This window comes from Balaenoptera musculus, chromosome 16 (genome assembly GCF_009873245.2).
Source record: "Balaenoptera musculus isolate JJ_BM4_2016_0621 chromosome 16, mBalMus1.pri.v3, whole genome shotgun sequence".
NCBI lineage: Eukaryota > Metazoa > Chordata > Mammalia > Artiodactyla > Balaenopteridae > Balaenoptera > Balaenoptera musculus.
In genome coordinates, this window is record NC_045800.1 from 32144546 (window position 1) to 32266441 (window position 121896).

At 37.4% G+C, this 121896-nt stretch overlaps 2 protein-coding genes across 10 annotated transcripts in view; both read right to left on the bottom strand.

The window, feature by feature from the left end:
- Positions 1-11378, bottom strand: part of CCNJ (cyclin J) — an 18946-nt gene extending 7568 nt beyond the window's left edge. For 3 of the 9 annotated variants that reach the window (XM_036829346.1, XM_036829344.1, XM_036829341.1), the window contains exons 1-4: positions 10917-11041; positions 10157-10266; positions 7707-7805; positions 3667-3877 (exon numbers count right to left, since the gene is read on the bottom strand). In XM_036829346.1, coding sequence (XP_036685241.1) covers positions 3667-3877; positions 7707-7805; positions 10157-10225 — 379 coding nt within the window. In that variant the 5' untranslated portion in view covers positions 10226-10266; positions 10917-11041. Of the gene's footprint in view, positions 1-3666; positions 3878-7706; positions 7806-10156; positions 10267-10378; positions 10673-10916; positions 11042-11293 lie in introns of those variants that run through there. The other 6 variants (XM_036829350.1, XM_036829349.1, XM_036829347.1 and 3 more) reach the window with 4 other exon arrangements.
- Positions 11379-21879: 10501 nt separating this feature from the next.
- CC2D2B (coiled-coil and C2 domain containing 2B) lies at positions 21880-121295 on the bottom strand. The gene is given in 35 exon segments (XM_036828981.1): positions 21880-23083; positions 24971-25148; positions 26981-27039; positions 31800-31922; positions 32319-32453; positions 34483-34596; positions 37204-37293; positions 40453-40650; positions 40793-40975; positions 43458-43556; positions 52102-52198; positions 56966-57075; positions 57844-57964; positions 59192-59362; positions 63860-63951; positions 66995-67087; positions 72764-72967; positions 74109-74247; positions 78185-78332; positions 79478-79628; positions 82283-82460; positions 84763-84881; positions 85077-85185; positions 90229-90369; positions 94758-94855; positions 100469-100678; positions 110061-110189; positions 110290-110426; positions 110779-110977; positions 115020-115103; positions 115858-115876; positions 117804-117862; positions 118224-118300; positions 119551-119611; positions 121254-121295. Coding segments are annotated over 35 exon segments (4356 nt in total). The 3' UTR covers positions 21880-22894.
- Between the last annotated feature and the right edge of the window lie 601 nt (positions 121296-121896).

Here is a 121896-nt window from a genome sequence, read left to right on the forward strand (position 1 = left end):
CCAGAAGAGATAATTCATAGGAAAAAAAAAAAAGGTTCTAATCTCACTAAAAATTGATATAAACAAAATCATCTGTGAAATACAGTTTTTCACCCATCAAATAGTAAAAAGCTTTGTCAACCCAGTATTGGTGAGCAAGGAGAAACAAGTTCTTGTCACAAATTTTTACTATTAAAAGCTTATAATCTCACTTTGGCTTCATCTTGACTCCAAAATCTTAGTTACACAATGCCTTGAGCAAATTATCAAAAGCCTCATGTTTAAGACTGTTTCCATGCTCTCTACAAGTTCAATGCTGATCACAGAAGGCAAGGGAAGCCAGGGTATACATGTCAAAGAGTTAGAGTTTGAGAATTTCCCAGGATAAATCAGAGTCTTTTCTGGAATGAGCCAAAACCTTTGGGGCTAGGGAGCCAGTGAAGATTATAGAACACTTATGGAGGAATTAATCATTACAATGCTAACTTATATGTGTCAATTTCATACATGCTTTTAAACATATTACCCCACTTGATCCTCACAACAACTTTGTAAGGTGTCTATTTTTATTTTATAGAGAAGTAACTTGAGACTCAAGTTCAAGTTGTTGAAATTCATATTGCTGATGAGATTCAAACCTATATCCATATAGATTTCCTATAATCCCCGCTCTAAAACACTACACGCCTCTCCCCAGTCTGTAGGCCCTTTCTTCCTACCTCTAATAGTATGTACACCCAGGCAGCAGGATATGCATTAGTACCTGAACTTATAAGCTGTGCTCCATTTTTAGCCAAACTACCAAAAGCCTTCCGACCTATTTAATAACTGAAATACAGCTGTCACCCAGTCCTGTCAGCTGTAAGTTGTTTTTCACTTTTACACAACAGGCTGCCCATCCCAAAGCAGGGAGCAGCTGGGGGAGGGGGACATCCATTCTGTGAGGAGAGAAGCATTATTTGAATAAAGTTTATGATAACTAATTGGAGAGCTGACATCGGAATCCAAATGTAAGAAGACAGAGTGTAAGAATGTAAGAAACACTAGAAAGAACTCCACAAATTTAAAACAGACATCAGATACCGAAAACAGGCTACCAGTTTATAAGCATCCTAAGCACTTCTGTTGTAGTAAAGTTAGACTGGAGGGAGGAGAGATTGCAGTGGGCTACTAAGGGCCAGTCTCTTTGATTCCTGACCCTAGTGAAGAGCTGATAGCTTGAACTCCTTTGACCAGTGCCTACTTGGGAGGAGCTGAGACCCTGGGGGACACCTATCTCACACTTTCCCACTCTCCAGTGGAAGAGGAACATGTAAAAGCAATTCTCTCAGGGAAAAAGGGGTGGGGTCAGTAGAACAAAGGGAAGAGGTATCTGACTTTTAGTAACAGGTGGTAAACAGTTCACATTTGAACCCAGCAAATACAAATCCTAAAGCCTAGTTCCTGGAAAATGAGCCAAAAGAACTATATACTACTACACAGATTAAATCAAATAACCTTCAATAAAATAAATTGATCACGACGTGAAACTAACAGTAATAGATAATTTAAAAACAAGAACAACTGAAAACTCCATTCCAACCAATCTAAGATGGGGCACAAATAAAGTATCCTTTCCCCAAATTGTGGAAATTGCAGAAACCTGACACCAATGCCAAGCACTGCATGGTAGCCAGAGTTGTCATTCAACTAGAGACCTCGGTGAACTTTGGTAGTGACATGTAGTTTATGAACATCTAGTTTATAATCCCCAAGTCACTTAGTACATTACTAGTAATTTTAGTCACAAATTTAAGTCAGTCTACGAACTGACTATGCATCACTCATAATTTCACAGTCCACAGGCATAGACCAGGTAGGGCTTGGTAGTGGTAAAAGGACAGTGATAACCACAGCAGGCAAAAAATTTTTCATTAATGATCCCAAGTTTTTAAAATAACCGAACTTGCATGTTTGACTTCCAGTGTCTCTCTACTATAAACTGATCCTATAATAAACTAACATTCTCAGGATAACAAGAAGCCATTCCATGTGGATACTCACACATTTGACATGTCAAGTATGGGTTTTTCCAATCCTATGCAAACTATTAAACCACAAAGGGCTTCATAGCTAGTGATGAAACATATACAGAATTGTACACATGATTGCTTATGAGGATGAAATCTTAATTAAAGGTTAAATTAAAGGTTACTTATAAATGTACAAGCATTCCCTCTGGCTTTCTGGATGGTGGGGAGAGGAGCAGGTGATGTGTCTGGATCTCAGAGGATAACAGATTAAGAGAGAAATATAGATATTCAGGAAATATACTATTCTGGTAAGAATTTGACTCAAGTTACATGGGGACAGGGTTGGAAGACAAGTCTAGAAAGGTGGCTAGGTCCAGATGAAAGGTTCTAAATGTTACAATAAGGAGTTTCCACCTCAACCCACAGGCAGTGGAAAGTCATCAGTGGGCTATGTTTATTTATATTCAGCCTGGTCCACAAAGGAGTTGAAATAACTTACAAAAAGGTTGAGGTCATCAGATGAAAGGAAAAATAAGGGCAGGAAAAGAAAATCTGAGAAGAGACTGGTTTCATAAATGATACCACACAGGCCTGAATTTGGTTTAGGTTTATTTGCAGTCAAAGTGCAAAGGTGTTTTAGAAAGAATTCTGGTGGCAGGGTAGAGGAGGAATGTTCCTTAGACAGCAACCACATTGGATCCTAAACCCTCAAGTGGAGGTTAGGTGAAGGCAGTCAGTATTTCTACATGCTACTTTAAGTGGGACTTAAATTTCTATTGTAATGACATGAATAATATAAAAACTACAAAATGGATTCAACTTCAATTCAATCAAATACCATCTTTTCACATTACTAAAAGAAGAAAACTTTCAGTTTCAATGCCTTTACTCACCCTCTTTCTCTCAAGGTACTAACAAACAATGAAATGTGTTACAGGAAGATGTTAAGAGAAAGGCACCAAAAGACTCATTATCAGATTCTACCTTACAGCTTACTACATAGTTTTGCCTACTGCAAAAGCAGATGTTTTCACATTTATAGCAGTTGCACATGAATCTTCAGTTCATTAAGCCAACTCATTACATACTCAGTAGAAGGTATTCTAACAGCATGAGTATGGTACCTTTTAGAGTTTCTCAACCTAAGCTCCACTGACATTTTGGGCTAGATAATTCTTTGTTGTGCGGGGCTGTCCTGTACATTGCAGATGTTTACCTTCCTCCCAGGTTGTGAGGACAACCAAAACTGTCTCCACACATTGCCAAATACCTGCCATGAGGCACAACTGCTCTTGGCTGAGAATCACTGCTTTAAGACAATGGTTCTCAATTGGAAAAGTACATCAGAATCACCTTTGGAACTTTTAAAAAGTTAAAAAATATCCAGGCCCCATGATGTAGATTCTGAGTCAGTAGATCTGGAGTGGCTTAGATATCTGTATCAGAATCTTCAGGATGTAGGGCCCAGGCACACATGTTTTAAAAAGACTCCAGAGCCACTTTTTAATATGTCTGGTTAAGAATTACTATGCCAAAAAGCACTTTCAACATAAACTTTCTGATACTAGTAAACTGGAATGAAAGGAATTTGGTGATATTTCACTGAGTTCTATGTAAATTTATTTTATTATAAACAATGGAATTTTCCAGTCATGTATATCAGATTCATACTTACTTGCTAGAAGCAGACAGGAAAGTGCAACTAAATGCAGCTGCTGGATAGAGATGTCATACCGATCCATAAACAGGTCCAGCAAATAGACAGCAAGATGTCGGGCAGAAGGGCAGAGGGTGAAACGATTGCTCACAATGGCAATCAAGTCAGCAAAATACCTTCTAAGACTTAGTTGAGGGGACTGGCCTTTGTAGGAAGGTAACTTCAGCTCCTAAATCAAGAGGAACAACATTTAGTCTAACATAGCATATAGAAGAATTATTCCCACAGTGCAAAGGTGACACTTTTTCCCCAATATATTACTGATACAAGTGCCTAAAACACACTTTTCTTGAGTAAAACACAAAAATGAAAAAGTTGAGTGGCAGGATAATGAATGGCATTTAAAATTTAAAGCCAAACTTTTCTCCTTATTCTTAACCACATCTGACATAACCAGTTATAGGTGTTTCTTGCATTATGGAATAAATGTATTCTAGCAAGATTTTTAATAAGGGAATCCTGTTTTCCCTACCAGGTGTTTTCAGGAAAACAGCATTACCAAAATACCAACCAAACCATATATACACACCCCCTACAAGAAGCTCAAAGCTTTTGGTTAGAAGGTAACAGATATGTTCCTCGTATGATGCATACTGTATTATACATGCAGGGATGTGGAAGGTAGAGACTAGTATACATCCACTAGTATCTTCTAATCAGGCTTCTCATTTTTTAAAAATGAGAAAATTTCTATACTATTAAAGTATTTCTAGAACACAGAGAAAGATGGAAGGGTTCTAAATTCATTTTATGAGCTCAGCATAATGCCACACTAAACCCAAAAGGTATCACAATGGAAGGAAGTAACACGGATATGACCCTAAAAGCACAGGGAAAAAAAAAGCAAAAAATAAGACAAATTAGACTTCATCAAAATAAAAACTTTTGTGCATCAAAGGACACTATCAACAGAGTGAAAAGGCAACACACAGAATGGGAGAAAATATTTGCAAATCATGTATCTGGTAAGGTGTTAATATCCAGATTAAATAAAGAACTCTTTTATATATACAACTCAACAAAAAAAACAACTCAATTAAAAAATGGGCAAGGGACTTGACTAAACATTTCTCCAAAGAAGATGTACAGATGGCCAATAAGCACATAAAAAGATGCTCAAAATCACTAATCATTAGGGAAATGCAAATAAAAACCATTAAGAGATACCATTTCATACCAATTAGGATTGCTATTGTCAAAAAAACCCAAAAAACAAAATCTAGAAAACAGAAACTAACAAGTGTCAACAAGGATATAAAATAATTGGAACCCTTGTGTATTGGCAGGAATATAAAACTGTGCAGCCACTGTGAACAACAGTATTGCAATTCCTTAAAAAAAATTAAATGTAGAATTACCATATGATCCAGCAATTCCACTTTTAGGTATATACCCAAAAGAAGTTAAAGTAGGGACTCAAACAGATATTTGTACATCCATGTTCATAGCAGCATTGTCCACAACAGCCAAAAAGTGGAAACAAACAACCCAAGTGTTCATCAACAAATGAATGGATAAACAAAATGCAATATATACATACAATGGAATATTATTCAGCCTTAAAAAGGAATGAAATTCCGATATATGCTACAACATGGATGATTAAGTCATCTAGAGATGATTTAAAGTATATGGGAGGATGTGTGTAGGATATACAGAAATATTACTCCATTTTATATAAGGGACTTGCGCATCCTCAGATTTCGGTATCCGCAGGGATCCGGGAACAAATTCCCCATGGATAATGAGGGAAAACTATATAGTTTTTCACTTACCAGATTATATTTTATTAATCTTTTGCTTATGCTATCAAGAGTGGATATAGGAACTCCCATATATTATTGGTGACACTGACAATTGATATAACCTCCTGAAGGAGAACTAGGTAATATGAATTTTTGAAAATGCAGACTGCAGATACCCCTTAACCTAGCAACAACAGGCCTAGGAATTTATCCTACATATAAGGAGGTCCTTTGCAGCACTCTTTTTAATAGCAAAATGGTGGAATAAAGAGGTTAATGTCAAAAACCTGCATGGATCTCCAGAGAATTTTTTTCAGTGGATAAAACCCAATCCCCAAAGATCACATAGTGCATAATTCCACTTATATAACATTCTTGAAATGACAAAATTATAAAAATAAAGAACAGATCAGTGGTTGCCAGAGGTTAAGGGAGGATGAGGATGGGAGGAAAGAGGGTGTGCCTATAAAAGGGTAACATGGGAGATCCTTGTGGTGATAAATGTACAGAAAATGTGCTGTACCTTGACTGTATCAATATCAATACTATCCTGGCTGTGATAATTGTACCATAGTTTTGCAAGATTGTTACCATGGGGGTAGGGGGGGAGATGGGGAGGGAGGACTGGGTAAAGGGTATAGGGGGTCTCAAAATAAGCGTAATTTTTTTAAAAAGCTTGATGTCTATCAATAAGGAACTAATTAAATAAACTTAAGGGACATCGATTCAATGTGGACATTAAAATAAAGGGCAGTAGACCTATATGTGTTGATATAGAAAATTCTGACAAACTGAGTGAGGGTGGGGTGGGAGGAAGGTACAGAACAGTGAATATATATTATAACCTCTTGTATCAACAACAAAAAAATTGTATTTGCAGATATACTAATTTATTGGGTATCTTTTCAGGAAAAAAACCCAATAATGCTGGTAACCTTAGGGAATCAGGGAATAGTGAGGGTTGGGGAAAGCTCATTTTAAACCTGATACTGGGTCTTCCCTGGTGGTCCAGTGGTTAAGACTCTGTGCTCCCAATGCAGGGGGCCCGGGTTCGATCCCTGGTAGGGGAACTAAGATCCCACATACTGCAACTAAGCCTGCGCGCTGCAACTAGAGAAGCCCACGCGCCGCAATGAAGACCCAGTGCAGCCAAAGTAAATAAATAAATAAATAAAACACCAGATACTATCCCAAAATTTTTAAACCCATATGCATGTATCACTTAAAAATATATTAGTAGGAGTTACTTGGGAGATAGGCTAATGGGCTATTTTATGTTTTTAATTTTTGTATAAGTGAAAAAAGAATCAACAAATGCTATTGAAGAAAAAGAAAACACATTGGCTTAGGCTTGCTCAACTCTCTGAAGAGAAAAAATACTAATTTCTCTAAATAAAGGGAACATGCGAATTTCTCATGTAGTCGCTAGGATTTTTCTCTTTTTTACCATTTCTGTAGATTTTTACAATGGTGTAAATGAGTTACCATTTCAAATTCCAACTTTCTTAGCTGTCATCATGTGATATTTATTGAGCATCTCCCATGTAGCAGATACTGTGCTAACCTCAGGGATAAAAGCTGGAATACAGTTTCAAGCCTCTCTCTAGCAGGTGAACCAAAATACAGAGATTATTAGAATATAATATAGTAACCACAGGGTATTATAGAACACTGAGGAAGGAGATCTAACCCAGCTCACGGGGTGGGATGTTAGGAAAAAACAAAACCAGGGCAGGCTTTCTGTAAAAGAGGCCTGAACAAGGTCTCAAAGATGCACTGGGAAACTTAGCTGGAAGACACTTGTGGACTTTATTTTTAACTATGTTAACTTTGCCAAATGAAGACAAAACAAAGGCAAGAATCCAAGGGCCATCACTAGGGGACTTTTAACAATGTGTCCAATATATTCTCTTTATATTATTTTAAATGGTAAAGTACAAGGGCTTATCATATGGCTGTCAGATTTAGTTCTTTGTCCATGTAGTGCAGTTATACGCATGAGAAAATGACCTACGCTTCTCTCAGCTTATGAGTTTTTTCTAATGTCTATTCCTGATCCCCCAGAATTGAACACTCTTGTTCCTGTCTGCTTCTCAGGATCCCACAGGACCAAAGCACAGAGAGACCTAAACATGTCATCTCCAACTCCAATCTCAGGTCCCCATTAGCTCACCGCCCTAAATGCCATCCCCTTCCCAGAATGGGTTAACTGTCCAGTCAGGCTGGAAATAAAGGCATAGAAGGAATACTCACAACTCTGTGGGATATTTTCTTGATGCTTCTCACAAAGTTAGCATTGTTCCCATCTGTCATAAAGGCTCCTGAAAATACTTCCCCAAGCAGCCTAAGACACTAGTATACATAGCAAAACAATGAGAAGAAAGAGAAGACACAGGGTATAAGAGGACAGCTGCTTTGTTGGGGGTCGGGGGTGGGGGGGGAAGAAGTGATTGTATTTTACAAAAACAGTACAGCTGGCATTTGGGGTTAAAGAGGATTTTCATTTGTTGTAATTTTTACTCTTCCCTAGTAGATGCAAGGCTGGTCACACCAATTATTCCTCCACAAACCTTGGGTCTAAACATAGATACCTTCCATTGTGCCTGAATGGCAACTGCCCAAAGGAAGACCCAAATTCAGATGCTCTAAATTTTATGAGATTAGACTCCATAAAGGTAGGGATCATGTCTGTCTCATTCACTATTACCATTCCAACCCCTGGCATAGCACCTTGCACACTGTAGGCATGCAAATATGTTGAATAAGCATATGACTACCCAACTAAATCACCTAATTAATAGCCTGGAATTAACATGTATTCTCTGTGAGAAAAGTTCATTTTAACTTTCCTTGACTTCAGTGTACTACAAACAGTGGTCTCTCCAGTTCCACAGGTTCAAGTTTTACTGATTAACAAATTATAAAGTGTGGCCATTGTGTCAAATAACAAGAATGTGGCTTACACAATGCTTAAAGATAAAATAAAGACAACCCACAGTAGCATGCCGCAGGTGGCCCAAGACAACTTTCAGTAGCATTCTTTCAGGCCCTGTGCTATCTCATCCTCTGATAGTTTGTAAGTAAGTTTAGTACAGATTGTGTCTTATTCCTTGGATCCTCCCCAGAGCTCAATACACAAAAACATTCAACAAATCTGCTGGAAAAAAAATCCATTTCCAACCTCAACTAACAAAATTAATTCAGGTAATCACTCAGGATTAAAATTACACATAAAATGTAAGAATCAAAAACCATGGAAATCACCAAGAAAAATCTTTTAAGTTTCATGTCATTACAAAACATATGTATCATTAACATCAAATATTATTTTCACCACATACCAGAGGAATAAAGAGCTGACACTTAGAAAATAAGAGCATTTAAAACTGAAAGACAACATCTGAAAAAAACAAACAAACAAACAAACAGGTATTTGGACAATTTTCAAAGTGGAAAACCCGCAACTCTCTTCTTAACATTCCAGAGAACCATGCCATAGTTGAGACTTTTCTGTAGTACAAACAGCCTCTTAGTGGGCTGAGGTGTATTTAGTGTGTCTATGAGACTGAATGTCAGAATTAATAAGCAGCATTTAGAACTCAAACTTTAGAAAAGGGTACAACTGTAACAATTTAAGTCAGAATTAGGTTTTCTAATCTACTTAACCTGGTTAAAAAAAAATCAAGATACAAGTTCATTATCACCCCAGGATCTCTCAACTCCAACAGTGAGCAGCCTTTTTATTAAAGAGTCAGCTGTTTTGCTTCTTTCCAATTTTCTATACATAATGAGTGGCTCTCTCTATCCATAGTGAAATTAAGTTAAGTTAGAGTTAATTTTGGATCTGGTCTCTCTTCTGGTTATCAAAGACACAGAGTTGACACATTTCGCTAAGATATGACATACAGAATAAAATTGTTACTTAGGAGCAACAATAAACAAAATTTGCATTGTGCCAGAAAGGTGTACTTTTTCCCCAACATCTTTTAAAATATAGTAGGTCTACTCCCGGCCTTTGATATTAGCTGAAGAAGCAGCTAACTCCTACCTTAGGGCTTTTTGAACACCCCCCAAGTCTTGGGGTTTCGGGGGTAGAGAATAACAAATAGTTATCACTTCCTTAGTGCTTACTATATGCCAAGCACTGTTCTGAGCACATCTACAGTATTACCTCATTTTAATCTTCACAGTCGTCCCATAAAGCACGTTCTATTATTATTATTCATTTGACAGATGAGGAAATTGAGAAGCAGAAAATTAAGTAACTTGTTCAAAGTCTCACAGCAAGTTAGTGGAAAGGCTGGGGAATTTACTGTTGTACAAATGTGACATAACAGACAGCTGCATGCAACAGCAACTATAGAAGGAAGGCTGCTCTGCCCAATAAAAAGCCAGCACACTTATCTTTTTAAATACAGTATCAAATCCATGTTCCACGTGGAAACAAGGACATCAGAATGTCCCTTCACACCTTCCCTCTCCCAACTACCACGCCCCACCCCCTCCTCATTCAAGTTTCAGGTTCTTCTGCTACAACCCAGGGAAGAAGCCAAGAAGTTAATTAACCTTGAGCAAATAGGCAAACTCGCCTTTTCTGGTCTGGAAACTAGTGGTTAAAGACCCGGACCGGGCTTTCCAGGGAGCCGAGATTCATACTAACTGGCATAAGACACCGAATGGAAAGGTCTGGGCATCGCGGTTACCTTGTATCGAAGAGCTTGATGGATATCAGCAGCCAGCTGTCCCCGCCACCACTGACCCTCCAGCTCCATGGGACCGGGCGGCGCGCCTGGCCAGACGCGGCAACTTCAGTCTGTAAGACACACCCCAGACGCGGTCACTGCCAGCTCCCTCCACGCGCCCCTCCGCGCCCCCTCCCCGAGGGGTGTGACCTCAGGCCACCCTGGGCGACTGTTCATCTTCACCTGACTCGCCCTAAAATCAGCACCGATCCAAACCAATTCCCTGACGCCGCACGTAAGACCCGAGCCACCGGTCAGGAGGAGCCGGCTTGTGTGGAGAACGGCCGGACCGGGCGCCGGGCAAACTGGGACCAACTTGGGCCCTAGTTCCCAAGGCGCGGACCCGGGCGCGTGCTCGGGAAAGCCGGACGGGAGGCCCGGCTTCGGGCTCCCGCGCCCCGGCTTTAATTCTCCAGCCGGCCCTGAGGAGACTTGACACCAGTCACAGCCCCCCTGAGGTGAAAACCTCCCGCCGAGAAACCCGGAGACGAACGCCCGCGCGTCTCCGGGTGCCCGCTGCAGACAGTCGGGGGCGCGCTCCTCCCCGGGAGCCTCCTCGCGGCCCGGCCGGCCCCAGCGCGCACGCAGGCCGCCGCCTCCTCATCCGGAGGAGCGCACGGGATCGCGCGGCCCCAGAAAGGCGAACAAAAGGCCGGGCCGGGCGGGTCCGGTGCCCCGCCGCCAGCCCAGGCCTGCCGGTTCCCACGGCGGCCTCCCTTACCCGGAACCGCGGCCCTCACAGGCCCAGCCCCGCCAGCGTGCGGGGGACGCCGGCCCCGCTCATGCTGCGGACAGTCGGCCGCGAAGCGCCGGCCTCAGCTCGGGCCGAGCGCCGAGGCGCTCGCGCCGCCCATTGTTAAAGGACCGGCAGGCGGCTCCGCGTACAAAGCCAGCGCGGGGGCACATGCGGCCCCGCCGCTGCCAATCTCGTCTCGCGATACAGCCGGGTCATCCGGAGCTGTCCAATGGGCGGCCGGGCCGGGCCCAGGTGCAACGCCCGGCAGCGGCTTGGCGGCCCCCGCCGGACGCGGCAGCATCGCCGGTCGGCTTTGCGCGGCCCTGAGCTTCGCTTTGCCCGAGAGCCCCAACACCACCTACCGCAAAGCCGGCCTGAGGTGCGGGCAGAGGTCTGAAGGGAGCGCCGGAGAAATTAAAATGCTGATCATCCTTCCGTTGGCCAATCCGGTCATGCCTCTCACCTGCTGAGAACCTTCGATGGCTTCCCGATGCGGAGGAGCAAAGTTCCGATGCCTCAAGTTGGCGTTTTAAACCCTTCTCGGCGTGGATTGAGTCGGCCTCATCTCGCGTTACAACAGCCCCGTACATTCGAGGGATGGGATTATCAGTCCCTCCATTTGTGCTTTACCCGTTTCCGAAGCCCCTAAAGTTGCTTTCTTTGTGAAATTCTGTCTCTTAAGTTCCACCTCAAAACCTATTCCTTCTAGAAACCTAATTAATCTCTTCGTCTTCCTTATTTCCTTTGCTTTAGAGATTCCCAAAGCTTTGAATGAAGGCGGTGAAGATTACCTTTAGTAACCTAGCTTGTCAAATCTGTAGCGGATGTAATTAACCATCTGCGGTCGTAAATCAGGAAAAAAAAAAAAAACAAAACCCTGTGGAAACACTCCAATTAAGGTGATGCAAGACCTGAAGTGTGAAATCTAATCAATTGTACTTTAACTTGTTTAGTGGAATATCACAACAGAAGTAGATGGTCAGCCCAGGACAGTGATCCTCACTTCTGAGAATGTACATCAACCTCTTTAAATATTAAAAAATAAATCATGAAACCCTAACCCTTTTACTTGGAATCCTTTGTCCCAAAAGATGCATGATAAAGATCTACAATTAAGTGATGAATGTATGTTGCATGAATCTGAGTTTTAGTTATGACCTCTTCATATACTTGAAGAACAGCTACAAATATGTATGTGAGCCACGTGACACAATGCTTATGCTCAGGAGAGTAGGGCTTCAGGAACCAATGGCAAGACAAGGAAAACTCAGAAGCAGAAGTTGGCAGAGCCCAGTCTAGCCCAGCATCATTCGGGGAGAGGCTGTCTTGGCCTATCTTAGTTCCCTAGAGGCCACATCAGGCTAAAAGCTCCATGCCATTTATAATGGCGTTTAAATAGTACCTACCTCCTCAGGTTCCAATTCATGTGCCCTAAGCAACTTTATGACAATAATTTGGCTTCCCAGTAACTTAAGTGTCCAGAGCCTATTTAAGAACACTTTCAGAAGAATGGGTCACAGACTATAATAATCAGTTTAATAAGTAGTCTGTCTCTCATGGCTTCTACTTTCAAGCTGTTTTTCACTGGGAGATATGTGTTCAGAAATCATTCTCACAATTTCTGGATTTCTGGATATGATGAAAGGACTGGAATGTGTATGTGTATTCATTTTAGCGTGTGTGTGCGTGTGTCTGTGTGTGAGCGAGTATAGATAGATAGATAGATAGATAATTTTCCCAATGTGTCCCTAAAATGCAAAATTCAGGTTTATTACATTTCTTCATTAATTCCTTTAGGGCAAGCTGGATACAATTTAGGTATTTACTTAATTAATTCCTAAATAAAATAGAGTCTGCTCCCTATATAGAATATAGAGTTTATATTCTAATGAGAATAAGTGAACAGCAACAACAAAGTCACATAGTGACAAGTGCTATGAAGAAAAATAAACATAAAAAGAGAAACGAAAGTAACAGTGGGTGGACATTGTTTTATGATAAGTAGGGTATGCCAAGTCCCGAGGGAGGTTAGGGAGCATGCAGATATCTGGAGGCTGAGTGTTCCAGGCAGAGAGAACAGTAAATGCAAAGGCCCTAAGGAAAAGGCATGTTTGGAATGAACATGAAGGACAGGGTATGCCTGGAGTGTAGAGGAGATAGGAAGTCTTAAAAGCAGTGATCAGTAAAGGTATGAGAGGGTAGAAGTTAAAAAGGCAGAACTTCTACTTAATGAGCAGAGTAAGGAAACTGCAAGGAGCCCATGTGCCTGCAGCATAAGGCACAAGATGGGTTTGGCAAGAGATGAGAGGGTACCAGAGTCTGCAGGGTTTTTGTAACTCACTGAACTTTAGACAATGAAAAGCTACTGATTTTAAATTGTTTATTTAAACAGTTCACTCATTATTCAAATGAATGCATGCAAAAGGTAAACCATTCAAACAGTAGAAGACTGTATCTGGTGACTAGCCTTTCTCCCTCCCTCCCTTGATCCCAGTTCTTCCTAGAGGCAACATTATTACTGTTTGCTTTTCTTTCCTTCCAGGGATATCCAGATATTTATAACCATGCATGTACATTATCTCCTTGCCCCATTTTGTCACCAATGGTAACACATTACACCGTGTTGTGTCCCTAGCTTTTGTCATACGATATATTCTGGTGAACATTCCATAACGGAACATCCAGAATTCCTTTCAATGTCCACATCATATTCGACTGGATGCAAATGACTTGAAGTCAGAAGCCCTGGGCTCTGGTTCTTGGTTCTTGATTTGTTGCTTCTTAGTGGAGTGGCCTTAAGGCAGGTCACTGCCCTCCTCATCTATAAAGTGAACTGAGTGATGACTGAGATTGCTTCTGACTTTAACATTTTAGGTTCTTTGCTCTTGCAAAGACATGAGAGGACATTTTGCAAAGTCCTCTACAGTGAAAGAGGCCTAACACTCCCCATAAAGCTCTGATCATTATCCAGTGGTAAAGGTTTTAAATTTAAAGCATATCAGCATGGCCCGAGATTAAGATGGTGGAATAGAAGGACAATGAGCTCCCCCCCTCCACGTACACATCGAAAATACATCTACACGTGGAGCAATTCTCATTGAAAACAAACTGAAGACTGGCAGAAAGACTCTTATACAACCAAGGCTGTAAAGAAAGATCCACAGAGTCAGGTACGAAGAGAAGAGAATTGGGACCTGTGCCCCTAGAAGGGGACACAGAAGAGGAGGGAGATTACAAGGGCTCAGAGATCCTCCCTGGGGAGTGAACAGTTTGAACCACATATTGGGCACCCCAGCCCTGAGGTCCGACACCAGGAAGAGTTCCCTTAGCTGGTTTGAAAACCAGTGGGACTAACAGGAGGGCTATACGAAACCTAGACTCTGCTCAAGAAAAGTGCACCCATGCTTGTTTACTACTGGAAAAGGTGGAGGAAACAGACTGAAACTGCCCAGGACTCTGGTCAGTTTCCCATGACCACCCCAGCATGGGCCCCAGCCCACACCAAGCACCCGCTCTGGCACCTCTACCCCCAGTGCAGCTCCCCACTAGGGTGAAGGCTGCTGTGCCCAGGAGAGTGGGCAGCTTGGACCCAGCACTGCATCTGAATGGGGCAAGGGTGGGCATTATTGGTGCCCACAGAAGTGGCGGATGGGGAGCTGTCCTGAGCTATGACTGGTGTGCTGGAACCACCCCAGCACAAGCCCCAACCTGCACCGGGTGCCCACTCTAGCCCTCCTTGCTCTAGTGCTGCTCCCCTCTAAGGTAAAGATGTTGCTGAGAGCAGGGAGAGTGCACACCTAGAGGGAACAGAACCAGCTCCTACCCAACCCTCAGGGCTTCTGCTCCAGTACCTTGGGACCTGCCATTGCCCCCACAGGGCTGTGACAGCCACTGAGGATAGGAGAAGCCCTGGCTCACACCTGGCTCAGGCTCTAGCCCCTCCCTCTCCAGCCCCATCTCCCACCAAGTGATAGCTGCCAGCACACTCTGGGGGGAAGACATGACCTGTGCTTACTTCAGATCCAGCTCTCCCACCGAATCCCACGTGTAGACTGCAGAGGAATGCTCCCATGCAAGGACAACACTTTAAGACTGGAATAGGTAACTGTTTCACCTAATTTTTTTTAGGTTAAATTTATCTAACTATTTATTTATTTATGGCTGCGTTGGGTCTTCGTTGCTGCGCGCAGGCTTTCTCTAGTTGTGACGAGCGGGGGCTACTGTTCATTGCGGTACTCGAGCTTTTCATTGCAGTGGCTTCTCTTGTTGTGGAGCACGGGCTCTAGGCATGTGGCCTTCAGTAGTTGTGGCGCACGGGCTTTGTTGCTCCGTGGCATGTGGGATCTTCCTGAACCAGGGCTCGAACCTGTGTCCCCGGCATTGGCAGGTGGATTCTTAACCACTGCGCCACCAGGGAAGTCCCTCACGTAATTTCATAGAGACAGAGGAAGGTAGGCAAAATGAGAAGCCAGAGGAATTTGTTCCAAACAAAATAACAGGAAAAAATTTAAAACCTGAAAAAAACAATTAATGAAAAAGAGATAATTTACCAGATAAAGAGTTCAAAGTATTAGTAATAAGAATGCTAACTGAACTAGGGAAAAGAATAAAGAAACATACTGAGAATTTTAGCAAGGAACTAGAAATATAAAAAGAACCAATCAGAACTGAAGAATACAATAAGTGAAATAAAAAAACACACTAGAGATTAAGAGCAGACTAGGTGATACAGAAGAACACATAAGTGATCTGGAAAATAGAATAATGGAAATCACCAAATCAGAACAACAAAAAGAAAAACAAATTAAAAAAAAATGAGAGCAGTTTAATGGACCTCTAAGACAGCATCAAGTGTATGAACACTTGCATCATAGGGTTCCCAGAAGGAGAAGAGAGAGAGTAAAGGGCCAAAAAGTATTTGATAAAATAATGGCTGAAAAAAATCCCAAACCTAAAGAAGGAAATAGATACCTAGGTCCAGGAAGCAGAGAGAGTCCCAAACAAGATGAACCCAAATAAACCCACACCAAGACATATAATAATTAAAATGGCAAAAGATAAAGAGACAATTCTAAAGGCAGCAAGAGAAAAACAAAGAGTCATATAAAAGGGAACCTCATAAGGCTATATCAGCTGGTTTTTCCGCAGAAACTTTGCAAGCCAGAAGGAAGTGGCATGATATATTTAAAGTGTTGAGAGGGAAAAACCTACAACTTAGGATACTCTACCCAGCAAGGTTATCGTTCAGAATTGAAGGAGAGAGAAAGAACTTCTCAGACAAGCAAAAACTAAAAGAGTTCATCAATCCTAAACCGACCCTAGAAGAAATATTAAAGGATCTTCTCTAAGTGGAAAAGAAAAGGCTACAACAAGAAGTAAGAAGTTATAGAAAAGGGAAAATCCCACTAGTAAAGGCAAATATACAGTAAAGGCTGTGGATCAACCACTTAAATAAGCTAGTACAAAGATTAAAAGACACAAATTGTAAAATCAACTATAACCACAATAAACAGTTTAGGGATAAACATGAAGATGTAAAATATGACATCAAAAACACAAAACAGGGGAGAGAGGAGTAAAAAATGTAGATCTTTTAGAATATGTTTGAACTTAAATGAATACCAGTTTAAAACAAGTAGATACAGTTATAGGTCAACATATATAAATCCCATGATAACTACAAATCAAAACCTACAATAGATACCCAAAAACTAGAGAGAAAGGAACACAAGCATACCACTAGAGAAACCACAAGGGAAGAAACTAAAAGAAAAGAATAGAGAAGAACTACAAAAACCACCAGAAACCAAGTAACAAAATGGTGACAAGTACATGTCTATCCATCTGTCTATCTATCTGTCTATCTATCTTCTTAATGATTTCAGTTTGCTAATATTTTGTTGAGGACCTTTGCATCTATCTTCATCAGAGATATTGGCCTGGAATTTTCTTTTTCTTTTTTTTAGTGTCTTTGTCTGATTTTGGTATCAGGGTAATGGTGGCCTCATAGAATGACTTTGGGAGTTTCCCTCCTCTTCAATTTTTTGGGGATAGTTTGAGAAGGTTAAGTATTAGTTCTTCTTTATACGTGTTTAAAGGGTTGGAACTCTCAGCCCTATTCCCTGACTTCCAGGGAGAGGAGACAGGTTGGATATTGAGTTAATTACCAATGGCCAGTGATTTAATTAATCATGCATTGGTTCCAGCCCCCATCCTGAAGCTATCTAGGGGCCCACCAAGAGGTACCTTGTTAGCATGAACTCAGGCATATGCTTGAAAGGGGCTTATGAATATCAAAAGATACTTCTCTCACCCCCATCACTCAGTAGATTCCAAGGGTTTTAGAAGCTCTGTGTCAGAACTGAGACAAAGATCAAATATATATTTATTATATCATAATATCACACCTTCCTAATGTGGGTGGCCCTCATTCAATCAGCTGAAGGCCTGAATACAACAAAAAGGCGGACCTTTCTGTGAATGAGAAGGAACTCCTCCTGCCTGACTGCTTACGAGGTGGGACACAGATCTTTATCAGCCTTCAGACTCAAACAGAAACACTGACACTTTGAGGGTCTTGAGACCCCTGGCTTTTAGACTGGAACTTATGCCATTGGCTCCCCTGGGTCTCTAGCTTGCCGACTGCAGATCTTGGGATTTCTCAGCCTTCATTATTGCATGAGACAATTCTTTATATTAAAAAAAAAATATATATATATATATATATATAAATATGGCATAAAGGCAGAAATGTAAAGAAATATATAAGGTGGATGGAAGCAACCTAAATGTCCATTGGCAGACAAATGGATAAAGAAGACGTGGTACATATATACAATGGAATACTACTCAGCCATAAAAAAGAATGAAATTGGGTCATTTGTAGAGATGTGGATGGACCTAGAGACTGTCATACAGAGTGAAGTAAGTCAGAAAGAGAAAAACAAATATAGTATGTTAATGCATATTTGTGGAATCTAGAAAAATGGTACAGATGAACCAGTTTGCAAGGCAGAAATAGAGACACAGATGTAGAGAACAAACATATGGACACCAATGGGGGAAAGGAGGATGGGATGAATTGTGAGATTGGGACTAACATATATATACTAATACGTATAAAATAGATAACTAATGAGAACCTGCTGCATAGCACAGGGAACTCCACTTCGCTGTACAGTAGAAACTAACACAACATTGTAAAACGACTATACCCCAATTAAAAAAAAAAAAGGAAAAAGAAAAAAAAAAGAATATATAGATGTCTCTGTATAAGTGAATCAAGTTACTGTACATCCAAAAGAAACACAACATTGTAAATCAGCTATACTCCATTATAAAATTAAAATTTAAAAAATATAAAGAAAAAAAGAAAAACCTAAAAAAAAAAATCATATAAGGTGGTAATAGCTCTACAATCCACTTAAAGTGGTTAAAAAAAAAAAAATTCTAAGTAGACTGTGAAAAGTTATATATACTACAATCCTCAAAGAAACCTTTAAAAATATATACAAAAAGGTATAGTAAAAAATATAATAGATATATTAAAATGAAATACTAAGAAATGTTCAAATAACCTAATAATGTAGGAAAGAGAAAACAGTGGGACAAAAACAGATGGAACAAATGGAATACAAATAACAAAATGGTAGACCTAAGTCCAAACATAAGTAATTGTATTAAGTGTAAACAGTCTAAATATTCCAATTAAAAAAGAAATTGTCAAAAGGTATTAAAAAAGAAAACATAACCCAACTATATGCTATCTACAAAAAACTCACTTCAAATATAATTATATAGATACATTAAAAATAAAAAGATGAAAATATATACACCAGGTAAACACTAATCCAAAGAAGCTGGAGTGGCTATATAAACATCAGACAAAATAGAGTTCAGAGCAAAGAAAATTGCTAAGGATAAAGAGGAGCATTGCACAATGATAAATGGGTTAATTCAACAAGAAGATATAAATTCTAAATCTGTGTGCATCTAACAGCAGAGTTTCAAAATACATGGAGCAAAAACTGATAGAACTAAAAGAAGAAATGGACAAACTCATAATTACAGGTGGCAACTTCAATTCTCCTCTCTCAGTAACTGATAGAAATAGTATACAGAAAAACAGCAAGGATAGAAAAACTAAACAACACTTTGATCAACTGGATCAGAAGTTATTCTTATCGGTAGGAGAATGATCAATAAACTATAATAGATAACATTCACAACCAGGGCTGTCACATAATATACAACTCCAGGGGTCCTTGCACATAAATTGTGAGTTGTGTGGCACACAAACTGCTTAAGTGCACGTAGTGGTCCTGCCCACACTTTAGAATAATATGGATCTTTTAAGAAGAATGAATTAGTTTACTTGGAGTATTTTCACTATTTTTGAAGGAGAAAAATAACATGCAGGAAAGCATACACAATGTGGTCCCATTTTTATAAAACAAACAGGAACATATGCATATATGTATATATGTATACATGAGAATGTTGGTAAGTGGAAGATACATGTTGGTAAGAGGGTGGGTGGAGTGAATAATGTGGGTGGAGGAGGGGAGAAGAGTAGGACAGGGACCCAAGCAGAAAAGAAAAAGAAAAAGAAAAAGAAAACCTGCACTTTAAAACATGATCATTTTTATGCACAAATAATAAGTACCTCCAAAAATAATTTTAAAGTATTCTCAAATATAAAAAAGGAAAAATACTACTTTATTCAGTTACCTAAAATCTATCAATGATTGATTTGCTATTATACTTTAAATTAAATACAAACTCTTTACCATGACCTATGTGATCTGGTCCTTGTCTACCTCTCCAACCTTATGTGCTACTACCCTTCCCTCTCCATATAAGCCTCTTTCTGGACTAGAGGCCTTTGTAATTGCAGTCTCCTCTGCCTGAAATGCTTTTGCCACAGGTCTTTGCATGACTGGCTTCCTCTCAGCTGTGGAAGCCACAGATGCCTACCCAATAGCCATCCTCCTCTACTTCCTCACCAACAGAACCCTGATTTTATTGGGAGAGCAATATGTCCATTTAAAATACTTGATCTCCGGCCTCTCTTGTGGCTAGGAGTGATGCAATTTTGGCCAATGGAATATAAGTAGAAGTTACTGGACACAGCCTCCCGGAAAGCTTTTTAAAAGAGCTAAACCAGCCGCCTTTTCTACCTCCTCCTTCCCTTTCTGCATTTTCTTGCCATGAAAATGACTGCGAGGCTATGGCCTCTGTGGTTCCCAGGTCAGCAGTCTCAGTATCACCTGGGAACTTGTTATAAATGCAAATTATCAGGCCCCACCCCAGATCCCACTGAATCAGTAACTTTGAAGGTTAGGCCCAGCAATCTGTATTTCAACAAACTCTTCAGGTGACTCTTAGGCATGCTGAAGTTTGAGATCCACTGAGAAAGAGGATAGAAGTCTCCTTAGAGATGGTGAAGAAGACGGATGAAGACTAGTACACTTCTGACATCACAGAGCTACTGCACTAGAGTTGGACTGCCTCCTCTGCACTTGGCAGTTGTGTAATCCCTATTTGGTTACGCTACTGTGATTAGGTTTCTGTTACATGCAACTGAATGCAATTCTATTTGATAAATCATCTTTTAAATCTCTGCTCAAACATTATCCCCGTGGAGAGGCCTTCCCTCACTACTCTGCTTATATCCTCCATCCCCATCAAAGTCCTTCTCCATCATGCCAACATTTTTGTTTCCTTTATAGCAGGAGTCCCCAGCCTCCCGTCAGCGGCCTGTTAGGAACTGGGCCGCCAAGCAGGAGGTGAGTGGCGGGCGAGTGAGCGAAGCTTCATCTGCCGCTCCCCACTGCTCACATTACCTCCTGAACCATCCCACCCCACCCTCTCCACTCCCCCACTGCCGTCCGAGGAAAAATTGTTCCACGAAACCGGTCCCTGGTGCCAAAAAGGTTGGGTACCACTGCTTTATAGCACTCATCGTACCCTGAAATGATCTCACTTACTTACTGTTTATTTGCTTATGATCTGTTTCCCTTGTAAGAATGTAAACTTCCCTTGTAAGAATGTCTTTTCACAACTGTCCTCCAGCACATATAAAGTGTCTGGTACATAATGGATGCTTTGTAATTACTTGTGGAACGATTCATAGAATTTTATAATTGCATGTTACATTTAATATCATGTATTTTTAAAACAGTAAAATGAAAAAAATGGTTCATTATAGACAATCACAATTTTTAGGAAAAATTTTTAGTTGAGAAACACATACTACATATTTAAAAATGCATATAATACAGAACACAATACACACTTGCCTATGAACACTTTCTACCTTACTCTTAAGTGGCCTATCAATTCTAAAACCATAAACGATTAACAAAATAGCTATGTAAACATTCAGCGTGTCACAAAAATGAACTGCGTGAATTCAGCATTTCTTTGGCAAACTTGCCTTTTCATAGATACAATTTTGTGCTACCCCAATCAGTGTGGGAGACTTGTTAATAACAAAACTTCCTATAGCATTTAAACACAAACATTCAAATAAAAACAAAAATTCTGATCATTTTTCTCATGCATGCCAGAGGACATACATAACTAGGTTTTAACCTTGCAGAGAAAGCATTCTCTTTACCCACATACCCACTCCTTCTACTCTTCTAGTACTCTTGAGTTTGGTCCGAGACTAACACCCTGCAAATAAATGAGGTCTTCTCTGGCATCAACCTATGCAGGTATATTGGGGGAGGGGATACAGATTGAGGGTTCCCTGAGGATGAATTTGGGGTCTCTGCTCTCTGCTTGTGGGAGTGACTCAAGAAGCCCCAGTGCTACCACAGTGGGAGAAGTGAATTTTCTTTTTCTTACTTTTACTTCATATAAAACTGCTCTCATCATACAAAACCTTTGGAAATCTGTATCTTCTGATTAAAAAAAAATAAGTTGTTATGTAACATTTAAATAAACTGTATGAATACTCTTCTCAATGAAGCACAGAACAATCAAATACAAGAAAGTACAGTGTTTCCTACTTAGATACCTATCCACTCTTTCTTGAGGCCCTAGATGGGTCTCCTTGGGGCCACCGTTATGAAAGAAGAGCAGCAGAAAAGTGCCAGAGGCAGAATGGGGGGCTGCTCAATAAGAAAAAAAGGAGCTCTGAGATCTGGTAAGACCGTTTTCTCCCTTTCTCACAGAATCAGGAAAGCATTTAGGTAGTGTTTCCTGGGAGTCCCTTCCAAATACTTGGAGATGAAATGACTTCAGGTCAGTAGCATCTAAAGAGAAAATTTTTGAGAAGCCCCCAGAAGCTGTCCTCAACCCAACATGGCATATTTCCCTCTTATTCTTAACCAGTGAAATAATCTTTTATCTCATGAGAAGCAATGACCTTGGGTTTCTATTTGAATAACTTCTGCCTGGAATTCCATCAGAACCAGCATCAAATGTACTAGCCTCACTTCAGTAAAGACAACACTCTATAAGGCAGGGTTCTCACTCTTAACTGGTCAAGAGAATTACCTGGGGAGTTTGTTTAAAATAATGTAGGTTCTGGAGCTGCACTCCCAGAGATCCCGATTCAGTAGGTCCTGGGTGGGATGTGGGATTCTGCATTTTCAATAAGGCTTTCCAGGTGATTTTGATGGAGGTGGTGTGGGGCCCCCAATTTGAGTAACACTGGCTCAGAGAGAAGCCAGAATTGCTTCTTTCCCAGAATAAGACCTACCGTAGACGGCAATCCAAGGCGCCAGACTTCCCAAAGTGTCCTCCCTGACGAGGTCTCCGGTGAGGAGGTCATTTACGCTTGTCCTCAAAGACTCAGGGAGTGAGTCTTGTGCCCAACTCTATAAGTGAACCAAAAACTGGGCTCACACTTGTCTGGATTTGAGGATAAATAGGAAAATCCCAAGTACTAGAAAAGTTTGGCTTCTGGTTGGGGGCCTATGTACAATCTTTTCCTTTTCCCTTATTCCTTTTCACTGATATCGAGCTAATGAAGCCAAATAGACCCAAACAGATAATATGTTGTTTGGGTAGGGGTGAATATACACAGCTAGAGCAAATTCTGTCTGTGGAAATTCAGAGGAATGAATTCCAGTTTGATACACAGCATCAATAACTGACTGTACATCAGTGTATGGCATCTGGATAGGAAATCCTGCAACCTAGACAAATGACAGAATAACACGTAAAACCACATTACAGTCACGTAGGTGATGGAGAATTACTGTATGCAAAGAGATTACAGAAGCCTCAAAGAAATGGAAGTCATAAAATAATAATAATAGTTATCATTTCATGGGTGCTTATTATGTTCTAGGCACAATGCTGAATACTTCACATACATATTTAATCCTCAAACAACCCTATGAGGTAGGCTTTGTTATAATCCCCACTTTACAGAGAGAGGAGCAGAACCAGGTCTGTCTAATGCCAGAGCCTGCACACTTAACATTCCACATATTTGCACCCTTTCTGGAATAGCAAACTGCCAACAAGGAAACCTTGATCCTATAAGTGACAGATTTAAGGGAGCATTTTGGAAGAAGTTATTTAACATTGATTCAGTTTATATTTATTGATAACTATATGGCAGGATTAAAGGATATGGAACATGGTCCCATGTAAAAGTATCTATTTAAGAATATACAAAGGACAATCATTAGCTTCTTTCAAGACTTAGTTTGCTTACTTCGGGAGGCTTTTCCTGATCTTTAAATCTGTTGATGTGCTCTTCTCTTGTGGTTGCATAGGACACTGTCCTTTCCTAGCTTACTTAATAAAATATACTGCAATTACTCATTTTCTGGTCTATTTCTCTAACTAGCCCACAGTCTCTGTGAATGCTCAAGATTGTATCTGTCTTGTTTACTGTCATAACCCCAAGTGTCTAGCACAATGGCTGCCACATAGGATACAAATTATAGTTAGCATTTATTAAGTGCTGGGTGCTGTGGTTAAGCAGCTCACTTAATCCTCACCACAACCACAAAGCAGGTAACTCTTTTTATCCTTGTTTATCTTGAGCAGTGGGGTAGAAGGTATAGAGAAGTTAGGTAATCTGGTCAAAGTTAATGAGTGGTTGAGCCAGGATTTGAACCCAAGCTGCAGGATTCGGTCTAGGTTTATGAATGTGTGTTATTAAATAGCAGATAATTTTACAAAGGAACTCCAAGTTTTAAACCTTGGCTTATACTTAACTATGCTTTGCTTATCTCTTTACCCCCTAATTCTATTAAAAAGAAAGCAAAACAAAACAACTTCCTCCCTATTCATGAATGAATAGTGCCTGCAGATCCCTCCCTGGCATCCTGAGTATAAACTCCCAACAGATTCCTTCCTTTCTTCTCTTACAGGGTTTCCTGAGGAGACATCTTCTAGTCTATGGGATAGTAGGGGGAAGGAATATCACTCTTGGGAGGCTGGGGCTTCCAAAAACCCACTGGAACAATTCATAGGGAAAAGGAGGTGAGAGGATTCCAGAACTAAGGATATCATAGGGGAAGAAAAGAAGGACCCTAACAATACACCAGATGCCCACCATGTTTGATTATGGACTTAACTGAGTTTGAAATGCCTTTCTACCATCCAGGATGATGTCAAATGTGCTGGTGAATATACAAGAGGAGGTCAGAAGTCCAGGCTGGATGTATAAATTTGAGAATAATTTGCATGTAGAAGATATTAAAGCTTGCCTGTAGTCCTCTTGCCCAGAAGCAAGGACATGGAATCCATTCTATTACTACCATCTAGAAATCATTTTTTAGTTTCTTAGTTGCAGGTGGTTTCCTTTTGGGTATCTCTTTCCAAAGTTTGTGGTTTATACATTAAAAAACTGATTCCAAGAAAATGTCATGCAATCTGGTCATGGTACTAGTTACTCACTACATTTGAAATTTCTCAGTCTATAAGTAAATGCATTTTAATGGCATAGCATGTATCACCTAAGATCAAGATAAAAGGCATTTCAGGGATATTTAAGATTAGTATCATCTGGCAATTAATAACATAGATAAAACAAATGACATTAATGCATTAAATCATATACACACCCAATAAAATTGTAGCAGTCTTTCAAATTCACTCTCGTCTTCAGATGAAACAAAGTTTCCGGTGCCAAGCTCTAACTTAGGAAGGATTTGTCTTAAAATGAAAGTACATTGTCTATTCCAACGTGTTGGCTGTTTAGGTCGCCATTCCATTATTTTATATTTCAGAGTTCTTTCAATCCTAAGGTAAGAATGCAAAGATTATTTTATGATAAATTACAACTCATTTAAATAAATGTGAAAAAAGTTTTGTCACTTTTTCTCGAGTATGATACTTTTTTTTTTATAAGCAGATATTCATTTTAAATTTTTATTTATTTATTTATTTATTTATTTATTTATTTATGGCTGTGTTGGGTCTTCATTTCTGTGCGAGGGCTTTCTCCAGTTGTGGCAAGCGGGGGCCACTCTTCATCGCGGTGCGCGGGCCTCTCACTAGAGAATGATACTTTTTTGATTAGGAGAAAACCAGACCTCTATGGCTAGGGATATCTGCCATCATTCGCATTAGTCAAGTCCAGGCGAGAGCAGGCTCTTGCTTGGCTTGAGAAAGCAAGACGCTTCCTGGGGTAGCCAGCAATTAGCTCTCAAAGGCACATCTTTTTTCCAGTTACCCGTATGTAGGCAGCTGCCTACTGGGTGTGATTTGCCTACAATCTGATTACTGGGTTGGCATTCCTATTCTCCAAGACCCTCCTTTGACATAAGACATTGTGTTTCCAAGAAATGCCTTTATAAAAATTCAGATATCTGGTCTGGGATAATGTTAGCAGGAATGGGGTAACTGGATCAGTTAATTCAGCAAGCAGAACTGGGAGGAAATGAAGCCCTGGACTGATCGGTGTGATGAGCAGTTTCCCCTACCAGAATGGATGCTCCACAAGGGCAGGGAGTTTTGCCTACCTATGCCGCCTCTAAAACTGTGCCTGCTGAGGAACTCTTTCGGGGAGGGGAGAAAGTGGAGCACAGTGTGAGTTGGTTGATGGAAGCTTCTCCTCTGGGCAGAATCATTGTGTGCTACAGAAGAAGCTGCTGGGCCTCTCCTCTTGGCTGAGTCTATAAAGTAAGTAAGTGGTTTCGAGTTTGCAGAGAGTCTCAGTCACGGCTATACGCCAGAATCACCTGTAGGACTTTATCAAAATATTTCACTATCTTCCAGATAGTGATTCAACAGGTCTGGTCTTGGACTCTGGCACCTATATTTTAAAATAGTTCTAGAAGCAATTTCTGATGAAAACCAGAAGTTGGGGACCATTTTCCTAGTGCTTTTCTTCCTTTTATTGTTAAGAGTTGGGGAAGAAGGAGGGGAATAAGAGGTGAGAGTTGTGTGCTAGTGAGAAAAGGGAGTGGCAAAATGACTTTTGTCATATTCTGTTTCAATTAGTTGGTAGCGGCTTACATGCCAGCCTGCTGTGTCAGCATGAGTCACTGGAGGTAGTCAGATCTAGAAGCTTCTGACACATCTGGAGTAGGAGTGAGGTCTGCTGCAAGACTGTGACCCTTTGGGCTTGACTCAACAACTCCTCCGGACGTGTGTGTGTGTGTGTGTGTGTGTGTGTGTGTGGTGGGGGGAGGGGGAGGGGTGCCTATGAGGGACAGTGGTGATGTTGCTGCCACCCAGCTTGGCTGTTTTTACCACACACCAAGTTGTGGGCCATTTACCTTCCTGTCCTTGCAAGAAGTGTTCGCTACTGCATTATTATTACTGTACGGCTCAACAGGTGTCTGTGTTGAGAACTTCCTAACAGCAGCCCACAATGTTTTCCAGATGCAACCATATTTAACTTGGCATGTTTTTTCAAGGAGTGCCGTGGATAGCAGAGGGGCTGATTTTTGATGCATGCACCAAGAGACAGATGACTCAGTGGAAGTAACTATTATAATCTCCATTTCATGCTTCTGTTGCTGAATCTAATGGGTATTTTGAGAGACTGGGTTAGAGGACTGAAGGGTGGCTGAATGAGAGATTAGAGAGAAAACATGATAATCATAATATATAAATAAAGATCATACCTGTTCTTTAGATCTTCTACCATGCTTTTATTAGTATCAGAATAAATTATTTCTTCAGGCTGAAATACAGAAAACTGAAAGTTAGAAAAGATTCTAGGGAGACCATCTTTACGTCAGTCGCCCCTTGGAGTGCTGATTATAATGAGGGCGAACTTAAACCAGTCTCATGTGGCAAAAACACTCAATAGTAGAGGCACAAAGGTAACACAGATCACAGTGTTCCCTTTGATTTTTTTTTTTTTTTTTTTTAATAAATTTATTTATTTATTTATTTTTAGCTGTGTTGGGTCTTCGTTTCTGTGCGAGGGCTTTCTCTAGTTGTGGCGAGCGGGGGCCACTCTTCATCGCGGTGCGCGGGCCTCTCACTATCGCGGCCCCTCTTGTTGCGGAGCACAGGCTCCAGACGCGCAGGCTCAGTAATTGTGGCTCACGGGCCCAGTTGCTCCGTGGCATGTGGGATCTTCCCAGACCAGGGCTCGAACCTGTGTCCCCTGCATTGGCAGACAGATTCTCAACCACTGCGCCACCAGGGAAGCCCTCCCTTTGATTTTAATACTACTTCACCAGGGCATGGAAGGGAGAATGGATTTACAAAAGATATTTTTCACGACAGAAGAAGACAGATCTGCTATCCCCATCTGTTTATTCAAACAAGCATTTGACATGCTTATTGATTCTACCAGATAATCTTGGAAGCTGCACTGGTATCTTCCACTTATTAACTGTGACCTTGGTGAAGTCACTTAACCTCTGTGAGTCTCAGTTACCACCTCTTTTAAAGAGGGACAATAACAGTACCTACTTCCCTGGGATCCTGCAAAGATTTTAAAATAAAGTAATACATGTGAAGCCTGGCACATACTGCTCAACAAAGATCAGATACTATTGTTATTATTACTCTTGTAACATGGTGTATCGTCTTCCTTCTTTGATTATTTGTTCCTTTCAGCAGGCGGGAGTCAGGTCTCTGTGTTTGCATGTACGCATGTGCACACACTTGCACATACACGCAGAGTCCATTTCAATCTCCCCGTCTCCAAGCCTTTGCTCCAGGCACCCCAGCAACAGCAGAGAGCAATGCTCTCCCATGTTTCCCCATGTTGCCCCCTGAGCAGGATTTTCTGGGAGGAGGAGAGGACTTCTCCAACCCCCTCCCTGCTACCTAACCCGTTCCTCCCCCCTCCCTGCAGGGCTCATATAGACAAGAGTGAGGGGTTGGGTTTGGACGGTTTTTACTTTGGATATTTCTGAGCTGAGAAATAGAGGAGCTATAGAGACACGGACAGATGTTTCCCCCTCATGAGTGGAATGAGGGTTGTACGACAAGAAGGAAACATTTACTAGGCCTCTAGGTCTTAGAAAATTTCAGCAGTGATTTGAGGAGGCTCAGTCTGTCAGGTGATGATCTAAGCCAGTGGCTCCCAAAATGTGGCCCCCAGACCAGCAGCCTCAGACCCAGTGATTCAGAAACTCTGAGGGTAAGGCCCAGCAATCCATTTTTCCACAAGCCCTCCAGAAGGTTCTGGTGCCTGCTGTGGTTGGAGAACCACTAGATTAGAGCATAGGCTCAAGCACAGTGAATTTCCCCACAGTGAACACGGCAGGAGACGAGAGATACTGGAGAAAGGGAAGCATAAACGCCAGCATCATCTTACAGGGGCCACCAACTATCACAGACAGGACAGGTAAACTGAATTCCCTGATTGCTGTCACCAACCACTGTCTGCCCCTCCAAAACAATCCCCTGCACCCCTATCCTGGCAACTCTTATGGATTAGTTAGGCCACTTTCAGGCCTGAAAAAGAGGCCTGGGTTATGTTGACTTGATAAATTTATGGACTGTTAGTCTATTTTCTTTTCAGGCAAAGGCCCCTTTCAGGGAATTCACATCCTTTAAAACTTCGAGAGGATTTCCCTGTTAACTCCATCTCTGAATACCCATACACACTCAAATTTGTGTTCTCAATTGTGATTAAGAAAAAAAAAACAACAGTGTTCACCACAGATAGTGGTTTATTCCGGTATGTGTGCGACAAGGCAGAAGATCAAGGGCCATTAACCCACAGGAAAGAAATCAGTAGGGATACAAGTCAAATGCAACTATGAGTTTTATATTTATATATTCAACTTGACAAAGGGTTTAGTGGCTTTTAAAAGTACAACTTTGATTATGGCAGCCCTTGCCTTGGTGATGTTGGCTTCCGATTGTCCTCTGCTCACTCCCGGGCAGCAGCCAAGCTGGCCTTTCAGCTCCTTGACAGACATCTGCTTGCCACTGCAGGTCCTCATGCCTGCTGTTCCCGCTCTGTGCTGGGACCATTCTCCTCCTTAATTTTCACCTAGACCAGCTCCCGCTCACCCTTCTTCACTCTGCTAGTCATCAGTTTTTTCCCCAGGAAGCCCCTGCAACTCCCCTTCACCTCAGGTCTCCTGCTGAGTGCTCCCAAAAGCACATTCATTTCTTCTATAATAGCATTTATCGCTCTGTACAGCAAGTGCCCGTTTCCTTCTGTTTCCTCCTCTAGAACACAAGCTCCAAGAGCACTGAGACATGTCTTTTTCCTTGTGGTACCTATACCTAAAACAGTGCTGGCCCGCTGCAGCACTCAATAAGCATTACCTGAATTAATAAGAGAATGATTAATAGAAACAAAAAACCTCAACTCTAAATATATCATTCTCCCCCTATGAGGCAGCAATACTTTGGTCACAACTTTGGGATGGGAAAAACAAGCAAGGTCTGTGGATGCCATAAATGTGGTTTGCTCAAGAGAGATAAGCACATTTCCCCTTCCTTATAATGACTTTGCAAACCTCTGCAAGGAGAATGTTCAGAAGGATGCACAAGAGGCTACCAACAGTGGCTATTTCTTAGAAAGTGGGAAAAAGATGTTGAAGAGGAGAGAAACTCTTCACTTTATACACTTTGATACTGTTTGATTTTTCTCCCCACAACCACCATTCCTTCTTTTTGATATTATGAACTATGTCAAACATTCTCAGATAAAGCACTGAGAAAAATGTAATGAACATCCACCCAACATACGTACCACCAAGCTATATCTAATCTTTGCATTCTTCCATACTTGTTTTAGGTTTTTTTTAAAGATGTAAAACATTACAGATAGATTTGAAGTACTCTGTATACTGCTCCCTGATATCATTCTTTTTTTTCCTCTTTCCAAAGGTAAACTTCACCCTAAATTTGGTGTTTATGATTCCCATGCAAGCTTTTACACTATCACTATATATCTCTATATATGTAAACAACATATATTTTTCAAACTTCATATAAGTGTGTCATTGCACATCTTCTTTACTTTGCTTAACATTACATTTTTTATATTCATTCATGTTGATAACAATGGCTCTAGGTCAGTAGTTCTCACCCTTGGCTGCATGTGGGATCACCTGGGGAGCTTTAAGTAATACCAATGCGTGGGCTCTTCCCTCAGAGATTCTGATATAATGCATGTATAGCCAAGTTGAGAACTATAGTAAATTAGTTTCATATATTCTTTTTTTTACTGCTGTATAGAATATTTTATAGTATGAGTATTCATAACTCATGTGCCCATTTTCTGGTTGATGAATTGTTTCCTTTTACTTATTTATTTATTTTTTGCTATTTTAAGCAATTCAGTAATGACCATCGTGTACTTGTCTCCCTGTGCGTGTATCTCTAGGGCATATACTTAGAAGATGAACTGGTGGATCAAAGGCTGAGTTTCTTCAGCTTTACCAACCTTACCATATTGCTTTCTAAAGTGTTTATAGCAATTCACACTCCCACCATTTCTCTGCCTTTTTGCCAATACTAGATGTGATCACACTTTTTAAAAAGTTTTGCCAATCTTCTACAGGTGAAATAGTGTTTTATTGTTTTAAATTGCATTTCCCTCATTATGAGTGACGTTTAGCCCTAGAGTTTCTGCTTCTGTGAATTGTCTTCTTCCTATTTTTCCATTGTCCTTTTTCTCATCCCCCCTCTCTTTCTTCCTCTGGGTCATAGCTCCTAGTTTTCTGAATTTTGCAATTGCCTGCACACTGCCATACCATGGCTCTCAATCCAGAAACAGCTGTTGAAATGGAATTTGGGTGCCTTCCCAAAGCACTAGCGAGTACATCATAGATCCCCTGGACAAGCCATCTGGTGATTAGGTTGGTTCCTGATTCTCAGCTCTGTACTTTGGTCTCTTACCTCCTGAGCCCCAGGCAGTGAGTCTGCTGCTTTTCTTTTCCATCTTCTCCCAAGAGTAGCAAAGTAGGGGAGCCGCAACACAGTCGCTGGCTTCAAAAAGTGAGACTGGCTCTGCTTCTCTGGATTTCATGAAGCATTTTCAGACCTTGGTGCCATCCTCTTTGGGCCCCACTCACTGCTAGTGTTTCTGTCCTGTTTCTATTCCATGAGATAACAATCATGGTTTGGAGCCCCGATAAGCCTTCTGTTTTTCAATTTTTATACTTTATCATTGTTATGGATATGTAGTAGAAGGGCTAGGTCAAAGTCAGAACTTATTATACCATCTTGACATTATTTTTTATGTTTCATGATGAACATTTTAAAAATTTTATTTTAAAACCTAAATTCACAATTAAGATGATACCTTCTTCTCAATTCCTCTTTTCTGCAAGTAGAGAAAAAGGATCACAATAGCCCAAACTCAGGCTGGATGGCAGAGAAAACTAGGCTTTATTAATACTGCCAAATAATTCAATAAGCAATCAGCTGTATAAACATAATAAAAGCTGTCACAATTCCTAAGATTAGAACCAATGGTAACTTTCATAGAGACACACCTTGAAAAGTATAATTTACCTGTATGCTTTGTGCTTTCGTCCCTTGATAATTTTTTGGAAGCAACTGTTTCCAGAAACTTTCCTTTGAATAGTCAAAATATACAGCCCTTGGTGAATTATTTTGCTGAATATTAAACCAGACCTATTAATACAACAACATAAAATCAGTAGAGGCCCACAGGAGTACTAAGCCCATAGTGGGTTAGGACGGAGCAAAATTTTACAGTCCTACTCCCCAGTGAAGTGGCAGAAGCCAAGGATGGTTCTGAGGCAGAAGGTACAGAGATTCCAGGGGTGTGTGCACACTAGACTGCTCGCTGGTTCTCAACCTCGGAGGCACTGCAGAATCACGTCAAGGAGACTTGGGGAGAAAAGATTCCCCTGGCCCTACACCCCAGGGACTCTAGCTGAACATCTATAGCTTCTTCAAAGTTCCCACATGATTCTAATACATGGTCAGTGTAGAGAACCACAGGTTTAACTCTTGAGGAGATAACTCAAGATCCACCACCACCCCCCACCCCCGCCATATACTTACATTTTCACCATCAAACAAGCAATCTACACTTTGTAAGGGACAAAATGGGTCAAACTGCTTATGACATTGCCCAGTTAATGGATTCCAAAGCAAATATTCATCAGTTTCTGGCGTTAATACATAAGCCACATGCCCCTGTACGAAGAAAGAGTTAAAGTCATTTTTGGTGGATGATTGATTTAACTCATTTTTGTATGTGGAAATTATAGCGTAAGCATATGATATCTCTGATTTTTTAATAGACAATATTGCCAGTTACCTTAGTTATTCTTTATTCCTGTATTATTTATTTATTTGCCTTGCCGCACAGCTTGCGGGATCTCAGTTCCCTGACCAGGGATTGAACCCGGGCCACGGCAGTGAGAGCCCAGAATCCTAGCCACTAGACCACAAGGGAACTCCCTGGTATCTCTGATTTTTAAAAGCCTTTTTTAGGACCTTTACAATTTTTTTGGAAAGGATAAAACCAAAGCAACTGAAATCCTCAGGTTGGATTCAAATGAGAGAAATTTTGAGCTAGTGCTGCCACGTATGGTCCTGAAGGGTGTACCCTCACAGCAATAAAATTGGTTGTCCTAACAAAATCAGTATATTATGACCAATTCCCAATAGCTAGTACTAAAGGGTTTTGAGGTAGGGGCGCTTTTGTGTAATTCACACAAAGGTGCTATATGGATTAGCCCTGCTTTATGTAGAATATACTTGGAGACCAAGGGTGAACACCGTGCAGAGTTAGGGAATGGAATTTTGCCTAAGGCTCTGAAAAGCCAAGTGAAGTTGAAAAGCCATAAAATTAATTTTGTGAACAAGATACAGAGTTAGAGGCCAGAGAGAAATTATACAGGAAAGCACCTGAGGAATAAAAGTAGTCATTATGTTGTTATTTTGCTCTGCACATACTTTTGAAGCATAAACCTTTCTTACTTAGCAAAGAATAAAAATTTCAGGTAACAACAATAATGTCTATTTAACATTTATTGAGTATTTCTATACCCCAGGTACTGTACTCAGCACTCACACTAATCTTCTCACATGAATTCCAAATTCTGTGAGGTAGGGATGATTATCATGCCCATCTTTCACATGAAGAATAAGAGGTTAAGAGCTTGTCTAGGGTAACAGTAGATGGAATTACTCCTTTTCGGGGAGGAGATAAGTGAGGCTCAGAGAAATAAGGCTGAGATCGTACAGTTAGTAAACGTCATCGCTGGGTTTTAAAATCCTCTTTGACCTCCAAATCTATACTCTCAACACTGTGCTGTGTAGCCTGGTTTCCCGAACTCCAAAGCTCCTGCTCTTTAGCACTGTGCTCATCTTCTTTACGGTAAAGAGGCTTCACCTCAACCGGTAGCAGAGATGAAACGCACAGATGAGTGCTGCCACCTAGTGTTGACTCAGAGGTAAAACTGTAAAAGTGTTTGTTGACATATTGTTGACTGTTTACTGCCATCTAGTGGCACTCAAAACTACAGCAGGGGGATCATATGGGGAAATTAAGGGAATACAGAGAAATAAATGATCATGACAAAAACCATAAAACAAGACTGGAAGTTTTTTGACACTTATCAAGATATTCATAGTAGAAATAGAAACAGTCCAAAAGAATACAGCCTTCTGTAGGTTTAAATGCAGGTGTATATAATTAAGTTGTAAAAATTTCAGGTAGGTTAACATAAATTTCTGGCCCACAATAAAAAATTGAGCAGTGGAAAACGGGAAGAAGTACTTCTTAAGGATCTTAAAATATAGTGTTAGGGACACATAAAGATGATGGTGGTGGTGATGGTTAACAACCACTATAACTACCACTGTAACTATTACTACATCACCTACCACCACCATTTATTGAGCATTTTCCACATAAACCAGGTGCTGTTCCCAGTGCCATATACTTACTATGTAATTTAATATTTTTAGTAGCTCCATGAAGTAGCACTATTACCTGTACTACTTTACGAAGAAGAAAACCAAAAGGAAGTTATTCTTTACATTGTAGAAATTTTCATGAACGAACATTATCCTCCTAAGTAAATAATTGTTCGCCTAGGATATTTCCTAATTAGCTTGTGAAAAGAAGGAAACTTGGGGTTGAAGTCTTTTAAACTTGCAGCTAAAAGCTAATTAGTTTTGTTTACACTATTTAAATATTAAGTCCAACACTTACTTCCAACATCGAGGTTCCTAGGAGGATCAAAGCTTTCTTTCCAAAATACAGGAAGAAATTACAGAGAAGTATGGCATGCTCCTCCTTATTTCCAATAGCCAAACTGATGCAGCGCTAAGGCAAAACAAAAGCAACAAGGACACAGAAAAGGAAGGGAGGAGAGAAAGTTGAGTAATGCAAGCATCCAACATATTTAGAGTCCCTCCAAACCCTCACACACACATTCTTGCCAGGTTACTAAGATGACTGCAAAGTCGAAAGCTCCAGCACCCTTTGCCTGTTAAAACACTCGGGCATTAGAAAGAGAGAACATTAACTTGGAACATAAGGGTCATCTTTACCATGGGATAATTAATGTGGATACTGTGTAAGTGACCCAATAATTTTATCCTCCAAAATGGGGCATTTTTGTTTGAGACAAATACCCTGGGAAAACAGGGATATATTGGCTGATATTTTAAGGAACTTCACCTGACGGGAAATCACATAGTGTTTTTGGAGGAAGGGATCCTTTGGTCAATGGAGCTACACTCTGTCCTGTACCAATATAGTGCTCTCAACTGAAAGAGAGGAAGAGATCTGAGTTGGAGCCCAATCAGAAAGAGTGATGGAAACTTCTTTAAGTGAAAGACCTGAACAGTTGGGCTGGGTGTAATCAAATACAGGGTGCCTAGTAAAGCAGTGGTAGCAGGAGAGAAAAAGCACAGCAGAGGTGGCAGACCAGTGGTCTGTAACCTAGTTCTAGTTGATAGGTGTGTTTCGTTTGGCCCCGAAATGCTTTTAAAAATTGGAAGATCTCATATAAAACTCTGGATTTCTGGCTTGAAAAATCAAAGGATCTAATAAAATATACAGGCCCAAATGTTCATATGGCAATGATGTGTTATTGCTGAGTAGCGGCTGCACCATTTAGACTGCACATGTGCTTCCATTACATTAGTCCCAGAGACAGGGCTGTGGTGGTCAGGGAGCTTGGGGAGGGGGCGCTCAGGGAGCTCTTGGAGTGACTATTTACCAGGCTGGAAGCATTTCAATGTTTTAACAACTGATATGGCCACGTCAGTACACACCGGCTGAATGTGATGGTGAGGGATGGAGGCTAGGGAGGACGGTAACGTGGCTCTTCTGAAAGATGTGTGTGAACAGGAGAATGAAGAGCAGATTATGAGTAGTCTTCAATGTCAGGCCAAGGAGGTTCCCCTGATTGGATTTCGTAAGAGAAGGGGGGAATGGATGAGAGCAGGTAACTAACATACTGCATTCCAGGTGCCTATCCTTTCAAAACCCCTGTATGACACAGATGAGGAAACTGAGGTCCAAAGAAGCTAAATAACTTATCTTAGGTCACACAGCTATCAGATGGTTGAAGTAGGATTTGAACCAAGGTTTGTTTGACTCCAAGACTGTTTGTTGGGTAGGAGAAATAACTCTTTTTGTCTTGTGACAATCTAATTAGTTATTCACTCATGGGTATCCCAAGTCCAAACAGTTCATGTCAATGGGAAGACATTAGCCAAGAGGAAGCCTATGACTGTGGTAACCTGTTGATTATGGGTATTGTTTGGATTGGAGGGCACTCGGGAGCACTAGTATTTGCCTGAATGGTTATTTTATGGTTATTTTTAGCTACTTTAGAGGCTATCTTTCAATGTTCTGCAGGATCATAATACCCCTGAACACATTCTGATTAGTTTGAAGAGTCTAAGAAGAGTCTAGAGTTAACTGACACCTCTTTGAGTTTTACCAGATTTGAATCACTGGATCCTGAAACAAACCACGTGCTTGTATCTCCCTTATTCCCACTTAGCAGAAGGCAGGGTAGCTGACCTACTAAGTTAGTCCTGTGCCCCCTAAGTCCATTTCTGCTCAAAATCTAACCTCTAAAACATTCTAGATAAGTGCCAGGACTATCAGTTCCAGATGGAAAGTGTCCTTCTCTTAGGCTCCCATCATGCTGGTATTTTCCATTAAAAATATTGAATACTTGCTAAATTTAAAGTATGTACAAGTGACGAATATAAAAATAAATAAGAATCAAATCTTCCTTATCATTCAAGAAGATTAAACTTGGGATGTATATGTACAGTGTGTGGGTATAGGGCCAGTATATAAGCAACTAAATATAGTTTAAGATGGAATGGAAAATGTGTTCTAATTAGGGCTGCCACACTTGCGGTGGGGGTGGGTGGGGAATAGGATGCCTAGTTCAATTTGAATTTCAGATAAACAAGTAGTTTTTTGGTATAAATATGTCCCAAATATTGCATGGGGCCTGTATTTTACTTGGCAACCAGTCTAAAGACAATTTTAATCCAAGTGCCAAGCAAGAGCACTGCTATACAAGCTCTTCATTCAGATGTGGGGAAACTGGGGCAAGCTTCTGGGAAGTGGTGGTATTTCTGCTAGACTTCAGGGTCTGACCACCTCTGTAGTGAACAAGCCATGTTTCTCTCTGGAGAATGTCATAATATTGTACTCCTGGAATTCCTGTTGAATCTAAATATTATGAGCTACTTAAACTGTTGAATAAGAATTTTGGTCTCTAAGAATTATTTTTATGGGTTGTTATAGAGCTGAAAATGATGTATTAAATTATCAAATGCCTTCAAATTGCACGAGGCAAATTACTACATAAGTGCATAATATTTTTTAAAAGTTTTCTTTAAAAGAAAAGCAAGTAAGAAATACTATACATTTAAATTATAAAATGTAATTTGTTACCTCTGATGTCATCCACATATCAAAACCATCATTTTCATCCAGTGCATCAGGCATAATAGGAATCAAAGATACAAAGCGAGCAACGAGGTCCTAAAATAATATTAACTAACATTTATTGAGAGCATACTATATGCCTATCACCAAGCACAGTGCTTTACATGCACTGTCATCACATTTAGTGTATCCTACAAGCCTATGAAGTACACACTATTATTAATTTTATTTTACAAAAGAAGAAACAAGCTTAGAGTGCTAAGATAACTTGCTCAGGGTCACACACTAACACAATATATGGGTCTCTGGGAATGGGCCCAAGTTAGCATGACTTCAGAGCATGCATGTTAACCATTACATTTCATTGTAATAAATAAAAAATTTAAACATGATACATTACATGTATACTTTAAAGTATAACTGTTTAAAAAATGAAAAAAGATGTTGAAGAATAGCAAAAGTTTGATTTACTTTTAGGTTCAAAATCTATCAGAAATATTTTTATTAATAAAAACTAGTTATAAGTTGCTGCAGCAAGAAGTTATTGGTACAGCCTACTTTTTCCAACAACAGAAGTTCTATTGTGGATTGTTCCCCCTATAGGGCTGGAGATAAGGACTCGGACTAGAGTAGGAAAGAAGAAAGGAATACAAATAAACAATGAGCTAACACAGAAAGTTCACCAAAATTTTCACTGATTTACAATAGCTACCATTTATGTATGCACTATTATGACTTCCTACACTGGTCATGTTTCTGACTTCATGCAATTAATTAAACATGGTTCACAATCCTTGAGAAGCAAAGGAGCTAGGATTTATGCTTTTTTAAAAAGGCAAAGATTGTCCTTGAAAGAAATCTGAGAGCATTATTATCTCCTTGGACTTTGGGTGTCAGGAAACAGGCAAGAAGAAACCCGTAATGGAAAAGCAGAGTGTAGCAAAAGGTGATCTAAACTAGGACTTTTGATTTTAGCTTAAAGAATCCAGGTAAGAGCTTTATACTGGGAAATAATATAAATTTTCTGAGAAGAGCCTATTGATTCAATCAAGCCTGAATAAATAAAAGGTATAAATGATTTTTCATAGATGCCCTTTAATCAAAGCTTATTTTTTCATGAAAATAAAATCTTTATTTTCAGTTATTACCCACCAATAAGAGAAAGTTCACAGTTTTAGCTCTTGACACAAAGTGAACTAGGAGGCAAATTTACATCCATCAGATACAACTAATGGACCAACTTTTGAAATCCAGGCTATCTTGAAAGCTTGCAACATACCAGATATTGCTGTGTATTCTCTAGTGACAGAATGCCAGCAATGGCTGACAATGACTTGTGAAGTGTTTTTAATAGCAGTGTTTTTTTATATGTTGCTAGAAATCAGGAGGTTTATAACACATTCGTGTCCAGAAATGAGTTAAGATACTTTAAAGTCTAAACACACTATGTATGAGTGTGTTTAGGAGTGTGTATGTTGCAGTCTCAAGAGGGGTCAATAGTCCATATGGACTAAATTAATACTTGCCTCTGGGTAGCAGGTATGTTTGTAAATATAAAATTATGTTAAACATTAGCACCAGTGCAGAACATGCTCAGCATCATAAGATCCAAAACACCAGCACAAGTTTATCCGTCATTTAAAAAAACCAATTACCTCCTTCCTAAAATGTCAGACTAGTAGGTAACTAATCTAATCCCAATGAATGACTCTTGTACTGTACAATTTCTCTTTTAGAAGTATAGGGGAGAACTAATCAGCTAAACAGACATTTTATGATTTAAAGTCTTAAATCATAAAGTATTTTTAAAACTGGACATTACCATACATAGATAGAAAATTACTAATAATAGTGACTAATAATAGTGAAAATTACTAATAATAAAACTGTAAATAAAACCCCTTTCCTGTTTATCAATAAATGTTGCAGAAGACTTAAAAAAAAATCCTAGAAAGCCTGTTTATTGATTATTCTCTCCATGTACGTTTCAGTAAGTGGTGATGCTCTTGATCAAGAAATCCATTATTAACCTAATTTTCTAATGGAGGAAGAGGTAAAAGATACTTATCACCTTCTGTGGAATCTATCAACTTAAGACCAAAATTAATAACAATATAGGAAATTCAGAAACAGTAAAATTTGTGGTTTGTATTTCATGGATGGTGCTGTTGTTCCAACCTTATAAAGTAAAGCTGTCTGCAAAGCTTATTTTTTTCTTAAACGGGAGACTAGATCTCTGATTTCATATTTTCCTTTCTCAAAGTGGAAGAAGCTATATTCTCTTCTGAGTCCATAATGAATACAGGTACATGTCTCTTTTGTCAGCTGGTAAATAACAGATATGCATAAAGCCACATAAGGATGGGGTGGGAAGTGTTATGTTGGCGGTTTACAGAGCAAAACGTAACATAGTTGGACTTCCCTGGTGGCACAGTGGTTAAGAATCCGCCTGCCAATGCAGGGGACACGGGTTTGATCCTTGGTCCGGGAAGATCCCACATGCTGCAGAACAACTAAGCCCGTGAGCCACAACTACTGAGCCCGCATGCTGCAACTACTGAAGCCCACGCTCCTAGAGGCCGTGCTCTGCAACAAGAGAAGCCACCGCAATGAGAAGCCCACACACCGCAACGAAGCGCAGCCCCCGCTCGCCGCAACTAGAGAAAGCCTGCGTGCAGCAAGGAAGACCCGACGCAGCCAAAAATAAATAAAACAAAAACAAAAAAACATAGTTTCTTCACTCCCACATACAACAAGAAGCAATCCTTAGAAGGGCACAACTCCTTTAGAAACATAACTTTTAATTTTGCCTGGAAGTCAAAGGAATTTTTCTGTGTCATTTTTCAAAGTTTGACAGAAAAGTTGTGAAGCTGATATGGTCACATGAACTGGTGTGGCAACAGTGACTCTCTAGTACAAGTGGGCAGAAGTGAAGGGGATCAGGAAGAAATGTTTTCTTCCATCTGGTGCTCAAGAGGACACATTGCAACATAGATGGTTTCTCTCTCAGGAAACTGTCTCTGAAGGTAAAGTAATTTTAATAAGAAAGTTATACTCAAAGTTAATATTAAAAAGTAAACAAGTTAAAATAAATATAAATTTGGAGTGATCAAAATGTTCTAAAATTTACTGTGGTGATGGTTGCACAACTCTGTGTATGTATATACTAAAAGCCATTGAATTATATGCTTTGGAAGGGCAAATTGTATGGTAAACGAATATCACAATAAAGCTACTAAAATAAATATAACTTACAAGTGTTGCATTAGAATCATGAAGAAATATATCCAGGAGTTGTTGAGGTGGATTCAATGCCTTGATATATCTTGTTACTAAGATCTGTATCCCTTCATCATTAAAAACAGTAGTTGTGATTCTTCGTTTAGGAAATAATGCCTTACAATTTTTTTTAAAAATCTGTGCTCTCTCCAAAACATCTATTTGACCTGAAAACTAGAATCAAGTTTAAAATATTTCAACATTGTACTACATTGTCCCCACAGGAAAATATCAAGAACCAACATTCATTTTTGTCAGCTTTGAAATTAACACTTCTTTGATAGTATATATGAAAATAATTCAGTGTAAAACCTACCTTGTCTAGTTCTGGATTATAGATGGCATATGATATTTGAGGTTCAATGGTAGCAAAAATATTTAAGAAGGTAGATTCTTTTAAATTCTGCCCATTATAATCTTCTTTAGGAGACACATAAGTCTCACTCCAAGTATACCCAAGCAAAACTGGTGGAATATTTACTTGAAATGTTCCACTAATCTGAAAGAGTAAATCAGTATAATGGATTCTGCATGATGAAAACAAACATCAGTCAAATATAGTATAGCTCAGTTCAGTCTTCTCCATTGCAGGAAACAGGCTTGCATGGGTTCATGCTGATTCTACTAATAGGTACTTGCACAAGGATGGTAAGGTTCTCCATGATGATTTGTTCACAGGCAACCTTGACACCCTGGGTCCCTGTCTAATATGTAGTATGTGGAGAAGGCAGAAGTAAGAAAGGGATGAAACAATGAAGCAAGTTAACAGACCAGAGTGATAAAATCTCTTAGAAGATCTAATTTAAGCTCAGAGAAAATGCTAAAAGACCATGATACATTTTGCATTGGGTCTGGAAAGAGGAAAAAAAATGTAAGAGCAGGAAGGATGACCCAAAGTCCACTGGAGGAGGGATCTTGTGTGTGTGTGTGTGTGTGTGTGTGCGCGCGTGTATGTTTGGGAGGAGATAATTTACAATAATAACTAATAATAATACTAATATAACTAATAGTTATTGAGCACTTACTATGTACAAGGCATTCTGCCAAGTGCTTGATATAGATCATATTATTCAATGAGGTAGACACCGCTCTTATCTCCATTTTATAGATAAGGAAACTGGGGCTCAGAGCATGTAAGTAATTCGTGCAAGATCACACCACTAATGAGTAGTAGAGCCAGGATTACAACCCAGGTTGGTCCACCTTTGAAGCTCACATTCTTAACTACCTCTCTATCCTAGCATCTGGCCTGAGACTGAGAAACATCTGCAGGGATTTACAAACATAGGAAGCCCTATACCTCCAACAATTTAAAATCTCCGTTGCTCTTTATTTGCAGCACTTGTATTTTCAACGTGCTCCCTCATGACATCCTGTGATTGCATAATACGCAGACGTTTCTATTCTCCTCTATTCTCTTCTCCTTTCTTACCAACAGTTTTAGGTGGTAACTTGACAGCCATGTAGTGACCAAGTCACATAAGTAAAATGCGAGAAGTCTGAGAGGTTTTCTGGGGAAGTGTCTGTTTTCCTGATACAGGCGCTGCCCCTTCTTGCTTCACCCCACCTCCTGTCTGCAGCATGAATATGAGGCTGGAGGTGCAATTATGAGGATGAAAGTCACATGATAAGGAGAGTAGAACAGAAAGACAAAAGTAGCTTGGATCCTTGATGATATTCTTGAGCAGATGCACTGGCATCTAGACTTCTTTTTTTTTTTAAACGTGATAATCCATTTATTTATTTATTTATTTATTTATTTATTTATTTATTTATTTATGGCTGTATTGGGTCTTCGTTTCTGTGCGAGGGCTCTCTCCAGTTATGGCAAGTGGGGACCACTCTTCATCGCAGTGCGCCGGCCTCTCACTATCACGGCCTCTCTTGTTGCAGAGCACAAGCTCCAGATGCGCAGGCTCAGTAATTGTGGCTCACGGGCCTAGTTGCTCCGTGGCATGTGGGATCTTCCCAGACCAGGGCTCGAACCCGTGTCCCCTGCATTGGCAGGCAGATTCTCAACCACTGCGCCACCAGGGAAGCCCTAGACTTCTTTTTTGTGAGATAAATAGACCTCTTACATCAGCCACTGTTAGTCAGGTTTTCTGTTGCATATGACTGAATACAGTACTAACTGATACACACATAATTCCTTCTGAGTCAAATGACTTCGTGTGCTTGATAAATGCATCTATAGGGACTTGATTAAAAGTTATCTCCTCTGTAAATATTCCCCTGATCTTTCATCCTCCTCCTCATTCCCCTCTTACCTACCCCGAACCCCTCCAAACCAGGAAGGGTAGGGTACTCCTTACTCAGTGTTCTCATAGTACCAATCTCATGCCCCTATCAAAGACCTACAGCATTACCATGTTGTACTGAAATGGTTGTTTTCTTCTATAGACAGTGAACTCCTTGAGGTAGAAAATTCATTTCTGAATCATCTGTAACTGGCATATCTCTGTAAGTTACAGGGCCCCAAATGAAATCTAGACTGGGGTTTTTATATTTTGCTGGCCATGTAAGCATATTCTTGCTGCAAAACCCAACAGCAGAGCCCTCTGGGGGTACCACAGACACAGATGCTAATCATCAGTCTCACCATTATCAATAAACAGCGTTTGAGGAGCTGAAGCTCCTGGAACTCGTGGTTACAAAGCAATGTCATTAATCAGAATATTTATTAATCTGGTCTTACAAAACTATTATGAGCAAATATGAATGTTGCTTTAACACCTAAGGCTACCTGTCCTTTTCTTCATCAATGAACACTCTAAAAATATATGAAATAAATTTGTGGGTGTCTCCTATTCCAGAGACAGCTAAAACCTTCAAATACTCCAACACCCATGGGGCAGTTGAATACAAGATCATTTTGACTGACTTATCAACCTGCCAGTCAGAATCTGACTCAAAGACACAGGTATTTCTATTAGCCACAGACAAAAATTTAGCATAATTAGCAAAGAATCATTTTCTATTACCTCAGATTGTTGCAGGAGAGCAGAGAAAGGGAAGACAATGGATCCAAGCCAATTCTTTCTTATATATGAATGACCACTGCAGCTCTTGAAACAGTGATCCTATTAAAATAAATAATTTTTCTATTACTCATTCTATATCATGTGATAGATAATTTCACACAAACATGAAGGTAAGTATAAAAAATTCTCTTCCTTTTTAAAAAGAAACCAAAGAGTAAATAGAAAAGATTTTTTTTTCTCACTTTAAAAAATTTCTTTAAAAGATAATTGACTATTTAAAGCAATAATAATGACCTGCTGTGGAGTTTATGACATACATATAAGGAAAATGTATGATAACACTAACACAAAGCACAGGAGGGGAAATGGAAGTATAGTAATATCCTGTTCTTACACTATATATGAAGTGGCATAATATTATATAAAGATAGACTGTGATAAAGAATATATAATAAAACCTAGAGCAACAATTAAGAAATAAAAGAAGTATAGCTAATAAGCCAATAGTGGAAGTGTGATAGAATCATAAAAGAACTCTATTAATCCAAAAAAGGGAGGATAAAAAGAAAAAGGAACAAAGAACAGATAGGACAGCAGAAAGCAAATAGGAAGAAGGAACTCAACCAGGTCAATAATTACACAAAATGTAAATAGCCATTCATTAAAAGGTAGAGATTGTTATACTGAATAAAAAAGCAAGGCCCAACTATATGTTGTCTAAAGTAAACCCATTTTAAATATAAAGACACAGGTTAAAAGAAAAAAAATAGGAAGAAAAGAAAGAAAAAGATATATAATACATACAACCACTAATTAAAAGAAAGCTGGAATCACCATATTTATAACATACAAAGTAGATTTAAGAAAAAGAATATAACCAGGGATAAAGGGGAATACTTCATAATGATAAAGGAATCAATTCATGAAGAAGAAATACAATCTTAAAAGTATGTGCACCTAGCTGAACCAAGATGGCAGAGTAGAAGGACGTGCTCTCATTCCCTCTTGTAAGAACACCAGAATCACAACTAGCTGCTGGACAATCATCGACAGAAAGACACTGGTACTCACCAAAAAAGATACCCCACATCCAAAGACAAAGGAGAAGCCACAGTGAGATGGTAGGAGGGCCACAATCACAGTAAAATCAAATCCCATAACTGCTGGATGGGTGACTCACAGACTGGAGGACATTTATACCACAGAAGTCCACCCACTGGAGTGAAGGTTCTGAGTCCCACATCAGGCTTCCCAACCTGGGGGTCTGGCAACAGGAGGAGGAATTCTTAGAAAATCAGACTTTGAAGGCTAGTGGGATTTGATTGCAGGACTTCGACAGAACTGGGGGAAACAGAGGATCCACTCTTGGAGGGCACACACAAAGTAGTGTGTGCATCGGGACCCAGGGGAATGAGCAGTGACCCCAGGGGAGACTGAACCAGACCTACCTGCTAGTGTTAGAGGGTCTCCTGCAGAGGCGGGGGTGGCTATGGCTCACCGTGGGGACAAGGACACTGGCAGCAAAAGTTCTGGGAAGTACTCCTTGGCGTGAGCCCTCCCAGAGTCTGCCATTAGCCCCACCAAAGAGCCCAGATAGGCTCCAGTGTTGGGTTGCCTCTGGCCAAACAACCAACAGGGAGGGAACCCAGCCCCACCCATCAGCAGTCAAACAGATTAAAGTTTTACTGAGCTCTGCCCACCAGAGCAACAGTCAGCTCTACCCACCACCAGTCCCTCCCATCAGGAAACTTGCACAAGCCTCTTAGACAGCCTCATCCACCAGAGGGCAGACAGCAGAAGCAAGAAGAACTACAATCCTGCAGCCTGTGGAACAACAGCCACATTCACAGAAAGATAGACAAGATGAAAAGGCAGAGGGCTATGTACCAGATGAAGGAACAAGATAAAACCCCAGAAAAACAACTAAATGAAGTGAGATAGGCAACCTTCCAGAAAAAGAATTCAGAATAATGATAGTGAAGATCATCCAGGACCTTGGAAAAAGAATGGAGGCAAAGATCGAGAAGATGCAAGAAATGTTTAACAAAGACCTAGAAGAATTAAAGAACAAACAAACAAAGATGAACAATACAATAACTGAAATGAAAACTACACTAGAAGGAATCAATAGCAGAATAACTGAGGCAGAAGAACGGATAAGTGACCTGGAAGACAGAATGGTGGAATTCACTGCTGCGGAACAGAATAAAGAAAAAAGAATGAAAAGAAATGAAGATAGCCTAAGAGACCTCTGGGACAACATTAAATGCAACAACATTCGTATTATAGGGGTCCCAGAAGGAGAAGAGAGAGAGAAAGGACCTGAGAAAATATATGAAGAGATTATGATCGAAAACTTCTCTAACATGGGAAAGGAAATAGCCACCCAAGTCCAGGAAGTGCAGCGAGTCCCATACAGGATAAACCCAAGGAGAAACACGCCGAGACACATAGTAATCAAATTGGCAAAAATTAAAGACAAAGAAAAATTATTGAAAACAACAAGGGAAAAACAACAAATAATATACAAGGGAACTCCCATAAGGTTAACAGCTGATTTCGCAGCAGAAACTCTACAACCCAGAAGGGAGTGGCATGATATACTTAAAGTGATGAAAAGGAAGAACCTACAACCAAGATTACACTACCCGGCATGGATCTCATTCAGATTCGATGGAGAAATCAAAAGCTTTACAGACAAGCAAAAGCTAAGAGAATTCAGCACCACAAAACCAGCTCTACAACAAATGCTAAAGGACCTTCTCTAAGTGGGAAACACAAGAGAAGAAAAGGACCTACAAAAACAAATGCCCCAAAATTAAGAAAATGGTAATAGGAACATACATACTGATAATTACCTTAAACGTGAATGGATTAAATGCTCCAACCAAAAGACACAGGCTTGCTGAACGGATACAAAAACAAGACCCATTTATTTGCTGTCTACAAGAGACCCACTTCAGACCTAGGGACACATACAGACTGAAAGTGAGGGGATGGAAAAAGATATTCCATGCAAATGGAAATCAAAAGAAAGCTGCAGTAGTAATACTCAAAACAGATAAAATAAACTTTAAAGTAAAGAATGTTACAAGAGACAAGGAAGGACACTACATAATGATCAAGGGATCAATCCAAGAAGAAGATATAACAATTGTAAATATTTATGCACCCAACATAGGAGCACCTCAATACATAAGGCTACTAACAGCTCTAAAAGAGGAAATCGACAGTAACACAATAATAGTGGGGGACTTTAACACCTCACTTACACCAATGGACAGATCATCCAAAATGAAAATAAATAAGGAAACAGAAGCTTTAAATGACACAATAGACCAGATAGATTTAATTGATATTTATAGGACATTCCATCCAAAAACAGCAGATTACAGTTTCTTCTCAAGTGCACACGGAACATTCTCCAGGATAGATCATATCTTGGGACACAAATCAAGCCTCAGTAAATTTAAGAAAATTGAAATCATGTCAAGCATATTTTCTGACCACAATGCTATGAGATTAGAAATGAATTACAGGGAAAACAACGTGAAAAACACAAACATATGGAGGCTAAACAATACGTTACTAAATAACCAAGAGGTCACTGAAGAAATCAAAGAGGAAATCAAAAAATACCTAGAGACAAATGACAATGAAAACACGATGATCCAACACCTATGGGATGCAACAAAAGCCGTTCTAAGAGGGAAGTTTATAGCTATACAAGCCTACCTCAAGAAACAAGAAAAATCTCAAATAAACAATCTAACCTTACACCTGAAGGAACTAGAGAAAGAAGAACAAACAAAACCCTAAGTTAGCAGAAGGAAAGAAATCATAAAGATCAGAGCAGAAATAAATGAAATAGAAACAAAGAAAACAATAGCAAAGATCAATAAAACTAAAAGCTGGTTCTTTAAGAAGATAAACAAAATTGATAAACCATTAGCCAGACTCATCAAGAGAAAGAGGGAGAGGACTCAAATCAATAAAATTAGAAATGAAAAAGGAGAAGTTACAACAGACACTGCAGAAATACAAAGCATCCTAAGACACTACTACAAGCAACTCTATGCCAATAAAATGGACAACCTGGAAGAAATGGACAAATTCTTAGAAAGGTATAACCTTCCAAGACTGAACCACGAAGAAATAGAAAATATGAACAGACCAATCACAAGTAATGAAACTGAAACTGTGATTAAAAATCTTCCCACAAACAAAAGTCCAGGACCAGATGGCTTCACAGGTGAACTCTATCAAACATTTAGAGAAGAGCTAACACCCATCCTTCTCAAACTCTTCCAAAAAATTGCAGACGAAGGAACACTCCCAAAGTTATTCTATGAGGCCACCATCACCCTGATACCAAAACCAGACAAAGATACTACAAAAAAAGAAAATTACAGACCAATATCACTGATGAATATAGATGCAAAAATCCTCAACAAAATACTAGCAAACAGAATCCAACAACACATTAAAAGGATCATACACCATGATCAAGTGGGATTTATCCCAGGGATGCAAGGATTCTTCAATATACGCAAATCAATCAATGTGATACACCATATTAACAAATTGAAGAATAAAAACCATATGATCATCTCAATAGATGCAGAAAAAGCTTTTGACAAAATTCAACACCCATTTATGATAACAACTCTCCAGAAAATGGGCACAGAGGGAACCTACCTCAACATAATAAAGGCGATATACGACAAACCCACAGCAAACATCATTCTCAATGGTGAAAAACTGAATGCATTTCCTCTAAGATCAGGAACAAGACAAGGATGTCCACTCTCACCACTATTATTCAACATAGTTTTGGAAGTCCTAGCCATGGCAATCAAAGAAGAAAAAGAAATAAAAGGAATCCAAATTGGAAAAGAAGAAGTAAAACTGTCACTGTTTGCAGATGACATGATACTATACATAGAGAATCCTAAAGATGCCACCAGAAAACTACTAGAGCTAATCAATGAATTTGGTAAAGTGGCAGGATACAAAATTAATGCATAGAAATCTCTGGCATTCCTATACACTAATGATGAAAAATCTGAAAGAGAAATTAAGGAAACACTCCCATTTACCATTGCAACAAAAAGAATAAAATACCTAGGAATAAACCTACCTAGGGAGACAAAAGACCTGTATGCAGAAAACTATAAGACACTGAAGAAAGAAATTAAAGATGATACCAACAGATGGAGAGATATACCATGTTCTTGGATTGGAAGAATCAATATTGTGGAAATGACTATACTACCCAAAGCAATCTACAGATTCAGTGCAATCCCTATCAAATTACCAATGGCATTTTTTATGGAACTAGAACAAATCGTCTTAAAATTTGTAGGGAGACACAAAAGACCCCGAATAGCCAAAGCAGTCTTGAAGGAAAAAAACGGAGCTGGAGGAATCAGACTCCCTGACTTCAGACTATACTACAAAGCTACAGTAATCAAGACAATATGGTACTGGCACAAAAACAGCAACATAGATCAATGGAACAAGATAGAAAGCCCAGAGATAAACCCACGCACCTATGATCAACTAATCTATGACAAAGGAGGCAAAGATATACAATGGAGAAAAGACAGTCTCTTCAATAAGTGGTGCTGGGAAAACTGGACAGCTACATGTAAAAGAATGAAATTAGGACACTCCCTAACACCATACACAAAAATAAACTCAAAATGGATTTGAGACCTAAATGTAAGACCGGACACTATAAAACTCTTAGAGGAAAACATTTGAAGAACACTCTTTGACATAAATCACTGCAAGATCTTTTTTGATCCACCTCCTAGAGTAATGGAAATAAAAACAAAAATAAACAAATGGGACCTAATGAAACTTCACAGCTTTTGCACAGCAAAGGAAACCATAAACAAGACGAAAAGACAACCCTCAGAATGGGAGAAAATATTTGCAAACGAATCAACGGACAAAGGATTAATCTCCAAAATATATAAACAGCTCATGCAGCTCAATATCAAAGAAACAAACAACCCAATCCAAAAATGGGCAGAAGACCTAAATAGACATTTCTCCAAAGAAGACATCCAGATGGCCAAGAAGCACATGAAAAGCTTCTCAACATCACTAATTATTAGAGAAATGCAAATCAAAACTACAATGAGGTATCACCTCACACCAGTTAGAATGGGCATCATCAGAAAACCTACAAACAACAAATGCTGGAGAGGGTGTGGAGAAAAGGGAACCCTCTTGTACTGTTGGTGGGAATGTAAATTGATACAGCCACTATGGAGAACAGTATGGAGGTTCCTTAAAAAACTAAAAATAGAATTACCATATGATCCAGCAATCCCACTACTGGGCAGATACCCAGAGAAAACCATAATTCAAAAAGACACATGCACCCCAATGTTCATTGCAGCACTATTTACAATAGCCAGGTCATGGAAGCAACCTAAATGCCCACCTACAGACGAATGGATAAAGAAGATGTGGTACATATATACAATGGAATATTACTCAGCCATAAAATGGAACGAAATTGGGTCATTTGTAGAGACGTGGATGGATCTAGAGACTGTCATACAGAGTGAAGTAAGTCAGAAAGAGAAAAACAAATATCGTATATTAACGCATATATGTGGAACCTAGAAAAATGGTACAGATGAACCGGTTTGCAGGGCAGAAATTGGGACACAGATGTAGAGAACAAACGTATGGACACCAAGGCGGGAAAGTGGTGGGGGGGTGGGGGTGGGGGGGGTGATGAATTAGGAGATTGGGATTGACATGTATACCCTAATATGTATAAAATGGGTAACTAATAAGAACCTGCTGTATAAAGAAAATAAATAAAATAAAATTAAAAAATTAAAAAAAAAAGTATGTGCACCTAATAAAGAGTTACAAAATATATAAAGCAAAAACAGAGCTAAAAAATATGACACCAAAAGCAAGTTGATAAATTTGACTTCATCAAAACTTAAAACTTTGATCTTCAAAAGGCACTGTTGTGAAAATGAAAAGACAAGCTACATACCGGGAGAAAATACTTGTAAGTCATATATAAGATAAAGCATTTGTATACGGAATATGTAAAGAATCCTCAGAACTCAATAATAAGAAAACAAATAGCCCAATATGAAAAGTAGACAAAAGATTTGGACCGACACTTCACCAAAGAAGATATTCAGATAGCAAATAAATACATGGAAAAGTGCTGGCCATCATTAGTCATTAGGAAATACAAATTAAAACTACAATGAGATACAACCACATGGTTATTAGAGTGGCTAAAATTTTTAAGTTTGACCATTTGTTTGTAAGAATGTGAAAGAACTATTAGTCTCATACATTGCTGGTGGAAATAAAAAATGGTACAATCACTTTGGAAAAACAGTTTAGCAGTTCCTTAAATGTCCACTTACCATATGATCCAGCCACTTCACTCCTATGTATTTACCCAAGAGAAATCAAAGCATTTGTCCATACAAGGACTTATACACAAATGCCCATAGCAGCTTTATTTATAATAGCTACCCCCAAAGAAAACCCAAATGTCCATCAACAGCTGAATATTTAAACATACAACAGAATGTATGTGTTCAATAGACTACCACTATACAATAAAAATTAATGAACTATTTGATAAATAAAACAACAGAGACAAATCTCAAAATAATTTTCCTGTGAAAGTTGCCAGACCAAGGGGAAAAAAGTGCATACTGTATGATGCCATTTCTATAAAATTCCAGAAAATGTAAACTATAGTTACAGAAAGCAGATCAGTGGTTGCCTGGGGTGGGAGGAAGGAAAGGAAGGAGGGAGGTATTCTTACACGGCAGGGGAAAACCTTTGAGAGTGGTGGATATGTTCATTATCTTGACTTTGATGATGGTTTCATGGGTATATATATGTCAAAACTTGTCAAAGTATACACTTTAATTACATGCAGTTTATTATATGCTAATTATGCCTCAATAATCCTAGTTTTTAAATTAGAGAAAGTATGTGTAGTAAGGGAAGCAGGGACTAGACATAAATGGGTTTGGCATTTACCACCACGACCAACCCCACTGGCAGTACTCTATGATCATAATGGACAATTTTGTTAAGAATATCAAGAAAGCCATGGCATTCAATTTCCAAGCCCTGGGATTGTTATTGCTATTTACCTGAATCTGGGGAAGGGCCAAAGTTTGAAAAAAGCTGCCAATACCCCAGATTCCTGCCTTCAGTTCATAACCACTGCTTTTGGATATCTTGCTACATGTCAGTAAACAATGTAAAGCATCTTAATGTATATACCTTTATCATAGTAAATATGCTTAGTGCAGCAAACCTTAAAAATACGCTAAAGCTTGGCTACCAGGAAGTTCACATGTAAATGTAACGTTCAGTTGCAGAAATCTACTTTTCCCAAATTCTTGGTATATTTATCTCTCCTCCTCTTATATGTGGTTTATGATCCCTGTTATTTTTGAATTGACTTGTCATATGTCTGATTTTATTTCAAGTTGCCCCATATCCTTTTTAGAAAATGTTGGAAATAGATATTGTATCTAAAACCAAATTTACAAATATGTTAATAGACTTCATTCAGTCTGAACTTATAATTATTTCAACATTGATTATTATAATTATTTTACTTTACCTCATGTTTTTCAATAATCATTTCATCAAAAATGTTGATATATATATTATCTTTTATTTTAGATAAGCTTGAGACGTTATAATCATGTCCTGGTAAGCTGTAAATAAGAAAAATATATGTAAATGCTTAATTGATTTTATAAAAGCATTATTCATAAAGGACTATAAAATTGCCTGTATTATTTTCTTTTATAAAGTGTAAGATAAGAAAATCTATGTGCTTTCAGGACAACTGCTATCTTTCATTAAAGCCAGTATCAAAATATCTACAAACAATAAATGCTGGAGAGGGTGTGGAGAAAAGGGAACGCTCTTACACTGTTGGTGGGAATGTAAATTGGTACAACCACTATGGAGAACAGTATGGAGGTTCCTTAAAAAACTGAAAATATAACTATCAAATGATCTAGCAATCCCACTCCTGGGCATATACCCATAGAAAACCATAATTTGAAAAGATACATGCACCCCAATGTTCATTGCAGAACTATTTACAATAGCCAGGACATGGAAGCAACCTAAGTGTCCATCGACAGATGAATGGATAAAGAAGTTGTGGTACATATATACAATGGAATATTACTCAGCCATAAAAAGAAATGAAATTGAGTTATTTGTAGTGAGGTGGATGGACCTAGAGTCTGTCATACAGAGTGAAGTAAGTCAGAAAGAGGAAAGCAAATCCGTATGCTAACACATATATATGGAATCTAAAAAAAAAAAACAGTTATGAAGAACCTAGGGGCAGGACGGGAATAAAGACGCAGACCTACTAGAGAATGGACTTGAGGACACGGGGAGGGGGAAGGGTAAGCTGGGACAAAGTGAGAGAGTGCCATGAACATATATACACTACTAAATGTAAAATCGATAGCTAGTGGGAAGCAGCCGCATAGCACAGGGAGATCAGCTCGGTGCTTTGTGATCACCTAGAGGGGTGGGATAGGGAGGGTGGGAGGGAGGGAGATGCAAGAGGGAAGAGATACGGGGATACATGTATATGTATAGCTGATTCACTCTGTTATAAAGCAGAAACTAACACAGCATTGTAAAGCAATTATACTCAAATAAAGATGTTAAAAAAAAAAAGTCAGAGGGATGCCATCAAAAAACCATGCAAATAGTCAAGAACCATATGATCTGCAGAAATTGAGGGAGCTGAACAAGATTGGCAAGAGAAGGGGGTAAGGGCACCAGGAAAAGAGAAAGGACTTTGATAACAGATGTAGTTGACAGTTCTTTATATTCCTTTTACCCGAGGGAGAGCTAAAGATGTAGAGGAAGTAACAACTGAAAATTGCTAATTGAGTTTAGAGAACAATTTTAATTTCTACATTTTAAATTTGCCTTGATCAGTGCACTTTATTTTCAATTACAAAAACCTATTTATATAGCTTTAGCATCAAATATGAACCTTGAGAAAGAAGAGCTGGAGATCCCACTTCCTGATTTCAAAATACATATATTATGAAGTTACAGTAATCAAAACAGTCTGGCCTAAAAACAGACATATAGACCAGTGGTACAGAATAGAGAGCCTAGGTATAAATCCCTGCATCTATGTCAAGTCAACCGGTCTTTGACAAGGGTGCCAAGACTACTCAATGAAGAAAGGACAATCTCTTCAACAAATGGTGTTGGTAAAACTATGTGCAAAAGGATCAAATTTGAGGGAGGAGATATGGGGATATATGTATATGTATAGCTAATTCACTTTGTTATGAAGCAGAAACTAACACACCACTGTAAAGCAATTATACTCCAATAAAGATGTTAATAAAAAATAGAATCAAATTTGATCTTTATCTTATACCATACACAAAATTCAACTCAAAATGAATTAAAGATTTAAAATGTAAGACCTGAAACTGTAAAGCTTCTAGAAGAAAATACAAGGGAAAAGTTTCATGACATCATTGGTTGTGGCAATAATTTCATGGACACGATACCAAAGCACAGGCAACAAAAGCAAAAATAAAAAAGTGGAACTATATCAAACTGTAAACCTTCTGCACAGCGAAGGAAATAATCGTCAGAGTGCAAGGGCAACTTATGGAGTGGGAGAAAATATTTGCAAACCATATATATTATAAGGGGGTTAATCTCCAACTTACATAAAGAGCTCATACAACTCAATAGTAAAAAAGCTAATAATCTGATTTTAAAATGTACTAAAACTTGAATGGACATTTTCCAAAAATGACATAAAAATGGCTAATAAATACATGAAAAAACGCTCAAAATTGCTAATAATAAAACACTCAGTAATAATCAGGGAAATGCAATCAAAGCTACAATGAGATATCACTTCACACTTGCTAGGATGGCTATTATAAAAAAAATAAAATAAAGTAACAAGTGCTAGTGAAGGTGTGTAAAATTGGAACCCCTGCACACTGTTGGTGGGAATGTAAAATGGTGCAGCTGCTATGGAAAACGTTATGCAGGTTCCTCAAAAAATTAAAACTAGAACTACCATATGATCTAGCAATCCCATTTCTAGGTATTTATCCAAAAGAACTGAATCAGAATATCAAAGAGATGTTAGCACTCTTATGTTCACTGCAGCACTATTCACACAGCCAAGGTATGGAAGTATGCTAAATGTCTGTTGACAGATGAATGGATAAAGAAAATGTGGTATATATACGGAATACTGCTCACCCTTTAAAAAGAAGGAAATTCTGCAATATGTGCCAACATGATGAACCTTGAGGACATTATACTAAATGAAATAAACCAGTCATAAAAAGACTGCATGATTCCACCTATATGTGGCATCTAAAGTAGTCAAATTCATAGAGTCAAAGAGCAGAATGGTGGTTGCCAGGGGCTGGGGGGAGGGGGAAATGGGGAGTTACTAATCAACAGGCGTAAAACTTCAGGGAAGCAAGATGAATAAGCTCTAGATCTGCTGTACAACATTTTACCTACATTCAGCAGTAGTATATTGCACACTTAAAAATTTGTTAAAAGGGTAGATGTCATGTTAAGTGTTCTTTCCACATTAAAAAAGTCATTAGACGTTGAGTAAGGCAAACTACCCTCTGTAACAGTGGCTCACGTGATTGTGGGGGGAAGGCAAGCCCAAACTCTGCAGGGTAAGCTGGCAGCCTGGAAGCCCAGGGAAGAGCTGCAGTTCAAGTCTGAAGCCAGTGTGCTGGCAGAATTCCCTCTTCCTAAGTGGGGTAAGTCTTTTTTCTATTAAGCCTTCAACCAATTGGATGAGGCACACCCCTATTACAGAGGGTAAAGAGAGTCAAACAGACATACACACACACACACACACACATACACACACACACACACACACACACCCTGTTAGTTCTGCTTTTATGGAGAACCCTGAAATGCAATGACACTCTGGAAAATGTAAAACTATGGTGGCAGTGAAAGGATCAGTGGTTGCCAGAGGTTCCAGGGGAAGGATGCACGGATAAATGGGTGAAGCACACAGCATTTTTAGGGCAGTGAAACTATGCTGTATGATAACTACAGTGGTCAATACATGTCATTATACATTTATCCAAACCTATAGAACGTACAACACAAATAGTGAACTCTAATGCAAATTGTGGACTTTGATAATGTGTCAACATTGGTCCATTGATTGTAACAAATGTACCACACTGACACTTTAGGGAGGCTGTGTGTGTGTGTTGTAGGGAGAGGATGTATAAGAACGCTGTGCTTTCTGCTCAATTTTACTGTGAACCTAAACTGCTGTAAAAAATAAAGCCTATCGATTTGTTTAAAATGGAAAAAAAAGAAACTCGATCTCATTAGAAATCCAGGAATGTAAATTAAACCACAATAAGAATATCACTTTAGATCCACCGTATTAGAAAAATTAATTTTAAAAATACAAAATATTATTGAAGATGTGGCACAATAGGAACTTTTATATCGCTGTTGGGAGTATGTATTGGCACAATCACTTTAGAAAAAAATTTGGCATTAGCTAGTAAAGTTGAAGCAATTCCACTCCTGGATACAGATCCTAGAGCAAAGGGTCTCAAAGTGTCCCCTGACTAGTAGCATCAGTAACACCTGGGAACTTGTTAGAAATGGAATTATGTATCAGGCCCTACCCCAGAGCTACTGAATTAGAAACTATGGAATTGGGCCCAGAAATCTGTTTAAAGAAGCTGTACAGGTGATTTCAGTGCACAAAATACTTTGAGAACTGCTGTCCTAAAAAGAAACTCTTACATGTGTGTTCCAGATGACAAGTACAAGAATGTTCAGAGCAATACTATTTGCAATAGCAAAACATTAAAACCAGGCAAATCTGCATCAACAGGATAAAGTATAAATAAATTATGGCATTTTAATACAGTGGAATACTATACTGAAGTGAAAATAAAGGAAGGAAGGAATAGTTACAAGTATGAATATGGATAAATCTCTCAAAATAAGAGTAAAGAAACAGATTGCAAAAGATCATTCAATTTACATAAAGTTGGAAAACATCCACAGGTAAATAAAACATAGCTAGGGATAAATACCTATGATTTAAAATCATAAAGAGAGGGAATGATAAACATAAATTCATGGTTGTTACCTCTGGGGAGAAAGAAAGGGGATACAATTAGTTATTGGCACAGTGGAGCCTTCAAAAATATTGGTAATACTCCATTTTTTAAGCTAGATGGTAGATACACAGGTATTCATTTTATCATTTTTCCTCAGAACTTACATTTACATATACATTATATATATTAATATCTATGTAAGAAATACTTCATAATTTAAAAACTTAAAAATTAAGCCTATATCCATCATTATTTTCAATAAACGGCTCAAGAAAATAATTTTGTTACTGCTCTATTTTAGAAGCTGAGGAAAAATGGACTCCAACTTACATAAAATCTACTTTAATTTCTTCGTTCCAGCATGGATGAGATCCACTTGCAATACTGGTTTGGTACACAGTGTGCTGAAAGGAAACTTCCACAAAGGGGTGCACAGTATCCTGAAACACATAATTAACACTGACTAGATTTTTGTAATATTTTATATAGTTGATAAAAGGTAGAGATTAGTTACTGTCTGATAACTGGATGGCTTACTTTTTCCAGTTTTTCAAACAATCATTATTCATTCATTCATTCAATTAACATTTCTTCAACCTATTCAATATCAGGTACTACTTTGCTAGGATCCAAAAATAAATGGAAATCCTTAAAGATTTTTATCTTAAGTCTATCAGGAGAAAATAAACAGGTAAACAAATAATTGCAGTGAAATGTAAGAAATATATTCAAGGTATAATGGTTACTCAGGAGAGAGAATGATTAACTCTCTGGGGTGAGGACAAGGAGAACTTCACAGAGAAAATATTGCTTGGGCTTGAGCTTTGAAACATTAAATAGTAGTTCATGTGGCCAATAACACGGAGGTATGGTGGCCATTCCAGGCAAAGGAAAGGGCATATACGGAGGCCTTCTAGAACAAGTAGTAGTATGATATGATACCGCTGTGGGCTGATGAGAAATGTGGCTGATTCGTATGTAAGAACCAGATCATTACAGAGTTTGGTAGCCATTCTAAGGAGCTACCATTGTAAGGAGATTGCACCTTATTCTATAGACCCTGAGAGCAGGGTAGCAGAGAATGAAAGAGTTAGAATTACATTTTATAAAGAGCACCTTCACTGTGTTATGGAAAGTAAACTAGAATTAGATGGATAGTCCAGTTAGGGGCCAGTTGCAATTCAGGGAAAACATGATCAAAACAGCACTTTATAGAAGTGTTAAATACTTATCTCATTTAAGATCTCATCTGAGGCTACGGATTTGATTGTTTCTTTATGTCTGAGGCGAGACATGGGTGACATCAAATAAGTAGGCATACCCAAGGCTCTTCTGAAAAACAATATAGAGATGTGCACTTTAATTAATTTTAATATTAGTTTTGGTGGGAGTAGCTGGGTTTTTGCTTATGCTTATAGAGATATATAAGTCAGCTACCCTGGATCTTACAGAGTTTGCTTTGGATCTTCATAACATAGGTGGTTAGAGATAAATACGTGACAATCACTACTCTGAAAGTGTAGCTCCTAAATGCTGAACTATGGATTGGAACCAGTCTGTGACAGAGTTTTCACTGACCCTCAGCAAAAGGAAAAAAAATAGGGCAAGTAATACTTTGAGACTATATTCTTCCTATTTTTGGTGTTACAATATTCTTTCTTTTACAAATTATTATAGAAAATGGTGGTAATTTTATAATGTCCTTATTTCACAAAACAGCCTTGAAATGTGCATTTGTTTTGAGAATATCAATTCTATCATAAATAAAGTCATATTTTATAATATAAAACACAGGCAAAACCTTTAAGAGGTTTTAACTATAGATTCGTAGCTAGTAAGCAAAATATTTGTTTTTCATATGTAGAGTTCATGGGATGTGGTAAACATAAAATAAGCAAGTAGAGTACATAAGTGTTAAATGTAGACAGAGAGGGATACTCGGTATTCCTGAGGTACCTGGGCACTAAATATTCACAATATATAAATTATACATGAGATTAAATATATGAAACACTTGATATTCAGGTTATACTAAATATTCATGAGTATTTAATATTCATGATGCCTTAATTTGGCCACTCTGACCCTACATATCCTCTGCCCAAGAAACGCAAATAAAACACACTGACTGCCTGCAGAAGAGATAGGTAAGATCTGATTTTTGTAGAAGTCACCTAAAATGATAAATCCAAAAAGGAGCTTACTCTCTCCTGTAGTCCATATACTTCCAATACTGTGAGGGGACAGTGGCAGAGAACAGTGTAGTTAGCAATAGCAGCTTAAGTTTTCACAATAGGGAACAGGGACAGAAGGTATTTATTTGATATAGCACCCAAAAATATACATGTTAAAGGTACTTTGGGCATCTCAAACTTCTGAAAATTTGTAATACACAGCAATGACAGTAAGTTTGACTATCCAAATGAAGATTTCAACTTTCATTCAGTTTCTGTATATTGAGTATTAATAAAGTACAAAGTTTTATTAAGAAGACAGTATAGAAATTTACATTTAAGACATCTTTTGCAACTCCAAAAATTGGTGCAATTGCCTTACCTATTAACTATTGCTTTCCTTGTAGGAATATTATAAGCCCTCAATATTCTGACAAGAATCTTAATATCTCCATCACAGATAGTCTCTGTTGCCACTTTTTTCCTTTCTTGCCTCTGAGGCTTTAACTTTCTTCGTCGTTCAAGAAGCTTACAAACTGCACGTGTCAAATGGCTAAAGAGTAAAAAATGATCAATCACATAGATACAAGATAACTTAAAATTTGAAAGATATCAATTTTTAAAATTAATTATTATAAATAAGGCCATTATTCTGAACCATGTTCTCTCCATTGTGGAGAGGAGACAAAGTTGTCTTAGACCCAAGGAAAGAATCTTTTCCTGAGCATAGAAGAGATGCTATGTTAAGAGAGAATGTGATTGCTCCACGTCATTTGGGTGTATGGTCCAAGAAGAAACAAGGGCATGGAGAGGTAAATCCATGAAACATGATGTTATATCAAAGGATTATTCATTTTTTAGGAATCATTCTCTTGAAAGTGGTTAGATACTCAACTTTTCTACGTGGTTCTGAATAGGAGTTAGTTATATGTGCTGCCTTGGCAACACAAACCTATGCAATTATAGCTTTATGGTCACACCTATTTTCCTCCAAAGACTGATAATAAAACACAGACTTCAGACTATACTACAAAGCTATAGTCATCAAAACAGTATGGTACTGGCACAAAAGTAGAAATATAGATCAATGGAACAGGATAGAAAGCCCAGAAGTAAACCCACGCACCTATGGTCAATTAATCTATAAATACAACAAAGGAGGCACGACTATACAATGGAGGAAAGACAGTCTCTTCAACAAATGGTGCTGGGAAAACTGGACAGCTACATGTAAAAAAAAATGAAAGTAGAACATTCTTTAACACCGTACACAAAAATAAACTCAAAATGGATTAAAGACCTGAATATGAGACCAGACACTATAAAACTCTTAGAGGAAAACATAGGCAGAACACTCTCTGACATAAATCACAGCAATATCTTTTTCGACCCATCTCCCAGAGTAATGGAAATAAAAACACACATAAACAAATGGGACCTAATTAAACTCAAAAGCTTTTGCACAGCAAAGGAAACCATAAACAAAATGAAAAGACTACCCACAGAATGGGAGAAAATGTTTGCAAATAATGTGACTGACAAGGGATTAGTCTCCAAAATTTACAAAGAGCTCATGTGGCTTAATATCATCAAAACAAACAACCAAATCAAAAAATGGGCAGAATACCTAAATAGACATTTCTGCAAAGAAGACATACAGATGGCCAAGAGGCACACGAAAAGATGTTCAACAACACTAATTATTAAAGAAATGCAAATCAAAACTACAATGAGATATCACCTCACATCAGTCAGAATGGCTATCATCAAAAAATCCACAAATGGGCTTCCCTGGTGGCACAGTGGTTAAGAATCCACCTGCCAATGCAGGGGACACGCGTTTGAGCCCTGGACCAGGAAGATGCCACATGCCGCGGAGCAGCTAAGCCCGTGTGCCACAACTACTGAGCCTGCACTCTAGAGCCCGCGAGCCACAACTACTGAAGTCCACGTGCCTAGAGCCTGTGCTCCGCAACAAGGGAAGCCACTGCAATGAGAAGCCTGCGCACTGCAATGAAGAGTAGCCCCCGCTCGCCCCAACTAGAGGAAGCCCGTGCACAGCAACGAAGACCCAATGCAGCCAAAAATAAATAAATAAGTAAATTTATTTATTAAAAAAAAAAATCCACAAACAATAAATGCTGGAGAGGGTGTGGAGAAAAGGGAACCCTCTGGCACTGTTGGTGGGAATGTAAATTGATACAGCCACTATGGAAAACAGTATGGAGGTTCCTTAAAAAACTAAAAATAGAACTACCATATGACCTAGCAATCCCACTATTGGGCATATAACCAGAGAAAACCATAATTCAAAAAGACACATGCACCCCAATGTTCACAGCAGCACTATTTACAATAGCCAGGACATGGAAGCAACCTAAATGTCCATCAACAGAGGAATGGATAAAGAAGATGTGGTACATATATACAATGGAATATTACTCAGCCATAAAAAGGAACAAAATTGGGTCATTTGTAGAGATGTGGATGGACCTAGAGAGTGTCATACAGAGTGAAGTTAAGTCGAAAGAGAAAAACAAATATCATATATTAACGCATATATGTGGAATCTAAAAAAATGGTATGGATGATCTTATTTGCAAAGCAGAAATACAGACACAGATGTAGAGAAGAAACTGTATGGATACCAAGGGGGAAAGGGGGAGTGGGAGGAATTGGGAGATTGGGATTGACACGTACACACTATTGATACTATGTATAAAATAGATAACTAATAAGAACATGCTGTATAGCTCAGGGAACTCTACTTAATGCACTGTGGTGACCTAAATGGGAAGGAAATCCAAAAAAGAGGGGATATATGCATATGTATAGCCAATTCATTTTGCTGTACAGTAGAAACTAACACAACGTTGTAAAGCAACTATACTCCAATAAAAATTAATTTTAAAAAAAGATGTTCAACATCGCTAATTATTAGAGAAATGCAAATCAAAACCTCAATGAGATATCACCTCACACCAGTCAGAATGGCTATCATCAAAAAATCCATAAGCAATAAACGCTGGAGAGGGTGTGAAGAGAAGGGAACTCTCCTACACTGTTGGTGGAAATGTAAATTGGTGCAGCCACTATGGAGAATAGTATGGAGGTTCCTTAAGAAACGAAAAATAGAGTTGCCATATGATTCTGCAATCCTACTCCTGGATAAATCTGGAGAAAAACATGGCCCGAAAGGATACTTGCACCCCAATACTCATCGCAGCCCTATTTACAATAGACAACCATGGAAACAACTTAAATGTCCATCAACAGATGAATGGATAAAGAAGATGTGTTACATATCTACAATGGAATATTATACAGCCATTAAAAAGAATGGAATAATGCCATTTGCAGCAACATGGATGGACCCAGAGATTGTCATACTGAGTGAAGTAAGTCAGACGGCAAAAGAGAAATATCATAATATATTGCTTATATGCAGAATTCTAAAAAAAATGACGCAAATGAACTTATTTACAAAACAGAATCAGACTCACAGACTTAGAGAACGAACTTAAGGTTACCAGGGGGGAGGGGAGGGGGGAGGGATAGTTAGGGAGTTTGGGATTGATATGTACACACTGCTATATTTAAAATGGATAACAAACAAGGACCTACTCTATAGCACAGGGAACTCTGCTCAATAGTCTGTAACAACCTAATTGGGAAAAGAATTTGAAAAAGAATAGGTACATGTATATGTATAACTGAATCACTTTGTTGTACACCTGAAACTAACACAATATTGTTAATCAACTATACTCCAATAAAAATAAAAAGTTGAAAAAAAATAAGTTTTCATCATTGACACACACACACTACTATATACAAAATAGATAGCTAATAAGGACCTACTGTATAGCACAGGGAACTCTACTCAACACTCTGTAATGGCCTATATGGGAAAAGAGTCTAAAGAAGAGTGGTTATATGTATATGTGTAACAGATTCCCTTTGCTGGACACCTGCAACTAACACAACATTGTAAATCAACTCTACCCCAGTAAAAATTTTATTTTTAAAAATTTATTTATTTTTGGCTGTGTTGGGTCTTCGTTGCTGCACAAGGGCTTTCTCTAGTTGCGGCGAGCAGGGGCTACTCTTCTTACGGTGTGTGGGCTCCTCATTGTGGTGGCTTCTCTTGTTGCAGAGCACAGGCCTTAGGCACACGGGCTTCAGTAGTTGTGGCGCGTGGTCTCAGTAGTTGTAGCACCTGGGCTTAGTTGCTCCGCGGCATGTGGGATCTTCCCGGACCAGGGCTCTAACCTGTGTCCCCTGCATTGGCAGGTGGATTCTTAACCACTGCGCCACCAGGGAAGTCCCTACCCCAGTAAAAATTTTTAAAAAGTAAGTTTTCATTTAAAAAATGTGCCCATGAAAGAATTACTTCAAGGTATATTTTAGAATAGAACCCCCCCCCCCCAAAAAATAGATTTCAGCATCCTACACCAATTAAAACCTTATTATTAATAGTAAGAATCTGCAAGTGGCCCCAGGGCTGTTTCCCCAAACGCAGCATCCCTAATTCCTGTTCCTACCCTTAAGTTTCCCAGATAGGACAGTATGAGAACTGAGTTACTTCAGCCAAAGGCTCCCCCAACTGCTGCCTGTGGATCACAGAGCCCTTATATGGCTGAGGATTCAGTTTTGAAAGGGAGAGATTACAGGCTTAGTGTGTGGTGCTACCAGCAATGACTTTTCCAGTAGCAGTCTCGGGACAGGGAAATCTTAGGGCAAAACTAATTTGGGACAAAGGTATTTCTTTTTTTTTTTTTTTTTCATTCTTGCCCTAAAAAACTATCATAAGCAGAGGGTTAAAATCTAAAATATTATACAATTGAAAATACAATCATATAGTTATGTCCAAAATGCAATTTTAAAATGACCAAAATATTTAAGTCACTGTATTCATTATATGCCTTTGCAATTGCATTTTGACATTAACTTGATTAATATAAAAATAGAGAACTTATTAGAGGACTTTGAAGGTATTATCTTATAGCTTTATATTTTGTACTTAAATAATAATAATTTTAGTATGTACCTTGCAGATACAATTTCTTCATAATCAGCCACAATATCTGATAAGTTAAATTTGCTAACTTTGGCAATTCTTTTCATTAACAACCTTCTCATCTACAAAAAAAATTTTAGAATTTAAAGAAATGCACAGTTTATATTTTAAGATTAAGTATATACAATGCTACTGGTGTCACTATTTTTTACTCCTAATTTTTTCAAGCAATGAATGGAAAGGGGAATTAGATAAGTGAAAGTATGGTTCTGTTTGCTACCATTATTAAAATCATTCCTAACGTTCTCATTAATGTCCCTCTCATCTCTTTTTCCACCTAACTCATAGTATACGTAGACAGAACTAATCTTCACCAAAGGAGATGATTATCCTGTGAATGTGTTTCTACAACAGTCACTTGTACACACACAAATCTTGATCCACAAGGAAATGTGATCACATTTCTGTATTTCCTTTGAGTCCATTCTATTCTGACCTTAAGCTCTCATTCTGTCAGCTTGGTAAGATATTTAGTGCTTGAACACAGCCATTCCCCTAAGCCCTTGCTACTTGCAGAACCCACAGACCTTGGTTCCTCCAAGGACTCTGAAATTCTTCTTTTTAGTCTGAGGAAATCCCTCCCTTTCTCCTCTAACCCCATGTTTCACAACAGGTTTAGACTTTTAGAAATGAAACCAGGAAGAAGTGTGTCTGGAGGCAATTTTCTGCTTTCTGTCCTGCCACAAATCATCCCGGAGATAATGTAACCTAGAGCCTAATGATCTGCTTAAATTCGATAGGAAAATGGGGTGATAAGAGAATGGGAAATTATAATTCCTAAGAATTACCCTGCCATGTGGGGGTACAAATTGTTTTCCTTTGAAGGTGAACACAACACCATCTTCCCTCTGACCCCATCATTGTGCTTGAGCCTTCTCAACTTGTACTTTCTTCTCTCTGTCTGTCTCTCTTTCTCTCTCCCTCTCCCTGTTCCCTTGCTATCACAACAGACTGAGCTCCTTGCTGTTCCTCCCATAGGCCACGCATATTCCTTCCTCACAGTTTTCACATGTGGTTCCATCAGCCTGGAATGTTCTTCTCCCAAAAAAGCTCCATGGCTAGCTCCTTCAGTTCACTTCAGGTCTTTTGCTGAAGCGTTAGCTTCTCGAGGGCTTTCCTTGATCTAAGGAAGGCTCTCCCTTATCTAAAATCACACCCGACCCCCACCCCCATACACACTCCTGTTCTCTCTTCCTACTTCACTTGTCATGGCGCATATCACTTTCTAACATACTAATGTTCTGTTCATTATCTGACTTCCCCCACCAGAACGACCTCCTCTAGGAGGCCAGGGATTTTAGTGTGTTTTGTTTACTGCTGTAATTCCAATGTCTAGTGTAATGATTGATTCATAGCAGGTGCTCAATAAGTATTTATTGAGTAAATTAATGAAAGGGACAGCTTGAGGAGAAGCACTGGCTTCTTAGATGCAAATATTTCAGCAAAACTTTATCTAGCAATCCTTGAGACTGCTGGGACTTTACTGCTCCCATCCCGGCCTCAGCCACCACTGACCCCAGTAACATGGCAGGAAGTGTAATGCATATAACTCACAGTCCCTCCCACAGCAGGATTTAAACACCGGTGGCCCTATTAGGGCCCTATTAGGCCTCCAGTGTCAATGCAGGATTCCAGTACCTGTAATTAAAGTAATTATCCCTTGAACTTGTAGTTTTAAACTATCCTGAGATAGCAAAGAAGTCTTCACAAGGAGGCGAAACCCAATCACACAATGTTCTTAAAGCTCCTTCCCAGGATTCCTATATGAAGGTCAAGAATCCTCAGACACTTGCTCTCTTACCACCTTCCTGATCTTTTGCTGCCCTCCCTTCTGGGCTTCCTCATACACCAAAAAAAGAGAAGGCATAAGAAGGATACGTATTCTCTTTTCTTATAAGTAAGAACACCTCTTTATTTCCTAAGACATAAATATCATTATTAAATCACATCTCAACTTAAAAAAATATATATGGAGCTAATGAAGAAGGTGTAAGAGGGGCAAGAGTGAGTGGAAAAAAACGCCTGCCAGCGATAAAGAGGAGGTGCTCTTTCAGGCTACAATAGCTATCGTGGTCTGCATTTCTGCCACACTTCCATAGGAGCAGAGTACAAACTAGCATAGCACTTGAGGTTTTATCTTGCTTGCCCCTTACTTCAGAAGTAAAGCAAGGCAGGCATTTTTATTGTCTGTTTTTATAGAACAATAAAGCAGGACTCAGTGCATAGATTACCCTCCCAAAGACAAACAGGATGGTCAGAACAGGTCTTCACACACCTGCCTAGGGCTCTTCTAGTCACACAAGGTTGCTTCTCTCCTGTCTCCATGAGGGATTTGTATGTATCTCTTAGATCTTTCCATGGCTCTCTGATTCTTTTCAAGTTACCCTAAAAGGCTGCTCTGGTGCCCTACAGCAAAGGCTATAGATTCTACTCTTGCAGAAGTCTTAGAAACCTCCTCAGCCTGCAATTTTATCCTTTACTTTATTAATTGTTCAAACATTTCTCAACATTTTCTGAGTGAAGAGCACTGTGCTGGGCATTATGGATCTATATATACAGTCCCTGGAGTGATGAGGGGTCAGTGGAAAGAAATCAGGGGTGAAATTCAGTGAGGGATTCCACCTCAAACCTGGTTTAGGCTTTGTTAGGGTGTTCTGTTCTCCTAGTAGCTCCTCCATCCCTTTGTCCCGTGAACTGCTCTGGTGTACGGCATTATGAGTTATTAATAAAACTAGGGATTCTGGCAAAATGCTGGCGTACTTCCCAAAGTGAACTTTTAGGGTCAAAAAGAGATGGGAAGTCTTTAACGTTCATTTGTAAACGGAAACAGTTGGGATATGCTTTAATAATGAGTTTGCTGTCAATTGAAGTAACTGCTGCATCAACAATGTACATCAACAGTGTACATTTACAGATGGTCAGTAACTAACTCTGAAAAGGAAGTCTGAATAGAACAGAAAACCCCTCAGTGATCAGAAAGAGGTGATGAGTAAGCAGGTCTGTCCATCTGACTCTCTGGGAAGAGTAGAGTACTGTGCATCCAGCAGACCAGTTTTCACAAAAGTAAATTCAAACATATTGATAAAACTATTTTGTTGTTGTTACCTTTTTCAGAAAATTGGCAGAATTAATCCTTTGTGCGGTAATAGAATTCATATCTGAAATGGACATATCCTTCTCTATCTGACTTTCATATTCCTATAAACAGAGAATTAAATTAGTTTCACTTCTTGAATGTAACAGAGTTTAGATACGATACACTGCAATAAAATATTAACTACTCATTTCAGTTCATGTGTAGGAGATATTGGCAACGTTCTGGAATTGAGAGGAGAGAATATTTCTTTTAGATTCTCCCACTGAGAATTAACTAAGAACACATATTTTGTTTGCTTCTAGGAGGAGGTCCATTCATCTTTTAAAACTGAGTAATGATTGAGAAAAAATTTGCGATTGAGAAAATTATAAGAAAATGTAAAGACGATTGAGAACTATTCTTCATGAATGCATTTACCTGGTAATCACTAGAAACAAAAGAAATGGAAAGTGGTAGAGTATAAGGGTCAAGAGAGTGGGCTTTGGAGGCCATAGTCCTGGATTCAAGTTGGCCCTGCCATTTATTAACTTTGTGGTTTGGGAAAAAGTCGATTAACTACTGCAGACCTCAGTTTCCTCTTTTGTAATAATTATAATATTACTGTTATTAATATGTCACAGGATTGCTGTGAGATTTAACTGAAACAATATCTATAAAGTGCATGGCATACAGTAAGTAGTCAAAATATGCTGACCATAATCAATAACTTTAATTTAACATCCAGCAGTTGGTATAAGATTATTTGTCAGGATGCTTCATCTATATAATTTAGAATAAATTGCATCTGTTATATCTGCATTTGTGGGATATGTTCCTAACTGCACACTGAAATCATTTTACATTATAGAGAGCATTAAAGATGACACAAAAATTATGAAGTATCTCTTATCTTAAGTAAATTATCTGAAAGTAATTTATTTGTTTTTCTAATTATCCACAAGAAATCTTGAAATTAATCCTGTTGACAAGTAACAGCTTTTTACCTAAGGATATATTATATTACTATTTCATATCACTTTATTTATTTTAAAAGTATTAATTTATAGGAGTCACTTAAATACTCTGGATATTTTTATTAATTAATATATAATTTGCAAATATCTTTTCCTAATCTGTGGGGTTTAAATTTTAATATTATCAAGTTTATTAACCTATTTCTTTATAATTTATACTTTTTGTGTTTTGTTTAATACTTTCCTGCCCAAGTTTAAGATATACATTTAAAGTTTTGCATTTCATGTGTAATCTTCATTACACATGATATTTATTTCTTTTGTGAGGTCTGAATCTAATTTTACATCATTCAAAAATGTTTTATAATTCTCTCCATTAAGTTTTTGTACATGTTTTGTTCAATATACTCCTATGAATCTAAGAGTTTTTATTGCTATTGCAGGGTGTATCTTTGTTAAGTTACATTTTTAGTGGGTTTTTGTTGATGTATAGAATGCTATTTATTTTTTGTTTTTAATTTTTCCTCAAGTTTTTCAAACATACAGAAAATTAGAAAGAATGTTAAAATCTATGAACCTACCCTTTAGATTAAGTAATTAATATTTTGCCATATTTGCTTAATCTGTTTTGTTTTCTTTTTTTTGGCTAAAATATCTCAAAGTATAAATTACAGACACCATGACACTTCATTCCTAAATAAGTACTTCAGCATGAATCTCCAAAAACTAAGGACACAACCACAGTGCCATAATCACAGACAACAAAACTAACAATTTTCCAATATATCTACTATTCAATTATCAATATTACATAATAGTCCAATATCCAAATTTCACCAATTGCTGTTTTTTCACCATATATATATATTGTATATATATATATATATACAATCCATATACATATACAATCCATATATATATAATATATATATTCTTTTCAGATTTTTTTCCCATTATAGGTTATTACAAGATATGGATAAAGTTCACTGTGCTATAGAGTACGATCTTGTTGTTTATTTATTCTATATATAGTAGTTTGTATCTGCTAATCCCAAACTCCTAATTTATCCCTCCCCCAATCCCTTTCCCCTGTGGTAATCATAAATTTGTTTTCTATGTCTATGAGTCTGTTTCTGTTTTGTAAATAAGTTCATTTGTATCATTTTTTTACATTCCACATATAAGTGGTATCATATGATATTTTTTTCTTTCATCTTATTTTATTGAGAACAAGCTTTACATGAGACAGCCAAATGATGGCTTTACAAAATTCTAGAAAATTGCTACTGATTCCAGCCTGGAAATTCCTAGCAAACCTAATACCATCAAGGGACGTATGTGTATGAGCACATAATTGCACAGCTCTCTTTTTAAGACTTTGTAATGCATTTCCTAAATTGAAGGTGATGTCATATGGTATTTGTCTTTCTCTTTCTGACTTACTTCACTTAGTATAATAATCTCTAGGTCCATCTATGTTGCTGTAAATGGCATTATTTCATTCTTTTTATGGCTGAGTAATATTCCATTGTATACATGTACCACATCTTCTTTATCCATTCATCTGTCAATGGACACTCAAGCTGCTTCCATGTCTTGGCTATTGTAAATGGTGCTGCTATGAGCATTGGGGTGCATGTATCTTTTCGAATTAGAGTTTTCTCTCGATGTATGCCCAGGAGTGAGATTGCTGGATCACATGGTAACTCTATTTTTAGTTTTTAAAGACCCTCCATACTGTTCTCCATAGTGACTACACCAATTTACATTCCCACCAACAGTGTAGGAGGGTTCCCTTTTCTCCACACCCTCTCCAGCATTTATTTAATTTGTAGACTTTTTGATGATGCCCATTCTGCCTAGTGTGAGGAGGTACCTCACTGTAGTTTTGATTTGCATTTTTCTAATAATTAGCAATATTGAGCATCTTTTCATGTGCCTGTTGGCCATCTGTATGTCTTTGGAGAAATGTCTATTTAGGTCTAAAAATGATGACTTTTTAAAGAGATCAAAATGCAACAGAGAGAAACAGTTGTACTTGCTAGCCAGTTGGCCCACATTCCAAATTTGTCTAATTGTTTCTTTGTGGTGCCATTTAACTTGTTCCTTTATTCCTCATATTTCTTGTAAACAAATTAGAGGAGGAGGAGGAGGGGGAGGAGGAGGAAGCGGGGAGGAGGACCAGGTGGGGGGAGTAAGACGGAGGGAGGAGGAGGAGGAGGGGGACAGGCTGAAGACGTCTCCGGTCATGTGGGATCTTAGCTCCCCGACCAGGGATGGAACCCGCACCCTCTGCATTGGAAGGTGAAGTCTTAACCACTGGACCACCAGCGAAGTCCCTTGGGCATTTAAAAGGAGCATATTTTTTCCTTCCTTAAGTCTGTTAATGTGGTAAATTATATTAATAGATTCCTTAATTACATTAGCTTAGCTCTGTTATCTGGAAATAAACCTTACTAGATTATGGTGTATAATTATATATTTATACATAATATATTGCTTTTTGATTTGTTAAAATTTTATTAGTAATTTCACATCTATGCTCATAAGTGAAATTGACCTAAAATGATCATTTTTTGCTTTCTTTGCCCAATTTTGGCATGAAGGTCATCAACCTCAGAAAATGAGTTGGGTTGCTTTCCCTCTTTTTGTGTTCTCTGAATAGTTTGTATAAGGTAAGGAAAGTTTAAAAAATAAAAAAATAAAAAAAAAAATAAGGAAAGTTAGCAAAGCCCCTAGTTTCAGAAGCAGAAACTATTCCTTTTTTATGATGTTATATCCTCAATTATGCTGAGCATTGTGCTTTGCCCATAATAGTTTATGGAACTGTAGAATTGAATTTAATCATTGAGAGAAGCAGGAGGAAACTGAATAACTTTTCAGCCATTCTAAGCCAAGGCCTTCCCACTGCAGTTTACTAACTGAAATTCCTAAGGTCTCAAAATAGATGAATCACAATTAAAAGATGAGCAATGTTTTCCAAAGCCAAATATCAATTGGTCTGTTTGTGAATACATATATTTCTACTCACCCATGTTTGTGAAAATAATGAATAATCTGCAAATCCTATGACTATAATAGTCATATGTGCTAACCGGTGGTGCCATGATATTACCATTGAAAAATCATTAATTTGCATTTCCTCTTTCACCTCTGAGCCACACCAAAAGAGATTCTCAGACAATCCACTTTGTTCAGCCATGACTGTCTTCCCACTATTACTTGAGTTTTAAGTGTAATGAGTCCTGTATAGTTTTGTTTGTGTCTCCTCTATATTAGGGTATAACAGCTAAAGGATGGCTGAGTGGCAACAACAAGAAAAAAACATAAACCTTTTTATAAGTAACTTTTGCTATTTTTAATATTAAGTGGCTTGCTGCTCTTTCCCTTCAGTCCAGAATCAAATGAAAACAAATATCAAAAAGTTTATCTTTTTTTATCAATTGATAATAATTCACCAGAGTTAAATTAATAAACCTGTTATAACCAATTTTAGTATAAGGCATTCACTCTTTCTGACTCATAAGATGTATAAACCTCAATATCCTTCATCAGCATCTGCTATCTTTAAGCTGGCTGACATCACCCTACAGTGGTAATTCTACTACACAGGCGTTTTCTTCAGAGATGAAACACTGGTTTCTTTCTTCTTGAACCATCTCTTTGCAAGCACAAGTGTTAGGATTAGTACAATTGTTTTTTTCTACAGGAATTAGCTCTTATCATTCCATTCTTTTAAGCCTAGTGGAGTGCTGGTAGATGTTTAACAGCCAGTTCTCTGGGAGTGGGAGGGGAAGCCCCAGTTTGCAGCATTTGCTGATTTATGGTGTAGACATTCTCCCAGCAACACATTTAAAGCAACCAACATGAAATCACTGAAGGTGGAGCTGGGAAGAGATGCACACAACAGGCTCTTACCAGCTGGTGCCAGCAGGCTCCAGCACGCCATCACTACACAGCATAAGATGAACTTTTCTTTCTTTCTTTTTTCCCCACATTTTAAAGTTTCTGAAATTGATTTGTGCTTTATAATCAAGTGTAAGTTTAACCTGGCAGTGTTTCTCTCCCTTATCCCCCAAAGTTGCTATTAAATTGGTGATACATTTTACAATAAAAACCACAATATTTACATAAATTTATAATATACTTAAAGGAGTCTGGCTGTGAAATAGGTTGTTGGGACAACTAAGTTGCAAAGTTAAGCTAAGGACTTTCTGAAATTTGGGAGAGCTATACATTTTTAATGCCTAAAGAAAAGGGGATCCCAAAAAAATCAAGAAAGAAAAATTCCCATGAAACAAGCTCGACTTAATTGTGAAAGAGAAAGTATTATCAACATGGACATGACCGTTGCCTATCCATGTCCAACATGTTGCCTAATATGTCCAACAAAACATATTGTTTCAAACAACTGAATATAACAACAAAAAAAAAGAGACTCACAGATATAAAGAACAAACTAGTGGTTACAAGTGGGGAGAGGGAAGTGGGGAAGGGCAATATAGGGGTAGAAGATTAAGAGGTACAAACCATCATATATAAAATAAGCTACAAGGATATGTTGTACAACACAGGGAATATAGGCAATATTTTATAAATAACTATAAATGGAGTATAACCTTTAAAAGTTGTGAATCACTATATTGTACACCTGTAAAACTTATATAAATATTGTTCATCAACTATACTTCAGTTAAAAAGAAATTTAAGAGAGGAAAATTGTTGTCTACAGATTATCAGTTTTAAAAAAAATTAAGATAGATTTAAAGCAGCTAAACATTAACTTATCATAGAATAAACTATATTCAAATAGAAACCAAGTACCTGGAAGAGTAAATCTGGAATCTCTCTGTCATAGAGGGGTATCTGCTGCAGAAGGAAAACATCTAATTGACCTGCATTTCTAAGTTGCAATAGCTGGAAACGTTTACTCTTTTTCATTTCCTCTTCAGAAACAAAGTTAAATTCATCTTGCAACTGTTTGAGACGAAAATACTTTGGAATATCCTGTTCTTTACGTTTCATGTACTATAAAACACAAATAATGTAAAGTCTTTACTTAAAATATTAATTTTTTAAAATTCAAGAATTATTTCAAAACAGTTTTTCCCCCTAACTGTGAGATATGAGAGTTGCAATAGAAATAGGAAATAGAGCAACTGAATCTGTACAGAAAATCTGAAAAAAAAATGCAGAATCCTGACTATGCAGTTTCTCAACCTTTACCTGGTCATGATTTATACAGAAAATGAAAACATGTGTACTGCACAGTGGGTTAAAAGATGAGAGTTTTTGTGTCTAGTTGCCCTATGAGTCGACAGAGGATCAATATTTCTGTACACCTGTAATCAATTCAGCACATCAGTTGAGAAGCTCTGATCTGAAGAAACTTAATTGCAATAATCTATGCATGCACTGCTTTATTCAATAAATGCAAATGTGAGTAAATGGTACATGCAAGGAAAAGTGCTAGCTGCCATAAGAGAGACAAAGATTTACTAGTTGTAGTTCCACAAGGAAAGATAAAGCACATGGACGAATAACTAAGGTAAAAGGCAGAATGATATTAGAGCCATAAGAGTTTATAAAAAGAAAAAAAGTTAACAGGAGGGCAAGGAAAGAAAAGCCCATATCTAACTGAGGTTGCCAAGGAAGGATTTACCAGACTTGCAGGGTGGGTAAGACAGCTGCTATAGGTGCCCTTCTAAACAGAGGGAATGACATGAATAAAGGTATGAAGAAAGCCTGTTTGGAGCACACAGAGCAGTTCAGTTGGCTGTAAGGAGGAGCAGGAGAAGTGAATAGATAATAGAGTCTTTGAGGGAAGGAGTGTGTCTATAAATCATCTTTAAAATCCTCAGCATTTAATAATATGGCTGGCATTCAGTAGATGTACAATAGATGTCAGCCTAGATGCAAGATGCACCAAGCAAGGGCTGCTACATAGTGGCAGAGTACCAATCATCAGGCCTAAAGTAGTAATTATTTCAGTTGCTGAATTTCTAACTGCCTTACAATACTATGAACTGGCTGAAAACTCTAACTGTCCTCAGATTTACTTTTAATGCCTCCTAATGCCTAGAAAAATACACTGCAAACTGTGGAGTATAAGAGTGTAGAGCTTAAGAAATAAAATATATTTACAGTACAGATATTTGCTATAACTTACCATAACAAATTCCATTAAATCAGAATATTCTGGATTATTTGGGTCAATTCTGACCTCATTTGCCCATTCAAAAAGCTTCTGTGCATTAATAAGCCATGGAATTCCAGGAACACCTCTTGCATCTACATTCCTTAACACACTAATATAAAGAAAACTATTTTGTGAATTTGTATATAATATGCAGGTGATAAATCTGTTATATGGGGTAAAACCTACCCATTCCAGGTATTTAAAGATAAACCTTGTCCTGTGTTTAAGGATAAAATAGAAGGTTTAGATGTGATATCTTTCCTGGTTCTTCTCACTTTCTAACTGTATCATAGCTTTTTGATAAATGTCTACCCCTCCCTTAAGAGACAAGTAAGCTTCTTAAGGGTAAAGTCTGTAAATATTCATCTTTGCTATCTAAAGTCCACAATATAAAAAAGAATCTTTAGGCTGTATCTTTACAGTTGAAACATAATATAGAGTATGTAATACAATTAACTGGGAAGTATGGGCCAGAAGAATATCTTTGATCATATGAGGCCATCTTCACAAGTTAAGAGAGCTATAAAAGATAGGCTAGACTCATAATGCATCCTTAGTGACTTCAACTATAGGCTAAGTGCAGAAGGAATTCAACCCTAAACAGTAAGGGTTTATTTTCAGCCATCAATTATCCCAGTTATTTAATCTCTCTCTTCATAGATAATTTGTTTCATCATGTAGAATTAGAGCAATTTGGACTAGAAGATTTCTAAGATCCTTTCTGTAAAGTACTCAAGAAAAATTCCAGCCCATAAACTAGGATTCCAGAAATACAGTTCTGACTCAGATTCACTAATGTCAACCCAAACATGGACATACATTTTACACTGTCTACTTTCCATCAGTATCTATTCATATTTTTATGATGAATCTTTGGAAGCTATTGCTAACAAAGCCAATGCTTGGTATGACAGGATGTTAAGCAAAATTACAAATAGGTAAAGTTTGAGTATTCTTCCTTTCTTTAATTCCTATGTCTGCCCTCATATTTAAACTGTTTTAATGTCTTTGTCATAAGAGATATCTAGGGCCTGACACCCTTAACACCATCATGTAAAAAATTTTCCTTCTCTTGGGAAGATTCTTAGCCCAGGTCCCCTAGAGAACAAAGGCTGAGGTACAGTTTAAATGTCAATGAATAGATTAGGGAGAGAAACTTATCCCATTATAGCCTAAAAAAATTAGGTTGTAATTGTATTTCAAGGTAGTCTCCAGATTTCTGCCTCAGGGGAAGTAATAAAGACCACAGTACATCTCCTGCCCTTGCTATAATGATTCCCCCAGCTGGCCCTACAGGTGTTTAGCTGTGGGCTACGGCAAAATTCCTCGGTCATCTGCACCCCCTCCTTCAAAACCAAATGCTAAGCAAGTAATATAATTCAGTGATATTAAGTATACCCACAGTATTGTACAACCACCATAACTACGTACTTCCAGAATTTTTCATCATTCCAAACAGAAATTCTGTACCATTAAACAATAACTCTCCATCCCTCCCTCCCCTCAGCCCCTGGCTTTGTCTCTATGAATTAAGTAAAAAATTTTAAAGGTACCAGGGAGAAAAGACAATCTACAAAATACGAACGTTTAGACTGATGGCAGACTTTTAAACAGCTATGATAAATCCCAGAAGATAATGCAACTATAGCTTCAAATAGGGAAAATAAATATCAGCCTCAAATTTTATGCCCATCTAAACAATTATTCAAGAAGGAGGAAAATATAAATACATTTTCAGATATACAAAGACTAAACAAGCTTGCTAGCCATGAAAACTGAATCATTAAAGGAGCAACTTTCAGCAAGTAAATCCAGAATGAAAGTTGTGGGAGGTAAGAAATGAGGGCAAACATAAAAGTCAATTAACCACGTCAGAAAATAATTAACTAGTGAGTGTAAGAAAACTGTTTTATGTTTTAAAAATGTATTAAACAAAAACTCTAGACAATATGCGATTGGAGAGGTGTGCCTAATGTTATATACTGAAGCATTCTAAGATCTTCTTTTCATTCACTTCTTTGTCTCTGGCTCTGTCAGTAGTTGATGAATAAATGAATGAATGAGTGAGTGAAACAGTGAATGAGCATACTTTCTTTCTGCTCTCCTTTGGCTCCATGCTCTGACTCTCACAAGTCAATCTTGCCTTTTGGAGCACCCACCCCGTTCCTAGAACCACTGCTCCTCACCATTCCTTGAGCTCCCACAACTGTAGAGGAGGAGAGTTCTGTAACTTCCCTCTCTGATCTCAGAGGCCCCAACTGTAAAGTTTTAGTTCTAGTTCACTTTAGAAAGTACTCTGAACTTTGAAAACCTCTCCTGCAATTCATTCCCTGTTGAAACCTGTCATCTGTTCCAATCTTGCATAATTACTCTCAATCTTTTATAAACTTGAGTTCCCAACTAACTGGAACTGTTAAGTGCAGCATCACAGAAGCCAAGAGACAAGAGACTTCAAGAAGCAAAACGAGGAGGACGGGCCAATGAATATGTCCAGAAGGTCCCTGGTAGCCTTCAGGAATAACTGAGTTGGGTTAAGGACGAAATGTGTGAATTAAAAGTAGAGGCAATGTATGCAGACCAGTAGACCACCCATATGAGGACTTGGGTGGGAAAAACAACCAGAAAGAGTTTTCAGGGTTTAATCAAACGCTTGGATTTTTCTTTGTTTCAAAGCACAGAAGGCTTCTTGTATACAAAAGACTTATACCATAGGAAACGGAAAAGTTGAAGAAAAGATAAGAAAAGGATAGAAATATGTCAGCAGAATCCTAACGGAGATGAAGGAAAGTTCCAAATTACTTGTATAAAAGCTAGCTTTAGAGTGAGGAGAACAAACATCTGACTCCAAGAAAAAGGCAAAGAATAGTATGATGAGGCAAAGATTAAAAATAGCTGTAGTGGGGATTGTGCTAGGGAAATACTAAGAAACACAAGAAAATAATGGTTCAGCGTATTAAAAGCTTATTCACTAGTTCCAAAATGAATTACCCTTATTAATTGTCCATTTTTCTCCTAAAACACCTTGCACAGCCTACCTCACTATCAACATCTTGCACCAGGGTTATAATTTATTATGTTTGTTGCAATAAAAGAATTGCACTTTTTATAATCCATGAGCCTATGCTGACCCATCATTATCACTCAAAGTCCATGATTTACATTAGGGTTTACTCTTGGTATCTTACATTATATGGATTTTGGCAAATATGCAATGACATGTATCCACAATTATAGTATCATACAGAGTAGTTTCACTGCCCTAAAAATCCTATGTGCTCTGCCTATTCATCCCTCTCTCTTCCTAACCCCTGGCAACCACTGACATTTTTTACTGTCTCCATAGTTCTGCCTTCTCCATAATGTCATATAGTTGGATATAGCCATGTTTTTTTAAAAACATATGTGTTTAGATGGGGAGGGAAAAGGCTATCTTCTTGTTATTATCATTCACTAATTTTTAAATGATGGGATCTTTTGGTCCTTTATATTTACCATTTTACTCAAACATAGTACAATAGGTAAGCCAGCATTATCATCGTTTTTATAGAATTTTACTTTACTTCTAGTAATCCTGTTTGTGGATGTGGTCTAGCAGTTAATCCCAATTCCTCTAGGAAGTCCTGGGATACAGATGAAATTTCTATGTCCGGCAATTTCTTCCAGCAAATTGATAATGCAAAAAATGATTCTTTCATAATCCAGAATGATTGGGAGATATAAAGGTCCCAGAAATAAAATCTTTCAGAGTCTTGGCCTTTGCCTACAATTTAAGGACTGTGGAACTGCCTCTCTCATCATCCATGTGGCTCTAATCCTAAGCATTGAAGCATACATTCTCTTACATACAAAGATACTTATTGTCTTAGTAGAGTGATAATAAATAAAATATATAAATATTTTACATATTTATAAATACAAATAAAAAATAAAGCAACATCCAAGTAAACTAAACTGTTCCTACTGTTTCTAGAGTTTTCCCTTTCGTAGGTCTTATGTGATGCTTTGCTGAGGACTGGCATTATTTTTCAAGCATAAACGTTTATTACCTGCAGTAAGCAGATCTTAATGACTGTGACATAGGTGTCAGAGGAACACCATTTTCATCTAAGGCCCATGATAGAGAATAGCTTAGTTTTCCTGAAGTCAAAAGACAAAGTTCTTCAGTTCCGTTTCCCTCAAGAAGAAAGGGCACATCTATTTATAAAAGGCATTAAAAACAAATGAATATTTGAGCACATTGCAGTTTTTTTCTAGACTTTTACTTGCGGAACCTCAGGAACACAAAGTTTATGTTGACCACAGGCTCTAATCTTAGAGCTCTCCCTCACCTCACATCTAAGATCCCTCAAGGTAGACTGCTTCAAACAGACCACAAAAGAGAGAGGAACATATTTATCTGAACACAGAAGTTTTTAACCCATTCTTTCTGGGAGTGGCTGCCAGCAAGAAAAAAATATTGGCAGCAGAAAAAGAGCTACTGTTTGTCTCCTTTCCTACATTCTTGAGTGTTCCCCCTCTCCTCATCTTCCTTCTGTCTCCAGAGAGCTTGACGATACTCCTTGAAACTTCTGCCAAGTTCCTAGTGCTCCCTAAATTTTTCACTCTTAAGTCTTTTCTCCTGGGCCTCCACAACCCTATTTTCTGCTTCATCTGGACTCTGTCTAAGCAGACTACATTCCTCCCTCATTTTCTGTTCTCCCCTGGTTCCTTTGCCTATTTTCTTCTCCCTCCTCCTTGCTCACTCATTCATACTCCCTTTCTTTTTACCAGCTGGATGCAGCAATTGCAAAACCCCTAGGAAGGTGAAAGAGAAGGGAGCTGGGGGAGAAGAGGAATGACAGCATTCTGGCAGACATGCTAACTTAAATTTAATTGCAGGAGGAGTAAAATCAATTGAACAACAATAAACAAAAACATCGCTTCTTCTTTCCTCTCTCCTTTACCTCTTCCTTCCCCTCTCTTTCTCTTCCTCCCTCCCCTATTCAGTTCAAAGGTGAATCAACCTGTCCTGGAGCATCTTTAAGATTTACTAAAGGAGAGGCAGAGGCAGAGCAGCCTACCCATTCAGGAGTGGAGCTCACATTCCAGAGAGCATAGCGCCCTTGTCTCAGATGTCCTAGGAAAAGCAAAGGGGCTAATCCCGAATTTTAGATATCCCAAAGATCTGATTCAAGTCAAAGTTTTAAAAATTAGTTTAATGTCTGGAAGAAGAACTTAATTCATTTTTAACCTAATATTGTAAATATAGGATTCTTTATTCATATAAATGACCCAGGGTCATTTAGGATATGGAACTCGTGAAGAAAATAGGAGGGAAGAAACATTTTTAATAAACTTACTGCTTCCTACTTCTCCATACGCAGGTATGACCAGCTTATCAGAGCTAAATTCTACATATTCCAAAACAGTTTTGCCTTTTAGCTCTGTGTTTTTAGGTAAGGGTAAATATAGTTTTGCCAATAAGCTTGTCCTTTTACTTATTTCATAAACCTAAATATAAAAGAAATGGTTGATAAATCACTGAGAGTACAAAATAGAAAAAGAACTAAAATAAAGATCATCACTAACATAATGCTTTTAAAAATACTAGAATGTAAAATAGGTATTGCTCTATAGCATTTGATCCACATGATTGTGAGAAAAGTAGATAATCCTATGTATTTAAAAGTATAATGCCTTTTACTGGTTTCAAAGAAAATCAATTGAATAAAAGGATTACAAATACAGTTCTGTGAATATGGTACATATAACACAATACCCGAATAACTTACTTTTGTGTAGCACTTTTAAAATTCTTTACCTCATTTAAACCTGATAAAAATTATAGGAAATAGGTATTATTCTTCCCATTTTGTAAATGAAGAAGTGGAGTCTCTATATGAAACTATATTAAATTTTATTAAAAGTGATAGAAACCCAGGTGAAGTGCTTAAGAAAAGGGGAGATTTGTTGGCTCATGGAATCCAAGGACAGGTTAAACAAGCTATGGGGCAGGGAAGGGAGGAAAAGTCCCAGAAGGAGTAAGGGAGTTGCTGAGTAAACTGTCTCATAGATGTCCACTGGGTACTAACCCAGGTCTTCTGATTCTGTATGCTGTGCTTTCTACTATAATTCCATCAATGCCATAACTACAAACCTAAATTTTTTTCAATAGAAAAATCTCATTTTGACTTACACTGTGTTATCAGTGTTTGGGGAAACAGTGATATGTGTTCTAAGAAGAAGGAAATCAAGGGGGGGGGGGGTAAATGCCCCGTGAAAGATAAAAAAGAATGTACCAATCAAAAGGATAGTTGATTAACCAAGAAAGCAGGGGAAAAGGAAAGATAAAGAGGCAAATATTTTTCTGGTCATCTAAATACCGTCCCTGTTAGAGTGAATTTAACCCAACACATTGGTCCCTTTGACAAAGGCATCCCTAATACAGAAAGGTTTGTAGGGGTTATAGCTAATGGACTTAAAGTATTTAGGTCTGTGAAAAAATTTTCTTACTGTAAATTAGTAAATTGACTAACTAAAATGAGACAATGAACTGATAAATATATTCAAATGTTGAATTGGCATTCTGATTTTACACATCATCCTTGTAAATTTATTTAGGGTATGTAGATGCATTCTCATGGAACTGTTAAATCCAGTTTCTGAGACTGCAGAGCTGGAGGCCAGATCCTGGATGGTAGCAAATGTAAATGTAGAGAATTCTACCTGGAATCTCCCCAGAGACAGACTGGTCTCCTAATGGAAGCTACCAACACTACTGTGTGGCTGAGATGGAGTGTGAAGAATGAAAATAGGCATCATAAGTGGAGAAACTAGAATATTCAAAACTCTAAGTAGGAAATTGCAAGGATGTACAGAAAAAACAAGCAGTTCAGTTTGGCTGAAGTGAAGAAAGAGTAAAGAAGAATAGTAAGAAGAAAACTAGAAATGTAGGTTAGAATCTGTTAGTCTAGGGCATATAGATTTATTTAGCAAGTTAATGGTGCGATTTATCCCTAGATAGATTCCTTTCTTTCCCTGCCTCTTGTTTTGTTAAGATCATGTGCTAATTCATGGGATGATGCGGGATTCAAAATACACACTTATCTATTTTGGGAGGGGGCAGATTTTAAACTTCAAGTGGTTGGATTATTATATCACAATTTATTTTAGGTACAATAGTAGGAATGTGTAGTCAGTATATTTTTTAAATAGAAATTTCAACAGAGGTACATTTTAAGATGATAGTAACTTGACAGCTCAGATGAACAAAATGAATACAGCTTTTGATCAGGGATAGCACAAAATTATTTTAGGCATTGAAAAATAACTTTGATTTAGATTTGTAATAATAATCTTCTCCCCATACCTCAAACTCCACCCCACACTCACATACACAAATGTTTTTATCTTTACTTTTATTTATTTTTATTTTTTTGGGGGGGTATAGTTGTTTTACAATGTTGTGTTAGTTTGTACTGTACAGCGAAGTGGAGTTCCCTGTGCTATACAGCGGGTTCTCATTAGTTAACAAATCTTTACTCCCTCCTAACTTTTCTTTCAGCTCTAGGTGCAAGTTTAACCCTTATATTAACCATCTTGTCTAAACTCCTTTACTGTCTCTAATTTTTCTCCATCATCCTATTTTCTTCTTCTTTTAGTCAAGGGATTCTTATGGTGGGGTGTTTGGGCAGGAATCAGGGGTCTGCTGTATGTGTGTTCTTTCATCAGATTCTTAAAGGGATCCAAAATTTTTAAAAAAGATGAACAAATATATCAAGAGACTGAAATCACCAAGTCAAGGCTGGGGCAATTTGGAGAAATCATTCAACACTTACAATAGCTATACTACTCATAGATTAAACAACTCTCTTCTACCTCACTAACAAATGAATAATAATGCTGCACATCTAGGGTTGGCAAGAATTTTAGCAGGAAAGAAGTATTTAGAACAACTACAAATCAAATAATTTTGTACTTACAGCTATTAATAAAAGACTATTGATGAATTATAAATATATTATTTATAAATATCTTGTCTACCCATATAGATCAGTCATCTCAATATAAAAGAACTTACTCATCACATATAACAGTAGCTAACAAGAAATTTAAAATTATGTATGTCATAAAGTAAGATACAAAATTAAATGACAATGGCATACCTCCAAACAAATTGTTTCAGGCCAATATATTAACTGAATATTGAAAATTTGTTGAAACATGACTTTAAAATCAAACTGTAGGGGAGATACTGAAGTGCAAGAAACCTGTTTACTGTTGTATAATATTTTAATAAAATATTTAAGCTTCTGAATTTTGGCTCTCCTCCTTTGTTCGTGCCTAAAAATTAAATAAACCTTTAATGGACCCTTGAAAAGCAAACCAGATATAAAATATTATTCTTTTCAAAATGCACCTCAACATGTTAAAATATGATCATTTTAGAGGACAAATAACATTTGAGCCCAATAACATTTGCCTATATGTGGATAAAAGCCTTTCCTACTCGTCAAATGTTTTTTTAAAAAGACATTTACTCAAAAATACAAAAAGAACTAAAATTAAGGTACCATAAATCATTCAGCTATTTTACTAAATTATAACTTAAAGAGATTATAGCACTTACCCATTAGAAGATGTCTTATGAGAGGAGAAAGCTGAGGGACTTAGGAATAGTGGTGGGGGAGCTTGAATCGAGAATTCAAAAATATTTTCTAACTTTTAAAAGACACACACACACTCACACACACCATGTCTTCAATAACCTCAAGGAGGTGGCTCTAAGTCAATAGGCTTGCTGTGTCCTCTTAAAGGTCTTTGTGAATCTCTTTAGGCTTTAGGTTGTATACCTTTTTTTCCCCAGGACATTGTTTCTCTGAACCCAAAGATCAGACAGGCAAGCCAGAGAGGTTACTTTCCTGGGGCTGCTATGAAAACACTTTTGGGGGAAGAAATTGATCCACTCAATGATATGAGACTACCAAAGAGAGTCTTCAATCCATCCATTCATTTGTTCACTCAACCAACATTTACTGAATGTCTTCTCAGCTGCAAGGCAACTGACCTAATGATATTTAAGACTTGATCCTGCTTTTCAGAAGGTAGAAGACTAGCTGGAAGATAAGCCATAGGATGAAAAATAAAATCCCCTTCTGTTCTCCATCCTAATCATCCTATAGGCCAGTATCTCCCTGCCCCCATATCTGCTCATCTTCTCTGTAACCTTCTCAGAGGGTTATGGGACAAAAGATTACTTACTCTTCCTGTCTCCCTGTAGGCCTTTTTTGACCTTCCTCCCAATTACCTTTAAAGAAATAGTTTCATAAAATAAGTCCTCTGAAAGTAGTTTAAATAATGAGCTTATGAACTGATTATGAAAATTTGTTAATTTGGGATTATATTTATCCTCATGAAATCTTGCCTTTTTCTTCACCTGTAAACTCTTTTTAATTTTTCTTTAATCCCTGTACTCCTTTCACCTCTATCCTTGACATCAGTATATTATTGTTTTCTAGAGAATCAATTCTTATTCAACTAGACATTTTAAATGGATAATGACAGCAGTGCCACATGACAACAATAGCTTTGAAAAGATATAAAGCATTATATTGCCTTTTGCCTTGACCTCCACTAAGTTTTAGCCTAGGCTTTCCAGCACAGATATCTTCCTCCTTCTCTTTCTCCTTTTTACTTCCAACTTCCATTTTATGGTTATTCTCTTGTCCTCATTTAGATGGTCCTTTTGCATGGATGTCTTACATAATAAATCATCTTGGGCCCTTTTTGGAAGTAGGTGTAGAACAAATAAAACATTGCTTCACTGCTGCACTTCTCTAGTCAGAAAGAAGGTAATGATAATTGTGCCTTTGTGTTTGCTACTCTTTATGTTCATTTAAAAGTTTAACCACCTATTCATTCATTTAATGAAGATTAGTATTTATTGGGCACACACTACCTTCCAACACCATGCTAAATGATGCACATTCACAGTACTCAGAGATGAATCTGTACCAAGTGTTCCATGGGACAGAGATGTTGGAAAGTTGTACCTAGTTCAGTGCTCTAAGTTGCTACATCCTCTTTAAGGGAGATGAGATCCAAAGGCTTAGAGATGGGAGAAATGGGAATCGGCATGACATCTGATTATGCATGGATGTCCTAGGAGTAGGGAGAAAACCTTAAAGCTCAAGGAAGAAGTCACAACTGAGAAGGAAAGAAGCTTGCATTGTCAAAGTAGAAAATTGTCCAGAGGGCCTTTTCTATACCAAACACTTTCTATGAAAGCCAGGAGGTCCTTCAACAAGCAAGGGTGACCATATAACCTTATTTTTCACAGTGGCTTTATATTCCACCTATCTATACCTGAACAAAAATTACTACCGTAGCAAAACAAAAAACAATCATCAGTCTAAACTGAGTTATGTCCCACCTCAGTCATGAATTAGAAGTGTGACCCCCATCTCTAAGATGAAGATAATACCATAGAGCTATGATGGCAATTAAATGTGCAAATATATTTTTTAAACTAAGCATGCTAAGTGCCTGGTATATGGTACTCACTCAAGAAATCTAACGTTATTAAAAAAACAATACAATTACTAGACAATATATAATGAAGAAATAATCCTTTAAAAATGCTTACAGTGAACATCTAGATAAGTTTGTTAATTCTGCTGTGAAAGAAAGTTGTGGCATCAAGGTAATTGGATTTATTCTTTCAATATCTATTTCTTCAAATTCTGAAGCTAAATATGAGAAGCTCTAGAAACAGAAAAATAAATATATAATTTATAATGTAAGTTCATTGCTTAGGACAATTATTCTTAAAATTAAACTTTATTTCTTATATTTGTCATTTTCTTGGGTAACTGTTACAAATACCAAGATTTCCTATTCTACCAAACAAATATTATAACTAGTTAAGATGAGTTGAATGTTATTTTGCAATATAAATACCTCCTGTTTCTCCCCATTCTTAAATGCTTTTCCTTCAGTTTTCTTCTGAGTCTCAGACATTTTTGACAATTCTTCTTGTTTTTGTTCATCACATTTATTCATTTTCATCCTAATTAATAATAAATAGAATTATTTAAAGCAGGAATAATGGATTTGAGAGTTGTTAGAGATCTTGCCAACACACACACACACACACACACACACACCACAATTTCTTACATAAAATAATTTTACATCCCAAGGAAATTATCAGTATGATACACACACATATATATGTATATACATAAAACTTCATAAACTTGTTCTTAGTTTTCACAGATTTCTCCCTACTTAGTGTCTTCAGCCTTTTCTAAGGACATCAAGAAACCTCTCTGGTGAGAATAAGTAACCAAGGGGGATGGAAGATATAAATTTAAGGGCACAAGCCATGTTTCCTCTCATTTTGCTTCCTCTCATATTTTAAAAAAAATTTTTGGCCTTGCCACATGGCATGCAGGATCTTAGTTCCCCGACCAGGGAGCGAACCCGTGCCCCCTGTAGTAGAAGCGTGGAGTCTTAACCCCTGGACTGCCAGGGAAGTCCCTCTCATATTTTTTAAGCTGTGAGAACATGAGCATGTGTAAGGGCAGGACACTATAGGAATATTAAGTGGTAAATTTCAGTTATACTCCTTGGGGTTTACGCATAAACAGTAAGCAGTTCATGACATTACTACTACCACTACTACAACTACCACCACCACCACCACCACTAACAACAATGGCAACTACTACTACTACTATCACTACTACAACTAGTACCACCACCACTAACAACAACAACAACTACTACTACTATCACTACTACAACTAGTACCACTACCACCACTAACAACAATGACAACTACTACCACTACTACTATCACTACTACAACTACCACCACCACCACCACCACTAACAACAATGACAACTGCTACTACTACTATCACTACTACAACTAGTACCACCACCACTAACAACAATGACAACTACTACTACTATCACTACTACAACTAGTACCACCACCACTAACAACAACAACTACTACTACTATCACTACTACAACTAGTACCACCACCACTAACAACAATGACAACTATTACCACTACTACTATCACTACAACTACCACCACCACCACCACCACTAACAACGATGACAACTACTACTACTATTATCACTACTACAACTAGTACCACCACCACCACCACCACTACCACTAATAACTACTACTACTACCACCACTACTACTAGTAGTAGTAGCAGCAGCTAACTTTTACATTGTACTTACTAAGCACATGCCAGGCAATATTCTAAGTACTTTACACATATTAACTCATTTAATTCTCACAGCAACCCTACGAAGTAGGTATTACTATTATTCCTCTTCTATTAGTAGTCCAGCAAAACCCCAGTTCTCCGGAACCCTTTCAGAAAATAATTGGTCTGGGAGTTGACTTTATTCTTTTCAGTTCAAAGTTCAGTTTTTTATTTTTAATCTTTTAAAAAGGAGATTCTTTGATAAGTATTATATGCTCTGTTGGGAATAGAAAATGGTGCAGCTGCTTTGGAAAACAGTCTGGCAGTTCCTCAAAATGTTAAGCACTGAGTTACCATATGATCTGGCAATTCCATTCCTAGGTATATACCCAAGAAAAATAAAAACTATATCTACACACGTGAGGAGTGACTTCTAATAGGAAGATAGTTCTACTGGGGGGGGTGCCTAAAATGTTATAAAATGTTAATTGTGGTGATGCTCGCACAATGCTGTGAACATACTAAAAACCATTGAACTGTACACTTTAAATGGATGAACTGTATGGTATGTGAATTATATCTCATTATCATTGTAAAATATCATATGCTTTTTGCCTTCTGCAGTAAAATATAGGGAACCTAGTGTAGATACTACCTATATGGGCTAGAGACCAGACTACCTGTGTTGAAGCCCAGACACATTACTGACACTATGGAATTTGGGCAAGTTACTTAAGTACTCTATGCCTTACTTTTCTCATCTGAAAATTGGGTTGTTATGAGAATTAAATGCACTAATTCATGTAAAGTGCTCAGTCCAGTGCTTGGAGTATAACAAACACTCAACAAATATTATTATTATTTTCCTCTGCTTCAGGGTAATCAATATGAAAGTCAATTAACTTACTGTTTAATCCAATGGCTCTCAAACTTTGTCACATGTTAAAATCACCTGGGGATATTTTTAAAGTTCCTGATGCCCAGACCATACTTCGTACCAACTAAATCATAATAGTGGTTTTTAGATCTCTCCCAGGTGATTCCAGGGTAGAGTAACTTAGGCAATGTACAGTATTCAGACAATAGGTGTTTTAACAGGCAGTCTCTTTTTGAGGAGATCACTGAGACAGTGGTCTTGGTTCCACAGCTTCCTCCTTTCTATTCAGTAGCTCTGGGAAATGATATGGATTTTCCTGCTTGAATAGCTTGCTCTTTCTGTATCTTTTAAAAGCCCCTCTGACAGTTATCTGGATCCCTTCCAGGTAAGTAGGAGCCTAACAGAGAACACAGGTGAAGACAATATACAGGAATCTGGGTTCACCGTGCTACTTACCAGTGCTGTGGTTTGGGTTCAGTAGCCAAAATACAACAAGGTCTGTGGCTACTTACCCAGGCAGTTTCTCTAAGTTTAATGTAGTGTTGGTAACGTTTGACAAGGAAAATTTATTGCCTGAATGAGAAGACAGGACTATATCCTCAACTTCCTGCTATTTTATTCTGCCACCATCACTTCATAAAACCTGCTCTAATTTCTCAATCAGTAACCTCCATGTGAGGAAATCCAATGAACATTTTTAGTCCTAGACTTAACTGATTCTTCAGAAGCATTAAACACTATTAACCCTCCCTCCTATTTAAAATACTCCCCTTTCTTTGCCTCTGTGGCAAAACACTCTAACTGGTGTTTCTCTGTCCCTCCTCTGGTTTCTCCTCCTCTATCAAGCCATTCAAGGCAGTTTCTCAAGACTTAGCTCTCGGCCCTCTTTTCATCTCATTCTCTACCCTCTCCCTAACCAGATTCATGCACACACATGGCTTCAATTACTATTACTCTGCCACAAAATTCAGCATTTTTCTTTCTAGTACAAACCATACATCCAGCTGCCCATTCAGTTGCTTTATTTAGGGATGTCTCAAAAGCTTATCAAATTCGATATGCCCAAAACCAAATATATGAAGAAAAGATAACCTGAGCTCAGTGTCTAGGTCCCAGGTCTTCCTGTCATAAGTACTGTCTTTCACATAGGCCTGGCTACAAGCTTATTCAATTAGGGTTTACAAGGTGAAGGCCTGTGGTGAGGTTGCTGGTGATACACTTAGCCTGGAAACAGAGTTCCCAGGAGCATCTTCAAACATCAGCTTTTCTAGTTGATCAGAATGATACTTTGCTCTTTGTAGTGAGGTGGATGGACCTAGAGTCTGTCATACAGAGTGAAGTTAAGTCAGAAAGAGAAAAACAAATACCGTATGCTAACACATATATATGGAATCTAAAAAAAAAAATGGTTCTGATGAACCTAGGGGCAGGACAGGAATAAAGACACAGATGTAGAGAATGGACTTGAGGACACGGGGAGGGGGAAGGGGAAGCTGGGACGAAGTGAGAGAGTAACATTGGGCATATATACACTACCAAATGTAAAATAGATAGCTAGTGGGAAGCAGCCGCATAGCACAGGGAGATCAGCTTGGTGCTTTGCGACCACCTAGAGGGGTGGCATAAGGAGGGTGGGAGGGAGACGCAAGAGAGAGGGGATATGGGGATATATGTATGCATATAGCTGATTCACTTTGTTATACAGCAGAAACTAACACAACATTGTAAAGCAATTATACTCCAATAAAGATGTTAAAAAAAAAAAAGAATGATACTTTGCTCAAGTGAAATGCCCCATTTTAGGGTAGCTGGGGCTAGCTAGTCCTGTTGCGGCCAAACTCATCACTGACACTGTGGGGTTTAGTTCAGAAGTCTACAGGAGCAATCTGGAGAGGCAAACCCAAGCCAAAGTCCACTGGGAAAGTTGAATGGTAAATGTCAGAAGGAACAAATGCAAAGGGCCTCAGGTGGGATTGGAGTTTAGTAGAATAAGAGTAGGTGGTGAGCAGGCAATATTGGTCCAGAGCTACCGTTCTGAACAAGCTTATTGCATCTGTGACTCTCCTTTTCTGAAGAGGGGTTCATAATGCACGAGTGTGTTAGACCGGTTTAAAAGATGAGAGGCAAGTCAGCAAGTTTACATGAATTCAGGAGCCTAAGATAAACAAAGTCCATGCAGGGTTAGGTTTAGAAACTGTCAGAAGCACTTTTGTTAAAAACTACTACAGCAGGAAAAACAATCAACAAAGCTAAACATCTTTCTTAATTGCCTGAAATTACAGTAATCTTTTATAGTTTTGAAAAACAAAAGACCCAGGACAACGGCTTGTGGGAGAGAACCAGTTATTTCACTGTGGGTTCACAATATTTCACTGTGGGTTCACAAACAGCTTAAGAAGTGATTAACAAGCAAAGTTTTTAATTTGTAACTATCTCCTCCACTAGATATGTTTTTGTGACTTACATGTTCCATCTAGAAGTATGATTGCTGGGTCTATGTTTAACTTTATCAAAAAGTGCCAAACTGTTTCCAAAGTAGCTGCGCCATTCTGCATTTCCACCAGCCATCAGTGAGAGTTCCTGTTGCTTTGCCAGCATTTGTTATTGCCTTTTTCTTTTCTTTCTTTCTTCTCTCTTTTTTTTTTTTTTTTTTTTTTGGATTTTAGCCATTCTAATAGGTGTGTAGTGTATCCCACTGCAGTTTTAGTTTACATTTCCCTATTGACATAACATAACGTTGAGCATTGTTTCCTGTGTTCATTTGCCATCCATATACCTTCTTTAATGAAGTGTCTGTTCAAATATTTTGCCCATTTTTAAATTGAGTTGTCTTATTAAGTTGTAAGTATTGTTTATACATTCAAAATACAAGTTCTTTGTTGACTACGTCAAATAGTTGACTAGCTTCTGGATTTTCTTTTCCAAGTTACTGTGAATTCCCAGTTATTCGTGGGCAGCTCCTCAGGAGACCTATAAGAACAAATAGAGCAGCCACTCACCTCTGAAACTGCAACTTTATCGAGGTGCTTGTAAACCCTTGGCGTTGTCGAAGGGATTTCATCTGTTTCCAGGTCCATAATATACTGTGTAGCAGGGAGAAGTCCTTTTCCTTTTCTAAATCATAGAGCTGTTTTGTATTACTACAATAATGTTAGATTAAAAATATGTTAGTGGGGTTTCCCTGGTGGTGCAGTGGTTAAGAATCTGCCTGCTAATGCAGGGGACATGGGTTTGAGCCCTGGTCTGGGAAGATCCCATATGCCGCGAAGCAACTAAGCCCGTGAGCCACAACTACTGAGCCCATGCGCCACAACTACTGAGCCTGCGCTCTAGCATCCGCAAGCCACAACTACTGAGCCCGCGTGCCACAACTACTGAAGTCTGCGTGCCTAGAGCCTGTGCTCTGCAACAAGAGAAGCCACCGCAATAAGTCTGCACACCGCAATGAAGAGTAGCCCCTGCTCACCACAACTAGAGAAAGCCCGCACGCAGCAATGAAGACCCAATGCAGCCAAAAACAAATAAATAAAATAAATAAATTTTAAAAAATATGTTAGTGGATTAGAACTACAGTACAAGTCATTACAAATGGCCTGGAAGAATGTATTGTACTAACTCTTCTGGACCCTTCCACCTTTCCTTTTTTTTTTCATTTTACCCACATCTTGTTGTAGAGAATGAAATTCCATTTAGAGATTCATACCTCTTAAAGATTTTTCACTATTCAAAACTGCTCTGCAAACATCCATGTATTTCCAGATTTTCTGGACATTCTGTAGTATATTTCTTATACATTTTTTCAGATTAACAATTACAACCATTGCTTCAAATTTAGAGGTACTTTGCCTGATGGGTAGTGAGCGGATTATTTGGATGTTGAAGTAATATACTATTACTGGTTTCCTGACTTTGCAAACACACTATGGTAAGGCAAATTATGCTGATTGACTTTCTAATATTAAATCATCCTTGCATTCCTGGAATGACCACAGTTTAGCTATATTATTTGATAAAATTCTGTTTAGCTATTTCATGAATGAAATTGGGTTGCAGTATTTTTTGTATTGTTGTTAGGTTTTAATTTCAAGGATAAGATAACCTCATAAACTGAAGTCCCGAGTTTATCAATTTTTTTATCAAACATCTGGATTTGTTGATTCTATCCTAGCTTTCTTATTAATTTCTGTTCTCTTTATTTCATTCCTTCTATCCTTTTCCCTAGCTTTCTAAGAAAGATGCTTAGCTCATTAATTTTCAACCTTTCTTTTTCTCTAACATATGTATTTAAATAATCAAATTTTCCTCTGAGAATTATTTTAGCTGTATCTCACAAATTTTGATACATATTAGTTTTTTATCAGTAAATTCAAAACATTTTCCAATGATCAATATGATGTCTTCTCTGGCTAACAAATTATTTAGACCTGTATTTCTTAATTTCCAAACATATGGAGATTTCCTAGCAATATTTTTTGCATTTTTGTATTGGGTTTCTGCACTAAATGATTTAAATCCTTTGAATATATTGAGACTCTGAGATTTGTTGAGATAACGTAAGGTCAATTTTTGTAAATGTTCCATGTGTTCTTGAAGACAGTGGTATTTTGCAGTTGTTAGGTACAATATTCTACAAATACACCAAGTCAAGTCTATTAAGCATGTTGTTCAAATCTTCTATATCCTTAATAAGATTTTTTGGTTTATTTATTCCATCAATTACTGAGAGGAATGTGTTAAAATTGCCCAATACATTTGTGAATTGCTATTTTTCCTTATATTCCTGTCAAATTTTGCTTTATGTATTTTGAAGCCATATGATATGCATATATGTATATGTCTGTGTGTGTGTGTGTGTGTATGCACATGTGTGAATTAAACCATATATTCTGATGTAGTCCTCTAGCTCTAGTAAAGCTTTTTGCCTTAAAGATCTATTTTATCTTACACTAACTTAGCTATGCCAGCTTTCTTTTGTTAGTGTTTATGTGGCATATTTTTTCCATTATTTTATTCTCTAACTTTCTATATCCCTATGCTCTAGATAAGTCTCTCCTAAATAACATATAACTGGATTTTTAAAAATCCAATTATTGGGCTTCCCTCGTGGCACAGTGGTTAAGAATCTGCCTGCCAATGCAGGGGACACGGGTTCGAGCCCTGGTCCAGGAAGATCCCACATGCCACGGAGCAACTAAGCCCGTGCACCACAACTACTGAGCTCATGTGCCACAACTACTGAAGCCCATGTACATAGAGCCCGTGCTCCGCAACAAGAGAAGCCACCGCAGTGAGAAGCCCGCGCACCGCAACGAAGAGTAGCCCCTGCTTGCCACAACTAGAGAAAGCCCAGGCGCAGCGACGAAGACCCAATGCAGCCAAAAATAATAAAAATAAAATAAAATAAAATTCAGACATAACTGCCACAAAGAAAAATTCCAGAAAAAAATCCAATTATTTTAATCCAGTCTAGATAAAAATGGATCACTTAACTCACTTAGATATATTTAGGTTTAACTCCACCATTTTCTTTTATGCTTTCTCCTTGTCTCATCAGTCTCTACAGTCCCTTTTCTCTCTATTTTTTTTTTTTTTTGCCTTCTTTTGGATTGTTTGAGTATTTTCTTATTACCCTATTTTCCTCTTCAATTGATTTGGAAGATATATTTAATTCTCTTTCTTTAGAGGTCACAAGTTAAAATCTAAGTCCTTGATTTATCAAAGTCTAATATTAAGCTTTACCTTTATTCTCCTCCTAGTCAATGCAAATATCTTTAATTAAATTAACCCTTCTCCATTCTTTACTCCATTCTAAAAGTTTTATATTTTAACTCTCTCTGTATTTTTATACACTGTAAGACATCATTACATCACTACAGGATTGTTCATTGAGACTTACCCACATATTTACCACTCTCTTTGCTCCTCAATCCTTCCTTACTTGCTCTGTGTTCCTTATGCCAATGACTGTTCTTTGCCTTAAGTTGTAGTTAATTTTATAAATAACACTAGTTTGTTTTGTAAATACTGAAGGTTTCTGTTCATTCACTCATTCATTCAACTAACATTTATTGAGAGTTCACTATGTGCCAGTACTTGTACAAGGCATATGTCAACTTCCTCAAGTAATCTTGTTTGCATTTAACTAGGTTATTCTAGGAAACCAATTATTTAAAACAACTTGCCTCTAGTGGTTAAGAGCTTGTAGAGCCATTTCAGGTCAATGGGCAGAGAGTCAGGGAAATTCTTTAACTATCAAATCACTCTCACAGTTGTCATATCTTTGTGCATAGTTTAACTTTCTACCCAATAAGTACCTCCCAGAGAGCTTTCCTGCTTTTGGAGATTCCTTGACACATACTCATGTGTTGACTTGAAATTAATTTTCCAGTTATTTTATTCTTTCCTAACTTCTCTTCCCAATGAGTCTATCAGCCAATGATTCCCAACTTGTAGATCACGTTTTTTTACAGGGGTCCTTAACTCTATATACTATCTGAGTATTGTTTTTAGACTGAATTAATAATATATCTTGCACATATGTGTATGTGGACTAATTCTCAAACATATACAAACACTTGAGATAAATATAATCCAAGTCAATTGAAAGGTATTAATAAGTTCAGAGTAGTTTTTAATCAACATGTATTTTTTAAAAATAGACTGTAAAACTACAACTACTTTCATGTGACACTTCTATGAAATATTCTTACACAAAAATGAGTTTTTACGAAAGGTTGGAACCATTTCTATAACTGCCTAAAGACTAAGGATCTTCAGCAATCCCACTCCTGGGTATATACCCAGAAAAAATGAAAACTCTAATTCAAAAAGATACATGCACCCCAATGTTCATAGCAGCACTATCTACAATAGCAAAGATATGGAAACAACCCCCAAGGGCCCATCAACAGATGATTGGCTTAAGAAAAAAAAATACACATACACACCCACACACACACACACTGGAATATTACTCAGCCATAAAAAAGAACGGAATAGTGTAATTTGCAGCAACATATGGACTTAGAGAATATTTTACTTATGAAGTAAGTCAAAAAGAGAAAGACAAATACTATATGACATCACTTATATGTGGAATCTAAAAAATAATACAAATGAATCTATACACAAAACAGAAACAAACTCCAGACATAGAAAAGAAATTTATGGTTACCAAAGGGGAGAAGGAGGGAAGCAGGAACAAATTATAAGTAATGGATTAACAGATACAAACTACTATACCTAAAATAGACAAGCAACAAAGATTTACTGTATAGCACAGGGAATTATACTCAATATTTTGTAATAACCTATAATGGAATATAATCTGAAAACAATAAAACTGAGTCACTTTTCCGTACACCTGAAACTAACACAATATTGTAAATCAACTATACTTCAGTTTAAGAAAAAGAGTAAGGATATTGTTATTTTCTTATTTTATATCATCCATAGCATTGTACTATACCCTGTCTAAAGAAATTACTTAATAAATGCTTGATGAATACATGAATGGCCTAAAACCTACCTTATCTGCCAATAATAATCCTGTAAAGATTTTCTGGTCAGCTGGCTTGTTTCCAAATTTTCATTTGCTAATTTGGTAGCATCCTTCAGTGCTTTAAGCTACAACAAAGAAAAGAGCTTTTTTGGTACATTTCATCCACTTGTTACCATCACGCCAATTCACCTGTAGGTCTAGGTATGAGCAGCAGAAGCACAAGTGTATAACTTTTTGTGTATTACTGTCTTGTCTTCCAAAATATATTTTATATAAGCACCTTGGGGCAGAACTGAGAAGAGCCTCAATATTTGTCTAAGAAACAAACATTATACCTTGAAACTTCTAAGTAATTAGTTTATCAATTAATATAAAGAAATGCCAATCAATCAAGATGGCATATTGAGCACAGGAATCTTATCTTATCTTCTATCTAAAATCCCATGGTTACAGAAAAGATATATACCTCTCTTTATCCATATCCACTACCATCATCACAACCATACCTATACATGTATTTTATAATTATATCTACACATCTATATTTCACAATAAAAGAATAAGTGTATAACAACATAGGATAACAAGTAAAATAAAATCAGCAAAATATACGGAGGAAAGTATAAAACAGACAGAAATATCCACCAAGAATATCAACAGAGAAATAAAACCAGAGGAAACAAAACCCTAAAACGTGCAAAAGTTGTCTATCACAGTTAGGGACAGTTTGTGGCAACTCCAAGACTAGAGTCAACTGATATAAACTTTTACTGGCAGACATGAGAAGACCTCAACAAATGTGAAGACATACTACATTCCTAGATGAGGAAACCCAATTTTTTATAAAGATAAAATTTCTTTCAAAATTAATATAACAATGCAATTACAATAAAAATGGTAATACGATCTTTTTTAAAATTTTTATTGGAGTATAGTTGATTTACAATGTTGTATTAGTTTCAGGTGTACAGCAAAGTGAATCAGTTATACATATATCCACTTTTTTTTTTTTTTTTAGATTCTTTTGGTAATAGGATCTTTATTTTTTTTTTAATTTATTTATTTTATTTCTTTCTTTTTGACTGCGTTGGGTCTTCGTTGCTGCACGCGGGCTTTCTCAGAGGGGGCTACTCTTCGTTGAGATGCGTGGGCTTCTCTTGTTGTGGACCATGGGCTCTAGGCGCATGGGCTTCAGTAGTTGTGGCTCACGGGCTCTAGAACACAGGCTCAGTAGTTGTGGTGCACGGGCTTAGTTGCTCCGCGGCATTTGGGATCTTCCTGGACCAGGGCTCGAACCCGTGTGCTCTGCATTGGCAGGTGGATTCTTAACCACCGTGCCACCAGGGAAGCCTTGGTAATAGGATCTTTAAAATAGAAGTTGGCAAGCTAATTCTTAGGTTCATATGGAAGATCAACTCTATAAGAATATGCAAATACATCCTAGGAAAAAAACAATGAGGAGGCACTTGTCCTTACACATCATAATTTAATAATTAAACATAGTAATTAAAACAGGGCAGAAACAGACCAATATGTCAGTGGAGTAGATAGTCCTTAAATCTATGTAAATATGTGAAGCTGGTTTACAATAAAGGCAGAATTTTAAATCAGTAGAAATATTAAGCTAACCTTTTAGGGGAAAGAAATTGAGTTGAAGCCTGACCTCACAAAACACAGATATAAGCTCTAGATAGAATAAAAAGTTAGAAATTACATATCACACACACATTATTAGGAGAATATATAGACTCTTTTTTTACATCTTTATTGGAGTATAATTGCTTTACAAGGCTGTGTTAGTTTCTGCTGTATAACAAAGTGAATCAGCTATATGCATACATATATCCTTATATCCCCTCCCTCTTGAGCCTCCCTCCCACCCTCCCTATCCCACCCCTCTAGGTGGTCACAAAGCACCAAGCTGATCTCCCTGTGCTATGCGGCTGCTTCCCACTAGCTATCTATTTTACATTTGGTAGTGTATATATGTCAATGTTACTCTCTCACTTCGTCCCAGCTTCCCCTTCCCCCTTCCCATGTCCTCAAGTCCATTCTCTACGTCTGCGTCTTTATTCCTGTCCTGCCCCTAGGTTCATCAGAAGAACCATTTTTTTTTTTAGATTCCATATATATGTGTTAGCATACAGTATTTGTTTTTCTCTTTCTGACTTACTTCGCTCTGTTTGGCAGACTATAGGTCCATCCACCTCACTACAAATAACTCAATTTTGTTTCTTTTTATGGCTAATATTCCATTGTATATATGTGCCACATCTTCTTTATCCATTCATCTGTCAGTGGACACTTCAGTTACTTCCATGTCCTGGCTATTGTAAATAGTGCTGCAATGAACATTGTGGTACATATCTCTTTTCAAATTATGGTCTTCTCAGGGTATATGCCCAGTAGTGGGACTGCTGGGTCATATGGTCGTTCTATTTCTAGTTTTACAAGGAACCTCCATACTGTCCTCCATAGTGGCTGTATCAATTTACATTCCCACCAACAGTGCAAGAGGGTTCCCTTTTCTCCACACCCTCTCCAGCATTTATTGTTTGTAGATTTTTTTGATGATAGCCATTCTGACCAGTGTGAGGTGATACCTCGCTGTGGTTTTGATTTGCATTTCTCTAATGAGTAGTGATGCTGAGCATCCTTAGAAAGGCATCTTTATAATTTTGGTTTGCCAGACACTATTGATCGCCCTTGAATACTCATTTCTCTTGGTAGGCAGAGCCCCAATTTTGTTCAGTTGCTCAATCTTCTTCCATTTATTTTAGATGTAAACCCTGATGAGTCTAGCCATTTGTAGCAATGTCATTCTTCTCGCCAGTGACTGGTTTAGGCATGATAATGTGATATAATTCTAGGCAATGAGACATGCGGGGAAATCTGCTGTGGTGTAAGGGAAAGGTTGGAGAGGGCTCTCAAAGTGAGACTCTAGGCTGCATATTGTGTGTCTGGCCAGCATGCCTTCAGCTGGAGCAGCCACTCTGTTAGTTCCCATGAGAAGAGCTAACCAAGTCAACTTTCTGAAGATGAAGATTAGAAAGACAGAAAAGCCAGGGTTGTTGATGATATTGTTGAGCCACCAGATTAACCAACTGTAGAGCTGCCCTAACTTCGGACTTTTGATACAGAAGGTAATACTTTTTCCCTATTGTTTAAAGCAATTGAGAGAGAGTTTTCTGTGAGTTGTAACCAAAGGTATGCTGATTGATACAAATCTAGGAAGCTTAGTAAGCGAACAACAAAACTTAAAATCCCCAAAGAAAAAAACTGACAGATTTGACTTCATAAAATTTTAAATATTTCCAAGAGATAAGAAAAATGAAGTTAAAAAAGCAAGAAACAGAGTGGGACAAAAATATATAAAACATATTCAAAAGACATATATCTTGTATGGACTTACATCCAGTGTGTGTGTGTATGTGTGTACATGTGTATATACGTATATGTGTATATATATGAAAACTCTTATAAAGATACACAAAGCTACAGAAAAATGGGCAAATAATATCAACTACTGGTTAGGACTCTGGGAAGTGGGGTCTGTCCTGTACTGTCAGTGGAAATTCAAACTGAAAACCTTTTTTGGAAAGGCAATTCATTACTCTCTAATAAAATTTAAACTTCATGCACCCTTACCCTTGACCAAAATATTTCACTTCTATGAATCTAGCCTAGATTTCACTTGTGTGAAAGAAGTTTTCACTTGTGTGCTCGAATATATGGGTACAAGGATGTTCATTGCTTTATTATTTGTAATCATAAAAAGATGGAAATGACCTAAGTGTCGTGAATGGGGAGTGATTAAACATATTAAAATACAGGTATATTATGGGTCTATATATAGTGATATGGAAAAAGCTCCAAGATGCAGAATTAATTTTAAAAAACGAAGTTGCCAGATAATACATATGGGAAGATCCAATTTATGTTAAATACTATCAAGGCATATGTATACACACAGATACATGGAAAAGAGAACTTTAAAGCTGTAGTTCAAACCATGAGGTGAAGATTGAAGTAGGTCTTTCACACTTTGAAACTTCTACACTGAATCATTTACAATGAGAATGTACTCCTGTATTACTTGTGTAATTTTTAAAAAACTAGAGGGAAAAATAGCAAAACGCTGCAAAGCTGAGGATCCTTTCTACTCTCTAATACTGTCTGCAGCATTTCTCCTTGTTCTTTAAGTGAGATTCATACTCATATAAAGGGACATATTCCAGTTTCAGAATTCCTTGGATGTCAGTGAGTTTCCCACTACTTTGAACTTGGTTTGAACCCATTGAGAACAAGCAGAGCCATATATTTCACACCAACGGACTAAAAGGATACATACATTATAAATCAGTATTTTGGTAGGACACCAATGGACACACTCTGTAACACTTGGCCTTTTCTCCTCCTCCCTACTGTTCTTCCCCTCTTTCATTTTAGAAGGGCATGTACATGACCTACCAAATTACTCTTTTTACAATTTACCAGGAAATTGGAGAAAGTGTTTATGTGCACATAAAAGAATAAATTGAAGAAAAGTAAAAATCAGCTAAGAAATTACTTTGGGCTCCTAAGAATCAAAATAATAATAATAATAAAAAACATGTTACAAATAATGATCCCCAAATGTTATTTTATACAGAGAGCCATGCTACATGAAAAACAAATGTAGAGTTTTTATGTACAGTAGTAGATAGTACTCTAGTGAAATATAATTGATATTGCTAGATCAGACTTCAAAAATTACACAATACTGTTGGAAAACTGTCTATTAAGTAGAAATCTATAAATCAAGTCACTTTTTCAATGACCTACATCTTAATTTCAGAGTTGATTCCTTCATTTATAAAAACAATGGTCATATGAAACTAAAAGTTAGAATATTCAATATTTGTTTTAGGAAATATTCTGACCTTATTAATTCATGGTCTTCATCTGTTAAGTTCTCCCACACAATTGCTACGTGAAAATTCAATCAAATGGATTAAGTCCTGTAGTTTTTGCACTTGTATTTTAAAAAGCAGATATATTAAGGTACAATTAATTTCCAGCTTATTGGAATATCTTGGTGACTCTATTAGGTTTGAATATTTAACTAAATACCTCACTAAATATTTATTTTTAACTGTATTAAGTAGCTGAATGAGACCTATCAAAATATCTTTTCAGAGAGAACACTAGTTAACAAAATGCTCATGTATCAAAAACTCAGCACAGAGTCTAGACGAGAGGTGCAAATTCATAAAAATAATCAGTGGGTACTCCTTCGATTTCTCTTCAGATTTTATGTACCCTTTATGACGTCATTAGATGACTACTTGGATTAATCATTCTCAGACTAACACTCTTCATATTTGAGGAGAGATTCAAGGTCACTAATATTTTTATCAAAAATACACTCTTACAAGATTGAAAACAGCCATTTGGCTCTTTTAAATAGTAATGATTTCAAATATTCTTCTTGAGTCATAGGACCAAGAATACCATTGATTAGCAAACATTTATAGATGCTAAATATCCTGCAGGATATGTTTGAGGCTGCCTCCCTGGCCAGTTAATTCCTATAGTTTCTTTTCAGGAAAACTGAAATCAACCATTCTTTTATTTGATTAAATATTCAAAGTGCTAAGGGAAAATATTCAATGATAGCTTGCTCTGTACTAAGAAGCCTCTTTTCTCTTTCAATATTAAAAGTTCAGCTCTGTAAATATAATGAAAACCATTCTCACCTTCTCATAAAGTAGCTGAGATAAATTCTGTTGCTGCCTGTCCTGAAAACACTCATAAAGTTGGAGCAGCCTAGCACATAATACTTGTTCTTGATTGAAGAGAGGATGATGACTGAATTGCAAGCCCACAATGTTGAGATCTAATTGGTACCTTTCCCTTTGACCTTCCATTTTGTTCCTAATAGAGCTTTCTAGATCAGATTTCACTGCCTTTTAAAGAAAAATATTTACAAGATATTAATTTTATTCTATTTCTTTTGAAATTACAAGTAACTTCTTAAAAAAGTAATATGTTAACTGTAAGAAAATTAAGAGATACAGAAAAGCAAAAAGAAATTATTTGCTCCTTCCTCAAGATCGATTATAGCCCTTGATTTCATAAAATATATTTACATTGCAGCATTTTAATCATCTTGCTATAAATTACTGTCATCTACCTTACTATTGTGTGCTGGTAGAGGTTGAACTTTCAAGTTATAAGCCACTAAATAATTTCCTATAGGAGCACTATGAAAAATGGTGTTTAGAACTGGTGGGTCAATAGTTCGCTATGTGATGTTCTAACAGTCATCTGTGGCCAGAGTTAAATGACAAACCCTTATTAAAACATTGTTCCTAAGTGAATATGTTGGTAATTCCCTGGAAAATTCCCAGGAGGGGCCTGGACTCTCTAAGCAAATGTTACCTTATAAGGAGACCATCTTTCTTTATACATGAGACTGTCTCCATTTGTAAACCAGATTGTCCCTAAATTAGTTGAAATCCGTAGGCCTTACATTGTATTAAAAATGATTCAACAGTGTTTTAGTACACTACTTTGAATTTAAGTACTTATGTTTGAATAGTCATGTGATTAGTTTTTAGTGATACAATTTGAGAAGGTTAGTGGGTTACTTAGCACGTACAGCTTAATTCATGAATGGCTAGCCACTCCTGATATAAGCCATGACTGCAACCACCTAAAAAAACCAGCATGAGCTCTTTCTGGATCAATCTGTAGTAGTAGAACATACCCTCCAGTCTGTGTCATTGCTATTACACCTGTTATTACACTGAAAAAACTGCTGTCCCACCCCTGATCTGATGTGGCATATCCAGTGCTTCTCAAGGACTGTAGGTCACCAGGATGATGCCTACATCTCTCCCTCCCTCCTCTCTCCTGAGCTAGGAATCTCCTCCTTTTTCCTCTTTGGGTTGAGGGGAGGCAAGAAAATAGTCATAAAGCTTGTTTTTGTTTTATCCTTATCTTGTAAGTCTCTATTCTCAATGTAAAGGCCAACTCAGAGAGGGAAACCTGCACTGAATTCCACCTATAAAATTTAGTAATCGGTAGTAAATTGTTCATTAACCAGGCAAAACCACCAAGGAAATAAATAGTTTCCATTTTAAACAACCAAATTATAACTGAATAATTTTGGAAATTCAAGTTGCTAAGCTAGAGATGCCTGTCTTATTAAGCAGATTCAGTACTGGACGAATAGCCATGTTGCTTACTTACTTTGGGTTTCTACTGGAATAACACAAGCCTCTGCCCTTGGTCCTGTCCTATTCAATACCTACTGATTGTGGTGCTCAGATGCTAGAGAAGGGTAACTGAGATGGCGGAATATCCAACAATAGTCAAAGGAAGCAAGTTTAGACTGGAAAGCAAAAGCTAAAGGTGGAAGTAGGCTTCAAATATTTGAAGAGCTGTCACATAAGTGAAGTAGTTTATGAGTTCTTTATGGCCAAAGTCAAAAGAGCAATAGTGATCCAGGAGGCAGATTTTAATTCACACAGAAAACAATAAACAATTGGAACTGCCTAATACTGAAATGAGTTCTCTTGGGAGATAGTAAGCTCCATGACACTGGTTAAAAGCAGCAGTTGACTGAAGGAATTATGTGAACTTCTAGAACTAGGTAAGTGTGTTAGACCATAAGAACAAAAATCTAGGCAACAATGAATCAAAAACCAGATGAAAGGACAAAAACATCCATGCTGTTACATGGCATAACAAGTTAAAAAAACAGATTTTCAGAGACCCAGATATTGGAGTTTGATCAGATATGGACTTTAAAGTAGCTATTATTAATGTGTTTTAAAAAGAGTAAAAGATAAAATACATGAAAAGATGAGAAGATGAAAACATGGAGCATTCCACAAGAAAACTGGAATATATACAGAAGAATCAAATGTCAAATGAACACTTTAAAGCTAAAAATATACTGAAAATATCTGAAATTAAGAATTCATTAGATGGGTGATTCTGGAAATATAGTGGCCATATAGTTTTAGATCCGGGCATACTTCATTTCATTGTACCTTGCTTTATTGTACTTCTCAGATGTTGCGGGTTTTTTTACAAATTCTTTAATTTGTAAAAATTGATTCATGGCAACCCTTTGTTGAGCAAGTCTGTCAGCGCCATTTGTCCAACAGCATTTGCTCAATTCCCGTCTCTGTGTCATATTTTGGTACTTCTTGCAATATTTCAAACTTTCTCATTATTATATTTGTAATGGTGATCTGTGGTCAGTGACCTTTGATGCTACTACTGCAAAAAGGTTATGACTCCCTGAAAGCTCAGATGACAGCATTTTTTAGCAAATGAGTATTTTTTAATTCAGGTATGTACATTGGGGTTTTTTTAGACATAATGCTATTGAATACTTAATAAACTACAGGGTAGCGTAAACGTAACTTTTTCATGCACATGTATAAAATCCAGGTAAATGTATAAGAGGAATGCCAGAAGAAGGAGTAAAGGGCATATAGTAAATAATTAGGCAAAACTAGTCAACAAAAAACAAGCAAATAAGACCTGGGGTAATAGAGGTATGACAGAGTATTAAAGTACCTGGCCGAGGCAACAGCAAAGAGAGGATTCTGATACTCAGGGAGCTATTATCTCTGCTTCAATGGACCTTATGTTATTTTTATTCCAGTGAGAAACCCCAAATGAACCTGGCCTCCATGGCTGGCTGAGCAGAGTAAAAAGTGTAGAGAAGACAGAAGGGAAAGGCAGGCAGAGGCATTTGTGTGACACTAATTTGAGAACATTACCTGTTAAGGATGCTGCTACAGAATGAATTTTAATAGTCAGTTTATATGCTTGGTGAAGTGACATTTACGTTTATTCCCAACTCTAAGAATCCATGAAATACTGAAATTAGCTTGGATGAAGCTAGAACAGACGCAGTTGAGGAAAAATTACTTGTTCAGCCCAATGGTTTCCAACTTGGGATTCCAGATGGTTACAAAGGTTAATCTGGATAGTGGTTAATGTTTATCCAAAAATTATATTTTCTGCATTTACTTATCATCGCTTTGTTCATTCAGTTATTCATGCACTCATTCATTCATTCAGCAAACTGCCATTGTTTCAAGGATCTCCTTCTCCAAGAGCAATGGTCTCTGATAACTATGTTAAAAGATCTGTGCTATATCTTGAGCAAAATTTAAATAAAACACACTGTCACCATAACGTGCAAAAGTTATGTCATGTAACAGCAAAAAACAAGATAAAATAAATATGGGATTTCCCTTCCTTCCTCTTTTATCCTTTTATTTTTTAATTTTTTAATGGAGATGGATTTTATAGTAACCAAACTGGGGAAAAACAGAAAGATATTGCACTGTTGGGTGGGGGTGAGGGGGTCATTTATAAAATCTTGGTAAATGTGTTATACTATGAATTACGATGAGGCAGAGACATTGCCAGGCTCTCAGGGTGTGATAGGCACCATGCAGAAAATAGGATTTTCTAAGATTATGCCAGTCAACTGGTGTCTTTCTCTTCTAAATTATACAGGACCCTAAAAGCTTACATCTACTGAAGTGATGAGTTCCATTACAAATAATATAAGTATTCATTGAGTGTCTGCTATATGCTAGGCATTTGGATATGTGCTAGTGATTTAAAAAAACAAAACAAAAAGAAAACCTTACCCTGGTTACAGTCAAGCAGGGAAGAGATTAGGTAAACAGAAGACTTAGATACAGATTGAGCCTTAACAAAACTGCAACCCAGTCTGAAATCAGTTAAGTCCCTGATTGGATTAAGATGATTATCCCCACTCAATATGCCTAAAAGTAGAGGAAGGAACTTTTCTGGAAGAAGATATGATCTAGAGTTTCTACAACTTTTCATATATAATATATGGAATATAATAAAAAAAATACCAACTATAATAAAAGACAGGACTAAAAGCGCAAAATCAAGAGAGAAGAACAAATAATAAAAACAGATTTTCAGGGACCCAGATATTGGACTTACCAGATATGGACTTTAAAGTAGCTATTATTAATGTGTTATAAAAATAGAGTAGGGCTTCCCTGGTGGCGCAGTGGTTGAGAATCTGCCTGCCAATGCAGGGGACACGGGTTCGAGCCCTGGTCTGGGAAGATCCCACATGCCGCGGAGCAACTGGGCCCGTAAGCCACAACTACTGAGCCTGAGCGTCTGGAGCCTCTGCTCCGCAACAAGAGAGGCCACGATAGTGAGAGGCCCACGCACCGCAATGAAGAGTGGCCCCCACTCGCCGCAACTGGAGAAAGCCCTCGCACAGAAACGAAGACCCAACACAGCCAAAAATAAATAAATAAATAAATAAATAATAAATTAAAAAAATTTTAAAAAAAAAGAGTAAAAGGGGACTTCCCTGGTGGCACAGTGGTTAAGAATCCGCCTGCCAAATGAAGCAACTGACAAAGGATTAATCTCCAAGATTTACAAGCAGCTCATGCAGCTCAATAACAAAAAAACGAACAACCCAATCCAAAAATGGGCAGAAGACCTAAATAGACATTTCTCCAAAGAAGATATACAGATGGCCTACAGACACATGAAAGAATGCTCAACATCATTAATCATTAGAGAAATGCAAATCAAAACTACAATGAGATATCATCTCACACCGGTCAGAATGGCCATCATCAAAAAATCTAGAAACAATAAATGCTGGAGAGGGTGTGGAGGAAAGGGAACTCTCTTGCACTGTTGGTGGGAATGTAAATTGATACAGCCACTATGGAGAACAGTATGGAGGTTCCTTAAAAAACTACAAATAGAACTACCATACGATCCAGCAATCCCACTACTGGGCATATACCCTGAGAAAACCATAGGTCAAAAAGAGTCATGTACCAAAATGTTCATTGCAGCTCTATTTACAATAGCCAGGACATGGAAGCAACCTAAATGTCCATCGACAGATGAATGGATAAAGAAGATGTGGCACATATATACAATGGAATATTACTCAGCCATAAAAAGAAATGAAATGGAGGTATTTGTAATGAGGTGGATGGAGTTAGAGTCTGTCATACAGAGTGAAGTAAGTCAGAAAGAGAAAAACAAATACAGTATGCTAACACATATATACGGAATCTAAGGAAAAAAAAAAAAAAGAAAAGGCCATGAAGAACCTAGTGGCAAGACGGGAATAAAGACACAGACCTACTAGAGAATGGACTTGAGGATATGGGGAGGGGGTGGGGTGAGATGTGACAGGGTGAGAGCGTGTCATGGACATATATACACTACCAAATGTAAAATAGATAGCTAGTGGGAAGCAGCCGCATAGCACAGGGAGATCAGCTCGGTGCTTTGTGACCACCTAGAGGGGTGGGATGGGGAGGGTGGGAGGGAGGGAGATGCAAGAGGGAAGAGATATGGGAACATATTGTATATGTATAACTGATTAACTTTGTTATAAAGCAGAAGCTAACACACCATTGTAAGGCAATTATACTTCAATAAAGATGTTAAAAAAAAAAGAATCCGCCTGCCAATTCAGAGGACAAGTGTTCGAGCCCTGGTCCGGGAAGATCCCAAATGCCACAGAGCAACTAAGCCCATGCGCCACTACTGAAGCCCACACGCCTAGAGCCCGTGCTCCGCAACAAGAGAAGCCACCGCAATGAGAAGCCCGTGCATCGCAACGAAGAGTAGCCCCCACTCGCTGCAACTAGAGAAAGCCCGCAAACAGCAACAAAGACCCAATGCATCCAAAAAAAAAAAAAGCCAGCAGCTAAAACTGTTAGAGGTTTTGTCTACTCCAGTTATGGGTTACAGCAAGGAATTCTGAAGCAGCTAGGGAAGCCTACTCCCTAGAAAGTTTTATGACAAGGCTTCACACTAAAGAGAAACTACTGGAAGTGGAATAAAACTTGAGATGGTCAGGGACACCACAGAGATTAATAGAAGGTACAGAAAAAAATCTGGGAAGGAGAATACAGCCACTATATTGTTTAACACTACACAAAAACAACAGAATTCTGTGACATCAGAAAAGTTATCTGAAACAAGCTTTTTTCCTAAAATTTCAGGAAAACTGATTTAATATAAGAATGAACAGCAGAAAAGGCTCAAGATTAAATCTATACAAAGGTTCTATAATAAAAATGAATAAACAGTAATATAATATCCCCACAATCAAAGCATACCAGAAAGACATTCAAAAACATAAAAATAGAAATGTGGTTTACAAAACAAGCCAAAAGACATTAAGAAAATTTTATGACATTAAAGAACACAAACCAGAATTTGGAAAACTCAGAAATGAGGTAACAATAGAGTAATAGAAATAATTTAAAATTTTAAAAGTATTTAGATATTAAGCCTAAATTAGAAGGAACACAAAAACAAAGATCACAGAATGCTTTTTCCTTAAGGTAAAAAAAAGAGAAATCTTTTCAAGTAAAAAATAAATGAAAAAGGGGAAATAATTCGTTAGATGGATCTAACAGGAGATTAAACACAGTAGAAAGTTAGCTAAGTGAACTAGAAGACAGGGCAACAGAAAATATTCAGACTAAACCAGAGGGAGAAAGGGATAAAAACAATGCAAAAGCAGAAGATAAAATGGATATGTATACTTGAAGTTCCAGAACACAAAGATAAAGAGATTAGGGCAGAAGCAGTATTTGCTAAGATAATGGCAGAGGATTTTCCAAAATGGATGGATAACATGGATGCATATATTAAGGAAGCCTTAATAGCCCAAAGCAGGATCAATATAAAGAAAAAGCATACCTTAACATATTACAATGGAAATTACACCTTAACATATTATAGTAGAAAACCAAAGACAAAGAGAAAAACTGAAAACCAAAGTAAGACTTTAAGCTGACTTTTCAGTAGAAACAATGAGATTCAGAAATAAGTGGAAAGTTATCTTCAAAGTGCTAAAAGAAGAATAATAACCAACCCAGAATTCTAGACCATTTACTTCAATGGTGTGCTGGAACTTCTCCACTGGACTCTCAGAATTCCATAATGGCAGTCTTGTCCATGGGTGATTGTCAAAATCAGTGTTCTCTGGAGAGAAAGATGGTAGAAAACTCTTATTCTGACATAATGATGATGTCACTCTTCCAGTTTTGCTCTTCTCTATCAAGATTGTTTTGGCTATTCAGGGTCCTTAGAAGTTCCATATGAATTTGAGAACTGTTTTTCTATTTCTGTGAAAAATACCATTGGGATTTTGATAGGGATTGCATTGAATTTGTATATTGCTTTGGGTAGTATGGACATTTTAACAATACTAAGTCTTCCAATCCACAAACACAGGATGTGCTTCCATTGGACAGTCTTTTATTTTTTAAAAAATATGTTTATAATAGAAAACATTCCCACAAATAAATTTCCAGGCCAAGATGGATTCAGCAGTGAATTCTCCCAAACATTTAAGAAAGAAATAACACCAATCTTATACAATTCTCCCAGAGAAGAGAAAAAGAGGGAACACTCCCCAAATTGTGTTGAAGCCAGTGTAACCTAGATGGAAATCTGACAAGAACATTACAAGGAAGAAAAATCAAAGAAAAACTTATCTCAGGAACATGTATGCAAAAATCCTGAACAAAATATTAGAAAATCAAATTCAGTAATACATAAAAAGAAAATGCATCACAAATGGGATTTATTTCAGAAATATTTGAAAATCAGTGTAATTCACCACATTAGAAGTTAAGAAAATACTATTACAATACTTAATAGGCTTAGAGAAAGCATTTGATGAATGTCAACACTCATTCATGATAAAAATCTTTGTATATGTCTTTAATTTTAAAAGTAGGACAATTAATTAAAGCTTCAATGCATTTTGCATGGTAAAATGGTAAAAGATTTTCTTAGCAGCAAAAAGTTTTGGTGTATTTTTAGAAAATCCTGAAAGAAATTTATGAGTGGTATAAAGATATAAAAAACATATTACAACATAAGGAAGACTTTTTTTTTAATTTTCTAGTCTCTCTGGGAAAGAAATAGAAACTGTGGAGAAGAAAGAGAGCATATATCATAAAGAAAGAAGATCCTCACATGTTACAGAAAGAGAAAGAGACCTCCAAAAGTATAAATCTCTTCAGTTTAGGGAGAAATCTCATTTCCTATGGAGGCTGAGAAGTAACAGCCTTATAAGGAACTAAGTGCTCTTGCTGTTAAAATGTTGCAGCTACTGGAATATGCAAGAAACACAGAATGGCAACTGTAAAGAAAAAGCATTAACTACAGAAGGCATATAATTACTAGAAGAGGAGAAGTAACTCACAGGTTTAAAGCAACAGAGGGAATAGAGAATGAAGTCCTGTAAGTACAGTTGACCTTTAGACAACATGGGTTTGAACTGAGCTTGTCCACTTATACACAGATTTATTCAATAAATACAGTATCTATATTTTCATTTTACAGATCTTTAAATTAACTAAGTGTGGGGAAAAGTTGGTGTTCGATTAGAGATCACAATGTGTGGAATCAAAAGAACTAGCGTTTGAGTCCTGAGTCTACCCAAACTGTCTCAGCTTCCTGCCCTTGGATGAGTAATTTATTAATTTCTTTATTTTTGAGGCAGAGAGAGTAGTACGCAGATTTTTGACTGCATGGAGTTGGTGCCCCACCGCTGCATTGTTCAAGGGTCAACTGTATTTTTAGGAAGTATCATTTCCACTTTGTATCTACCTACAGCCATATTTCCTATATATGGAATGGTTAATGCAAGTGATTGAGCAATTAGGTTTCTGTACAAAATTCTTATTTAAATTTTTTCAAGCCAAATTTTTAACATAACTATTTCTGTCTAAGTATTTCTTCTCATTAGGTTAATGGACTGCTAATTTTCATAATGTCTTTTGGAATACACATAAATTAGTTTAATTATAAGTATAACATATATTCATTTCTGAAATTGAGAAAATAGAAAAGAGTATAACAAAGAAAATAAAAATAATCCTATGTCCTACTATCCAGAGATAGTTATTAACTATGATATATTTTTTAGTCTTTTTATCTATATACACATATATGTACGTACTTATTTATTCATTGATAAATTCATTCATTCATTCGTTATCTATTTTTATAAAATCAGGATCATATGAAATTTTGCATTTTTTTTTAACTTTAACTTTTATTCTGAGCACTTCTCCCTATCATTAAATATTCCTTGAAAACATAATTTTAATGGATATTAATATTTCATCATAGTTTTGCCTTTACTAGACTTACTAATATCTTTAAAAGGTGAATTAACACCACAAAAATAAGTATATAAGTTATAATTGATATTACAAGAATTCTAACCATAATCATAAATAAACTGTTGTTGGTTACCTTCCTGTATATGGTCTTCAGTGCTGGATTTAAAGGTTCCTTACTTATGTTTAGTCTGAAATTCCATGACCGTCTAACAGGTGAAGGTAATGACATTATTTCTCCACTTTCTTCAAACCAACACTTCCCCTATCAAAAATATTTAAGAATATAGTAAGTAAATATTACACTAAAAACAAATGTAACACACCATCAGTGAGTGGTTTCCCTTGTTAGGTAGTGAACTTGCCTCTTCTAGTTTAAGCAGGCGGTTTTCCATTTTGTTGCAGGTCTTTTTATATATTTCTGGCTTTCTGTGAACATAGAATCCTTCTTCTTCTAAAATGCGTGGCATCATATCTTTTGGCAGTTTAAGTTGGTTGATCACTTAATAACAAAACCTAGATATTACTTTAAAGTCCAAAATATTAAACTGGTATTGACCAAACAAGAAGCAAAAGGGAACTATCATATAGTCTACCACTAAAGCCTAGCAGAAAGTCTATACACACAGACACACACACAGACACACACACACACACACACACACACACACACACACACAATGAATGAGCTCTTTAAACCAATTCCCTTTAACTCAGAGAAAGCATGAAGAACAAATATAGAAAAATTTCTATAATTTTAAATCAGTACTTTTTATCTATCCAGCATACAAAGAAGCTATTATCCTACAATATGATTCATTAATGACTTGAATATTTTCTTGTAAAAACTTTACCCGGAGAATTGCTTGGAACAAAAATATTTGCCTGTTGTTTTTTTACTTGTTCCTGATCATCTTCATAATCGGCAGCCTTTACTTCAAGTAAATCTAGGAAAATGACTTCTTCCATAAAATCTTCATCTCGGCCCTCAGCAAAGTTTTGTAAATTATCACCAAGTGAAAAGTGTTTGTGGTAACTATCATTTACTGATCTCTGTTGAATACCAAAAAGAAAAATAAGTATACATGCTTGTCCTCAATGATTAACATGCAGATAAATGAAAGGTACTAGGGCTTCCCTGGTGGCGCAGTGGTTGAGAATCTGCCTGCCAATACAGGGGACACGGGTTCAAGCCCTGGTCTGGGAAGATCCCACATGCCATGGAGCAACTGGGCCCGTGAGCCACAGCTACTGAGCCTGCGCGTCTGGAGCCTGTGTTCCGCAACAAGAGAGGCCGCGATAGTGAGAGGCCCGTGCACCGCGATGAAGAGTGGCCCCCACTTGCCACAACTAGAGAAAGCCCTCGCACAGAAACGAAGACCCAACACAGCCAAAAAAATAAATAAATAAATAAATTTAAAAAAAAAAAAAAAAAAATGAAAGGTACTAGAATCTTGCTGTGAAGTCTTTCTGATCTATGCCACCCAGTTCAAGTTCAAGCTGAAACTGTGTGACAATGAACTTTCATTGAACACAGAGGAACTCATTTAAGGCTTAATATTATAAAATATGATTTTTCTATAGCCCTTCATTGAAATTCTCAATGAAAGACTACTGAAAAAGAACTACAATTCAAGTCTCTCCTCTCCTATGGAAAATGTTCTGAAATATTGGACTATGATATTTCAACTGTTGAGAATTCACAGTGTAGGGCAAAGTCTAGAGACATCAAGCCATGTGGTCTTCAGCCCCATTTTTTTCCACCATTCAGAAAGAAGTACTACCTAAGGTGATGTGGAGTAGTCATGCTGTTTTCTGGATGATATTTAAGAAAAAAAAGAAAGAAAAGTAAAGATACAAATAGAAGTCTGTGGCAGTGTGATTGATTATGATACATTTCTGAAATATGATATATAAAAGTTACAAACAATCTGAACGTAGGTATTGAAACAGATATATTACTAAATATAAAAATGTATACTTTTATATCATATCAGAAATTTTATATGAGTCTCTTCAAAAAAAAATCACCAATTTATTTTGGATGACTTTAGTTGTCTAACTTAAAATCTACATATGTTGAAAGAGAGAAGGAGACAGAGTATGTGAGTCATGCAAATAAAAATCCCTTAATTTTCAAAAACATACATTTAGGAGTAAATAATTAAATAAAAAGAATTAATAATAGAATTCCATTGAATAGATAACCGTAGATGGCCTTGATCAACTCTGACAAAATTAAGTGAGTAACATGGTTAAGCATCACCTAGGTTCATATCAAGTCATCACATCATCATACCTTCCCTATATCCCTGTCATGAAATCAAGAAAGTATTTTATATCCAGAAATCTTTGTGGCATCATTTTCAGAAGTCAAACAAGATATGACACTGATATCTAGGAGCAAGATTTGGATCTCTTTGAATATTCCAATCATAGACAAAGAGGGGCTCTTTGCTCCTGCTGTAGGTCCCATTACCAAGCTACTTTCACCGCACGCCTGGTGTGGGCCAGGGCTTTCAACCTGCCTTCAGAGCTGAGGTCTGCCCTGATGGCTGAGTCATGTCAGGCTCTCACTTTGGATCCCAGCCTTTTATTTATGACCATGTAGGTCTCTTTCATGAATCCTACCCCACTACATCTACCTATATTTTTAGACTGAGACAAGCTATGATCTCAACCAATACAATCACCTTGCTGGTCTTCACTATGCAGCTCACAGCAGACCAGTGTCTGTGCTGTTAGCTGTTATGTGACATGAAGCATGAGGTCAGAAGGCAACCACCTAATTTTCCATGCATAAGTCTAAATGAATGCACCTGAGTATGATGTGGTAAAAAAAAAAAAAAAAGAGAGAGAGAGAGAGAGAGAAAGAGAGATATTCTCCCCTTTCTCCTAGTAGGAAGGAGCCACAGTCACACTCAGCCTCCCACAAAACAATAGCTTTCCCTCCCTGTGATGAGGACAGTAGATTCCCATTGTCCCCAAACTTACCAGGTGCAGGGCAGATGGCTTTTCCAAACAACTTCTCTAAACAACCCACATCCAAGCCTGGACTTCCTTGTGCCCAAATAGTCTACTTGCCCCACTGACCTAATTTCTCTCATGTCTTCCCTGTGAGAAGGAAAAGCAGCCATAACCACAGCGCTTCGCCCTGGTGCACTCTGCTGGGTGGACCTTCTCTTGTTTCCCCTGAAAAGTCCATTCCTTAGCCTATATCATGGGATTCTGGGATATCAGGTGACTTGGCAGAGCATGTGCATGTTTGATACTCATTTATTCAATATTCACTCAAATATGGAGTGCCTAATATGTTCAAGGAAGAAAATAAACAGAGACAGAAATACATGTGAGGTGGTGATAAATGTCATGAAGAAAAATGATGCAAGATAAGTGGCTAGAGAATACTGGGATGGGGGGTTGGGGGGTACTATTACATAAGGTTTTCAGGCAGTATTTTTAATTATGTGTCATTTGAACAGAGACCCAAAGGTAGTGAGGGAGAGAGCATAAGGGTAAGACAAGAGCTTTCTAGACAGTTAAAAGGTACAAAGTCCCTGAGGCAGGAACAGGAAGGAGGCCAGTATGGCCGGAGTTGGGTGGGAGAAGGGGAAACTAGTGAGAAAGGAAGTCAGAGAGGTACTAAGGGGGCCGTGGAAGCCCCTATAAGGACTTCAGCTTTTTTTTGAGTGAGATAGGAAACCATTAGAAGGTGTTTAAAAAAATGTTCTGTCTTAGATTTTAACAGAATCACTCTGACTACTGTATGGTATACCAAATAGACTGTTGGGGCAATAGTAAAAATAAAGGGAGACTATCGCAATGATCTGGATGAGAGGTTACGGCCGCATAGACTAGGCTGTGCCAGGGGAGGTGATGAAAAGTGGGCTGGGTTCTGGAAGTGGGTTGGATACTTTGAAGGTAGAACCAACAGGATTTGTGACAAACTGGATATGAGGCATGTGAGTAAAAGAGGATCCAAGGATGACAGCAAGGTTTGGCTGAGCAATTGGAAAAACGGAATTGCTATACTGTGATTCTATTTATATAAAAGTCTGTGTGTGCATATATGGGTATAAGCATAGAGAACAGTATGAAAAAATGGTAATAGTGGTTTATCTCAGAGCAGTGGGATGTCACATGATTTTTATTTTCTTCCTCATGGTTTTCTGCATTAAGTTTTTATAATGTATATACTAAATTTGTTAGATTTTTTAAAGATAAAACTCTTTTCTGTGGAACAAACAACAACAACAAAAGGAATGTAAAGACTGGAGCAGGATACAGGATACAAAGAAACGGGAATGGAAGAGACTGAGAAGTAAGTAGAAAGGCAAAGGGGGGCCCAAGAGAAATTCAAAAGGAGGACCTGAAGGATTTGGAAATGACTGGGAGGTGTCAGAAGATACTGGGTAGAACTCTGGAAATACAGGAGGGGGCTCAAGGAAACTGTAGAGAGATCTGAAGGTAGAGAGGAATGGAGAAAGTTGAGAGGAATAGGAGCAGAAGGGAGACCAATGAGACTGACAAATCAGGAGATGGGAAAGACCAGTGAGACTGATTAGGACTGGAGGAAAGGACGGCCCGAGAATAACAGTGGGCTGAAGAGTTTGGGAAGAACTGACAGAAATTAGAAGGGTCTGGGATTGTACAAGGAGGGATGAAGAATGGGGAATCAATGAAGAGTAATAGAGATTATGGAGAACAACGTGGGCACTTGGAGAAATGAACAGGAGGAACAAAAGAAAACACAGGCTTTGGAGCTGATAGCCTGTACTTCCCGGCTCTATCAATTCTTACCCCTGTGTGCCTGTTTCCTCACCTATAAAACAGAGATGATAATAATGCCTACCTCACAGGGTTATTATGAGGATTGAATGAGACAATCCACATTTAAAATTTAGAATATCACTGGGCATCCAGTAAGCACTCAATAAATGTTAGGAATTATTATTATGAGCAGCTTCTCAATTCAAAGAGAAGGCAGCTCAATAATAAAAATTTCACCTCCCATCAAGTATTTCATTCTATGCCTTTAATAAAGAGTAATTTTTCCTGAGAATGAGGATGTAGGAGGAAGGGAAACAAATCCAACCTGCTCTGCAGACTGGCCTAAAGTTGAGTCTTCTTCACCACTCAGGATAAAAAACGAAAGACCTTCATCCAGTGAGACTTCAGTCTGCAGATTAAACAATGGTAAACCAGTATTCAGTGTTGAAGTGAAAGCTTTTTCTGCTTTTAAGGGAAAGAAGTAGTTTTCTGTAATATGGTAATAGTAACTGTATCTTATTCAAGAACCAAAAGCAGTATGAGAGATAGTATCAAGTTATATTTAACTTTGAGTCTGTTTGGCTCACGAATTATTTTTGTATTTTGTTTTGTTTTTAAGGTCCGGTAACTGTGATTTAAAAAAAAAAAAACAATAAAATTGCAGCATTATTTCCAATAGCCAAGATATGCAAACAACTTAAGTGTCCATCAACCGATGAACGGACAAAGATTTACACACATACACACACACACACAATGGAGTGCTATTCAGCCATAAAAAGAATGAAATCTTGCCATTTGTGACAACATGGATGGCCCTTGAGAGCACTATCCTAAGTGAAATAAGTCAGACAGAGAAAGACAAATACCATATGATCTCACTTATTGGTGAAATTTTTAAAAAGCAAAACAAAAAATCAAGCTCATAGATACAGAGAACAGACTGGTGGTTAACAGAGGCAGGGGGTGCAGGGGGCAGTAGGCAAAATGGGTGAAGGGGGTCAAAAGGTACAAACTTCCAGTTATAAAATAAGTAAGTCTTGGGGATATAATGTACAGCATGGTGACTAGTTAATAATGCTATATTGCATATTTGAAAGTTGTCAAGAGAGTAAAACTTAAAAGTCCTCATCACAAGAAAAAAACTTTTTTTTTGTAACTACGTATGGTGACAAACGTTAACTAGACTTATTGTGGTGATCGTTTCCCAATATATGCAAATATTGAATCCTTATGTTGTACACTTGAAAGTAATATAATGTTATATGTCAATTATATCTCAATTAGAAAATTTTTAAAATTAAAAAATAAAAATATAGGGTCCAAATCTTCTCCATCTTCCCAATCTATCTCTTCACTCTAGTCAGAGTATTGAGAGCATTACCTTACAGTTAGATCAAAATGTGGACTCAGGGCAAACTCTTTTTTCTCTCCGTTTTTGGGTGCTCTCATGTATGAATGCACTCACATACAAGTATCACCCCACCCCACCAATAATCTTTTGTGAACTTAGAGATAATTAAAAGTATTAAAAGTGGCATATTCTTAGTGATGAACTTGCTTATAAATAGGCTCTCATTTTTCAATACTGTCAAGTCTGAATCTTTCAAATATAAATCACCTATCACTTCTTTGTCACACACATTTAAATGAACTGTTTTTAGAGAGGTTTGGGAGAGGAATCAGAAGGAAGGAAGGAAGGAAAGAAGGAAGGAAGGTAGGGAGGGAGGGAGGAAGGGAGGAAGGAAGGAAGGGAGAGAGAGAGAGGGAGGGAGGGAGGGAAAGAAGGAAAGAAGGAAGGAGGAAATCTGCTAGTTTCTAGGAACCAAAGAATTCAAAAATATGTAAAATACAAAAGCTTATCCTACATCCTGTTTGTATCTACAATATCGCTGTCCCATTAACTTTAAAAGTTATGTACCTTTCAACAATACTGATATATAAATTGTCCATATATACTTTTACTTCCCTCTGTCTCTGCTCATTGCAAAATCATTTGCTAAAATCCTCAACTTCCTGAGCAGATATCCCTTCCTAGCAATTTGTAATGGAAACTCTTAGAAGCCAATTTCTCTTCCTTTTTACCTCTTTTCTTAATATTCAATGGACTTATCTTGACAAACTTCTAATTTTTTACTATTCACAGTTAAATTAAATCAAAGTTAGGCTCACTTTTATTCATTTGCTCAATGAACAACATGTATACAATCATCTTTTTTTAGTCTGCTTTCACTATTAAATTTAATTAATTTTTACTAAGTACCCAAGAGGGACCCTGCAGTGAAGACAAAGATGAGTTTTTTAAAAACCCAAAATACATTCCTTACATTTTAAAATTTGAGAGTATTTTTAAAATACTCTCATTGCTTATGGTAGAAATGACTAGTTGTTCATTGCTGTCTTTTCTCCCATTTCTAATAATAGAACTTACTTTTAGCTGGATACAGAGACATTTTTTCCCACGTTCCTTTTAGTGGAAATAATGTGTGCAATTTTCAGGTCTTGTCCCGTAAGAGATCAATCTGCAATCCTATGGCTCTCTTCCTCCTCCCTTCCCTTTGGTTAGCAAATGAAGACACAGGAGTTTTGCCATTGGACTCAGAGATGGAAACTAAGTGTTGAAGATGGCAGAACTCTCCTAGTAGCCTGGACTACTTATCTATTACACTAGAGAGAAATAAAACTTCTATCTTAATTAAGACATTTTACTTTGAATCTTTTTGTTAAAGCTGCTTAGCCTTTACTGTAAATAATGCAGTTCGCCCAAGATGTGAGTGATTTTGTCATTTGAAGTTTCAAATATGTGATTACACATTGTATTTCAGAACAAAATCTGTAAGTCGGGGATCACCTATAATATTTTATTATAATTTTTTAAGATAAGAAATAATGTCAAGTAGAAATAGAGAGTGAGTAAATATTGGCATGAGAGATCTTTTTGGAGTGACAAAATGGTCTAAAATTGGATTATAATGTTGATTATATATTCTGTAAATTTACTAAAAATCATTGAATCATACGCTTAAAATGGATGAATTTTCACTATGTAAAGTACACCTCAATAAATCTGTTCTAAAAAGTTTTTTTAAAGAAGTTATTCACCTTAGACCACTGATACATCTTATTATCAATGAGCAGCTGAGTTGAAGATTTTTTGCCTTGATTAATCTGAAACACAATGTAAATAAATAGTATGGAAAACTTAATGTTCACAGATATAGACATAATCGTGTTCATAAGTCTTTTGCCCAAAATGGATAAAAACAAAGACTTCTCAATGTTTTTCTTTTAAAAAGTATATACATGTTTTCTCCTGAGATGTCAAATTTAGTTACCATAACCAAATCACTTAACTTTTCTTGGCTTCAAGTTTGGAAATAGAAAGCATGGAAAATAACTTGAAGCTTTTTGGATTTAAGGAGCTATATTAAAATAGAATTTTAGCTCTTTTTTGATAAAGAAAAGTTTATCATGATATATGTTGATTTAAACAGTAAATTTGAAAATAGGAAAGAAAAAATAATATTACCTTGGCATTTTTTAGCTTTTCTCTTACTTTGCCCCTCAGCGTTTCTATTATGTTTTGATTTTCTTCCATATTTAAATCTATCAAGAAGCCAACATAATATGGAGTTCATGACACTTTCTTATAATATAATTAAACAGCAATAGCATCAAAAGTACTTATTAAATAGCATGCATTTCTTTGGATCATGACAATTATGAAGACTGGGTCATTGCCCCATGAGAGCTTAGAACCTAGAAAATAAAGCTTAGAAACTTCCCCCTTTTCCATCTGGAATAAATACTCATGCATGGTCAGGACTGAATTTTGTAGTCAGGCTAAAAAAAAAAGGTTCAGATAAGCAAACCTTTATCTTTTTCCTTTTAGGAAAAAAAATCCATGAAAACAGTAATATTCTATATAAACTGCTCTACAGTCCACAGAATATACAAATATCAAAACCAGTTTACTTCAACTTGCTTAAACTGAAGAGGAAGGAATCTGAAAAAAAGGGAGGTAAGTCTCCAAACACCCATTTTAACTACTTATGTCAGTTTTGTAAATTCAGTATAATACTGCCAGCTCTTAGAGGAAATGAAACAGTCTTGCTGGGTATAAAGAAGGCTCCAGCTGTTATGTGTACTCCAAGCCTCATGTTATTTTCTTCTCATCTACCAGATGATCTACTGTATGGATTGAGAAAGACAGGGGTTATGCAGTCCTAGGTACAATAGAAAATGGAGGACCTACTGGTCATTTTGCCTTGTATTTTTCTTTTTCTTCTCCCTGCCTTTGAGTAGTTAAAGGTTAAATAGAAAATGGTGGAAATAAAGGGTAAGCATAAAGCTAAATCAGTATAGGTCATGAGAATCTTCATTCTTAGTTGCAGTATTCCATGATAAAATTTAAAAATTATTAGTTGGTTTGTTTATACTCTATTCCCAGAACTTAGAATGACAGATGGCACATAGTAGGTGCTTAATAAATATTTGCTGGATAAATGAAGCAGGAGTCAACCATTATTTATATATTTTTCTCCCTGAGACCTGGAAACTTCCTGAAACAGGTTCTGTATCTCTGTATCTTTATGGTCTAACATAGCCTGAAGACGAAAAGATTCTCCATGTTTGCAGAGAGAGAGAGAGAAAACAAAACTTAGTTTTATTACATGCACTGACTTTACCATTATTTCCTTATACCCACTTGTATTATATAGGAAGTTTAGTTTCTGTTTGAACTTATCCCTTAAGAAACTGTGTTCCCAAATGAAACCCTGGGATAGAATTAGTCATTTACATCTTTAAAAAATAAAGTCCAACAGTATTAGAGCTGTGGTATACTTATTGAGAACCTTTCTGGAGATGCTTGCCTACATTTTCTTCTACTGCAATGTTATCTGTGTCTTCTGACATCTGCAAAAAAAGGGGGGAAGGGTTACCTTGTATCTTTTTGTTTTCGCATTTAACATCTTTTCATAGGTTTATCAGCCCTTTGAAAGTCATTTCCTTTAAAATGACAATTCATATCCTTTGCCTGTTTTCTTAAATTTCATCCTTTTATCAATGGGTATGAGCTCTTTATATACGATAGATTTTTAAATTAAAAAATTGCTCTCTGTAATATCAAAAAGAACCTTTTAATGATAAAATTCAGTAGATAGTTGTTAGTGTTCATATACTGCCTACTTCATATACCTTTTAGGAGGGTCAAATGAGATCAAACATATGAAAATACTTTGAAACTCAACACTACATCAATGTTAGCTATTACCTGAGTACTCTGTAGCATCTGATAACTTTCTAAAAGCTTTCTATATCCTTTTCCTCTACCCTTCTACCTCTCTGGCCACTTATTCCTTGTATCCTTTCTTGGTCACACTTCTCATAGCCTAAATGTGGGCACATTCCAAGCATTTGGAGAGTGCATGGATTCCCATGGCTTCCCAAATCTGTCTCCAACCTTGACTGCTCTCCTGAATACCATATTTCTAGTTGCCTACTGGTATTTCTAATTGAATGTACTACCATTATCAAAAATTCAATATTTTAAAATGAGCATTTATTTCTTTTACCACTTTTTAAACCTCAATATTCTAAAATTAAACCATACTAGCAATGTTAAATGTTTTTTTTAGAACAATATGGATGTTTTTCATTTTAAGTTGAAAAAATAGAATAGCAAAAGACTCCTTAAATAACAACTGTACATGCTAACCAAATTAATGTGCAGTTGGAGTGGGAAGAGCAAGCAGACACACATCAGATTTCCAATCACAGTAAAAACATGGATTCGTGTCAAAAGCCAAAGCAGGGTATACTGACATGATCACTGTAAGAGCTTAGTCTATAGACTTTCTGAAAGAACTCCAAATCCACCAGTGGTTCCTGTACCACACTTAAGAACTACTGAGTAAGGTCAGTATGAACTAAGATGTTCTGTTCTTACTAAACCTTCAGTATTTTCCTCAACAAAATTAAAAATACCTAACTTCACTCTTGACCAAGGAGACAGCAACCTTTGAAGGTGTGATGGGACATCAACCCAAGCAAGTGATTGATAGATGTCTCCTTCAATTCCCAATAATCTCACCAGCATTCTGGATATACTTTTCATAACTTCCCATCCCCATCTAGAAGGCAGGAATAAAATATGAATCTTAATTGGAGTTACTCTAGGTGACACGTAGATACCAGTCCTAAAAATGTTTCACTCATTCATTGATTAAAAAAAGAAAAACTTTTTTTTTTTTTTTTTTTTTAGCAAAGCAGGAAATGGATTGTTGGCTGGTTGAGAGAACAGAGAAATAAATATTTAAATAAGGGAATAAATAAATAAATAAATATATAAATAACTCACCTCTAATACTCTTTATTACATAATTGACAGACCAAAGAGTATAATTCATCTGTAAACTCTCTTATTATTTTTTTAACATATGAACTGTACGATTTGTATATGGAACCAAATATATCACATTTTTTCAAGATTATCCTACATTTACAATTGAGCTATTTAGTATAATCAAAATCCTTACAAACTCCATTAATACCTTACTTTTCTAAAAATATCGTCTTTTCTCTTTGAAATCTTTTTCATGATGGTTCTTTCATTTCCACTTTCTAAATAAATAAGAAATATTTTTAAGAATTATATATCATATTACTGAGAGAAAACAATTACTTTGATACTTGAGATAAACATGCTATTTAAATTTTTTAATTTAACTAAAAACTAAACAAAGAAACACACTATTGCCTTTAGTATTTAGTTGTTGATCACCTTTAGTATTTAACAGAAATTCTAGTTGGTCCAATAAGACATGTAAAAGAGTTAGAGGTAAAACTATTGGAAAGGAGACAACAGACTGATTTTTTTGTAGAGGGTAGGTTTTATACATAGAAACTCCAAGACACTCAATCAAAAAACTTTAGAAAAAATGAGAAAGTTGATAAGTGGCAGAATACAAGAGAATGTATGGCAAAGTTAACAGCTTCCCTATATGCTAATATAATAGAAAAAAATCACTTTCATAACAGCAATACAAAACTTTTTCAAAATACATAGGAATAACTTCAATGAAAATATTTGGGACCTCCCCCCCCAAAAAGTATAAAACTTTACAGTGAGAAAAAAATCTGATTAAACAAAGAGATATTCCCTGGAGGCAGGAAAACTAGTTAAGAAGCCATTATAATAG